Source organism: Acartia tonsa, chromosome 15, assembly GCF_053477335.1.
Source record: "Acartia tonsa isolate MP-2025a chromosome 15, ASM5347733v1, whole genome shotgun sequence".
NCBI classification, from domain to species: domain Eukaryota; kingdom Metazoa; phylum Arthropoda; class Copepoda; order Calanoida; family Acartiidae; genus Acartia; species Acartia tonsa.
Genome location: NC_137274.1, coordinates 22348420 through 22467836, shown reverse-complemented (window position 1 = coordinate 22467836; position 119417 = coordinate 22348420). Strand labels below are relative to the sequence as shown.

General features: G+C 34.8%; 3 protein-coding genes across 5 annotated transcripts in view; all 3 read right to left on the bottom strand.

Moving 5' to 3' along the window:
* LOC145307178 (uncharacterized) overlaps positions 1 to 2866 on the bottom strand; it is a 25649-nt gene extending 22783 nt beyond the window's left edge. For all 3 annotated transcript variants that reach the window (XM_080149536.1, XM_080149534.1, XM_080149535.1), the window contains exons 1-2: positions 2786 to 2866; positions 607 to 686 (exon numbers count right to left, since the gene is read on the bottom strand). In XM_080149536.1, coding sequence (XP_080005662.1) covers positions 607 to 686 — 80 coding nt within the window. In that variant the 5' untranslated portion in view covers positions 2786 to 2866. The remainder of the gene's footprint in view (positions 1 to 606; positions 687 to 2785) is intronic.
* A 33058-nt stretch (positions 2867 to 35924) lies between these two features.
* On the bottom strand, positions 35925 to 43751 carry LOC145307669 (uncharacterized). Its single transcript, XM_080150161.1, has 8 exons — positions 43657 to 43751; positions 43099 to 43222; positions 42327 to 42424; positions 40891 to 41014; positions 39837 to 39904; positions 38665 to 38743; positions 38201 to 38272; positions 35925 to 36169 (listed from the first exon to the last, which is right to left on the bottom strand). Exons 2-8 carry the CDS (start codon positions 43103 to 43105, stop codon positions 35961 to 35963), a joined length of 657 nt encoding a protein of 218 aa, XP_080006287.1. The 5' UTR covers positions 43106 to 43222; positions 43657 to 43751; the 3' UTR covers positions 35925 to 35960.
* Positions 43752 to 63056: 19305 nt separating this feature from the next.
* LOC145307668 (ER degradation-enhancing alpha-mannosidase-like protein 3) lies at positions 63057 to 117150 on the bottom strand. The gene is made up of 30 exons (XM_080150160.1): positions 117058 to 117150; positions 115377 to 115436; positions 113799 to 113869; positions 112800 to 112876; positions 112272 to 112334; positions 109795 to 109887; positions 108516 to 108582; positions 107192 to 107236; positions 105813 to 105911; positions 104660 to 104725; positions 103252 to 103322; positions 88641 to 88766; positions 87326 to 87417; positions 86683 to 86785; positions 85167 to 85238; positions 84676 to 84736; positions 83252 to 83365; positions 78362 to 78439; positions 76914 to 77001; positions 76371 to 76481; positions 75873 to 75971; positions 72532 to 72648; positions 70626 to 70954; positions 70135 to 70226; positions 69081 to 69178; positions 68109 to 68232; positions 66706 to 66780; positions 66203 to 66277; positions 64111 to 64182; positions 63057 to 63209 (listed from the first exon to the last, which is right to left on the bottom strand). Exons 2-30 carry the CDS (start codon positions 115404 to 115406, stop codon positions 63079 to 63081), a joined length of 2739 nt encoding a protein of 912 aa, XP_080006286.1. The 5' UTR covers positions 115407 to 115436; positions 117058 to 117150; the 3' UTR covers positions 63057 to 63078.
* Positions 117151 to 119417: the final 2267 nt, after the last annotated feature.

Genomic DNA, 119417 nt, shown 5'->3' with positions numbered 1-119417 from the left:
GTCTATCTATCTATTTATGCATCTAGGTGTTTGTCTGTCTGTGTGTTTGTTTGTGTGTCTATTTTCCTGTCTGCCTGTCTATCTGTCTTTCTTTCTGTCTATCTGTCTGCCTGTTTGTCTGTTTGTTTACCTTGATTCCCTTGCTTTATCCCTAATCCTCCGGAAAGCCCTGTCTGTTTGTCTGTCTGTCTGTCTGTTTTTTGTCTGTCTGTCTGTAATACTTTTTTAACTGGGCTTTACGAATGTCCGTCTGCCTGTCTATCAATGATCTGTTAGAACTATCTTTAATGTATGTCTGTCATTTTGTCTGTCTATCTGTCTGTCTGTAACACAAATATACCAGGATTCCTTTGTTTTATCCCTACTTATTCAGAAATTACTTTCTGACTGTTTGTCTGTCTGTTTGTCTGTCTATCTCTCTCTCTGTCTATCTATTTATCTGTCTGTCTGTCTATCTATCTGTCTGTCCGATGTGTCTGTCTATCAATGTATCTGCCTGTCTTTCTGTAAATCTATCTGTCTGTCTGTACGCCTTTCTATATATCTGCTTGTCTGTTTGTCTATCTATCTCTATCCGTTTGTCTGTCTGTCTGTCTGTTTTTTTACCTGGATTCCCTTGCTTTATCCCTACTCCTCCAGAAACCACTTGGCAGAAACTTAAATCCCTTTCTCCTTCTCTTCTCCATCTAAGAATTGTTAAGTATTATAGACAGCTTTCCATGGATATTAAAATGGGGTATTCCTATCCAGTAAATATTCATTCCTAAACAAAAAACTAGATAGGAATATCATTCTCATTTAAACAAAAACTCATTTTTATGCTAAAATGTGGTTTAATTTTGGTTTTTAATTTTCATTCTTTCCCCTGAGGTAGTCATTGTTTTATTGAACATTAAAATTAAAAACAAAATAATCTTCCAAATTAAATAGAAAAATCTTTGAAGTATTGGTCAATTTAATTTCAAAGATTTTTTTCATAGTAAAAATTTAATTTTTTTTTTAAATTTAGAAAAAAAATCTTCTAACTAAAAATATTATCATAATCCAAGATGGCGTCAATACATGTAAAATAATATTTTCAAAACTAAAAATTCAAACTGAAATATCATTTTTCACAGATTGAATTTCAAAAATCGGTCTGACAGTTTTTCCAAAGTCGGGAAACTCTATCGAATGGAAAAGGTTTGAAACCGATAGAACATTTCTTTATACTAAAACATATTTTTTCTCACGTTTTTTCCCACACTTCCAAAAAATGAAATTCAATGAAAATTAAATGGTTCTCACGTTAAAAAAATTTTCTCACGGGTCCTAAAAATGAAATTAAATGAAAAACATATGTACCATTTAAATGAAAATTAAATGGTTCCCACATTCTAAAAATTTTCCCACGCTTGACATTCTTGAAAAAACCTAATTAATTGAATATTTAAACAAACTGAATATCGCGTTTTTTGTAATGGAATGAAAATTTATAATATTTAAAAACCGACCACAGTGGCCAAAGGCAAAAATGGTAATAGGAGAGGGGTAAAATTTGTAAAGGTTATGTGTTATCTATAATACAAAGTAGAACGATGTCTTTCTGTCTGTCTGTCCGTCCATCCGTCTGTCCCTTAAGATCTCGGTAACCACTGAACCGATCGGATTCTACTCTTCAAGGTATATACATATTGGTCCTGTGGTGGTTTTAAGCTATTTTCTTGGGGGGTGGGACACTCCCAACCCCCCAAAAAATGAAAATCCCCCCCCCCAAAAAAAAAAAAAAATTCTGGGGCTGCCCATAAATTATGGGCGCAGCACCAGAAATTTTTTTTTTTTAAATTACCTCATGGGGCAAAGCCCCTAGAGGCTAGGGGCGAAGCCGCTAGTAAGTAAAACAGTAGTAGAACGATAAAAATTTATGTTAACTTTAAAAAAAAAAAAATTTGTCTATAGTTCTTTTCAATAAGGAATACACATATTTAGTGAATATTATCGTTCTACTACTATTTTTAAGCCTCAAAACACACACCTTTACGGATTCTACCAGAAACCTACCCCTCTCTTTTATGATTAATTGTGGAAAATTGTCTGTAATACGATGCTATAAGTATGTTAGAATTGTTCCATCTATTTCAAACTTTACATGTTAATTCATATAGCAGTAGTTTACGATTTAGAAAGGGTAGCAACTCTATAATCGTTAATAGAATATCCGTTTCCACTTAAAATATGTTGATTTTTTAACAACAATTTTCCGATTGATCTGATTTTTGAAATACTGATTCCTATTACTACACGTTGAAATTTTATAAGCGAAGCATCTCTATATTTAAGTCCTAAAAATGTAAGTATGTCCTAAAACAATATCCTTCATTTAGGCAGTTTTTCAACAAATTTACTTACAATTTTGTTTCGCCTTTTATACATTTATATTATAATTATTCAGTTCTGACATTCTACAAGTGTTAATGTTCGTTTTTCCCACCACTTTAGAGCCTCGATTTTATGGATTTTGTCATCCTTGTTATCCTTTATTCAATATTATACAACTAGCGGCTTCGCCCCTAGCCTCTAGGGGCTTTGCCCCAAAAAGTATAATTACATCTTTTATTACCTGGAGATCCCCCACTCCACCACTATTTTAAATAATTTTAAAAAAGAATAGCTTAAAACCACCAAAGGAACAATAGCTAGGTATATAACCTGAAGAGTAGAATCCGATCGGTTCAGTGGTTACTGAGATCTTAAGCTTCAGACGGACAGACGGACAGACATCGTTCTACTTTGTATTATAGATTACCTTGTAAATTTATTAAACTAATTAATATAGAATTTTACATTTTGATTTAATTTTCAAATTTCTAAAAAAAAGAGGATTAGAGATTTTGGGTAAAGTACCTTTCGTGGCAACGAATCTTAAGGGGCTTCCCATTAGTTTTTATAGGTAATTTTAGGTTAAGTTGGGTTAGGTGATTGCCCCACAGGGTTATGTAATTTGCCCCGTAGGGGATAGAAATAGGAGAAATCTACTGTGAAAATACGACGAAGTGCCCCTTAAGAGGCGTTGCAACGAAAAGGACTATACCCAAGATTTGTTTAGTAGCGAAGCTACTCTATAATTCAAAAAGTCCATCCGTCTGAACGTTTTATACAGGATTTTCTCGGCTAGTCTTTGAGATAGACAGCTGAAATTTTATCGTAAAGATTCTTCATTCCAGTATATGATGTACTTGGTCCGTAAGCCTTTTAAACAAGACTTTATGACCACTGCACAGTTAGGACTTGACAAAGGTTGTGCAATCAAAGGGTTGGTTGACTGTTGGATGTTACTTAACCTAATATCCTTGGGTGTTAGAGTATTGCATCCCATTACAAGCGGATGATGCTCTGGATTCTCTAGATGATCACTTAAAAATCGAAGATGAAACCCGCCCTAACGAGGTAAGGTAAAAACTGTAAGACAATGGTCGATAAATTGATGTACATCCCCAATGATGATACATAAAATTACACCTTCTGTAGATTAGAAATAAAATATTTGAACACTCAACTTAAAAAATCAAAATTCACTAAAGTCCCCAAAGTGGTTAGACTAACAAATAATAAAACTTTGGGGACTAGTGTAATAAACAGCCCATTGTCCCCCTTTCTCTCTTAAAAATAGTCCTTCTAGGGATCTAAAGAGATAAGACAATGGCCGATAAATTGATGTACATCCCCAATAATGATAAACAAAGTTACACCTTCTGCAGATTAGAATTTAATTATTTGAACATTTAATAAACCAACTAATCAAAATTCACTAAAGTCCCAAAAGTCGTTAGACTAACAAATAAGAAAACTTTGGGGACTAGTGTAATAAACAGCCCATTGTCCCCTTTCTCTCTTAAAAATAGTCCTTCTAGGGATCTAAAGAGATAAGACAATGGCCGATAAATTGATGTACATCCCCAATGATGATACATAAAATACAACTTCTGTAGATTAGAATTGAAATATTTAAACACTCAACTTAATAAACCAACCAATCAAAATTCAAAAAAAGTCCCCAAAGTTGTTAGACTAACAAATAAGAAAACATTACTATAAAACTTTGGGGACTAGTGTAATAAACAGCCCTCTCTCTTTCTGCCTTCTAGCAGTCAAGGATCTAAAGGGATAAGACAATGGTCGATAAATTGATGTACATCCCCAATGATGATACACAAAATTACCCCTTACAATTTGAACACTGAACTAAATGAAACAACCAATCAAAATTCACTAAAGTCCCCAAAGTTGTTAGACTAACAAATAAGAAAACTTTTGGGACTAGTGTAATAAACAGCCCATTGTCCCCTCTCTCTTTGAAAAATAGTCCTACCAGCAGATAAGTATATAGGGATCTAAAGGGATAAGACAATGGCCAATAAATTGATGTACATCCCCAATGATTTTACACAAAATTACACCTTCTGTAGATTAGAATTAAATTATCTGAGCACTCAACTTAATAAAACAACCTTAATCAAAATTCACTAAAGTCCCCAGAGTTGTTAGACTAACAAATAAGAAAACATTACTATAAAACTTTGGGGACTAGTGTAATAAACAGCCCTCTCTCTCTCTGCAGAAGAATATCTCTAAAACTACGTATAAGGAAAAATTGACGAAAAAAAGGGGGGGATCCAAGTTCGAGATGTAATTGCAACACACATACATATATATATGCATTACAAACAAACAAACAGACATACAGACAGATAGACAGACAGACATACAGACAAACATACAGACAGACATACATATGTTAACTTCCTACTATATAATTAAACATTATTAAATGTTAAAAAACATTATATTAACTTTAACGCACAAAATACACTAATATAAATAATTGTATGATTTTAATTATAATTTTAACTTAAATTCACAAGAAAAAAACACTTTCATTTAACGGTTGCTGAGAGTAAACCATTGCATTGTGTAAATGCTATATTGAGGAATAGATAGATATATAGTTATATAGACAGATAGATGGCTCCTCCGAGAGTCGGAGAAAGCTCCTCCCCCTCCCCTCTTTAACATTCCCCCAGTCCCTTTACAGCCTCCACCCAAAATTCCCTCTTTTCATTTTCCCCCCTACCCCTCTCTGACGTACCACTATCCAAAAATTCCCCCTTCTTCCCCCCTCCCCCGTGTACCAATATGCCCCCCTCCCCCCTTGACATTCCCCCTACCCTTGCACTGTCTTCCCCCAAAATTCCCTCTTCTCTTTTCTTCCCCCCATTCCCCCAAGAACCAATATTCCCCCTCCCCCTTCAATGTTTAAAAACTCTAAGGTTACAAAATAGATGGCCCCTAGAGGCCAATAAAATAAGAATCAAACTTATATTTATTATTTTATTTTTCACCATTAATCCTTATATTAAAGTAACAGGATGTCTATCTATGTGTATATGTCTCTCTGAGTCAAAGGATCTTGCTAATCGCTGAACCGATATGATTCTCCTTCACAGTGAAGCTTCTCATAGGTACTGGGAAGGTTTATAAATTGTTTGAGGAAAGGTATTTTAATATTTTGATATTCGTGGAGAACTGTCTGTAATTCGATGCTAAACATGATTTTTCAGTAGGGCTGATAATCGGTTCTAATCCTCCGGATATTAATCGGTTTCAAAGCCATACTGGAAATTAATGTATTTCTCTTGTTTAATAACAACTGAGCTGGATCTTTAAATCATTACATGGTGCGTCAAATCGGGGTGAGCCAACTTTCCACCAATGAGAGCACAGCATTTCGCGAAATGCCGCGCTGTGATTGGCTGAAATTCAGCACACCCCGATTTGGTACACCATTGAAATGATTTAAAGATCCAGCTCTGATTTCCAGAGAGAGAGGGGACAATGGGCGGTTTATTACACTAGTCCCCAAAGTTTTTTAATACCGTTTATTATTTGTTAGCTTAACAATTTTGAGGACTATTATATAATTTTTATTGGTTGGTTTATTAAGTTGAGTGTTCAAACTTTCAACAACAAATTTTATTAATTGGGGATGTACATTATTTTTATCGGCCATTGTCTTATCCCTTTAGATCCCTGGTTAATTTCTAACCTTATTGATAAAAACCAAGTTATCCCCCCCCCCCCCAATTTCTCTATATTACGAACTTTCTGCAGCTTTCTCAACCCCCCCCCCCTCCCCATAACCATCCCCTCCCTCCAGGGATACAAAGGGATAAGACAATGGCCTGTAGATTGATGTACATCCCCCAACGATGACACACAAAATTACCCCGTCTGTGGATTTCAATTAGTTATTGTTGAAGAAATGTTTGGACACTCATCTTGGAACCCAAAGCCAAAGAATAGGTTATTATAAGACTTTGGGGACTAGTGTAATAAACAGCCCAATTTCCCCTCCCTCCCTCCCTCCCTCCCTCCCACCATGAGCGAAGGGAATCAAAGAGAAAGGGGACAATGAGCTGTTTATTACACTAGTCCCCAAGTTTTATAATAATGTTTCTCGTATTCATTCGAATCCGGTGGATAGGAACCGGTTCTCATCCATACGAAAAAAACTATGTCTAGCATCGTATTATATCCAGCTTTCTACGAATGTAAAAATGTACAATCATAAGATTAATACCAGTTTTTTTTAGCCGGTGCCTTCGGCACTTCGGGGCTAAAAAAAACTAGTTTTAATCTTATAATTGTACATTCTATATCCGCGGAAAGCCGTTTATAATACGATGCGAGAAATAACTATTCCTTATTCGTTGGCTTATCAACCTTGGGGACTTTTGTTGAAATTTGATTGGTTGGTTCATTTACTTTGGTATCCAAACTTTTTAAACCACTATTTGTAATCTACAGAAGGGGTAATTTTTATGTATTGTCATTGGGGATGTACATCAATTTATTGGCCATTGCCTTATCCCTTTAGATCCTTGGCAGGGAATAATATTTGAATTTAAAACAAGTTGATTTTTTACTTTTATGATAACAATTTTTTGAATGTTAAAATTATCCTATTCATCTGATTTTTTGAATACTGGTTCCTATTACAACAAGGTATAGTGTTATAAGCGATGCATCTCTGTAATAAAGTCCTAAAAACGTCAGTATGTCCTTAAACAGTAACATGTATTTAATCAGTTTTGCAACAAATTTACTTACTTATACATTAATATTCAGTTCTGACACTCTACAAGTGTTAATGTTTGTTTGTTCTAATGTTTTCGCTATTATGGATGTTGTCATCCTCGTTTTTTTATAAAGCCTGACAGACCATACCCAGAGAGGGATAAAGGGATAAGAGTAAGACAATGTCCGATAAATTGATGTACATCCCCAATAATGACACACAAAATTAACCCTTCTGTAAATTAAAATTAGTGGTTGAAACGTTTTAACACTCAACTTTATGAACCAAAAAAACTTAATTTATAATTTTTACAAAAGTTTTTCGGAGATTTTTAAAAATAATTTTGGAAGATTTTTTAAATAATGATTTTAATTCTAATTTTATTCAGATTTAAATTCCGTGTACATTATCCTTTATTATATAAAGTAGTAAGAGCTGAACCGATATTGTTCTCCTTTACAGTAAAGCTTCTTATAGGTCCTGGGAAGGTTTTAAACTATTTTTGGGGAGGGTGTCTTCACCCCGCTCCCCCCAGAAATTTTTTTTTACTCTTTTCAAATTTAAAATGGGATGAGGTCGACTTTTCCCCTTCCTACCTTAAGTGCCCCTAGAGGCTTATAGGGGGCGTATCCGCTAGCTAATGGATATAGGATATACGTGGATATATTGACAGGGAAAATAAACGGCAATTTAGGTTGCTAATATGGACCTCATTTATTGGTTAGTTCGTTTATCCTGTAGGATGAGAAAGGATGGGGTAAAAAGGGGATTATCGTTATTTTAGCCAGCTGCGAGTATTACTTTATTAGAGTACATAAAAAAACTGATGCAACATCCAAGTAATAATATATCAATTACCTCCGTCGACAATTCCCCCTCCCCCCCTTTTTTATTTATTTCTCTCTATATACTAGAAAAATAGATATAGTAGATCTAGATGGTCAATCTAGCCCCAAAATCCGTCAAACTTAATAAAGGGAAATTCAGATAGAGTCCTTTTTGTTGCAACGCCTCTTAAGGGGCGATTTGTCTTATTTTTACAGTAGTTTCTTATAGGTTAGGTTAAGTTAGGTGACTGCCCCGCATTGGCTAGAAATAGAAGAAAAGCTACTGTGAAAATATAAAGTATCGCCACTTAAGAGGCATTGCCATGAAAGGAACTATACCCGTATATTCTAGCAGACCTTTGTTTTGTTACGATTCACTTCAGCAACGAAATTTTTCAACAATATAATTTCCTGAAAGTTAACTTTATTCTAAGAAATTTAACTATTCATATAGCTGACTTATTATATACTAGCAGCTTCGCCCCTTGAGTTTCAAAAGAGTAAAAAAATATATTTTTTTTGGGAGGGGGGGTGAGACACCCTCCCCAAAAATAGTTTAAAACCTTCCCAGGACCTATAAGAAGCTTCACTGTAAAGGAGAACAATATCAGTTCAGCGGTTAGCAAGATCCTTTGGGACAGACAAAAAATGCTTACTACTTTATATAATAGGATAGGATTATTTTTCATATGCTTCAAATTGTACAAAAGGAAATTTTTGCACAATATAATTTACCCAAGAAAGGCTTTATTCTAAGAAGTTTGACTATGTATAGCTGACAAATGTGGCCATATTGTTCATCTACAGAAATCTAAACACTAACTACTGTTTATCTTACGGATGATTCATATATTTGTACACTTTCTAACTAATAATATGGCCAGATTGATTCTCTACTTTTTTCCTATTGGCTGTTTTAGAGAGTGTGTATATTTGTACACTTTCTAACCAATAATATAGGCAGATTGATTCTCTATTGTTTTCCTATTGGCTGTTTTAAAGAGTATGTATATTTGTACACTTTCTAGCCAATAATATGGCCAGATTGATTCTCTACTTTTTTCCTGTTGGCTGTTTTATAGAGTATTATATTTGTACGCTTTCTAACCAATAATATGGCCAGATTATTCTTCCATTGTTTTCCTATTGGCTGATTTAGAGAGTATGTATATTTGTACGCTTTCTAACCAATAATATTACCAGATTGTTCCTCCAATTATTTCCTATTGGCTAATTTAGAGAGAATGTATATTTGTACGCTTTCTAACCAATAATATGGTCAGATTGATTCTCCACTGTTTTTCTATTGGCTGTTTTATAGAGTATGTATATTTGTACACTTCATAACTAATAATATGGCCAGATTGGATTTCTACGGTTTTCCCATTGGCTGTTTTAGAGAGTAAGTATATTTGTACGCTTTTAACCAATAATATGGCTAGATTGTACCTCTACTGTTTTTCTATTGGTTGTTTTAGAGAGTATGTATCTAGATTGATTATATATATTACTAGAGTTGGCTCGATATAATTATCTCCCTATTGGCTAGTTTTCTATAAGCATATCTATTTCTCAATAAATTTATTTTCCTCACCCGGCATTACTATCTAAAAGAAAGTAGATATTCAATAATTTAAATGATTTTAAAAAGATTTTTAAAATAATATTTTTTTCTTTACATTACCATCACCAAAGGGTTAATGATGATGATTACAATTTTAGTTTAATATTTGAACACACAAAGTGTCGCCACAATCCAATTCTTTTAAAACAGAGTTTTCTTAAATTTATATTTATATATTATAAATTTAAATTTTCTTTTTTATGATTAGAAATTAAATACATCAATATAAGGTAAATAGCAACATGAAATGAAAATAATGAATTTATTTTTAATAAAGTAAAATAATGGGTCTTATCGTTCTAGCCAATGAGAGTTTATTATGGATTATTGGAGCACTATGAGTTTTAATCATTTTTTCCTTGGAAAACTTGAGCTCGTTTATAGACATTTATTTCCTATATAGATCTGACATGGATCTTGAAGCAATTAAGCAGGCCGTTTTGTACATGTTAAAAATTGGAAGATTTCATTAAATAAAAGTTATTGCAAATATACTTAGTAAATGAAAGGGAATGGTATATATTTGCAGTGTGTGTGTGTGTGCGAGTGTGTATGAGTGTGTGTGTGTGTGAGTGCGTTTCTAAAGAGCGAAAGGGAGGGAATATTGACAGGGATCTTAAGGGATAAGACAATGCACGAATGATTTATATACATCCCCTATGATGATAAGACAAACTACCCCTTCTGTAGAATAAAATTTGTGGTTGAAACTTTTGAACACTCAACTTAATGAACCAACCAATCAAAATTCTTTAACAGTCCCCAAAATTGATTAAAAAACGATATTATAAAACTTTGGGGACTAGTGAAGTGTAATAAAATATTTACAGGATGTACGTCTAACTGGTTGTCCAAAAATTACCTCTTTTCGATCTGTATGAAACCTAATCCGATTAAAGGAGTGAAAAATGGGTGAAAAAAGGGGAGGAATTAAATGGGATGAAAAGGGAAAAGAAACGAGGAATAAAGGATGACAACATCCATAAAAGCGAAGCACTGAAACGGTAGGACAAACTTACATTAACACTTGCATAGTGTTAAAAAAGTTTTAAAAAATCAACATGTTTAAAATTTTGGTAATGATTATAGAGTTGTTACGCTTTCTAAATCGTACCTAACTACTACAGGAATCACCATGCAAAGTTTGAAATCGATAGGACAATCCTAAATTAATAAAATAAGATATCCGTCTCGGAGGTACACCCCGACCTTAGTTATGGAAAAGCTTCGCTTTTAAAAGGGGAAATGAAAATGGGAGAGAAAGTAAGATTTTTAAGGATCATGGAAAGAAAACAAAGTAGAGGGTTTCGTCGTATTTTCACAGAAGCCTTCGATAAGTTAATTTTAGGTAAATTATAATGATTGCCCCACAGGGTTAAAAAAATTACCCGCAGTGCAGTGGCTAGAAATAGGAGAAAAGCTACTGTGAAAATACGACGAAACCCGCTACTTCGTTTTCTTTCCATGATACTGTTTTTTTTTAACTGCAGTTCACGATAACGAATATCTCCAAAAAATCTATAAATTTTAAAGGCTGCTAGCTGCCAAACGGCTGAACGTACATATCATGCCTTTTTAATCGGAGCAAATGAAGGCCTACAAATAATCTGGGATAGCCAAGATCCAATGATGCACAGGGGAAGATTTACTGCGCATTTATGTGCAGTGCGAGCTAATTGTTTACTAATGACCAGCGGCTTCGCCCCTAGCTTCTAGAGGCTTCACCCCAAAAGGTTTGCTCAACCTAATTTTCATATTTTAGATTTAAAAAGTAAAAAAAAACTTTTTTTTTTTTGGGGGGGGGGGAGGGGGATGCTGTGAGTATTGGTGCAAAAAATATGACGTAACAAAAAAATTAGCCAATGAAAGGCCACTATAAATTTTACCATTGGTCAATAACGGCCTCTCATTGGCTAATTTTTTTTGTTACGTCATATTTTTTGCACCAATACTCACAGCATCGGGAGGGGGGTTGTCCCACCCCCCTAGAAAATAGCTTAAAACCATCCCAGGACCAGTAGGTATAATCCCTGAAGAGTAGAGAAGTAGAGCCAAATCGGTTCAGTGGTCACTGAGATCTTAAGCTTCAGACAGACAGACAGACAGAAAGACATCGTACTACTTTGTATTATAGATAAATGACTATTCCAGATTATTTGTAGGCCTTCCTTTGTTGGCTAAAATTTGGTACTATCATAATCCATAAGTTCTGCCGTTTGGCCGTTAGAATCCTCTAAAGTTCATAGATTTTACAGTGACTCGCAACTACATAAGCATGATTTTTTTGTATTTTTAAGCATAACCAACAGACAGACGGACAAATTAATGTATAGAGTAGATGCACATTAAGAGATATAAGTTTTCCGGAATTGTAATGTAGGGAGTAGATTTGAAATCTGCATCAAATTTTAAGGATTTTTTTTATAAAATTCGTTTTTTGTATAATTCTTTATCTAAAAGCGGAAATACAAATTAAGTTAATTAATTTTGGCATCTGTGATTGGTGGATTTAAAAAATCTGCGCTCTGATTGGATGTCGTACATCATTCAACCAATTAGAGCGCAGGTAGTTTAAAATCCACCTATCCTATTGGTCAAAATTAATTAACTTAAAATGTATTTTCGCTTTTAGATAAAGAATTTTACAAAAAACGAATTTTATAAAAAATCCTTAAAATTTGATGCAGATTTCAAATCTACTCCCTACATTAAAATTCCGGAAAACTTATATCTCTTAATGCACATGTGTATATAATAGGAATCTTCACTACAAATTTCAGCTGTTTATCTAAAATATCAGCCGAGAAAAACACAAATTTTCCCAACAGCATTACGGACATACTGACGTAAATACATGCCCTAATCGTATAGTAGCTTTCTTCTTTAAATAACAAGGATGACAACATCCAAAAGGTAGCGAGGCCCAAAAAAATCGTGGATGGAAATACGTTCAAGTAAATAAAAGTACACAACATATAAAAATAGCCAAAAACCTGCTAGAGGGCAGTCGGCCTCCATGGATGTTTTAATAAAACGACGGGAAATTTAAATTTGATATCCTTAACTACAAAGTTTTTTATAGAAAATAGACACCAAAGATATGAGGAAAAATGTGAAAAAATAGCCAAAAATCTGCTAAAAAGCGGTCCGACTGTCATGGATGTTTTATAGTTGATTATGCTCCTTGATAATGGTGGAGATGCGATCCTCAATTTTCAAATTCTTTGAACGTACATATGAGACTTTTACAGAAATGCTTCGCATCCACAACTATCTATCTATGCTTGATATAAAGTCAACACTATATAGATCATATTATGAATCTTTGATTGACACGTGCCCTGCAATTATCTAGTAGCACTCAGGGGCAAGACACAATTACTTTAGCTAGGCCCAAGGCATTATTTGTATCAATTTTTGCATTCATAGGCCTATCTTTACCTATATGACACCATATATGGGTAACGCTAGCCTATTCATGGTAATCTGTATGTGATTTGCTAATAGTATATGTTTATTAAAGATATTATGTTTATAGTTAATGTAATCATATAAACAACCAGTACATATATGTATGCCTACAACTATGCCTGATTTACGTCACATATTAACACACAGATATTTAATCGCACAGACAAACACTAAAATCCTGGTCCAGAGCTAATGTTATAGCATGTACCTCTTGAATTTGTTCAGTTATTCATTAACTCTCCTACCATCAACTTCTCTTTCTGGCTTTAAAAGGTAATGACTTAGTTGTTTGGCATGCATTGTAGTTTAAATTTAGGCCCCTTAGTACTTAGCATGAATTGAGCTCAGGCCTTATGTTAGAACTCTAACACTTAGCACAATTCACTGCTTGGGACTTAGGGCACATTTCTGTCCTACTCTACTTATAATTTTAACACTTATCCTGTAAATATTTTCATACTTAACTTATGCACTTGTAATATAAATACACTTTATAAAAACATTTTCCTTCCTTAATACTTAATATACTTATATAATTCTGATCGAATATCAAAACCAACCATTTATTCTTAGGTTAAAGCAACATAATACCTCGCGTGGGACTTTTGTTGAGCTTCCACTAGCTCAACCAAATTCGTATTATACTTGTGAGAATAGAGGGTTAAGCATTCTAAACAAACGAACCGACGATGAGAATGTCTATGTGTATTGCATTAAAATTAGGTTTTAGTAGTACTCATAGAAGAGCGGTCTCCATACCTAACTATGGACAAACGCCCCATTCGCACACACAATGGTGCAACTTACCGGTTGTATCTTAGGAAAAATTTTTACTTCATAAATTTTTTTCTTTTTTTCCTTCCATACCCGAACCGCCTAAGGCAGGTATTTTTACCAAAATCGAATAATTGTAGTTATGGCAAAATCGGATTTACCAAAACCTGTGAAACTATTTGAGAGCAAGGTTAGGACTATGAGGCGTTTGAAGAGATAGGGACTGAAAGGCACGACACAAATGCAATTGAGAGCCTCGTGTACGAGCAGTTGCACTAGCTGACACTCTAGAGGCCCTAGAGAATGCTAGCATATTTGTGGCCATTGGTCGCCGCCCTATAAGGACACTCGCACTGGTTGACACTCTAGAGGCCCTAGAGAATACCAGCACACCGGCACCTCCATGTCCGCCTCTCTTTAGTAAAACACTTGGGTTGGAATAATCTATGATTGAGCTATGTGCAAAATTTTGATTTTTTGGACTTAGTCAGAATTTTGAAATTTAGGAGTTGTGCTAGGTGGCGGAGTATATATATAAATCTTCGGACTTAGTATGATTTTTACTTATTCGAAAATTCTCTAAGTGTTGAAATACTTGAATCTTTGATACTTAAACCAGAACTTATTAAGAATCAAGCATGGAGTAATTTTTCATTTATAAGCTATCAAAATACTATTTGTAAAGGACCATTTTGAACTGTCTTATTAAATGAAAACCTAGGAGCAAATCCTATAGAACACGGGAAACGCTGTTAGTTGGGATACATATTGTCTTTGGAGCCATGTTTCTGAAACAATATGCCGAAAGCAGTTAGTACTCTTGAGTCGTAGTAAAGGGCCAAAAGATTATTACAAACTTGTAGCAATTATACTCAAGTTAAACTGTACTAATACTTTGGTACCGTTAGAACCGATTTTCTGAGATTTGTACTTACTTATACATGCCCAGGACTAATATTCTTAATGCAATTCTGATTTATATGCGGATGTATCAACATAACTATTTCCTCCAAAAATCTTGAGTTAAACAAAATATTTCAAAAATCTCAGAGATATTCTCAACATCGATCGGTTGGAATGATATAAGTATAAACAAATTACTGTATGAAATCAGAAATAATTCCAGAGATTTCCTGAGACTCTGAGCAAAATATTCCACTTTTGGACTTAGCACCGTTCTATTTCTTTTGTTACAGAGAGAATCTTGAATTTCTGGACTTATAGTAATTTTTATGAAATTGTGAACTTGGTTGGAAATTTACCAAAATTCGGACTTGTAATAATTGCAATTTTTCCAGCTAGATTAACAAATTTCATTTTCCACACTTAAGAGAAAATTTTGTTTTAGAGTATTTCTGTCTTAGCCAAAATATTCCAATTATGGACTTAGAGAGATTCTATTTCTTTTGGTGAAGGATAATTCTAACACTCTAATACTTTATGATTTTAAAATCCTTAACTTAGCGAGATTTGCACTTAGTCAAAATATTCCAATAATGGACTTAGAGTGATTCTATTTCTTTTGACTTAAGGGCAACCTCTAAAAGTAGCTTTGTGAATGAACTGTTAGGGAATTTCATCTCGGACAAAATATTCCACGTCTGGACTTAGAGTGATTCTATTTCTTTTGTCCTAAGATAAATTTACTGATTTTGTACTTAGCATATTTTCATTAAGAAATTTTTGGACTTAGTCAAAATTCACTAATTTTTGTACTTAGCATAATTTCATTAAGAAATTTTTGGACTTAGTCAAAATTCACTAATTTTTGTACTTAGCATAATTTCATTAAGAAATTTTTGGACTTAGTCAAAATTCACTAATCTTTGTACTTAGCATAATTTCATTAAGAAATTTTTGGACTTAGTCAAAATTCACTGATTTTGTACTTAGCATATTTTCATTAAGAAATTTTTGAACTTAGTCAAAATTCACTAATTTTGTACTTAGCATATTTTCATGGAGAAAATTTTTTTGGACTTAGTCAAAATTTACTAGTTTTGCACTTGGTATAATTTTCATTGAAAAAGATTTTTTTGACAAAACTTACTAATCTTGCACTTAAGATATTTTCATAAATTTTCTCCTTAGCCAAAATTCACTGACTTTGTACTTAGAATAATTTTATTAGAAACTTTTTGGACTTAGTCAAAATTTTCCAACTTTGGACTTAGAATAATTCTATTTTATTTTGACTTAGAAAGTTTTAATTCAATTTTCACTTATAAAATTCTTATATGATCCTTACAAATACATACATAAATACAATAAACAGTTCACTCAACAATAAGTAGGACATGAAAACTAAATTTTTACTTACTTTGTTAATGCTAACATTTCTATTTCATGTACCACCAGGATTCAGCAGTGAAAGTGAAGACAAGTTAATTACTAGTGATAGTGACCATTAGTGATATAAAAGTATAGTCAACAATATAGGCCCTATATGTACTGAATAGCACACTTTAAGAGACAAAGTTCTATAAACCAAACGCAGCAGGAGGTTGCAGCAGCCTACCTTGGGAGAGTAGGACGTCTCTAAAAGAAGTAGCAGAAGTACTACAGAAAAGTACCCTACTGTCTTTAAATATCCGGAATCATAAACCTTTTTACATATCGAGAAACGTATGTTTACTTAGGCTTACTAGCACATAGACTATAACCAAGTAACATAAAAGTGTGTCTACATATAGCCCAGAGTTTTTATAACCTAACAGATTACTTCTAGATAAGTTAGAAAAAAAAGTGCACTAAAATCAGTTAGATTAGTTTTCAAAAAGTATAAGTATTGTTTAATTCAAAGTTGATAGGCTCCTTTGAAGTTTGATTGACAACCTCCACAATATAGGTTGGCCACCTCGTGTAGGATCTCACACTTCCTTAGAGTAAACTTGCACTTGAATATTATACTGCTACTAATTATACTTAGATTACATCCGGTTAGATAATTTTGAAAACAATCTTTACATACATAAATATAGGTATATCTAAATTGTATATCTTATTAAAGTTATAAGAATTGAAGTCATAAGTGAAGCCCCAATTTTGCGCAAATTACGTTATAGGATTGGAAGGAAACCCCTAATACAACTATAAGTAAGAGGTGGCGAGATCTTTGACATTCAGGCAAAATTGTTGCAATATTATTAGAATATAGACGATCCTTTGGGAGTGAACCTTAGTAAGTTATATTCATAATAGCCTTACAGGAATAAGTAGATCGTAGGCTATAAACACATATCCTTAGAGTGAAGTAAGAGTTCAACAAGGATTACAAATTGCTGTTTCTTTTTCTCGACAACCATAATTTGCTAGGAAAGTCGACTCCTGAGCAAACTAAAAGTTAATTTGCGATAGTATATAAGCATACCCAAATTAACTCCGCTGCAAACACTACTTAACTTGATAACCAATTTGAATAGCTAACTAGCTCAAATTGACTCCATACATAAACCTATATAAAAGTTAAGTAGGAGTGTTTCTACAGTTGAGCTTAATTAAGGATAAGGGTGCATTAGCGCACATTTTTAGAATATCAATCAAAAGCTCACACGCACGTATATACGACGTAGAAACAACTATAGGTGAGGTATATATCACACCCATCTATAGTTAAACACACTTTAAAGCAAAGAATTGTTAACTTAAACAGATTCTTGATTGTTTTAAACCATACCCATTAGTTATACTCCTCTCGAACTTCCGCTATTTTTTATCATAAAAATAGTACAACACTCCACTGGCATCTAAAAGAACCTACAATTAGTTCTAAGACTTTACAACTATTATCATGTCATCTGCCCGCAAGCAAAGCCAGCAGGATGATGAAGCTGATAAGGAAACCACTCCTTGTCGGGGACGCTCGACAACACCTGGTATAAACACCCCTTCAGCTAATACAGACATTAGAGATTCCGATGCCTATGAGGAAATACAAATATCCAATCTAGACGAACCAGAACAAGTTGGTGAGAGAAATATGAGTCCTGAATTGAATGCAATATCTCTGGCCTCACTATCAACTCAAGCTAACTTACCAGACACGTGGAAAACTGTTCCCCACAGGCGGACAAAAGTAGCAGAGCCAGCAGAAGAACTTCTACTCTCACAGAAACTGAACACAATACAACTTGGTAGACCTAGCACGAGTGGTTCATTTGAAGTTGGGAAGAATCTCTGCACAAACTGTACAAAGAGTGTAGAACACAAGAGAACCCACAACACCAACCCTTCGAAATCTAAAGAAAGAAGAGCTAACTACAGAGACAGACAAATTGCCAAAATAGAGGCCATCTCAAATTATCATAGAAGAAAATCCACCGTTAGAGAAATGGCTACAAAATCACCCAATCCCAAACCTTATCACAAAGATAACAGGGACAGGCATTTTCAAAGGAATACCAAGCGGGATTATCAAGCTTCATATAGGCTATCACCTGGACGCTACTGTGTAGCATGTGGACAATATTCTCACAACATATCAGATGGATGTAGATTATTATGTGACGATACAGGGCGGTTATACCCAACTGTATTGACATCAGCTTTCTGTACAAACTGTTATAAGACATATGGTAAAGAGTTATACCATTCTCGACACTTATGTCCTGGAAGGCCAGCCATGATGGAATTATATCATAGTGGTAAGGTGAAACCTAGTGGTGTCTTCAGGCAAACATATGAAGACTGGGCTAAAGCCAATGCTGAGGAATCATCTAAAGATTGTAATTTCAGTGGATTCAAAGCTGCCACAGCGGAAATAATTCCCAATGAGCCTACAGATCAAGTAAGAGATAACACTACACCCGCAAAGGAGGAAGAAAGAAAATTGTACCTTCATTGCTCTGGTTGTATGCCAGAAGAAATAGATTGTAAATATGACTATGACGTACGTATGACAGCCTTACTTGATTCAGCAACAGATAAAAACATCATATCAGCCAGGTACTATAGCAAATTGTTTGGCATAGTAATGAACGATGATAAGAATCAGTTGGAAGAAAGTCATGATCTACCAGTTACATGTGCAGATCACAAGATCCCCGAACCCAATGACGTAACTCTCATGATTCGCCCCACATCATTTTCAAGCCGTCATTACCCAATTCTCTTTTCAATCGTAGCTAAAGACCATGAGGATGTCGCACCCATGATAATTGGACTGAATGGTATTAGAAGCTTACAGCTAACATGGACGCCTGTCACAGACAAATACCGGTTAGCACCGTGTTTGTATTCTATTCTTCACCCTGAAGGACCACTGAGCAGTATCTTCTGTTCTGAACTTGAGCTCCAGCTCTGTACAGGAGTAGTTAAAAAGATCAAAGCTAAAGAAACCCAAGTGATAGTAATGAATATCAACCACTTTTTCAACCTAGCACCTGGAACACAAGTGATCCTCAGCGACGATCATATTTCAAACGAAAATGCAGGAATTACGATCTTACCTGGACAAACACAACTCATTATCAATGATGATGGGCAACTCAGTGGCAGGGCCCTAATAATCAACAACTCCAATCACACTATCACCAACACAGTTATCACTGGTTACATAGAGTCCAGCGACCAATCTATTGTCAGAGAGGTAGTCGTTGATTTTGACTTCTCAGGATCATTCATATATGGACTACCTATGCTACCAGAAGTAGACGAATCTGATGACGAATTGGATCAACTTGCCATAGCCCGAAATACACCAGCTATTAATTAGATCACTCTAATTACTAGTAACCAACCCAATAATACTTTTATACCAATCTGAAACACAAAATCAATAATTACATTGATTAACTTATTAAGCTGATAGATACACTTTAATTCATACAGCTATCGAACAGGGCACTCAAATATCATGAGTGATCTTAATCTGATTATCATCTTAATGCTAAATAAAAATCCAGTCTCATCTACGCCTGAATATAATAAATTCAGTGAACACATAAATGATGTTGTAGAAATTAGGTTAAGGTGTATGGTCCAGATTGAAAATTTCCACACACTAATATTTCAAATCAATATACAAAAAACTTGAATAGTAATATAGCTAGTGTTTTATGGCATAGTTCTAGAATCTTCATACATTCACAAGTAGACAGAAAAGTCCTGAACAATCAACAGTGCCAAAATAACACTGGGACTTTGCCTAAAACTATTATTATTTGTAAACGAATCTTACACTAAGAATTCAACCTAAGACAAACAAGATAAAATTGTAATAAAAAAAAAATATATATAGGACACGACCTAGATAGTACACTCCTCCACTCCAGGAGCCAGTATACTTAGGAGACATCATTAAATTGATTGAACTATCTAAGACCAAAATCTGAATCGTTGAACATACATTTTAAATATTTTGAGAAATACGCACATAAAAGAGAGAAAACTAGTTTAAGAAAAATTTCACTTGTTTAAAAAAGGTTGTGACTTTTCCTTGGTTCTAACTTTACACGCCTATCACAATATAAATTGAAAGCAAGCATAGAAGTTTTCAAGAGATATCTGGACTTACAGATCATACTGAAATAAGATTTCTATGCGCATGTTCACAACAGTATGCATAAACGGACCAATAGCATATTCGATCTCACCCATATTCTCGGGTTGGATAAGACTTTTGTCTCAATACTAGCACAAGGGTGAAACTTAGCGGACATTAATAGAATTTTGGCAACAAGACCAATTTTGGTAGTTTAACTAGCATATTGACATGTAAATAACCTGTCAAATGAAGCTGGCACCACTTCTAGCTTTTATGCAATAGTCTTATTATAAATTGCATTGCTAGAACTCACAAACCACTTTTATCACCTGATCTAATTCTTACATGATCATACAATACTATATCGTTCCTGGTGATAAGATACCACACTTATCGTTGCATTTGCAAGCTAAGGAAAATAGTATTGGACCACCTGAACTTAAGTTTTTTTGTTAGCCTAAAAATCCTATGAAATATAATTCTTAAGTAACCTTGTGGTTAACATTAGGTCTAAGAAAACATCTCGGATACCTAACCTATCAGCCTATAATAATAACTGAAATATAGGCCCAAAACCGTATTGCGACAAAAGTATATCTAATTTGTATGAAATAGGGATAAAGACAAAAGCTATTGATTAAGGTCTGTACAGACAAATCTGTACTTTTCATACTTTTATTATGAAAACGTAGCAACAGTATATATATTGTGATATGCCACACGTTCACCCATCAATGATTTTATTTAAAAATCTAATAACTAGGCAAAAACCATTGCCTACCCTCAAAGAAAGTTTCAGTCAAAACAAAATTAAATTTTCTTTCTTGCATATTATACTCAGACGCCTTTAGAACTTTAAAACTTCAAGCGAAAATTCGTTCAGAACTATAATATAACCCAAATACCAATGCATCTTGTCAACAAATGAATAGCAGGTATATTACAGTTCTAACCAAAGTAGGTTTGAACTGTTATAACGACAAACACAACTAATAATAATGCCATAAAATGTCTAAGTTATAAACCATATGAACTAATTATAGCTCATACTATAAGAAGGGAACACTTTTGCTCTTCTCTCCTTACGCGATATTTATGCTGTACGCAATTTTTGATAAAACAGGGATATTTAAAAGTTTAAATAATAAAACTCCCCTATATCTATTTTAAAAGATGCCAAAACCTGTTTTAATTGCTAATTAAAGATAAGATTACAACTAATATCACATAAAAATAAAAGGTAAACTTACAGAAAATTCATGGAATTAATTAAATACTTTCCACGTAAGACCAACCCTAATATCACACATATCCTCTCACAGTATTAATAAATTGCAAGCTTTCAAAATAAACATGGTTGAAAGGAGATCTGATATAAATACAGACAAGTTAAATACCCTTTTAAAATCAAAGAGTTTCAAACCAATTGGCTAATATTTGGACACTTTCATAGAGAATACAAAAGAGTAATTATAAAGTCTTACAATAAAGTCATGGACTAAAGATAATTAACTAAACAGGACATTTCCGCTTATAATTCTGGCCAAAGCAAAATTTGCGACCAGAAATATGTGCACAGTCATATCTTTATGCACAAATAAGCAGCGAAATTATCACCAGTATAACAAAATGCAAATTTAATTAATACAACCTATAATTCTGGACACGTACAGAATTCATTTCTATAAAACATTGAACATAAATTATAATATCAGATTTCAAGAGATATAAATCCAGTCCAATAACAATCACTTGCATTTCCGTTTACCCTGTAAACTCGAGAACAATATAATAGTATGTTATTCTAATCTGATAACAGAGATATCATAATTTATGTAGAATTTTCCCACTCAAGGTTATATATCCAGTGGTAAAATTTACATCTTCTCTACTGACAGGGGGAGACCAACCATATACAATACACGTCGACTAAATAAGTCGATCCCTTCAAAAATATTTATACACAAAAATATATAAAAGGAAAATGTATATGTATAAGTTTTGAATCTGTATAGTCTAAACAGAGTCAAACGAGTAATACAAACCGTACAAATATACGCATGTCACTGCGTAACCCAATATATACAAAATTGAGTTAAAAGTTAAAATATCTAATATAAAATATGTAAATCACACAAGCATAACAATATTATTAGACAACCTATATATATATGCCTTGAATTGAGATGAACTTGATTAGTTATTAAGCCTATAACCAATCTACATACAAAAAATATGTCAAAACTTTAATTATAGTTAAAAACCGGAAACGCCCACTCAGGATCTAGCAGTAGCGAAAGTGGGATAATAAATAGATTTTGGAAAAATAAGTTAGTTTATCATAGAACTCCAAGCAGTGAAGACCTTATTTATTAGTGTAAGTGTATCAGTCAGAAAAGTAACTTTTGATTGTGGATATAAGCAATTATTAAATAAACTTAACTGTTTAACAATGTACTCTAAGATAATATTAATAATACTAAGTACGTGCTACTATAGTACAACAGCAAACACATTGACAGACTTGATACCCACTCATTATCAAAGTGGAGAGTACATAGGCTACACAGCTGTAGCAATTCAATCCATTCAAGTTGATATATCTGTAGGCAATACAGCGCCTGAAATAGCAATCTATGATGGCCTGAAGACTCAATTAGACATTAGCTACGATGGACGCACATTCACTTCAGCACAAACTAAACTTATAGGCAAGTTATATACCAAAAAGATTAAGGACTTGCTTATTGAAGTAATAAAACTTATCCGCAAAATCAAGGAAGCTATTGAAACAGTAACTCCTTTAATAAGTTCTAACCGTATTGAAGTGACTAATAACGTAAATAAACTTTCTTATAAGCTAGATCATGATAAGTTTGACTTTACACAGTTATTGCTTGCGGAGATAGTACCACAAATTGTAAGTGGTATAACTATTCATGCCAAAGCAGCTAACTTTGTGCAAACAGCAGAATACTCTTATGTTGATAGCTTGAGCAACTTAGCCATCACGAACTTAGAAGAGCTTAAAGCAGACTTAAACTTCAGACTTACTCTAATTCAAGATCTTGCAAAGACGGACATCACAGACTCTATTAAAACTTTTGTAAGGCAAGAGCTTAACTTGGACTATACTCATAATCTTGGATTGGAAGTCCAAAGCCGTTTAAGTGGTGGTACAACATCATTCACCACTATCCTGTCCATGGAATTAAGTTCTGAGCCAATAAAAATCTACAGATACGCACCAATTCCTTTTGATGAATGCTATATTGATTCCATCTATTACTTGGATAAAACCAAAAGAGTATATAGACAATCTTACTATAACGCTTATCTACCGGTTGAAGCTGACCAGTGTCTTAAGGGACTACTTAGCGTTAATGAAACATTGATAACCAAGCACTGCCCTTTGGCAAAACAGACTTATCCCTACACTTATGTGCAAGATGGAATTGTCTTTACTAGCTTGAGTGAGAATACTAATCGCAGTTTAGAGAATGCATCAATAACTATTACATCCACTCCTTTTATTATAACAGGAGGATCATATAATCTCACATTGGGAGATACGATCACACAATTCGCACTAGGATATGACCGACAGACCACGGCACGAACTTTACCATTTGCGTCAGAATCACTGTGCCCACCTAAACCTAAAGAACCATTGACCATTAGAACTATCTTCGCTCATATAGAAGAAATAGCTATATACGTATCGATAACAATTATCATGGTCATAATACTAGACAGGATCACTACATTCCTAGTCAGACTCTTGAAAAGAATATTAAGAGTATTTCAGAGGAGTTTGCGTATACGCGGCAGAACGCTTATCCCTCAACGACCAGATGCACATCATCATAACCTAACGGTAATCTACGGCAGGAGAGGTCACCCCGCCGCAACTACCGCTAGTTATCGACCTAGAAACTCAAACAGAATAGTCAGATAAATATACAAGTTAACATGACCCCTATGACTTGATTTCTAATGTATCCAGATGGAAAGACTTACGGACATTCCCAATGATATAAAAGACTTTGCCAAACGGAAAATATAATACTCTCGTACTTACCTATACAATATTGTACTTATATTCTTGTACGTTCTTATAAAAATCTCCACGTTATTATTATATGAGTTATCTAAAAGGGTAATGATAAAAATGGTAAGAAAATAAACCACATATATAGTATCTATGATACCAAAAGAACATAGTAGGTAATGTTATTACTCATTTAATCGTTATAAAATAAGCGAACTTTAAAAACTAGGCTAAACGCTTCATAAAGGTAACAATTTAATTTAATTATTATCACTAGTGACAAACGAACAAGTAACGCTTATAGAGTAGCTATGTAAATAGAATTTTACACAACATATATTAAACCAGTAATTAACAAGTATATATGTAACTTAAAATCTCTATATTTATTTTAACAAAAGTAGATAATCTTTAGAAAAAGATTTTAACAAAAGTAGATAATCTTTAGAAAAAGTATAAAAATTTGACAAATATTTATCTTTGGTGAAAATTATAAAGTTAAGACAATTTCGAAAACAGAATATAAACGTTCATTTAACAAAATCTTTGGAAAACAAAATTGTGATAATAAGAAAGATTTCTGACAAGTTTTAACAAATTTAGTTAATATATTTCTTTTTTTTGACTTAAGCTGTATACTGGCACATAAGAAAAATTCCGAGATCATTAAAAATAATTGAGCAATAAATGCAAAAACTTATATATATATAGGCACATAGCCTATCAACGACTCTATTCGAATCAGGAGAATTCTATTTGGTGGAAATAAAAACTTAGATTTAGCTTCAATGACAGACCTAAGAAAACTTTACCCCGAAACTTAAGTTTTACGATTGTTGTAGTAAGAATTAAAAGGATGTTAAGTTCAATAGTTTTGAAAAAGGGTAATATTTACCCTAAACCTTAATAAGTTAAACAATTCTTCCTTAATGAAATTACCCGATCAATGATACTACTTTAATTGCTCAAATATTAAAATTTACAAACAGTCTTTACACATCTCTCTTACAAGTACTTGAATAGGCATATTTAAATAGCTTTGTCTAACGTCAGTCTTTCAGTCTACTTAGATATCGGTTACAAAAAAAAAATATATGCTATTTACAGGTCCTCTATATATATCACAGCACAATTAAAATTCACGATTAATGCACAGGGATGGATATAAATGAAAGATCAGAGAAAAAGGTACTGAGGCGCAAGTTCAACTAAATATCTATATACATAACCCTTAAAAGCTAACAAGAATGAATAAATTGTGATATAAGGCTGAAATTAAAATTGTTAATATAATATTGAGAAAAGAAATTTAGTTCAACTATGACGAAGGTAATTGAGATTATACGAAGTTTTAAATTAGGGGAAAAGAAAATACAACCTTATACCATTATTTCCTTACAAACTAAGTTCCTTACAAGCTAACATGTAATGATATAACAAAATAACAATGGTGTAAATTATTTGGTCTTGTACAGTATGAAAGTCATAACGTCTAATATTTTACTAAATAGTAATCACTATTTTTGACTAGTTACATAAATTAAGAATTTTGTCACACGTGTCTAAGCAGTTTTTGTCTAATAAAAATTACAATGTCTATGACCAAGCTAACATTCGCCACTTCAACGCGTACGCTTAGGACCGGCAGAACCCCGTCGCCGAGGGACACCTTCAGCATCGGACTCCTCCCTGCTATTATCCGACGAACGTACAACTGAAGTCAGGCTAGCCGTCTCTGAGGCAGTCTCTGGCGGAAGAGATGGGGTGGGAGTCTCGACTGTAAGACACAGCCGCTCTAAACCTCCAACAATTCTCTCTGGCAATGGGAACCGAATCTCACCACCCATGGAACCGAACTGGCTGGATGGTATATCGATCTCGAACACGTTCACCAGAGGAAGTGTATCTTCCGCTTCCTAAAACAGGGAAGTAAATATTAGTTAAAACAGAAAATCTTAACAAATAATCAGGGAGAAATATAATAAGGCTTACCCATATAGATAATTGAGCAGCCCTGATACTTTTAGAAAAATTTTTATTAACTCCGCTAAAGTCATAAGGCTAACCATTGGAAAGGGAATAGCACCATGGTTAAAATAACTTATTATATATACGCTTAGCTAAAATCACCAAATCCTTTACCCCAAGTCACGTAGTTCTAGCGACTAATAATATTAAACGAATGTAGCAGACTTACCGCTGAAAGGTCCGCTGCAGATGGGGAATCAATATGACTAAGGCATAGAGATGAACTATAGTTGGATCCTTCTGCAGACCCTCCAGTACTGGGCGGGCTAAACCTTAGCATATTTGTATAATGCTCCTCCAGATTGACTGAGTTGGTTGCCTAAAATATAATAGATTTTATTAGTTTAAATGCAACACCAACAAAGAATCTAGGAAAATCAGGAAATGAGAAGGCCTAAAATCCTGTAAAGCTATATGATTAGGTAGCGATTCGACCCACTTTATAATAGAATTAAAATCTTAGATCGGTTCAAAAATGCTTATGCAACCATACATTTTAAGATTAATATTCTACCAATAAAAGAATTTTAGTTGCAAATACCTCTAGATACGTGTACAAAGGTACGGCCTCTTTCTGAAAATTAATAGAACACCTAAAGCATAAATACTTACATGTAGACGCTCTGTTTGATCAAAGATCAACGGACGAAAGCCAGGACTTCCCGACGGGGTGTCCAATCCCGCAAGCACATTACTCCCAGTAACTCGATCCTCAGTGGCAGACAGGCGGTGCACAGCAAATAGCCCAACTCTGGATCTCACTTCGGCTGGAGTCGATGGACTAGCAGAGGGAGCCTAAAACAAAAAAGGGAAACATTAAAGTCTTGATCTAACATTTAAACCCCCAATGAGAAACGTGCGGCACGAGCAAACTCTTAACCTTCCCAGAGGGAAATAATATTAGGTTTCTAATTAAGATTTTAGTAAATGTTAACTGGTATCTCAATTTAATTGCGGTAACCGAGCGGATTTCTCTGGTGACATAAAACGACGACAAACGGTGAGCGATATATATGGAAGAGCCGAAAGTCAACGTTGAGGAAGTGAGAATAGGACAGAACAACCCTGCAACAACATGATGCTTTATTAGACAAAACGGGTGGCTAGGAAAAAAAAAATATATACAAAACAGAAAAGAAATAGACAACAGAAGAAAATTCACCTGTGTATCTGACGGAATATCATCCATCACAGAGGAAGCAGCTTCATACATGGCATCCGACGGCTCCACAGTTGGCGACGTAACCCCAGATCTAGTCCTGTTGGTCCTGTTACCGCAGTGAAGAAGCTCAATGGTCCTGACGCCTATGTTTCGGAGGCGCGTACATACATCTCTTATCCAGCGAGCCAGCGACCTGTCTGAGGGGTTGTCTAAACGTGTTAGAGTCTCAAGCCCTACAGCACCGAAGAAGACCACTATGAGAGCACATGAAAACAAGCCTAAACCCAACAACATGTTAATTAAGCCATCCATGTTGAGTGTGTCCAGACTCGTCTTCTGGTCTCTCCTCGACTCGGCAGACCCAGAATCACCTCCGGCAACATCGTCACCAATGTCACCGCAGGAGTTCTGCATCACCGAATTGAGGAGAGACCAGATGATTTGTATCGTTCTACTAAGCATCAGTGAGAGATGCTCGTTGCCAAACATCTCCCCTTGATCCCTTTCGGACTCTACAGTATCAAAAGTACTTGTACTCCCATAGTCATCGACATCAGCAAGGCTTGGCATCCCAGACGCGTCGCTGTACACTGAACTCGAGTCGTCTAAGGATGTGTCGAGAAGCGAGGAATTGGCAAGAGTGGCCGCAGCCGCTCTCATCGACTCCTCGAATCTTTCCTTAATATTCTGATGCGCGTCGAGGCTGTCAGGAATATACATTATGAGCAGATGTAAATTTAAAGGACTAGTGATTCTGAAAGGCAATATAGTAAAGTTAGTTTTATGAAAAAGACTGTACACACGAATATTTTTTTTAGTATTTTAAGCAACTACGGTTGAGCTACCTAACCATTAAAACTTTGATTTATCATTTAAAAGTAAATTTACTTAAGTTAAAGAATGTGTAATTAATCTTACATGATTCAACGCTTAAAAATAGCTATCGTTAAGCTATTTAAACATTACAACTTTGATTTATTATTATAAAAGTAAAATTCCTTAAGTAAAAGAATATGTAATTAATCTTACATGATTCAACGTTTAAAAATAGCTATCGCTGAGCTATCTAAACATTTTTATTATGATGTATCAAGCAATTAAAACTTATGTACTAGCTAAATCTGAATATTTTCAATGACATTTTAAAAGTACTTTCGATAAAGCTAGCTAAATATAATTTTTGTAAGCGACCATTTTAAAATAAATATGGTTGAGTTACCCGTAACGTAAATAACCTATCAATTAGCGTCATTATAATTGAATTAAGTAAAAAGAAAATCTTATTTTTAAACCTATAGTCAAATTGTTTTAGAAGATTTGAGTTAAGACTAAATAGATTTTGATTATAAAAAGGGGACTCTGTAATCAAAAGCTAAAACAAATAAAATGATGGAACATATCTGTGTCAATATAAGTTTTGTTTACGATGAACGAATTTAACTTTTGCAGACGGAAAACGTAAACAAAGCAAGGTACGTCTATTTACCTGATGATTCAGATATGTCCTATCAAAACTACAAATATTATTGTCATAGATTGAAGATATACCCATATTGCTTCTAACCAACTTTCGATCAAAAATATAGTGATAAAGGCCTTATCGGCGAAGAAAATAAGATTCTTGAGTCTAAAATAGAGGCTAACGAATGCAATAATGGGCATATCAACAATCTATAACATAAAATCATTCATATAAAACAAACGGGTTACTATATTTTATCACTTTTATATAAATTCTCTTAGAATTTAGCGGTAAAATTAAACACTCGAACGCAAGCTCCGCTCGCAAAGACAATTATTAATGAAATGAGCATAATTACCGGGCCGCCAGCTTTTTATAACCTCGCTCAAATCCAACCCCTATCACTTTTGACCGCCCAAAATATAAACAAAGGGTTGACAACTTATTGTTACGTAAAATTTAATTACGGACGTCGAACGATATATTTTGTAGATATTAAGTCTAAAAGGTATACTTGACAGCAATGTAATGTAAGACATTAGCCTTTAAAATGATTAAAATTTATTCGTGTTTAAAATAAATAAATACAGCTAATGCCAATAATGGTATATACCATATATACATATACAAAATATACAAACAAGGGTTACCAACTATTGTTAGTAAAACCCTATACTTATACATATATACGAGTAATGTACCCAAAGAAATTAATACGATATGTAAATACTAATTGTACTTATAAAATTTTATATAAAATATTGTTTAAATTCAGGAAGCAGATATATTTAACAGAAATAGAGATAACTAATCAATCCATTATAGGTCTATCTGTAACGAAAAGAATTTCTAGAATATCCCAGGGATAAAATGATTAATAAAAGATTATTAAAATTTCTTTTGTTTAGATTACCATAGCCAGGATACCCCAAGGAACCGGTTGGAGCACGCGCACTAACTCTTTTTAGGATCTACCATGGACCAGCCTGGAGATAACCTAGATGATCATGGAGTATTGGAGCCCTACCACCACCCTACCTTGGACGGATTGCGGTTGTGTTCCTGTCAACACCTTGACACTATAGACGAGAACAACAACATTATCACCACACCAGAGTACGATGGATTCTCAGAGAACCTGTCCATCACCATCAGGAATTTCTTGTTAAATACAGCCCTGAATACCAGAGAAGATAGTAGAGTGGAGACCGATAGCGACATTAGCTCCAGCAGCACACTATCCCTCTCTACCAATGACCTCAACCAACTCTACTATGACCTGGAAAATCACTCAATCACCTTGGACGAGAATGGTAACGAGGTAGCACAAGTGGACGCCCTTGGCTACATATCTACCTCACCCCCAACCTCAACCTACACTTCGAACGAGAGCACTTCACCACCTAGTTCATCATCAGAAGAAGCTGAACTATCCAGAACAACCAACGCAAAAACATTTATTGATGTGACAATGTTAGATAAAACTAAACCCCTCAAGAAAAGAATGTATTCTATTTGGGAGGTTTATCATCTTGTATACCCAGCTATGAAAATTCGCAAAGCATACTTTCTTAATGGAAAGCGTATTTAACTTAGCTTGGAATACATTTATAGTTTATTATATATGCCTATATACTGGGACTACTAAACTTTTTCTTTTTCTCTTTTTTCTTTTTTAACAACTTACCCCCATTGGAGATGCGATCCTCAATTTTCAAATTCTTTGAACGTACATATGAGACTTTTACAGAAATGCTTCGCATCCACAACTATCTATCTATGCTTGATATAAAGTCAACACTATATAGATCATATTATGAATCTTTGATTGACACGTGCCCTGCAATTATCTAGTAGCACTCAGGGGCAAGACACAATTACTTTAGCTAGGCCCAAGGCATTATTTGTATCAATTTTTGCATTCATAGGCCTATCTTTACCTATATGACACCATATATGGGTAACGCTAGCCTATTCATGGTAATCTGTATGTGATTTGCTAATAGTATATGTTTATTAAAGATATTATGTTTATAGTTAATGTAATCATATAAACAACCAGTACATATATGTATGCCTACAACTATGCCTGATTTACGTCACATATTAACACACAGATATTTAATCGCACAGACAAACACTAAAATCCTGGTCCAGAGCTAATGTTATAGCATGTACCTCTTGAATTTATTCAGTTATTCATTAACTCTCCTACCATCAACTTCTCTTTCTGGCTTTAAAAGGTAATGACTTAGTTGTTTGGCATGCATTGTAGTTTAAATTTAGGCCCCTTAGTACTTAGCATGAATTGAGCTCAGGCCTTATGTTAGAACTCTAACACTTAGCACAATTCACTGCTTGGGACTTGGGGCACATTTCTGTCCTACTCTACTTATAATTTTAACACTTATCCTGTAAATATTTTCATACTTAACTTATGCACTTGTAATATAAATACACTTTATAAAAACATTTTCCTTCCTTAATACTTAATATACTTATATAATTCTGATCGAATATCAAAACCAACCATTTATTCTTAGGTTAAAGCAACATAATACCTCGCGTGGGACTTTTGTTGAGCTTCCACTAGCTCAACCAAATTCGTATTATACTTGTGAGAATAGAGGGTTAAGCATTCTAAACAAACGAACCGACGATGAGAATGTCTATGTGTATTGCATTAAAATTAGGTTTTAGTAGTACTCATAGAAGAGCGGTCTCCATACCTAACTATGGACAAACGCCCCATTCGCACACACAATGGGAACATTTTTAAAAAAATTTCAGCCTTCTATTTTCTGTAGGAGCCTAGATAATAGTTATTTCTCGCATCGTATTATAAACAGCTTTCCGCGGATATAGAATGTACAATTATAAGATTAAATCCAGTTTTTTTTGCCTTGAGGTGCCGAAGGCAAGGGCTGAAATAACTGGTTTTAATCTTATGATTGTACATTTTTATATCCGTAGAAAACTGGATACAATACGATGCTAGACATAGTTTTTTCGTATGGATGAGAACCGGTTCCTATCCACCAGATTCGAATGAATACGAGAATAACATTTCCTCCATAGCGTTACGAATTGTAGAGTAGCTTTGTACCTAATAAAAAAACAAGGATGACAACATCCATAAAAGCGAAACTTTAAAACAGTAAGACTAACGAACATTAACACTTGTATAGTGACAGAACTGAATAATCAGAGTATAAATGTATACGAGTCGAAGCAAAATTGTTATGTATATTTGTTGCAAAACTTCAGAATTCTGTTTAAGGACATACTGATATTTTTAGGACTTTATTATAGAGATGCTTCACTCATAATATTGTACCTTAGTTAGAATCAGTAATCCAAAAATCGCAGCAATCGAATGTTTTTATCACATACAAATTTGTTGAAAATGTACTTACGGACATTCTGGTACCTAACTACTACAAGAATCACCATGCAAAGTTTGAAATCGATAGGACAATTCTAAAATGCCTTAATTAACGTAATTATCTGTTACGGACGGACGGACAGACATAACCTAATAATAGAAAAGCTTTGCTTTTATAAATAAAAAAATATTTTCTAACAACAATTTATTAATAAAACTTATTATTTACATAAGATTAAAAAATATTTTTAGGGGGGGGGGGGGGGCGAAATATTCGCACAAAAACTTAATTTTTTAAAATTAAATGCAGGGACCCAAAGGGATAAGACGATAAACTAAAGCCTAATGATGATTAACAAAACTGCCCCCCGTAGTTTTATTAGAAATTAGAGGTTGATAAATTTCACCACTGACAGCGTAAAACCACCCAATCAAAATTTAACAAAATACGTACCCAAGGTTTTTGGGAAAACGAATCAGATCACGTGGTTACAAAACTTTGGGTACCATTGTAATCTAACTTTGACAGGGATCTAAAGGGATAAGACAATAGTTGACTAATCGATGTATATCCCCAATGTTGATACACAAAATTCTGTATAATACAATTAGTGGTTGAAACGTGTGGACACTCAACTTAATAAATCAATCAATCAAAATTCCCTAATAGCCCCTAAAGTTGTTTGGCCAACGAAAAAGAAAACGTTATTATAAAGCTTTGGAGATTTAAGTAATAATCAGACCATTGTTTTGAAAGAGCATGTCTGTTAATTATACGTCTGTTAATTATACTGGTACCCAAAGTTTTATAAAAAAAAAACATTTCATATTCGTTGGCGAACAAACTTAATTTATTAAATCTTGATGTGTTGGTAAAAAATAGTAATTTTAATCTACAGAAGGAGTAATAATGTTTATCATCATTGGATGACAAGACAATTTACGATGAATTCTAAATGATGATAAAACATAATTACCCCTTGTACTTTAAAATTGATTGAAAATCAATATTTATAAAAAGTACCAAATGTTTTTCAGTCAACTAAAGAAAAAATAATAAAACCTTGGGTACTAATATGATTCCCTTCAGGATATTATATAAAAAACAAGGATGAAAAAATCATTGAGTGAAATTTCTTTAAAAGTCAGATACTTAATAAGTTAATATTGGAGAATAGTTATTTCTCGCATCGTATTATGAACAGCTTTCCGCGGATATAAAAATGTCAGGGAGTAAGGGAGGGGACAATGGATCGAATATTCAATTTTTAGGAGTCTCAGACTTTGGGGACTGGCTTAAAGGGAACATGCAAGAATTTAGCACTTTCTAACCAATCTTGGGGACCAATTATGAATGACGTCACGCAAAATCATGCATAATCTCGCGGCAAACTAGCGCGTCAACAAAAAGATAAACAATAACAAGCAGACAGAATATTTTGATTTTGAAAATTATTTTGTAAATTGAATCATTACATTTTTTATATCTAATTCTTGTTTAATGTTAATTCATTCCGATTAGTGCGTTGTAGAAAGAAATTATATTAAGATTATTAGTTATTATGAGCAAAGTCTTCCTATAATTAGGTCCCGCACATTTGTACGTCCGTAACGATTAGCTCTTTTCGTTACTTTAGACATGTTAGATGTTTCTTATTGATTTAATGTAAAGGCAAAAGTTTTTTGTCTTTAGCTTAATATTTATGTAATTAATGATCCGATTAATTTCAAAATTTTAGGGAAAATTCACGAAGTCCTGAGTTGTTCAAGGTTTGTTTATCATTAAAATCTCAAGATGGTGTTATTTTATTTTTCTGTCCTGGATGCTAGGAGCGCAGCTACCAGTTATCCTTATATATGTTACTTAAACCTTAAGATCTTTAAAATTAAGATGTACTTATGTTCTCAACTATCTTATTTATGTAGTATGAAATTTTGACGCAAGGTTTCTCATTTTTATTTCGTTAAATGAAATAACTTGAGTTAAAAGTTCTGTAGGAAGGAAATTGTTTTAGCAAGTTTTGTAATATAATTATTTAAAGGCTTTTTCATGTCTAAGCTTTTTATAAATACAATAAAAAAATTTGGGTAAAAGAAGTTGTAAAAGTAAAATGGTATGTTTGCTTAATTTTCCGAAGTTTAAATAATAACAATTATGGAAATGATTTGTAAACAAGTGTTTTGATCTCTAGAATCAAAGGCTTGTAGTAAAGCATCAGTTTAAGGATGGTGCATTTCGAATTAAAAACAATTCAAAAAGTCAAAAATTTCCACTAAAGGTTGCTATATTGCAAATACTTGTTTTATCTGGAAATATCTGGGTTTTCAACCTTAAAGGGTCACAACTATAAAATTGAATTAACTGCCCATTGTCCCCTCCCTTACTCCCTGTAAAAATGTACTATTATATGATTAAAACAATCTTTAATATTCATAGAAACTTGTATATAATACGATGCTAGACATAGTTTTTCAGTATGGCTGAGACCCGGTTTTTATCCACCGGATATTAATCGGTTTTGAAACGATACTGGAAAAAATATTAATCGATTTTTGTGATGTTTTTTTTACCTAGGTAATTCTTTTTTAAATCAAAGCTTTTTAAACTTCATACATCTGTTAAAATTATCCTATCAATTTCAAAGTTGATATAATTGATTCCTATAACAGTTAGATACAATTAATTTAGAGTGTCTTACAGAGGGTTGGTGAAAATCAGGGTTTACAATTGAAAAGTCCAGTTTTAACCTCTTAAATCGTGAAAAAAAAAAAGAATTTTCCAAAAAATTTTCACACAGTATAAAAACATTAGAATTTGCAACAACAAAAAAAGACTTTTTTTAGTAAGCAACATTTTTATTTGAAAAAAATACTATTTCAGGACATTATTTGAGACAAAAACAGCATTTTTTTTCAAGGTGGACTTTTGCTGTTTTTATACTGTGTGTACTAAGTTTTTTGAAAATTCTGGTTTTTTCCACAATTTAACCAGTTAAAACTGGACTTTTCAATTGTCCGCGGACTTTTCTAAAAAAAACCCGGATTTTTGCTTATAGGTCATCATGTGCATTGCTGATCTGTTCATCTGTTTGGAAGTCTTCTTTGATTTGTTCAATATCATCATCTAAGCTGCTGATATCATCTTCCAGTGCAAGAATCTCATTCTCAAGGCCTGTCATGATAATGGATGTATCAATACATGGATCTTAACACCAGATTTTCATCTTCTCTAATAAACTTACAGCTTATACCAATAACTACATTAATTTGGGAAAAAAAACGAAACCTATATGTATTTTTCAGCTGTAGTTAGGGGGCAACACATCGTACAATTGACAACCTCTCTATTTGCCCCCCATATATTATTTTGGATTTATTTCGCTTTTAGATGAGATATTTGGCTACCCTTAGTTATCCTGGGTTGAGTCAAGCTGTATGATTTAATCTTTTTTGCACAATCCCATCTAGTGTCCTTAGAGGCCTCTAGGGGGCGTAACCGCTAGTTCACGTATATTCTACAATAAAAACTTTGGGGACTAGTGTAATAAACAGCCCAATATCACCTCCCTCCAGATCTTCTATAGGATCTGTGAATAGTTATGAATATATTTACATACATCCCCAATGATGATACACAAAATTACCCCTTCCTTGTAGGGGCTAATCCACGTATATTCTACATCCATTCCTGTGATATCATCTTCAGTAGTTATAAATTCATTGTTGACATCATCATCGAGTTCTTCAACAGTTATTGTTTCACCTTCTTCAGATGTGGTTTCCTCTACTACGGGGATTGTGGTTGCATGAAGTGCATTTTAAAAAGGATGACAACATCCATATGTAGCGAAGCTTAAAAATTATGAATGGGTATCGGTAAAAAATGTACTTTAAAGCTGTGTTATACAATAAACATTAAACTTGATAAAATAGGGAAATCACGAAACCTTTAAAATCACTAAAACTTAAAAATCTAGGAATCGATCTAGCACCCAAAATAACAGCCAGATGGACAAAACAATTAAATGGGCATATTTCAGCTGTCTATATTGAATAGGAGCTGAGAAAATCACGTTTCCCCAATAGCAGTATGGACGGACAGACAAAGTGAATTATAGAGTAGCTTTGCTACTAAAAAGTTTGGGTACTCTTGAGGTGATACAAGGCAGGCTAGGGGGCCGAGCGCCCGCGGCTAGGCAGGCCAGGGGGCCGTTTTTCTGAGGGGGGGGTATAAAAATTGTTAAATTTTGAGAAAAATCTCGTAAGAGGATAATACCGCCGCTAGTTTATATAAAAGTATTAGGACGTCCATAAAAACAGTTCTTAGCAATTCTGAAAAATCATGTATAGAATCGGAAAGACAATTTTTCATGAATATTATAATAAAATCATAAAATGTTTTTAGTAGCGAAGCTACTCTATAATTCACTATGTCCGTCCGTCAGTCCGTCAGTCCGTAACGCTATGGGGGAAATAGGATTTACTCAGCTCCTATAAAAGATAGAATACTGAAATTTTTTAACAACATTCCCATCATTAAGGAGCAAAATTGACTATAAAACATCATTGGCGGTCGGACCGCTTTTTAGCAGGCTATTTTTATATTTTTCACATTTTTCTCCATATCTTCAGTGTTTATGGTCCGATTTTCAAAATTTTTTTAGTTATAGATATCAAAATTAAATTTCCCGTCGTTTAAAGAAAACAACGATGAAGGCCAGACAGCCTTTTTAGCAGGTTTGAGGCTATTTTTATATTTTTCACATTTTTCTCCATATTTTCAGTGTTTATGGTCCGATTTTCAATTTTTTTCAATTATTTATATCAAAATTAAATTTCCCGTCTTTTAAAGAAAACAACCATGACGGCCAGACTGCCTTTTTAGCAGGTTTTAGGCTATTTTTATATTTTTCACATTTTTCTCCATATCTTCAGTGTATATGGTCCGATTTTCCAAATTTTTTAAGTTAAGGATATAAAAATTTAATTTTCTGTCGTTTTAAGAAAACAACCATAGCGGCCAGATTGCCTTTTATCAGGTTTTTGGCTATTTTTATATGTTTTACATATTTTCTCATATCTTTGTTTTTTTTTATCCAACTTTTTTGGGATATCAAGATCAAAATAATTTTCCCCATTGTTATGTGCATCTTTAATGTAATTTACTTTGACCATCATCATCATACAAAATAAAACAAGGTTTCGTGTTTATTTTATCCAATAAATCTATTCTTGATTATAATAAATACCCTTTAAATCTACTTGTACGTATTCCCATCTATGATTTTTGTTCTTCGCTACTTATGGATGTTGTCATCCTTGTTAGTCTATAAATCAAAATGTCCGTCCGTACGTAATTAATGAATTGGGGAAAACGTGATTTTCTCGGCTCCTATAAAAGGTAAAAAGCTGAAACTTTTTGACAACATTCTCATCATTAAGGAGCACAATTAACTATAAGACATCAATGGCGGTCGGATTGCTTTTTAGCAGGTTTTAGGCTATTTTTATATTTTCCAAATTTTCCCCATATCTTTGGTGTTTATGGTCCGATTTTCGAAATTTTTTCAGTTAATGATATCAAAATCTGAGCCGGACACTTTTTTGGCCGGATACCGAATACCAGATATCCGGTCCCGGCCGGATATTTGGCTAACTTCCGATATCCGGCAATCAAAATCTGAGCCGGACACTTTTTTGGCCGGATACTGAATACCAGATATCCGGTATCCGGCCGGATATTGAGATGGCCGGATATCCGGCCGGATAACCGGATATTCGGCCCAACCCTAATTGAAATGCATGACATGGAACTAACCCTTGTGCTCGGTATAAATTGATTTTGAATTTGTTGTTGACATTGCATCTAGCTCTTCCTTGGTCATCCTGTCCAATAGATATAATCAATCTAGATACATACTCTATAAATCAGCTAATAGGAAACAGCCTTATTGTTAGTTGTAAAGTATACAGAGTGTCCAAAGGTTTCAACCACTATTTGTACACTACAGAAGGGGTAATTTGTCTTATCATCATAAAGGAGTAATGTGCATCCCTAATGATGATACACAAAATTACCCCTTTTGTAGATTAAAGTTAGTGGTTGAAACGTTCGAACACTTAACTTAATAAAACAACTAGGTATTCAAAAGTTCCCAAAGTTGTCAACCAAACAAAGAAGAAAACGTTGTTATATTAATTTTGGGGACTAGTGTAATAAACAGCCCATAGTCCCCTTCCTCCCTGACCAAATTAACCATCTAGATATGCTATATTTCCTGTGAATAGTTTTGAATGTTTTGATGGAACCATCCTTGTTACGGACAGTTCTTACACTCTCAGAGACAATATCACCTGGTAGGTTAATGAATGTATTATATTTAAATACAAGAAGACGACATTTATTTATCATAATTTTACGGGGCATTTGCGCACAAGATGACATTTACTAATGGATGTTAATGGGAGTTAATGTATGTATTATATACATGGATATATAAAGTGTAAGCTCTTTTTGTCTGTAGCCAAGGATCTTACTTACCGCTGAAACGATTGGGTTCTCCATTTTAGAGAAGTGCACATAGGTCTATGAATGGTTTTAGGCTTTTTAAAAATTTTAGGTTAAAGTCTAAGGGATGGTTTTAGACTATTTTTCTCGCCTTCTCACCCAAAATCCGGATCCGCAATTGAAATTCTGGATTTGGATTGTTAATTTTTATGACTTTTGTAGCTACAGGTTAAATGGTAGGTAGAATGGAGAGTTTTTTTGTATTTTATTTTCACAGCAGCTTTTCATGCTTATTTTAGGTTAGGTTAGGTTAAAAAATTAACAATGGTCGTTGTAGGGGCTAGAATTTTTTATTTATAAAAAGACCTTTAAAAATAGTGCTAAAATCCACAATAAAATCCTCGTCGGCAAAAAAAAAAGAATCCGCGCTTATTTTTGTAAGAATCCGACCCAAATATTCGGCGGATTGCCAACCCTTATTATGACACAAGCGGAAAAATTGTCGCAAATTTAGTTTGCTAATATGGATTTTGTTATTGGTCATTTAGTTCAACCAATAGGTGGAAGGGGATGCAGTAAAGGTGTTGGGGAGATAATTATTTTAGTCGGCTGCAAGTTTCACACGAAAATCTAGGGTACCTATTAACTAATTGCGATGCAATACTCTAAATCCCACTGGTGGATATTAGGTTAAGAAACTTTCAACAGACAACCAACCCTTTAATTGCACTACCTTTGTATGTAAGTCGTAAATGTGCAGGGTAATGAGATGCGTCTGTTTTTGGACCGAGGCATCCCCCCTAACCTACCTTGATCCATGGTCGCGGGTGAAATCTGCAGTACATCCATCTATGGTACGATTGGTGCGCAATTGCCGCGTAAAATTAGTTAATTAAAATGACGTCTTGTGTTTAAAGAAATAATATTATAAATCCATTCCTGTCAGATCATCAGTTTTCACAGATATATAATCAGAAGTATCTTCATTGGCGGGTTCATTCTCAGCAGGCATCTTAAGACAATGGACGGTAAATTGATATAAATCCCCCAATGATAATTAACAAAATTCTCCTGGCGTATTTCGAAGATTAGGGGACAATACAAAGATGGATAGATTGATTTACATCCCCAATGATGATAAACAAAATTAACTAAGTATTCTATAGATTTAAATTCTGGTTTAAAATCTTTTTTCAAGATACTTTATAATTTAAAACTTTGAATATCAATGTAATTTGCCAGGTATCTAAATGGATAAGACAATGGCCAATAAATTGGTGTATATCCCCAATTATGATGCACAAAATTACCCCTTCTGTAGATTTAAATTAGAGGTTGAAACTTTTGAACACTCAACAAGTTTTCAAGCCAACAAATAAGATAACTTTATGTATAAAACTTTGAATATCAGTGTAATTTACCAAGGTGTACATCCCAAATGATGGTAAAAAACATTACCCCTTTAGTATTAATAAAATTAGTGGTTGAAACGTTTAAACACTCAACTTAATGAACCAACCAAACAGAATTCTTTAACAGTCCCCAAAGTAATAAAGCCAACAGATAAAATTACGTGGCAATAATAAATTGGGTACCACTATAATTTACCAAGGTCTAAATGGATAAGACAATGGCCAATAAATTGATGTACATCCCCAATGAAGATACACAAAATTACCCCTTCTGTAGATTAAAATTATTGGTTGCAACGCTTAAAGACTCAACTTAGTGCAACAACCAATCAAAATTCACTAAATAAGATAACTTTATATAAAACCTTGAATATCAATGTAATTTTCCAAGGTCTAAAGGGATAAGACAATGGCCGATAAATTGATGTACATCCCCAATTATGATACACAAAATTACCACTTCTGTAAATTAAAAAACTTAACTTTATGAAACAACCAATCAAGATTTACTCAAGTCCTTAAAGTTGTAAATAAAACAACGTTTTAAAACTTTGGGTACCAGTACAATTTACAGTCCAATATGTCCCTGGTTTTCAGTTAGAATATTGTGTACAGGAGATTTGACCATATCGCCGCTGTCATCCTCTTCATACTCCTCGTTTTCCAGTAGGGAGTCAGACTCCAGAGCTGATGGCTTTTCTTCCAGGGTCACCTGCAGCAAGAAAAAAAATACAAAAGTAGCATAAAACCTGCCTAAAAGTAGGCCGATCGCCATGGATGTTTTATACTTAATTATGCTCCATATTGATGGGAATGTTGTTAAGAAATTTCAGCTGACTATCTATTATAGGAGCTAGGAAAATCATGTTTCCATCTGTGGAAAAAAACAAGGATGACAACATCCAAAAGATATTGATGGGAATGTTGTTAAGAAATTTCAGCTGACTATCTATTATAAGAGCTGAGAAAATAACATTTCCCCCATAGTAGTACGGACTGATTTGACAGATGGACAAAGTGAATCATATATTAGCTTTGCTATTAAAAAATCACGAATTTAAAAAAATTTAAGTATCTACATATGTCTATTGTAGCAGAAATGACAAACCAATATAGGGATGTGGGGGGGGGGGGGGGGGCAACCATCTCGTAATCAATAACATTAAATGGCACTTAGAATTCGAATTTCGATCTGAATCTTTTCGTGAGTAAACCTTGGTAGGTCTATTTTCCCGTAACGGCTGATCCGCCAGCTGTTACTTTGTCCAACTTTTTGTTCGATTTAGGAAAAATAGACCTACCAAGGATTATTCATGCAAAATTTCAGATCAAAATTCGAATTCTAAGTGCCATTTAATCATTGATTACGAGATGGTTGCATTACCCCCCCCCCCCTTATATACTGGCTGCTCATTTCAGCTGTGGGAAATGTGATTTTTTTGGGCTCGTAATACAGATAAACAGCTGATCTTTTTAGTGAAGATTCCCTATACCAAAAACCTTAGTTTTTATTTTACTGCTATTTCCACAAAACAAAATTCTTGATTTTATGACCAATGAAAATCTTTCAATTTAGGTATAGCAAAATTATTCTTTGTAAACTTACTCTATGGCAAAATTAAACTCAGGTTGTTCGCCATATACACTAAACTCTAAATTCGGACTTAAACGCTACTTTGTATTATAGATAATAATAGGGGAAAAATTCAAGGAGTGAGGGGACAAGCCCCCAAAACGTTTTATCATTCGTTAGCTTAACAACCTTGGGGACTTTTATTGAATTTTAATTGATTAGTTCATTTAGTTGAGTTGTCAAACGATTCAACAAATTATTATAATCACTAAAAGGGCTAATTATTTGTATCATCATTGGGGATGTACTTCAATTTATCGGCCATTGTCTTATCCATTAAAATCCCTGAGTTTTAAATATCAATATATAGCATAGTATTATAGACAGCTTTCCGCGGATAACATGACTGAGAACCGGTTCTAATCCAGCGGATATTAATCAGATATGTTACCTGCAGCTGATGATCCTCCGCCATGGCCGCAATCAGCTGCTCCGCCTCGCGGTGAAACAGAAAAACCATTGTTATCGTCACATCCTGCGTTCCATCACCTGAAAATTCAAAAGTAGCATAAAACCTGCCTAAAAGCAGTCCGACCGCCATGGATGTTTTGTACTTAATTATGCTCCATATTGATGGGAATGTTGACAAGAAATTTCAGCTGTCTATTTTTTATAGGAGCTAGGAAAATCATGTTTCCATCTGTGGAAAAAAAAACAAGGATGACAACATCCATAAGACTCAAGAGCGGATGGGTCACCTGGGCAAATAACGTGCAAGAGTCACCCAATTTAACAGCCATTGTCTTATCCCTTTAGATCCCTTAAATTTGTTTAAGAAAAAAATACAAAAAAAGTTGCATAAATGTTTAAATTAATATAATATTAAAGGTTATAGGTAAGGTTATCTTGGGTACGAGTTTTGTATGACGAGTTTTGGGCAGGTTTTGATTGATTATAACGTGCTTTTAGTAAAAAAGTACTTAGTGACAAAGAAAATTGCAAAAGTAGACCAGTCTATTATAGTCTTGGTCTAATGGATTTTTTCTGGTACATGGTGTGTGCATTAGATGGACTTAGTATATATAAGGTGATATTCTATTGACAAGGAAGTATAGGTAGTTAACTGCCGTCAACCATATGTTGTTTTGTATTAAACTGACTTTTTTGTTACATAAAACTGTTTCCTAATATGTGTGTGGTGTCGAATATGTCATTTTTTTTACCTAACATTGATGGAAGTTTGTAGGTGTGTGTCTTGTTTTGTTTAAAAATAGCGAATCCTAGCGGCAGATTTCTTTACTTATATATAGAGCCGGAAATTTGGTCTTGTCTGGCTGGGGTTAAATCCTCAATAGAAGTATGAGAGTAATAGACTGCTACAAAAAATGGATCACATTTATTTAGGCATTTTTTTATTGGTTGGAAAGGTAATACTAATTGAAAGATGTTATGAAAAAATATATATATTAATTTTTTTTAAATTTCATTATTATTTTTTCTCTGTCTCTTTCTCCTTATATTACACGTCGCTTCGCTCCGGTTAAAGACACTTAAACTACTCCCATGGAAAAAAATAGTTAAAAACCTGACTCCTCTTTATTATCTCTCTCTCTCTCTCTCTCTTTCTTTCTTTCTTTCTTTCTTTCTTTCTTTCTTTCTCTCTCTCCTTTTGTTACACGTCGCTGCGCTCCGGTTAAAGACACTTTATTATCTCTCTTTCTTTTCCTTCTCTCTGTAAATTACATTTGGTACCCAAAGTTTTATAACTGATATCTTTACACCTAGTCTCATACAGGACTTATTCTAAGCTTCTCTGAAAGTTGTATAGCTAAAGCTACAGTCATTTTTAAATCTTTTTAAAACACAAACATCTTTTAGATATTGTCTGAAAAAAAAATATTAAAAAGGTTCAGTGAACCTAAATATAAAAATATATGACAAGTGTCCCAAATAATTTTCACATATAGACAGAAGTTACTCTCTCTCTCTCTAATTAAACTTTTAAAATTATACTGGCCTTCCATTGGTCAAATAAAATGAATTTAGCCTACCATTGATCAATTAAAATGTATACTGGCCTGCCATTGGTCAAATTAAATGTATACTGGCCTGCCATTGGTCAAATTTAATGTATACTGGCCTGCCATTGGTCAAATTAAATGTATACTGGCCTACTATTGGTCAAATAGAATGAATGTAGCCTACCATTGATCAATTAAAATGTATACTGGCCTGCCATTGGTAAAGTTAAATTTATACCTTACCCAGGTTATCTTAACTAAAACCTCACTACCTTCAGGTTACCCAGCTTAACTAAACTTAACCCAGCCTAGTCAAACATAATAAAATTTTAAAATTTAACCCAACCCAAATTTATCTTAACTTAAACCAAACTTTTTATTATTCAATTTTTTTAAGGTTTGGGCTTCAACCTTACCCATCATAACTTAACTAAAACCAAACTTTTTAAAGGCGGGATACATCACTACTATATTCATTACCTGGGTATTAATAAAACAAAGGAGGCTAGATACATCAATACTTTAGTGGTTACCTGGGTATTAAGAAAACAAAGGAGTCTAGATACACCAATACTTTAGTGGTTACCCGGGTATTAAGAAAACAAAGGAGGCTAGATGCATCACTACTATATTCATTACCTGGGTATTAAGAAAACAAAGGAGGCTAGATACATCAATACTTTAGTGGTTACCCGGGTATTAAGAAAACAAAGGAGGCTAGATGCATCACTACTATATTCATTACCTGGGTATTAATAAAACAAAGGAGGCTAGATACATCAATACTTTAGTGGTTACCCGGGTATTAAGAAAACAAAGGAGTCTAGATACACCAATACTTTAGTGGTTACCTGGGTATTAAGAAAACAAAGGAGTCTAGATACACCAATACCTTAGTGGTTACCTGGGTATTAAGAAAACAAAGGAGGCTAGACACATCAATACTTTAGTGGTTACCCGGGTATTAAGAAAACAAAGGAGGCTAGATGCATCACTACTATATTCATTACCTGGGTATTAAGAAAACAAAGGAGGCTAGATACATCAATACCTTAGTGGTTACCTGGGTATTAAGAAAACAAAGGAGGCTAGATGAATCACTACTGTATTCATTACCTGGGTATTAGGAAAACAAAGGAGGCTAGATGAATCACTACTGTATTCATTACCTGGGTATTAAGAAAACAAAGGAGGCTTTGATATGACAATACTTTAGTGGTTACCTGGGTATTAAGAAAACAAAGGAGGCTAGATACATCAATACTATATTCATTACCTGGGTATTAAGAAAACAAAGGAGGCTAGATACATCAATACTGTAGTCATTATTGGAGTCTATTTCAATTCAAGGATAGGGCTAAAAAATTAAAAGAAGAAAAAATTAAAATCAATCAATTTTTAAAGATTGAACTTTATGTCAATTTAAGGATGGGGCTGTAGAAATGTCCAAGCTTTAATTCAATTTTCAAGGATCAAACTTTGAATTAGAAGAATATCAATCAATTTTCAATGATTGGACTCTGTCAATTTAAGGATGAGGCTTTAGAAATTACAAGAAATTTTTTTAAGGATTGGGCTTAAACCTAACCCAGGTTATCTTAACTTAAATCAAATTTTTCAAGGATTGGGCTTTAACATAACCCAGGTTATCTTAACTTAAATCATTTTTTTGAGGATTGGGCATAAACATTACCCAGGTTATCCTTAATAAAACCAAACTTTTTACTATTCAAATTTTTCAAGGATTGGGGTTAAACCTACCCCAGGTTATCTTAACTAAAACCAAACTTTTTACTACTCAGATTTTTCAAGGATTGGGCTTTAACCTAACCCAGGTTGTCTTAACTTAAATCATTTTTTTTAAGGATTGGGCTTCAATATAACCCATGTTATCTTCACTTAAATAAAAAATTTTAAGGATTGGCCTCAAACAAAACCCAGGTTATCTTAACTTAAATAAAATTTTTAAGAATTTTTTTTCCTGGGTTTTGTAGTTTGTTTACCTGGGTACAATAACTGTTTACCTGGGTATTATGTAATACCCAGGTAAACTAGTACCCAGCTAATAGTAGCAAAAAATTACCAAAAAAAATCAATCAATCAATCAATTTTTAAGAATTTTGTTTTCCTGGGTTTTGTAGTTTGTTTACCTGGGTACAATACCTGTTTACCTGGGTAATATGTAATACCCAGCTAAAAGTAGCAATAAATTACAAAAACAAAATCAATCAATCAATCAATTTTTAAGGATTTTGTTTTCCTGGGTTTTGTATTTTGGTTACCTGGGTACAACACCTGTTAACCTGGGTATTATGTAATACCCAGCAGCCAAACTAGTACCCAGCTATACAAGGGTAACCCTAAAGTAGCCCTCTGTAAGCTAGAACCAAAGATCTTTAACTGTAACCAAGATATAACTAACCAAAGACTACTTATAAGCACTCTATACTACGCTAAAGGGGAAGAATTACTTCATAGAGTACCTTAGTAGACACTTTTGTGTTGTCAAATAACACTAAAACCTCCACTGAGTCCATATAGAGTCATAGTAGACTTTCCAGCGTAGACGCACATCATAGTTCCCCTAGAAAATACACTATATTTCAAATTTCACTTATAAATGTTTAAAAACATTAAATACCAAATTGACAAATTGACAAATTCCATGTTTTTGCTCTCATTTTGGCTAGGATTGAGCTACAGAGGACTTTAACACGGCAAAATGACTGTCTGAATGAGCCTGACTCCGACAAAAAATTTGGGCTCGAAATTCCAACTCCTTACCTGTCGGACCAAACCATTTGTGATTTCTTAAGGCTCAATATTTAAAAAAAATCCAAGAAAAAATTAATCAATCAATCAATTCTAAAGGATTGGACTCTATGCCAATTCAATGGTTAGACTATAAGATTACAAGAAGAAAAATCAATCAATCAATTAAATTTTAAGATTGAACTCTATGCCAATATAAGGATTAGGCTATAGAAATACTTTGACTTAAATTAGCTTAATTACGCCTAGCCTAACCTAACCTAAGTACACATTGGATATGGGTTTAATATATAATTAGGCGAATTTGCCGCCAATACAGACCTAAATTGGGGGGGGGGGGGGGGTGTAGGCCTAGGTTAGGTTGCCGCCAAAAACAGACCGACCCTAGTTATACAGTAGCTTCGCTTTTATAAATAAAAAATATTTCCAGCAACAATTTATTAATAAAACTTATTTTTTACATAAGATTATAAAATATATTTAAGGGGGGTTGCCCATAAATATGCACATATATAATAGGAATCTTCACTAAAAATATCAGCTGTCTATCTTCAATAGCGGCCGAGAAACACATTTCCCCCATAGCATAACAGACAGACGCACGGACATAATAATGTATAGAGTAGATGCACATATATAATAGGAATCTTAATTACAAATTTCAGCTGTCTATCTTCAATATCAATTGAGAGAATCACATTCCCCCAACGAAAAGGTTTTTGTCTTTTTAAGCATGACCGACAGACAGACGGACAAAATAATGCATAGAGTAGATGCACACAATAATAGGAATCTTCACTAAAAAATCTCAGGTGTCTATCTTCAATAACAGCCGAGAAACACATTTCCCCCATAGTGTAACAGACAGACGCACGGACAAAATAATGCATGGAGTAGATGCACATATATAATAGGAATCTTTTTTGTCTTTCTAAGCATGACCGACAGACAGATGGACAAAATAATGCATAGAGTAGATGCACACAATAATAGGAATCTTCACTAAAAATCTCGGCTATCTATCTTCAATAGCAGCCGGTAAATAACAAATTTTCTTAAACGGACGTAAATACATGCCCCAATTATACAGTAGCTTTGCTTTTTCAAATAAAAATTATTTCTAACAACAATTTATTAATAAAACTTATTATTTACATAAAATTATAAAATATTTTCAAGGGGGGGGGGGGGGGGGGGCGAAATATTTGCACCAAATCGACAAAATTTATTAAATGCAGGGATCCAAAGGGATAAGACAATGGACGATAAACTAAAGCCTAATGAAAAACAAAATTACCCCTTCTCTAGATAAAATTTAGTGGTTGAAACGTTTAAACACTCAACTTGATGAAACAACCAATCAAAACTCACTAAAGTCCCCAAAGTTGTTAAGCCAACGAATAAGAAAACGTTATTATAAAACTTAAGGGACTAGTGAAATAAACAGCCCATTGTCCCCTCTCTCTTTGATTAAGTTGATAAAATTTACCACCCAATCAAAATTTAAAATAAAAGTTTTGGAGAAAACGAATCAGATCACGTGTATACAAAACTTTGGGTACCAGTGTAATTTTACCTAAATTTAGACAGGTATCTAAAGGGATAAGACAATGGTTGACTACTTGATGTACATCCCCAATGTTGTGATACACAAAATTCTATTGATATTATATAAAAACAAGGATGAAAAAATCAGTAAGTAAAATTGCTTAAAAAGTAAGATACTTAATATTGGATAAAAAATATAAATTACTTTTTGTGATGTTTTTTTTACATAATTCTTTTTAAAATCAAAGCTTTTCTAACTTCAGACAACATGTTAAAATTGTCCTATCAATTTCAAAGTTGATATAATTGATTCCTATAACAGTTAGATACAATTAATTTAGAGTGTCTTACAGAGGGTTGGTGAAAATCAGGGTTTACAATTGAAAAGTCCAGTTTTAACCTGTTAAATTTTTGTTAAAAAGATTTTTTCTAGAAAAACCCGGATTTTTGCTTATAGGTCATCAAGTGCTTTGCTGATCTGTTCATCTGTCTGTATGTCATCTTTGATTTGTTCAATATCATCATCTAAGCTGCTGATATCATCTTCCAGTGCAAGAATCTCATTCTCAAGGCCTGTCATGATAATGGATGTATTAATACTTGGATCTTACACCAGATTTTCATGTTCTCTAATAACCTTACAGCTTATACCAATAACTACATTAATTTGGGAAAAAAAAACGAAACCTATATGTATTTTTCAGCTGTAGTTAGGGGGCAACACATCGTACAATTGACAACCTCTCTATTTGCCCTCCAAATATTATTTTAAATTTATTTCGCTTTTTGGTTATACCTTATTCCTAATAACTATACCTAACAGCACAATGGCGTGATTCACCTGCGATTTTTTTAGAGAATCCAAAGCGTTATCTGTGTGTAATGGGATGCGATACTCTAACACCCAAGGATATTAGGTTAAAATCCAACAGACATCCAACCCTTTGATTGCACGACTTTTGACAGAGAAGTCCATTGTAATGAGCTGTGCCAGCTTATAGGCCAAGGCATTGCATTACCCATACTATTTATGTTGTGCACCTAACATACCCAAATCACCCCATTTTTATCTAAACAATTGGGTTATTAGGTTAAGTAACACCCATCAGACAACCAACCTGGGCCCAAAATTAGACTAAATACCATGCACAGTTAGGATTTCAATATTCAATAAGTTGGTTGTCTGATGGGCATCACTTAGCCTAATGCCTGGGTTTTTGGACAGAAAAAAAGATATTGTGTGTGTGTGTAGCCATAGTTTCTTAGTGTTTGGACCTAAGTAGTCATGGAGTAGGACGAGACACTTTTGTATGCTAGCACCAGGGCCAACTCAAGGTCCACACTCAAGTACAAGTACTTGACCCGCTATCTCAAGGGACCTACTCTTTATTACCTCACCCTCGCCGAGTATGAAATGAGATATTTGGCTACCCTTAGTAATCCTGGGTTGAGTCAAGCTGTATGATTTAATCTTTTTTGCACAATCCCATCTAGTGTCCCTAGAGGCCTCTAGGGGGCGTAACCGCTAGTTCACGTATATTCTACAATAAAAACTTTGGGGACTAGTGTAAAAAACAGCCCAATGTCCTCTCCCTCTAGATCTTCTATAGGATCTGTGAATAGTTATGAATATATTTACATACATCCCCAATGATGATACACAAAATTACCCCTTCCTTGTAGGGGCTAATCCACGTATATTCTACATCCATTCCTGTGATATCATCTTCAGTAGTTATAAATTCACTGATATCATCACCAAGTTCTTCAACAGTTATTGTTTCACCTTCTTCAGATGTAGTTTCCTCTACTACAGGGTTTGTGGTTGCATGAAGTGCATTTTAAAAAGTTTGGGCACTTGGAGAGGTTATCTTTTAAAAAGTTTGGGTACTTTTAAAGGTTATTTTTTTGTTGTTGTAGCATATCCTATTTATTAGATAAAGTAGTAAGCTTTTTTGTCTGTAGTGAAGGATCTTGCTAATAGCTGAACCGGTATGGTTCTCATTTACAGTGAAGCTTCTTATATGTCCAGGGAAGTTTTTTAACTATTTTGGGGGAGGGAATCTTTACACTCCCAATAAAAAATGACTTTCCCTCCCCCAAAAAAAAAAATATTTTTTCCTCTTTTCTATTACCGCAATTGCCCCTAGAGACCGTTAGAGGCGTAGCCACAAGTCTATAATGATAGTAGAACGATGTCTGTCTGTCTGTTTTTTTGTTTGTAAGGATTGTTTTAAAAACATTATTTGGGAATTTTAGGGGGATTTGATAACCCACTCCCCGCCACCAAACCTTTGTTAGAAGCTACATTGTAATAGAGATCCATATTGGTTCAGTGGTTAGAGAGATACAGACAGACACTGTTAATTGAATATAAAAAGGTTTGTTTTTAGTTTTAAAACCCCCAAAAAACCGTTGTCAGCCATTCTTAAAACTCATTGAATCGTATTACAGACAATTTTTCATGAATATTAAAATAGAAATAATAAAATTATTACCTACCACTTTTGATAACCCAGACCTTAAGTCCATTAGGACTGACAAAACTGGTTTTAATCATATATTTTTTTATCTTAATATCAGTGGAAAGTTGTTAAATTCTGATTGAAATGCATATCATGGAACTAACCCTTGTGCTCGGTATAAATTGATTTTGAATTTGTTGTTGACATTGCATCCAGCTCTTCCTTGGTCATCCTGTCCAATAGATATAGTCAATCTAGATACATACTCTATAAATCAACCAATAGGAAACAGCCTTATTGTTAGTTGTAAAGTATACAGAGTGTCCAAAGGTTTCAACCACTAATTGTACTCTACTAAAAGGGTAATTTGTCTTATCATCATAGGGTATGTATTTCAATTCATCGTGCATTGTCTTATCCCTTGAGATCCCTGTAACACACACATACACCTACACACACACACACACACATACATACACACACACACATACATACCCACACACACACACACACACACACACACACTCCAAATATATCATACCCCCTCATAATAGATATAATCAATCTAGATACATACTCTCTAATGCAGCTAATAGAAAAAACAGTGGAGAAACAATCCAGCCATTTTAATGGTTCTAAAGTGTACAGATTTTGTTATGAAAGTGCATACACTCTGATTCAGCCAATTGGAACATCCCCAATGATAATACACAAAATTACCCCTTCTGTAGATTAAAATTAGTGGTTGAAACATTTGAACACTTAACTTATTGAATCAATCAATCAAAATTCAATAAAAGTCCCCAAAGTTATTAAGCCATTGAATAAGAAAACGTTATTATAAAAATTTTGGGGACTAGTGTAATAAACAGCCCATTGTCCCCTCCCTCGCTGGCCAGATTGATCATCTAGATGTACATCCCCAATCATGATACAAAAAATTACCCTTTCTGTACATTAAAATTAGTGGTTGAACGTTTAATAGACACTTCAGTTAATTAACCAATTAAAATCAACTGAAGTCTCCAAAGTCATTAAGCCAATGAATAAGAAAACGTTATTTAAAAACTTTGGGGACCATCTAGATCTACTATATTTATTTCCTGTGAATAGTTTTGAAGGTTTTGATGGATCCATCCTTATTACGAACAGTTCTTACACTCTCTGAAACAATATCACCTGTGAGGTTAATGGATATATTATATACATGGATATTATTAGAGTAAAACAGGGAAGAATGGTTAAATAACTGTATCTCTCCAACGCAACCTTTCTATTGGGTCATTGAAACTCAACCAATGGTGTCACTTATATCAAAACAGCCAAGTTGCAGAAAATAATTTAGAAGCAGACAAAAGAGGTCTTTGAAAAAGGAAGGGAGGTAGTTGTCTGAATTAGTTAACTGAAATGTCGTATTCTTGTGTTAAAATAATATTATGAATTAATAATAAATCCATTCCTGTTAGATCATCAGTTTTCACGGATATATAATCAGAAGTATCTTCATTGGCAGCAGGATCATTCTCAGCAGGTATCTTAAGGAATAAGACAATGGACGGTAAATTGATATATAAATCCCCCAATGATAATAAACAAAATTATACTGGCCACCCAGGTGTATTTTGAAGATTAAGACAAAGATGGATAGATTGATTTACATACCCAATGATGATAAACAAATTTAACTTTATAATTTAAAACTTTAAATATCAATGTAATTTGCCAGGTATCTAAATGGATAAGACAATGGCCAATAAATTGATGTATATCCCCAATTATGATGCACAAAATTACCCCTTCTGTAGATTTAAATTAGAGGTTGAAACTTTTGAACACTCAACAAGTTTTCAAATAAGATAACTTTATATATAAAACTTTGAATATCAGTGTAATTTACCAAGGTGTACATCCCAAATGATGGTAAAAAAAATTACCCCTTTAGTATTAATAAAATTAGTGGTTGAAACGTTTAAACACTCAACTTAATGAACCAACCAAACAGAATTCTTTAACAGTCCCCAAAGTAATAAAGCCAACAGATAAAATTACGTGGCAATAATAAATTGGGTACCACTATAATTTACCAAGGTCTAAATGGATAAGACAATGGCCAATAAATTGATGTACATCCCCAATGAAGATACACAAAATTACCCCTTCTGTAGATTAAAATTATTGGTTGCAACGTTTAAAGACTCAACTTAGTGCAACAACCAATCAAAATTCACTAAATAAGATAACTTTATATAAAACCTTGAATATCAATGTAATTTTCCAAGGTCTAAAGGGATAAGACAATGGCCGATAAATTGATGTACATCCCCAATTATGATACACAAAATTACCACTTCTGTAAATTAAAAAACTTAACTTTATGAAACAACCAATCAAGATTTACTCAAGTCCTTAAAGTTGTAAATAAAACAACGTTTTAAAACTTTGGGTACCAGTACAATTTACAGTCCAATATGTCCCTGGTTTTCAGTTAGAATATTGTGTACAGGAGATTTGACCATATCGCCGCTGTCATCCTCTTCATACTCCTCGTTTTCCAGTAGGGAGTCAGACTCCAGAGCTGATGGCTTTTCTTCCAGGGTCACCTGCAGCAAGAAAAAAAATACAAAAGTAGCATAAAACCTGCCTAAAAGTAGGCCGATCGCCATGGATGTTTTATACTTAATTATGCTCCATATTGATGGGAATGTTGACAAGAAATTTCAGCTGTCTATTTTTTATAGGAGCTAGGAAAATCATGTTTCCATCTGTGGAAAAAAAAACAAGGATGACAACATCCAAAAGATATTGATGGGAATGTTGTTAAGAAATTTCAGCTGACTATCTATTATAAGAGCTGAGAAAATAACATTTCCCCCATAGTAGTACGGACTGATTTGACAGATGGACAAAGTGAATCATATATTAGCTTTGCTATTAAAAAATCACGAATTTAAAAAAATTTAAGTATCTACATATGTCTATTGTAGCAGAAATGACAAACCAATATAGGGGACAAACCATTAAATGGCACTTAGAATTCGAATTTCGATCTGAAATTTTTCGTGAGTAAACCTTGGTAGGTCTATTTTCCCGTAACGGCTGATCCGCCAGCTGTTACTTTGTCCAACTTTTTGTTCGATTTAGGAAAAATAGACCTACCAAGGATTATTCATGCAAAATTTCAGATCGAAATTCAAATTCTAAGTGCCATTTAATCATTGATTACGAGATGGTTGCATTACCCCCCCCCCCCCCTTATATACTGGCTGCTCATTTCAGCTGTGGGAAATGTGATTTTTTTTGGCTTGTAATACAGATAAACAGCTGATCTTTTTAGTGAAGATTCCCTATACCAAAAACCTTAGTTTTTATTTTACTGCTATTTCCACAAAACAAAATTCTTGATTTTATGACCCATGAAAATCTTTCAATTTAGGTATAGCAAAATTATTCTTTGTAAACTTACTCTATGGCAAAATTAAACTCAGGTTGTTCGCCATATACACTAAACTCTAAATTCGGACTTAAACGCTACTTTGTATTATAGATAATAATAGGGGAAAAATTCAAGGAGTGAGGGGACAAGCCCCCAAAACGTTTTATCATTCGTTAGCTTAACAACCTTGGGGACTTTTATTGAATTTTAATTGATTAGTTCATTTAGTTGAGTTGTCAAACGATTCAACAAATTATTATAATCACTAAAAGGGCTAATTATTTGTATCATCATTGGGGATGTACTTCAATCTATCGGCCATTGTCTTATCCATTAAAATCCCTGAGTTTTAAATATCAATATATAGCATAGTATTATAGACAGCTTTCCGCGGATAACATGACTGAGAACCGGTTCTAATCCAGCGGATATTAATCAGATATGTTACCTGCAGCTGATGATCCGCCTCGCGGTGAAACAGAAAAACCATTGTTATCGTCACATCCTGCGTTCCATCACCTGAAAATTCAGAAGTAGCATAAAACCTGCCTAAAAGCAGTCCGACCGCCATGGATGTTTTGTACTTAATTATGCTCCATATTGATGGGAATGTTGACAAGAAATTTCAGCTGTCTATTTTTTATAGGAGCTAGGAAAATCATGTTTCCATCTGTGGAAAAAAAAACAAGGATGACAACATCCATAAGACTCAAGAGCGGATGGGTCACCTGGGCAAATAACGTGCAAGAGTCACCCAATTTAACAGCCATTGTCTTATCCCTTTAGATCCCTTAAATTTGTTTAAGAAAAAAATACCAAAAAAGTTGCATAAATGTTTAAATTAATATAATATTAAAGGTTATAGGTAAGGTTATCTTGGGTAAAGGGTAGCTGTCCCTCCCGCCACTTTAGCAGGGGTTAAGTTTATATCCACATGTGTATGACGAGTTTGGGGCAGGTTTTGATTGATTATAACGTGCTTTTAGTAAGAAAAAGTACAAAGAAAATTGCAAATTTGCCATATATGAAACCAAAAGTAGACCAGTCTAATATAGTCTTGGTCTAATGGATTTTTTCTGGTACATGGTATGTGCATTAGATGGACTTAGTATATATAAGGTGATATTCTATTGACAAGGAAGTATAGGTAGTTAACTGCCGTCAACCATATGTTGTTTTGTATTAAACTGACTTTTTTGTTACATAAAACTGTTTCCTAATATGTGTGTGGTGTCGAATATGTCATTTTTTTTACCTAACATTGATGGAAGTTTGTAGGTGTGTGTCTTGTTTTGTTTAAAAATAGCGAATCCTAGCGGCAGATTTCTTTACTAATATATAGAGCCGGAAATTTGGTCTTGTCTGGCTGGGGTTAAATCCTCAATAGAAGTATGAGAGTAATAGACTGCTACAAAAAATGGATCACATTTATTTAGGCATTTTTTTATTGGTTGGAAAGGTAATACTAATTGAAAGATGTTATGAAAAAATATATATATTAATTTTTTTAAAATTTCATTATTATTTTTTCTCTGTCTCTTTCTCCTTATATTACACGTCGCTTCGCTCCGGTTAAAGACACTTAAACTACTCCCATGGAAAAAAATAGTTAAAAACCTGACTCCTCTTTATTATCTCTCTCTCTCTCTTTCTTTCTTTCTTTCTTTCTTTCTCTCTCTCCTTTTGTTACACGTCGCTTCGCTCCGGTTAAAGACACTTTATTATCTCTCTTTCTTTTCCTTCTCTCTGTAAATGACATTTGGTACCCAAAGTTTTATAACTGATATCTTTACACCTAGTCTCATACAGGACTTATCCTAAGCTTCTCTGAAAGTTGTATAGCTAAAGCTACAGTCATTTTTAAATCTTTTTAAAACACAAACATCTTTTAGATATTGTCTGAAAAAAAATATTAAAAAGGTTCAGTGAACCTAAATATAAAAATATATGACAAGTGTCCCAAATAATTTTCACATATAGACAGAAGTTACTCTCTCTCTCTAATTAAACTTTTAAAATTATACTGGCCTTCCATTGGTCAAATTAAATGTATACTGGCCTACTATTGGTCAAATAAAATGAATTTAGCCTACCATGGATCAATTAAAATGTATACTGGCCTGCCATTGGTCAAATTAAATGTATACTGGCCTGCCATTGGTCAAATTTAATGTATACTGGCCTGCCATTGGTCAAATTTAATGTATACTGGCCTGCCATTGGTCAAATTAAATGTATACTGGCCTACTATTGGTCAAATAGAATGAATGTAGCCTACCATTGATCAATTAAAATGTATACTGGCCTGCCATTGGTAAAATTAAATTTATACCTTACCCAGGTTATCTTAACTAAAACCTCACTACCTTCAGGTTACCCAGCTTAACTAAACTTAACCCAGCCTAGTCAAACATAATAAAACTTTAAAATTTAACCCAACCCATATTTATCTTAACTTAAATCAAACTTTTTATTATTCAATTTTTTTAAGGTTTGGGCTTCAACCTAACCCATCATAACTTAACTAAAACCAAACTTTTTAAAGGCTGGATACATCACTACTATATTCATTACCTGGGTATTAAGAAAACAAAGGAGGCTAGATACACCAATACTTTAGTGGTTACCTGGGTATTAAGAAAACAAAGGAGGCTAGATACATCACTACTATATTCATTACCTGGGTATTAAGAAAACAAAGGAGGCTAGATACACCAATACTATACTCATTACCTGGGTATTAAGAAAACAAAGGAGGCTAGATACACCAATACTTTAGTGGTTACCTGATAATTAAGAAAACAAAGGAGGCTAGATACACTAATACTTTAGTGGTTACCTGGGTATCAAGAAAACAAAGGAGGCTAGATACATCAATACTATATTCATTACCTGGGTATTAAGAAAACAAAGGAGGCTAGATACACCAATACTTTAGTGGTTACCTGATAATTAAGAAAACAAAGGAGGCTAGATACACTAATACTTTAGTGATTACCTGGGTAAGAAAACAAAGGAGGCTAGATACATCAATACTATACTCATTACCTGGGTAGGAGGCTAGATACACCAATACTTTAGTGGTTTCTACAGCCCTATCCTTAAATTGACATAAAGTTCAATCTTTAAAAATTGATTTATGGATTGTTTTTTCTTCTTTTAATTTTTTAGCCCTATCCTTGAATTAAAATAGACTCCAATAATGACGACAGTATTGATGTATCTAGCCTCCTTTGTTTTCTTAATACCCAGGTAATGAATATAGTATTGATGTATCTAGCCTCCTTTGTTTCCTTAATACCCAGGTAATGAATATAGTAGTAATGTATCTAGCCTCCTTTGTTTTCTTAAGTAAAAATTTTTAAGGATTGGACTCAAACTTAAATCAAGTTTTTTAAGGATTGGGCTTAAACATAAATCAGGTTATCTTAACTTAAATAAATTTTTTTAAGAATTGGGCTTAAACAAAACCCAGGTTTTTCTAACTTAAATAAAAATTTTAAGGATTGGGCTTTAACCTAACCCCGGTTATCTTAACTTAAATCATTTTTTTAAGGATTGGGCTCAAACATAACTCAGGTTATCTTAACTTAAATAAAAATCTTTTAAGGATTGGGCTCATATATAACCAAGGTTATCTTAACTCAAATAAAAATTTTTAAGGATTGGGCTTAAACCTAACCCAGGTTATCTTAACTTAAATAAAATTTTTCAAGGATTGGGCTTTAAAGTAACCCAGGTTAAATCTTTTTTTTGAGGATTGGGCATAAACATTACCCAGGTTATCCTTAATAAAACAAAACTTTTTACTATTCAAATTTTTCAAGGATTGGCGTTAAACCTAACCCAGGTTATCTTAACTAAAACCAAACTTTTTACTATTAAAATTTTTCAAGGATTGGGCTTTAACCTAACCCAGGTTGTCTTAACTTAAATCATCTTTTAAGGATTGGGCTTCAATATAACCCATGTTATCCTAACTTAATTAAAAAATTTTAAGGATTGGCCTCAAACAAAACCCAGGTTATCTTAACTTAAATAAAATTTTTAAGGATTTTGTTTTCCTGGGTTTTGTATTTTGTTTACCTGGGTACAATAACTGTTTACCTGGGTATTATGTAATACCCAGGTAAACTAGTACCCAGCTAATAGTAGCAAAAAATTACCAAAAAAATCAATCAATCAATCAATTTTTAAGGATTTTGTTTTCCTGGGTTTTGTAGTTTGTTTACCTGGGTACAATACCTGTTTACCTGGGTAATATGTAATACCCAGGTAAACTAGTACCCAGCTAAAAGTAGCAATAAATTACAAAAACAAAATCAATCAATCAATCAATCAATTTTTAATAATTTTGTTTACCTGGGTCTTGTAGCTTGTTTACCTGGGTACAACACCTGTTAACCTGGGTATTATGTAATACCCAGCAGCCAAACTAGTACCCAGCTATACCAGGGTATCCCTAAAGTAGCCCTCTGTAAGCTAGAACCAAAGATGTTTAACTGTAACCAAGATATAACTAACCAAAGACTACTTATAAGCACTCTATACTACGCTAAAGGGGAAGAATTACATCATAGAGTACCTTAGTAGACACTTTTGTGTTGTCAAATAACCCTAAAACCTCTACTGAGTCCATATTGGGTCTGTGTAGACTTTCCGGTAAAGACGCACATCATAGTTCCCCTAGAAAATACACTATATTTCAAATTTAACTTATAAATGTTTAAAAACATTAAATACCAAATTGACAAAATCCATGTTTTTGCTCTCATTTTGGCTAGGATTGAGCTACAGAGGACTTTAACACGGCAAAATGACTGTCTGAATGAGCCTAACTCCCACAAAAAATTTGGGGTCGGTCGAAATTCCAACTCCTTACCTGTCGGACCAAACCGTTTGTGATTTCTTAAGGCTCAATATTTAAAAAAAATCCAAGAAAAAATTAATCAATCAATCAATTCTAAAGGATTGGACTCTATGCCAATTCAAGGGTTGGACTATAATATTACAAGAAGAAAAAATCAATCAATCAATTAAATCTAAAGATTGAACTCTATGCCAATTTAAGGATTAGGCTACAGAAATACTTTGACTTAAATTAGCTTAATTACGCCTAGCCTAACCTAACCTAAGTACACATTGGATATGGGTTTAATATATAATTAGGCGAATTTGCCGCCAATACAGACCTAAATTGGGGGGGGGGGGGGGGGTAGGCCTAGGTTAGGTTGCCGCCAAAAACAGACCGACCCTAGTTATACAGTAGCTTCACTTTTATAAATAAAAAATATTTCTAACAACAATTTATTAATAAAACTTATTTCTTACATAAGATTATAAGATATATTTAAGGGGGGTTGGGGGCGAAATATTCGCACCAAATCTACAAAATTTATTATTTAAATGCAGGGGCCCAAAGGGATAAGATGATAAACTAGAGCTTATTGATGATAAACAAAATTGCCCCCACTTTATATTGAAACTGTGGGTCGATAAATTCTAACACTGACGGCGCAAAACCATCCAATCAAAATTTTCTTTCCATACCCTGTTTTTTTTTACAACGAAAATTATGTCCAATACTGCGCAACTGCATTTACAATAAAACACTAGAGGGAGAAAGGGTTAAATAACTGTATCTCCCTATCGCAACCACCTTGTGCAACCTTTCTATATTGGGTCATTGAAAATCAACCAACGGTGTTGCTTATATTAACACAGCCAAGTAGCAGAAAATACTTTAGAAGCAAACGAAAGAGGTCTTTGAAAAGGAGGGGAGGTAGTTGTCTGTATATTCATCTATACCATAGATCTGTTTTATATATCTCAAAAAATCTATGAATTTTGAAAGGCTACCAGCTGCTCCAAACGGCTGAACGTACATATCATACCCGCACGCCTTGTTAAGCGGGGCAAAAGAAGGCCTACAAATAATCTGGAATATAGCCAAGATCCAATGATGCACAGGAAAAGCTTAAACGCATAACTTTTTTTGAGCATTGCCAGGAACATTTAAATTGCATTAACATTGCAGATGACTTGCAGTTACATTAACATAACTTTTTTTAGTCTTTTTGAGCACAACCGACAGACAGACGGACATAATAATGTATAGAGTAGATGCACATATATAATAAGAATCTTCACTAAAAATTTCAGCTGTCTATATACAATAGCAATTGAGAAAATAACATTCCCCCAACGAAAATGTTTTTGTCTTTTACAGCATAACCGACAGACAGACAGACGGACATAATAATGTATAGAGTAGATGCACATATATAATAGGAATCTTCACTAAAAATATCAGGTGTCTATCTTCAATAGCGGCCGAGAAACACATTTCCCCCATAGTGTAACAGACAGTCGCACGGACAAAATAATGCATGGAGTAGATGCACATATATAATAGGAATCTTTTTTGTCTTTCTAAGCATGAACGACAGACAGACGGACAAAATAATGCATAGAGTAGATGCACACAATAATAGGAATCTTCACTAAAAATCTCGGCTATCTATCTTCAATAGCAGCCGGTAAATAACAAATTTTCTTAAACGGACGTAAATACATGCCCCAATTATACAGTAGCTTTGCTTTTTCAAATAAAAATTATTTCTAACAACAATTTTTTAATAAAACTTATTATTTACATAAAATTATAAAATATTTTCAAGGGGGGGGGGGGCGAAATATTCGCACCAAATCGACAAAATTTATTAAATGCAGGGATCCAAAGGGATAAGACAATGGACGATAAACTAAAGCCTATTGAAAAACAAAATTACCCCTTATGTAGATTAAAATTAGTGGTTGAAACGTTAAACACTCAACTTAATAAAAAAAACAATCAAAATTCACTAAAGTCCCCAAAGTTGTTAAGCCAACAAATAAGAAAACTTTATTATAAAACTTAAGGGACTAGTGTAATAAACAGCCCATTGTCCCCTTTCTCTTTGATTCAGTTGATAAAATTTACCACCCAATCAAAATTTAACAAAATACCCAAAGTTTTTGAAGAAAAAAAATCAGATCATGTGTTAACAAAACTTTGGGTACCTGTGTAATTTTACCTAAATTTAGACAGGGATCTAAAGGGATAAGACAATGGTTGACTAATTGATGTACATCCCCAATGTTGTGATACACAAAATTCTATTGATATTATATAAAAACAAGGATGAAAAAATCAGTAAGTAAAATTGCTTAAAAATTAAGATACTTAATATTGGATAAAAAATATAAATTACTTTTTGTGATGTTTTTTTACATAATTCTTTTTAAATCGAAGCTTTTCTAACTTCAGACAACATGTTAAAATTGTCCTATCATTTCAAAGTTGATATAATTGATTTCTATAACAGTTAGATACAATTAATTTAGAGTGTCTTACAGAGGGTTGGTGAAAATCAGGGTTTACAATTGAAAAGTCCAGTTTTAACCTGTTAAATCGTGAAAAAAAAACAGAATTTTCCAAAAAATTTTCACACAGTATAAAAACATTAGAATTTGCAACAACAAAAAAGACTTTTTATAGTAAGCAACATTTTTATTTGAAAAAAATACTATTTCAGGACATTATTTGAGACAAAAACAGCATTTTTTTTCAAGGTGGACTTTTGCTGTTTTTATACTGTGTGTACTAAGTTTTTTGAAAATTCTGGTTTTTTCCACAATTTAACCAGTTAAAACTGGACTTTTCAATTGTCCGCGGACTTTTCTAGAAAAAAAACAGATTTTTGCTTATAGGTCATCATGTGCTTTGCTGATCTGTTCATCTGTCTGTATGTCATCTTTGATTTGTTTAATATCACCATCTAAGCTGCTGATATCATCTTCCAGTGCAAAAATCTCATTCTCAAGGCCTGTAGTCATGATAATGGATGTATTAATACTTGGATCTTAACACCAGATTTTCATGTTCTCCAATAACCTTACAGCTTATACCAATAACTACATTAATTTGGGAAAAAAAACGAAACCTATATGTATTTTTCAGCTGTAGTTAGGGGTCAACACATCGTACAATTGACAACCTCTCTATTTGCCCCCCAAATATTATTTTAAATTATTTTCGCTTTTTGGTTATACCTTATTCCTAATAACCTTACCTAACAGCGCAATGGCGTGATTCACCTGCGATTTTTTAGAGAATCCAAAGCATTATCTGTGTGTAATGTGAACACCCAAGGATATTAGGTTAAAATCCAACAGACATCCAACCCTTTGATTGCACGACTTTTGACAGAGAAGTCCATTGTAATGAGCTGTGCCAGCTTATAGGCCAAGGCATTGCATTACCCATACTATTTATGTTGTGCACCTAACATACCCAAATCACCCCTTCTTTATCCAAACAATTGGGTTATTAGGTTAAGTAACACCCATCAGACAACCAACCTGGGCCCAAAATTAGACTAAATACCATGCACAGTTAGGATTTCAATATTCAATAAGTTGGTTGTCTGATGGGCATCACTTAGCCTAATGCCTGGGTTTTTGGACAGAAAAAAAGATATTGTGTGTGTGTGTGTAGCCATAGTTTCTTAGTGTTTGGACCTAAGTAGTCATGGAGTAGGACGAGACACTTTTGTATGCTAGCACCAGGGCCAGCTCAAGGTCCACGCTCAAGTACAAGTACTTGACCCGCTATCTCAAGGGACCTACTCTTTATTACCTCACCCTCGCCGGGTATGAAATGAGATATTTGGCTACCCTTAGTTATCCTGGGTTGAGTCAAGCTGTATGATTTAATCTTTTTTGCACAATCCCATCTAGTGTCCCTAGAGGCCTCTAGGGGCCGTGACCTCTAGTTCACGTATATTCTACAATAAAAACTTTGGGGACTAGTGTAATAAACAGCCCAATATCACCTCTCTCCAGATCTTCTATAGGATCTGTGAATAGTTATGAATATATTTACATACATCCCCAATGATGATACACAAAATTACCCCTTCTCTAGGGGCTAATCCACGTATATTCTACATCCATTCCTGTGATATCATCTTCAGTTGTTATAAATTCATTGTTGACATCATAACCAAGTTCTTCAACAGTTATTGTTTCACCTTCTTCAGGTGTGGTTTCCTCTACAGGGAATGTGGTTGCATGAAGTGCATTTTAAAAGTTTGGGTACTTGGAGCGGTTATCTTTTTAAAAAGTTTGGGTACTTGGAAAGTTTATAATTTAAAAAGTTTTGGTATTTGGAGATATTATCTATTAAAAAGTTTTGGTACTTGGAAAGGTTATATTATTGTTGTTGTAGCATTTTTCCTATTATATAAAGTAGTAATCTTTTTGTCTGTAGTGAAGGATCTCACTAACTCCTGAACCGATATGGTTCTCATTTACAGTGAAGCTTCTTATATGTCCAGGGAAGGTTTTTAACTATTTTGGGGGAGGGAATCTTTACACTCCCAATAAAAAAGGACTTTTTCCTCTTTTTTTAAAAACTTCCCTTCTATTACCGCAATTGCCCCTAGAGACCGTTAGAGGCGTAGCCACAAGTCTATAATGATAGTAGAACGATGTCTGTCTGTCTGTCCGTCTGTTTTTTTGTTTGTAAGGATTGTTTTGAAAATATTATTTGGGATTTTTAGGGGGATTTGATAACCCACTCCCCGCCACCAAACCTTTGTTAGAAGCTACATTGTAATAGAGATCCATATTGGTTCAGTGGTTAGAGAGATATTTTGAAACACAAACAGACAGACATCTGTCGACTGTTAATTAAATATAAAAAGGTTTTTTTTAGTTTTAAAACCCCCAAAAAACCGTTGTCAGCCATTCTTAAAACTCATTGAATCGTATTACAGACAATTTTTCATGAATATTAAAATAGAAATAATAAAATTATTACCTACCACTTTTGATAACCCAGACCTTAAGTCCATTAGGACTGACAAAACTGGTTTTAATCATATATTTTTTTATCTTAATATCAGTGGAAAGTTGTTAAATTCTGATTGAAATGCATATCATGGAACTAACCCTTGTGCTCGGTATAAATTGATTTTGAATTTGTTGTTGACATTGCATCCAGCTCTTCCTTGGTCATCCTGTCCAATAGATATAGTCAATCTAGATACATACTCTATAAATCAACCAATAGGAAACAGCCTTATTGTTAGTTGTAAAGTATACAGAGTGTCCAAAGGTTTCAACCACTAATTGTACTCTACTGAAGGGGTAATTTGTCTTATCATCATAGGGTATGTATTTCAATTCATCGTGCATTGTCTTATCCCTTGAGATCCCTGTAACACACACATACACTTACACACACACACACACACACACACAAATACACACACACACATACATACACACACACACACACACACACACACACACACACATACATACACACAAACATACATACACACACACACACACACACACACACACACACACACTGCAAATATACCATTCCCTCTCATAATAGATATAATAATAGTCTATCTAAATACATACTCTCTAATGCAGCTAAAAGAAAAAACAGTGGAGAAACAATCCAGCCATTTTAATGGTTCTAAAGTGTACAGATTTTGTTATGAAAGTGCATACACTATGATTCAGCCAATTGGAACATCCCCAATGATAATACACAAAATTACCCCTTCTGTAGATTAAAATTAGTGGTTGAAACATTTGAACACTTAACTTAATGAATCAATCAATCAAAATTCAATAAAAGTCCCCAAAGTTATTAAGCCATTGAATAAGAAAACGTTATTATAAAAATTTTGAACTAGTGTAATAAACAGCCCATTGTCCCCTCCCTCACTGGCCAGATTGATCATCTAGATGTACATCCCCAATCATGATACACAAAATTACAGTATTAAAATTGTGTAATTTGCTTCACCCAACAAACATTTAATCATCAATCAAACAAAAAAATCCTGTTTTCAAACAAGACCCATCTTTCCAACAAATTTCTTTTTCAACACATAACATTGGTTTGCAGTTTCAGAGATCTACTAAAAAACCCTCATCATTTAGTTTGTAAAAAATATTTTGTTTCTGAACATTTCTTTAAACTCAAATTAACTGTGTGCATTTGCAAATTTTTATAAAAAAAACTTTTAAAACACAGTTAACATTTCAAAGGATTAAGCTTCTTTGATATTCAGGTTATCTTTTAACTCAAATCAATTGTTTGCATCATCAAATCATACTACCAAAATTCTCAAATAAGTCAACATTTTATACCATGTAGTTTTCATTTCATGTTTTATCAAAAAAATGTACACATTTTTTCACTTTTTTGGTTAATTCAAAAGAACACCAATTCTTCCTCCATCCTAAAACTTAAACAAAGCAGGATATCATAAAGATTAAAATTTTTCCCATCTCAGGAATAACTCCACCCATTTTTTTAACAGATTTCAAAATCCAAATCTCCGCCCATAAACAACCAAGGACAAAGATAAATCCACAACCTTTTCATAACCCCCCCACTCCTCCCACTTTTTTGTCTCCTCCCAGGTTTTTTTCTGTCTCCGCCTTCAACCAAACTCACCATCCAAAACTCCGCCTATTTCCTAACCATCAAAAAAATTCCTCTAATAAAAACTATGCCCCGCCCCATAACTCAAACAAGGCCAAGAATTATTCCCTACTCCTCCTTTTTAAAAAACTAATGTTTTAATCTTTTATTTCAAACTTTATCAGTAGTCATCTGTATTTTATGGTGATACCTAAGATTCAAAATAATTTGTGACATTGTTCTATATAAATGTATGTTTAATATCTTTGATCATATTTGCTGTTATCTAATGTCTCATGCCTATATTTTTTAGACAAAATGAATTGAAAATGATTGCTAAAATCGAAATATATCTTCATGTCTTAGAATAGTGTAAATTTTTTTAAAATAGGTTGAAAAACATACTAACTTTAAAATACACAAAATTACCCCTTCTGTACATTAAAATTAGTGGTTGAACATTTAGTAGACACTAAAGTTAATTAACCAATTAAAATTAACTAAAGTCTCCAAAGTCATTAAGCCAATGAATAAGAAAACGTTATTTAAAAACTTTGGGGACCATCTAGATCTACTATATTTATTTCCTGTGAATAGTTTTGAATGTTTTGATGGATCCATCTTTGTTACGAACAGTTCTTACACTCTCGGACACAATATCACCTGGTAGTTTAATGGATGTATTATATTTAAATACAAGAAGACGACATTAATTTCTCATAATTTTACGGGGCATTTGCGCACAAGATGACATTTACTAAGGGATGTAATACTATGCTCAACTGCAGAAAAATTTTGATAAAATGTTTGCCCCAAGCCAAAATGTGGTTGATTCATGCAAAAATTGCAATCACACAAGCACATTGGAATTTTGTGGACCCCTTATGGAGGTAAAAAATTCATTGCATCAGAACTATGGCTTCATGGAGCTCCCATAATGAAAGGCATTGAGGAGTAGAATCAGGATTTTTGTCCTTTTCAAAATATCTCCTTCCTAGCCTTAGAAATTACAAAAAAAACACCATTTTAAAGGGTTTATTGAGAATTGTCCAAATTGGCGTAACATCCATATAATAATGATACATCCATTCCTGTTAGATCGTCAGTTTTCACGGATATATAATCAGAAGTATCTTCATTGGCAGCAGGTTCATTCTCACCAGGCATCTTAAGGAATAAGACAATGGACGGTAAATTGATATATAAATCCCCCAATGATAATAAACAAAATTCTCCTGGCCACCCAGGCATTTAAGGTAAATGATCAGAAATAAGATAGATTGCCACCTGTGAAATTTACCATGTTCTAAAGGGTTAAGACAAAGGCCAATGATTGATGTACATCCCCAGTTATCATACACAAAATTACTCCTTCTGTAGATTAAAATTCAGTGTGGCCACAACCAAAAAAATACTGATACTGAAGAAAAAAAAGGAAATACTGAAAATACTGAATCCTAAAATAAGAAAAAATACTGAAATACTGAACAAAAAAATACAAATACTGAATAAGTATTTTTTTATATGATTCCTCATTTCAAAATTTCATATATCATAGCTTTATTATTAGGGGGATATTTTAAAGATCTTTTAATTTTGCCTCTTAGATTTTCTTGCACCAATTAAGCAGAAAATGACTGATAAATATTTTAAATGATTACAAAACTTAAATACTTTTTAGTTGAGTTAAGAGCATGCTAAAAAACTTTACCTTCAATAATTATGCAAAGTACTCACCTTAGATTATTCATTCTATTAATAGACAAAAAAAAATATCTGAAAAAAATACTGTATAAAAGCATCCCAAATATCTAAAAAATTTATATTTGAGATGAAATTGAAAAAAAAATGTATATTACAATAAAAAAGCAAAATTAATGTACAAAGTTATAGGGTAATTTAAAGGAAAGTATAGTGAGGCGCGATGCGCCGAAAAAAATCTGACATCAACTACTTGAAAAAACATCTTATTTATGCAAAATTTTTTGGAATTTAAGAAATAATGAAAATACTGAATCATGAAAATTTCCAAAAACTGAAAAATACTGAATAAAATTTTCAAATACTGAATATTCAGTATTTACTGAAAATACTGAACCCCCAATTTCCAAATACTGAAGAATACTGAATATTTTCAGTATACTGAAAAATGTGGCCACGCTGAAAATTAGTGGTTGCAACGTTTAAAGACTCAACTTAGTGCAACAACCAATCAAAATTCAAAAAGTTCCCAAATTCGTACAGCCAACAAATAAAAATAATTAGGTATAAAACTTTGAATATCAGTGTAATTTACCAAGGTCTACATCCACAATCATGGTACACAAAATTACCCCTTCTGTAGATTAAAATTAGTTGTTGCAATGTTTAAACTCTCAAGTGAATGAAACAACCAAATAAGATTTACTTAAGTCCCCAAAGTTGTACAGCCAACAAATAAAAATAATTAAGTATAAAACTTTGGGTACCAGCATAATTTACAGTCCATTTTGTCCCTGGTTTTCAGTTAGAATGTTGTGAACAGGAGATTTGACCATATCGCCGCTGTCATCCTCTTCATACTCATCGTTTTCCAGCAGGGAGTCAGACTCCAGAGCTGATGGCTTCTCTTCCAGGGTTACCTGCGCAAGAAAAAAATACAAAAGTAGCATAAAACCTGCCTAAAAGCAGTCATGGGGTTTGACAAAAATTTCAGCTGTCGACGATCTTTTACTAGAACGTCATGGCCAAACCTCCTATTTTTGGTCTATATCTATAATACAAAGTAGCTTGATGTCTGTCCGTCTGTCCCTTAAGATCTAGGTAACCACTGAACCGATTGGATTCTACTCTTCAAGGTATATACCTCTTGGTCCTGTGGTGGTTTTAAGCTTTAAGAAGGTGGGGGAGATTTTTTTTCCATCGGGGCTTTGTAGTGGGGGTTTTTCCATCCCCATTATTTGTCTTTTCTTTGAAAAAAAAAACAATTTGAGGGGGGGGGGGAGTTTTATTTTGGGAAGGGGGGGGGGTGGAGGTGTAGAATCCAATCAGTTCAGTGGTTACCGAGATCTTAAGCTTAAGACGGAAAGACAGAAATCAACCTACTTTGTATTATAAATTAAATAATAGGATAATATAATTCGGAAATAAAATTCAGGGAGGGAGGGGACATTAGGCTGTTTATTACACAAGCCCCCAAAACGTTTTATTATTCGTTAGCTTAATAACCTTGGAGACTTTTATTGAATTTTAATTGATTAGTTTATTTAGTTGAGTTGTCAAACGATTCAACAAATTATTATAATCACTAAAAGGGCTAATTATTTGTATCATCATTGGGGATGTACTTCAATTTATCGGCCATTGTCTTATCCATTAAAATCCCTGAGTTTTAAATATCAATATATAGCATAGTATTATAGACAGCTTTCCGCGGATAACATGACTGAGAACCGGTTCTAATCCAGCGGATATTAACCGGATATGATACCTGCAGCTGATGATCCTCCGCCATGGCCGCAATCAGCTGCTCCGCCTCGCGGTGAAACAGAAAAACCATTGGTATCGTCACATCCTGTGTACCATCACCTGAAAATTGAAAAGTAGCAAAAAACCTGCCAGAAAGCAGTCCGACCGCAATTGATGTTTTGTACTTAATTATGCTCCAGATTCATGGGAATGTTGACAAGAAATTTTAGCTGTCTATCTTTTATAGGAGTAGAGAAAATCCTTTATGAAAAATAAAAGCGGCTAAAAAGCTGACTAAAAGCAGTCCGACCGCCATGGATGTTTTGTACTTAATTAAGCTCCATATTAATCAGAATGTTGACAAGAAATTTCAGCTGTCTATCTTTTATAAGAGACGAGAAAATCACGTTTCCATCTGTGGAAGAAAAATCAAGGATGACAACATCCATAAGTAGCAAAGCTAAAATTTAATCCCTGAAAATTTCAGTTGTTTTTCTTGAATAGGAGCCGAGAAAATCACGTTTCCCCCAAAACATTCAGAAGGACATTCCAAATTATAGATATAATAACAACAGAGAGGGAAGGGGTTAAATAACTCTATGTCTTCACCCCCGAAGACCCTGTGACGACTTTCAATTGGGTCTTTAAAAATCAACCAATAGCAGCCAAGTCGCTACAAAAGTATAGAATGCAATTTGCTAGCAGACGAAAAAGGTCCCTTTACAGGAGGTTCAGGTTTATAGACTAGCGACTACGAACCTAGAAGCCTCTATGGCCACTAGAGAAGGGGGGAGTTGACTTCTATAACGCATTTTTTTGGGGAGGGGTAATTTTTCCCTATATAGTTCTAAACCTTACTGGGACCTATGAGAACCATATCGGTTCAGCGGTTAGCGAGATCCTTCAGTACAGACAAACAGAAAGACATACTGATACTTTATCTGTTATCATTAGGATATATTTTACCTGACATAGCAAAGAGAGGACTGGTATAATTATCTATTATTATCAAATAATGGGGGAGAAAATTGCCAAGCGTCAATTTACAGACTTAGTCAAAATTATAGATTTAATACCTGACATGGCAAAGAGAGGACTGCTGGCAGCTGCAGATCCCTCTTTAGTATCCATCACAATACCCCCAATAGCACCCCGGCTCTGTATGACCCTGGTATAAAGTAATTCATAGGGTTGGGCCAGATACTTTTTAGGCCGGATACCGGATATCCCGCTGATCTTTAATGCCGGATATCCAGCCCAATATCTGTCCAACACACGATATCACCAGATAACTGGCATTAGAAATCAGGTGGATATCCAGTATCCAGGTAGTTTTAATATCCAGTATCCGGCCAGATATTGAAAATAGCCGGATATTCGGCCCAACCCTAGTAATTTATATTATTTTGAATAAACAATAAAGAGATTAACATTATCTAGATATGATTTAAATGCAAGGTATCGTATTATTTTTTTAAAACGCCAAACATTTAAAGTGCCACTAGAGGCCTTTAGGGTCGTAACCGCTAGTGAATTAATAATTTCAACAAAAATAATTTTGTTTCACCTGGCCTTCTCAATGAACATACAGTCGCCGCGCTCCACAAGCACCAGCTTCCCCTTCATGCTCTCCCCGTTCTGCTGGCTGGTGGAGCACGCCTTGATGTCGTTGGCCATGACAATCTGGCCGGTGATGGCGGGGATATCATCGTTGCTGCTGCTGCCTCCGACGGCAGACCCCAGGTTAGGTCCAAACTGGGCAGGCCCAGCCTGCAACACAACCTCGGCCCCACCCCCGCTCCTGAATCTCACCTGTTTTGGCGGGGAATCAACACTGCTACTCCCCCCACCTCCGCCCTGGTGCAGCTGTGCCTGGCGGGCTATTTCTATCATCTCCTGCACATTAAAAGGTTGTTAAAAACCCGGTTTTAAAAATCAAAACTTTGACCCAAAAACCCGCAAAAAAAAACAAGGTTTTTTTTTTTGGGGGGGGGGTTAGAAATGGGGTTACGCGACAACGACTCTTAAGGGGGCGTTTCGTCGTATTTTCACAGTAGCTTTTAATAGGATATTTTAGGTTAAGTTAAGTTAGGTGATTGTCCCGAAGGTTAGAGGCCCCCGCAGGGGCTATAAATAGCAGAAAAGCTAATATGACAAAACGACGAAATGCCCCTTAAGAGGCGTTTCCACAAAAAGGATTATACCCGAAAAGTTAAATAAAGCACATAATGATGAAAACTGGTAAAATCATGATCAAAACTTCCAATTTCTAACTTCTTAGGTAGTTAAATTATATACCTACAAAAATAGATAGAAAATATTCTTAACTCACAAAACAAGGATAAAAACATCCATAAAAGCAAAACTCTTATATGGCAGGACAACAAACATTAACACTTGTGGAGTGTCAGAACTGAAAAATCAGAACATAAATGTATAAATGTTGAATCAAAATTTGTTGAAAAATGTTTAAATACAGGATAATGTTTAAGTACATTCTCACATTTTTAGTAGGTACTTGATTAAAGAGATGATTCGCTTGTAACATTGTACTTTGTTGTCCTATGAATCAGTAATAAAAATCAGACCAATCGGATAATTTTATAACATACAAATTTCTTGTTTGAACTGGACGAATGGACGATTATAGAGTTGATACGCTTTCTAAATCGTACCTAACTACTACAGGAATCACCATGTTTGAAATCGATAGGATAATTCTAACATGCCTAAATTAACAAAAAGAGCTATCTGTTACGGACGGACTGACCGACCCTAATTATAGAAAAGCTTCGCTTTTAAAAAGTATACAACAATTAATCGTCCATTGTCTTATCTCGTCAGATCTTTCTGTAGATTTTTTATGACAGACAGACAGACAAACAGACAGACAGACAGACAGAAAGACAGACAAACAGACAGACAGACAAACAGACAGATAGACAGACAAACAGACAGACAGACAGACAGACAAGCAAACAGACAGACAGACAGACAGATATACAAACAGACAGACAAACCGACAGACAAACCGACAGACAGACAGACACAGACAGACGAACAGACAGACAAACAGACAGACAGACCAACAGACAGACAGACAGACAGACAAACAGATAAACAGACAGGTTATGCCGCCGGGTTAACAACTGTGCCTGCATAAAGAGGACCCCCTCCTCCCCGAGGTCCTTGGTCTTGGACCATAAACACCACCAAAGATATGGAGAAAAATGTGAAAAATACAAAAATAGCCTAAAACCTGCTAAAAAGCGGTCCTACCGCCATTGATGTTTTATAGTTAATTGTGCTCCTTAATAATGTGAGTGTTGTCAAAAAAATTCAGTCTTTTATCTTCTATAGGAGCCGAGAGAATCACGTTTCCCCCAAACTATGACGGACAGACGGACATTTCAAATTATAGAGTAGCTTCGCTACTGAAAAACGTGTTTGGGTTTTTGGGTTAACAACTGTGCCTGCATAAAGAGGACCCCCTCCTCCCCAAGGTCCTTGGTCTTGGCGCTGGAGCTCGTGTGCAGCAGTTGTGTGCGACCATCTGGTAGACTTATTATGTTGATACCCATATCTTTTACCTGATAGGAGGGTGGCACATAGAATAATATTACAAAAAATTATTTCCACGGTTATGTAAATTATTCCCACAGTTATGTAAATTTTTCCCACAGTTATGTAAATTATTCCCACGGTTATGTAAATTATTCCCACGGTTATGTAAATTTTTCCCAGTTATGTAAATTTTTCCCACGGGTATGTAAATCATTCCCACGGTTATGTAAATTATTCCCACGGTTATGTAAATTATTCCCAAAGTTATGTAAATTATTCCCACAGTTATGTAAATTATTCCCACAGTTATGTAAATTATTCTCACAGTTATGTAAATTTTTCCCACAGTTATGTAAATTTTCCCACGGTTATGTAAATCATTCCCACAGTTATGTCCGACCATCTGGTAGACTTATTATGCTGATACCCATATCTTTTACCTGGTAGGTAGGTGGCACATTGAATAATATTAGTGGTTGAAACGTTTAGACACTTAACTTAATGTACAAAAAAAATTCAATAAAAGTTCCCAAAGTATAATATCAATCTAATGAATAAGAAATGTTATCATTCAACTTTGGAGACTAGTGTAATAAACAGTCCAATGTCCCCTCCCTCCCTGAGTGAGACCACTGTTTTAGAGGCCCCCAGGGCTATACAAATATCACAAAAGCAATACTTTTTAAATTAATGGAAAAAGTATAAAAATGATATATGGTAAACTTATTATGGTTATTACCCATATCCTTCACCTAATAGGTAGGTGGCACATAGAATAATATTACAAAAAATTATTTCCACGGTTATGTAAATTATTCCCACAGTTATGTAAATTTTTCCCACGGGTATGTAAATCATTCCCACGGTTATGTAAATTATTCCCACAGTTATGTAAATTATTCCCACAGTTATGTAAATTATTCCCACAGTTATGTAAATTATTCCCACAGTTATGTAAATTTTTCCCACGGTTATGTAAATTTTCCCACGGTTATGTAAATCATTCCCACAGTTATGTCCGACCATCTGGTAGACTTATTATGCTGATACCCACATCTTTCACCTAGTAGGTAGGTGGTACATTGAATAATAATAGTGGTTGAAACGTTTAGACACTTAACTTAATGAAGAATAAAAATTTGATAATAGTCCCAAAAGTTTGTTTAACTACCTAACAAATAAGAAAATGTTATCATAAAACTTTGGGGACTAGTGTAATAAACAGTCCAATGTCCCCTCCCACTCTAATTGAGACCACTGTTTTGGAGACCCCTAGGGGCCATACAAATTACAGGAAAGCATTACTTATAGTGGAAGATGCAAAATTCATATGTGAAAAACTTTTTATGATTAACAATAGAGATCTAAAGGAATAGAACAATGGCCGATAAATTGATGTACATTCCCAATGATGATACACAAAATTATCCTCTCTGTACATTATAATTTCCTAGTGGGTGAAGCGTTTAGACACTTAACTTAATGTACAATAAAAAATTCAATAAAAGTTCACAAAGTATAATTTTAATCCAATAAATAAATTTTTTATCATTCAACTATAGAGACTAGTGGAATAAAAAGTCCAATGTCCCCTCCATCTCTAATGGGGACCACTGTTTTGGAGACCCCCAGGGCTAACAAATAACACGAAAACATTTCTTTTTAAATTAGTGGAAGATGTAAAAAAATGATATGGTAAACTTAATATGGTGATACCCATATCTTTCACCTAGTAGGTAGGTGGCACATTGAATATTATTAGTGGGTGAAACGTTTAGACACTTAACTTAAAGTACAATAAAAGTTGTCAAATAATAAAATTGCATCATACAACTTTGGGGACTAGTGTAATAAACAGTCCAATGTCCCCTCCCTCCCTAATGGAGACCACTGTTTTAGAGGCCCCAAGGGCTAATAAATAACACGAAAACATTTCTTTTTAAATTAGTGAAAAAAAGTAAAAATGATATATGGTAAACTTATTATAGCTATACCCATGTCCTTCACCTAGTAGGTAGGTGGCACATTGAATGATGATAGTGGTTGAAATGTTTAGACACTTAGGTTAATGTACAATAAAAATTCAATAAAAGTTCTCAAAGTTTGTTAATCCAATGAATATGTTATCATACAACTTTGGGGACTAGTGTAATAAACAGTCTTCATTCACTTATAGTCGGATATTCATTATCAAACAGGGGACTTCTACAAAAAATCTTAGCCCTCTAGCTCTAATAGGAGCTGACATAATAGGTAAAGGTGCGGCAAGGGGCCAGACCATAGACGTCCAAGCTTTTTATTTTGGGGGGGTAAAATTTTTTTTTTTTGGGGGGGGGGGGGTAAAATGGCGCGGGAAGCGCGCCGCAAATTATTTTTACTCCACCTAAAATTTTTACCCCGGGGGTAAAATTTGCTTGGGAGGGGGGGTAATAACCCCCTCTGAAATTTGTTGGCAGGGGTAAATTTTTTTTGTTAGAGATTTTTTATTTTTTTTTGGGGGGGGGTATTTACCCCCCCAAAATTGTTTGGGGGGGGAAATAACCCCAGGGTAGGGGTAAATTCTAAATTAGAGGGGGGGGGGGTAAAATGAGAAAAAAATTCGTTTGGAGGGGGGGGGGGGTAATCGCCACTCTACCCACCCCCTTGGACGTCTAAGGGCCAGACTGTTAAAGGTTTATAGTATGCCTTAGCACAAACCAGGCGCAAATTATTACTATGCACAGATAGGACTTCTCAGACAATGGTCTTGCTATCAAAGGGTTGGTTGTCTGGGTTGTTGGACCATGGAGTTTGAACAGCATTATTATTCCCACTGTTATGTAAATTATTCCCATGGTTATGTAAATTTTCCCACTGTTATGTAAATTTTCCCACAGTTATGTAAATTTTCCCACTGTTACATAAATTTTCCCACAGTTATGTAAATTATTCCCCCGGTTATGTAAATTTTCCCACAGTTATGTAAATTTTCCCAGTTATGTAAATTTTCCCACTGTTATATAAATTTTCCCACAGTTATGTCAATTATTCCCACAGTTAAGTAAATTTTTCCACAGTTATGTAAATTTTTTCCATGGTTATGTAAATTATTCCCACGGTTATGTAAATGGGGGGGGGGGGGAAATGTGGTGACTCGTGCCACGACATACCAGCAATTTTGTAAATTATCTCCACGGTTATGTAAATTTTCCCACGGTTATGTAAATTTTCCCACGGTTAATGCATTCTATGGAAAATTATTATTCTATGCCTTGGCCAGGTGCTGAGGGTTGGCTGAGCTGAACTCTGCTGCCAGGAGAGTCCTCTGGAACCTGGCAGCAAGGCTTTCCCGGGAACTTGTGCTGGAATCCTGAAAAGTAACAGGATGTCTTTCTATCTAGGGATCTAAAGGGATAAGACAATGGCCGATGAATTGATGTACATCCCCAAAGATTATACACAAAATTACACCTTCTGTAGAATAAAATTAGTGGTTGAAACGTTTGAACACTCAAGTCCCCAAAGTTGTTAAACCAACCAATAAGAAAACATTAATATAAAACTTTGGAGATTAGTGTAAAGGACATCCCAATGTCCCCTCCCTTCCTGTACAAGAAGTCTTTCTGTGTGTGTGAACTACAAGATCTTGCTAACCACTTAACAGTTTATTTTCTTAGGTTCTCAGGGGAAGGTTTTTGGGGGACAGTACCACCACCCTCCCAAAAGGAATAACCCTTAAAATAATGACCCCCCTCCATTTTTTCTATACCTGGACAAGGTTGCTAAGAGGACGCCTCAAGCTGGCAGCTCCAGCCGCAGGGTCATCCTCTCCTCCAGGAAACAGGAACCTCGTGCTGGGACATTCCTCCGACCATTCCTCCTGGCAAGGGTCATAAATATTCAAACAATATACGCAAAAAGGGGACTAGGCACGAGTGTAAAATTCAAATGCTGACAATGAAAAAAAGTACATTAATCAAACAGTTTTTTTTTACATTTTTGGCGGCGGCGGAAAACGGCGGTGGGCGGCGGGAGCGGCGGTCCAGCCGCCGTTTTTTTTGAAAGATACCAAAACTTGGGGTAATTAGTGACACAATCAAAAAGATTTCACCCAATTATCTTTAAAACTAAGGGAGTAGCACCCAAAATAAAATTGCTGGTATGTCGTGGCACGAGTCACCACATTTCCCCCCCCCCCTTTATTGGTTGATTGGTGTCCTTTCTTTTCAACCAATAATCTTAGCCTACTACTCCCAAATTTTAGATTTATCTTATCCCTTTAGATCCCTGGTAATTTGTTGAATATTATTGCCTGTTGTTGAGAGATGAGATTTCCAAATCCAAAGTTGAGAAAACTATTTCCTTCTTTAGTTTCATTCTCATTTGTAGAGTTTGACATTCTATAATAGAAACATTAGTTTATTTAGATGTCTGTCTGTCTGTCTGTCTGTCTGTCTATCTTACTATCCATCTATCTATAATCCAAAGTTAAGAAAACTATTTCCTTCTTTAGTTTCATTTTCAGTTGTAGAGTTTGACATTCTATAATAGGAACATTTGTTTATTTAGATGTCTGTCTGTCTGTCTGTCTGTCTATCTATCTGTCTGTTTATCTGTCTATCTTTCTGTCTGTTTATCTGTCTATCTTTCTGTCTGTTTATCTGTCTATCTTTCTGTCTGTTTATCTGTCTATCTGTCTGTCTGTTTATCTGTCTATCTTTCTGTCTGTCTATCTGTCTGTCTGTCTGTCTGTCTGTCTGTCTGTCTGTCTGTCTATCTGTCTATCTGTTTATTTGTCTGTCTGCCTGTCTGTCTGTTTATCTGTCTGTCTGTCTGTGTCTGTCTATCTATCTATCTATCTATCTATCTATCTATCTATCTATCTATCTAAAGTTGAGAAAACTATTTCCTTCTCTAGTTTCATTTTCAGTTGTAGAGTTAGACATTCTATAATAGGAACAGGGTTTCGGATCCGCATTGATTGTATGCGGATCCGGATCCTCAAAATTTGGTCAGTGCGGATCCGGATCCTTGACAATAAAAATAAAATCACCAAATTTTTCAAAAAAAATTTATTCGGATCCTTGGACTCAAAAATATGCGGATCCTTGTGGATCCGGATCCGAAACCCTGAATAGGAACATTTGTTCATTTAGATGTCTGTCTGTCTGTCTGTCTGTCTGTCTGTCTGTCTGTCTGTCTGTCTGTCTGTCTGTCTGTCTGTCTGTCTGTCTGTCTGTCTGTCTGTCTGTCTGTCTGTCTGTCTGTCTGTCTGTCTGTCTGTCTGTCTGTCTATCTATCTATCTATCTATCTATCTATCTATCTATCTATCTATCTATCTATCTATCTATCTATGTACCTGGCAAGAGAAACTGGAAACAGATGTGCTTCCGTGGTGAAAACAAAGCTATATCCATCCATCTATCAATCCATCTATCTATCTATCTATCTGTCTATCTATCTATCTATCCACCCATCTTTCCATCTATAGATCTATCCATCTACCTGGCAAGAGAAACAGGAAACAGATGTGCTTCCGTGGTGAAAACAAAGCTATATCCATCTATCTATCTATCCATCCATCCATCTATCTATTCATCTGATTATCTACCCGTCTACCCATCTATCTATCTATCCACGTACCTTGCAAGAGAAACAGGAAACAGATGTGCTTCTGTAGTAAAGACAAAGCTATATCCATCTATCTATCTATCTATCTATCCATCTATCTATCTATCTTCAACTATCTATCTATGTACCTGGCAAGAGAAACAGGAAACAGATGTGCTTCCGTGGTGAAAACAAAGTTATCCATGTTCAACAATAATTCTTCATCTAATCATAAATACTTGCATGTTTCTAAGATCTTTTAAACGGCAGGTTTTAGCAAAGAGAGAGGGAACTATGGGCTGTTTATTGCACTAGTCCCCAAGGTATTACCATTACTTTTTATTATTGGTTAGCTTAACAACTTTGGGGGACTTTACAGAATTATGATTGATTGGCCCAACAAGTTGAATGTTCAAACGTTTCAACCACTAATTTTAATCTACAGAAGGGGTAATTTAACCTATCAAAATTGTGGATGTAAATGAATTTCTCGTATTCATTCGAATCCGGTGGATAGGAACCAGTTCTCATCAATGCGAAAAAACTATGTCTAGCATCGTATTATATCCAGCTTTCTACGAATATAAAAATGTACAATCATCAGATTAAAAGCCCCGAGGTGCCGAAGGCACAGGCTAAAAATACTGGTTTAAATCTTATAATTGTACATTCTATATCCGCGGAAAGCCGTTTATAATACGATGCGAGTAATAACTATTGTAACCCATAGGCTTATACCTTTGGATCCCTTTTTTTACTTTTTACGTAACCTATGAAAAAACTCGCTAAACACTGAACCGTTCAAGTTCTCCTTTACTGTGTAGCTTCATATAAGACCTGAGAAGGTTTATTACTATTTTAGGAGATTGTACCACCACCCTCCTAAGAAAAATCAACCATTGAAAATAATGACCCTTGCCAAAAAATTTGAAATGGGTATGGTCGAATCCCAACTTCCCCTCCCCCTCCAAAAAAAAATTCCCCAAATTTTTCTAAAAATCTAAAATAAAAATTAGGTTGTTGTAATCAACCTCCCCCCTAAGTACCTTTAGAGGCCTCATGAATTATAAGAAATAGGTAAAATGAAGTAATTTTTCCTATAAAGAATAGGAGGTAAAGATATTTAAATGTTTCTGTGAGTACAAAAATCAGCTGATTTTAAAGAATGGTATTCCTGCGCATTTGCCGCATAAAAATATTAGAAGCATAATATTGTCTTTGTCTATATTTAAATGAAGTATTTATTCCTGTAGAGAACAAATGTTAAATGTTTCTGTGAGAACAAAAATCAGCTGATTTTAAAGCATGGTGTTACTGCGCAATTGCTGTGTTAAATTATGAGCAATATAATATCGATTTTGTCTGTGTTTAAATGAAGTATTTATTCATGTAGCGAATAGGAGTTAGAGATATTTGAATGTTTCCATGAGAACAAAAATCAGCTGATTTTAAAGCACGGTGTTACTGCACAATTGCCGCATAAAAATATTAGAAGCATAATATCGTCTTTGTCTGTGTTTAGATGAAGTATTTATTCTTGTAGAGAACAGGAGATAGAGATATTTAAATGTTTCCGTAAGAACAAAAATCAGCTGATTATAAAGCATGGTGTGCATGTGCAATTGCCTTGTAAAATTATTAGAAGCATAATATTGTCTTTGTCTGTGTTTAAATGAAGTATTTATTCCTGTAGAGAACAAGAGGTAAAGATATTTAAATGTTTCTGTGAGTACAAAAATCAGCTGATTTTAAAGCATGGTGTTACTGCGCAATTGCCGCGTAAAATTATGAGAAGTATAATATCGTCTTTGTTAATGAAGTATTTATTCCTGTAGCGAATAGGAGGTAAAGATATTTAAATGTTTCTGTGAGAACAAAATTCAGCTGATTTTAAAGCATGGTGTGCATTTGTCGCGTAAAATTATGAGAAGATAATATCCTCTTTGTCTGTGTTTAAATGATTTTAAAGCATGGTGTTACTGCGCAATTGCTGTGTTAAATTATGAGCAATATAATATCGATTTTGTCTGTGTTTAAATGAAGTATTTATTCCTGTAGCGAATAGGAGTTAGAGATATTTGAATGTTTCCAAGAGAACAAAAATCAGCTGATTTTAAAGCATGGTGTTACTGTACAATTGCCGCATAAAAATATTAGAAGCATAATATCGTATTTGTCTGTGTTTAGATAAAGTATTTATTCCTGTACAGAATAGGAGGTAGAGATATTTATATGTTTTTGTGAAAACAAAAATCAGCTGATTTTAAAGCATGGTACTTGGTATTTGCCGCGTAAAATAATTAGAAGTATAATATCGTCTTTGTCTGAGTTTAAATGAAGTATTTATTCCTGTATGGACAAGAGATAGAGATATTTAAATGATCTGTAAAAAAAAAAATTAGCAGATTGTATTTGCCGCATAAAATTATTAGAAGCATAATTTCGTCTTTGTCTGTGTTTAAATGAAGTATTTATTCCTGTAGCGAATAGGAGTTAGAGATATTTGAATGTTTCTGTGAGTGCAAAAATCAGCTGATTTTAAAGCATGGTGTTACTGCGCAATTGCCACATAAAATTATTAGAAGTATAATATTGTCTTTGTCTGTATTTAAATGAAGTATTCATTCCTGTAGAGAACTGGAAGTACAGATATTTAAATGATCCATAAAGAGAAAAAACAGCTGATTGTAAAGCATGTTATTGGTGTGCAATTGCCGCTTAAATTATTAAAAGTATAATGTCATCTTTGTTAATGTTTTAATGAAGTATTTATACCTGTAGAGAACAAGAGGTAAAGATATTCAAAAGTTACTGTGAGAACAAAATCAGCTGATTATAAAGCATGGTATTTCTGTGCAATTGCTGCGTAAAATTATGAGAAGTATAATATCGTCTTTGTCTGATTTTAAGTAAAGTATTTATTCCTGTAGAGAACAAGAGATAGAGATAATTAAATGATCTGTAAGAACAAAAATAAGCAGATTGTATTTGCCGCATAAAATTATTAGAAGTACAATGTCGTCTTTGTCTGTGTTTAAATAAAGTATTTATTCCTGTAGAGAACAGGAGATAGAGATATTTTAAAGTTTCCGTAAGAACAAAAATTAAATGATTGTAAAGCATGGTGTACATTTGCCGCATAAAATTATGAGAAGTATAATGTCGTCTTTGTCTGTATTTAAATGAAGTATTTATCCCTGTAGCGAATAGGAGTTAGAGATATTTGAATGTTTATGTGAGTACAAAAATCAGCTGATTGTAAAGCATGGTGTTACTGCACAATTGCCGCGTAAAATTATTAGAAATATTATATCGTCTTTGTCTGTGTTTAAATAAAGTATTTATTCCTGTAGAAAACAAGAGGTAAAGATATCTAAAAGTTTCCGTAAGAACAGAGATTAGATGATTGTAAAGAATGGTGTTACTGCGCAATTGCCGCGAAAAATTATAAGAAGTATAATGTCGTCTTTGTTGTTTTAGTATTCATTCCTGTAGAGAACAAGAGGTAGAGATATTTAAATGTTTTCCGTAATCAAAAAACAGCTGATTTTAAAGCATGTTAGTTGTGCGTATTTGCCGCGTAAAATTATGAGAAGCATAATATTGTCTTTGTCTGTGTTTAAATGAAGTATTTTATTCCTGTAGAGAACAAGAGGTAAAGATATTTAAAAGTTTCTGTGAGAACAAAAAACAGCTGATTGTAAAGCATGGTGTGCATTTGCCGCGTAAAATTATGAGAAGCATAATATTGTCTTCGTCTATATTTAAATGAAGTATTTATTCCTGTAGTGAATAGAAGTAAGAGATATTTAAATGATCTGTAAAAACAAAAATCAGCTGATTACAAAGCATGTTATTGGTGTGCATTTGCCGCATAAAATTATGAGAAGATAATATTGTCTTTGTCTGTGATAAAATGAAGTATTTATTCCTGTAGAGAACAGGAGATAGAGATATTACAGCTGATTGTAAAGCATGGAGATGGTGCACAATTGCCGCATAAAAATATTAGAAGCATAATATCATCTTTGTCTGTGTTTAGATGAAGTATTTATTCCTGTACAGAATAGGAGGTAGAGATATTTAATTGTTTTTGTAAACAAAAAAAACAGCTGATTGTAAAGCATGGTATCAGTGTGCATTTGCCCATAAAATTATTAGAAGTACAATGTCGTCTTTGTCTGTGTTTAAATAAAGTATTTATTCCTGTAGATATAGAAGGTAGAGATATTTAAATGTTTCTGTGAGTACAAAAATCAGCTGATTTTAAAGCATGGTGTTACTGCGCAATTGCCGCGTAAAATTATGAGAAGTATAATATCGTCTTTGTCTGTGTTTAAATGAAGTATTTATTCCTGTAGTGAATAGGAGTTAGAGATATTTGAATGTTTCCATGAGAACAAAAATCAGCTGATTGTAAAGCATGGTATCAGTGTGCATTTGCCGCTTAAAATTATTAGAAGTAAAGTATTGTCCTTGTTATTACAGTATTTATACCAAAAACAGTTAAATGTATAGCATGTTATTGGTGTGCATCTGTCATGTAAAATTATGAGAAGTATAATATCGTCTTTGTCTGAGTTTAAATGAAGTATTTATTGCTGTAGAGAACAGGAGATAGAGATATTTAAATGATCTGTAACAAAAAACAGCTGAATTTAAAGCATGGAGATGGTGTGCATTTGCCGCGTAAAATTAGAAGAATTAAGCGTCATCTTTGTTAATGTTAAAATGAAGTATTTATCCCTGTAGAGAATAGGAGTTAGAGATATTTGAATGTTTCCATGAGAACAAAAATCAGCTGATTATAAAGCATGGTGTTACTGCGCAATTGCCGCGTAAAATTATGAGAAGTATAATATCGTCTTTGTTAATGAAGTATTTATTCCTGTAGAGAATAAGAGGTAAAGATATTTAAACGTTTCCGTAAGAACAGAAATCAGCTGATTGTAAAGCATGGTATTGGTGTGCATTTGCCGCGTAAAATTAGAAGAATTAAGCATTGTTTTTGTCTGTGTTAAAATGAAGTATTTATTCCTGTAGAGAATAGGAGGTAGAGATATTTGAAAGTTTCGGTGAGTACAAAGCTGTCCATCCTGTCCTCGTGCTTCATTGTCCGCACATCCTTCACCGCTGCATAGCCACATGGCACCCTGATGATATAAATATATGATACAATCAGCTATGCCCCTAGAAGCCAAACAGACATTCTGATAATAATACAGACAGACAAAGAGACGGACAGACAGACTAATAAACAGTCAAACAGTACACACAGAACAAGACAGACAAACAGATAGACAGACAAACAATCAAACAGACAGACAAACAAACAGATAGATAAACAGACAGACAGACAAACAGACAGACAAACATAAACAGACAGACAAAGAGACAAACAGACAGACAAAAAACTGACAGACAAACAGACTAATAAACAAAAAATAGACAAAGAGAAGTACAGGCATAAAGACAAACAGACAAACAATCAAACAGACATACACAGTACACACAGAACAGGACAGACAGGCAGTCAGGCAATCAATCAGACATACAAACAGACAGACAAACAGACAGACAAGCAGACATACAAACAAACAAACAGACAGACAGACAAACTAAAAGACATATAAGCAGACAGATAATGGATATATTATCACATAAAGACAAACAGATAAACAATTAAACAGACATACACAGTACACACAGAAGAAGACAGACAGGCAGTCAGGCAATCAATCAGACATACAAACAGACAGACAAACAGACAGACAAGCAGACATACAAACAAACAAACAGACAGACAGACAAACTAAAAGACATATAAGCAGACAGATAATGGATATATTATCACATAAAGACAAACAGATAAACAATTAAACAGACATACACAGTACACACAGAAGAAGACAGACAAGCAGTCAGGCAATCAATCAGATATACAAATAGACAGACAAAAAAGACAAACAGATAGACAGACAAACAATCAAACAGACATACAAACAAACAAATAGATAGACAGGCAAACAAACAGACAAACTAAAAGACACATAAACAGACATATAAACAGAAATATAAACAGACAGATAGACAGACAGACAAACAGAAAAACATACAGACATACATATAGACAGACAGACAATCACACAAAAAGACAGACAAACAAACAGATAGAAAACCAGACAGACAAACAGAAAAAAATATAGACAGACAAATATACAGACAAATACATAGACAAAAAGACAGACAGACAGTTAAACAGTCAAAAAACAGACATATTGACAGACGTCAGACAAACAGACAGACCGATAAACAGAAAAACAGACAGACAGACACACAGAAAAATAGACAAACCGACAGACAGACAAACAAACTAAAAGAAATAAAGACAAACAATCTGACAAACAAATAGAAAGACAAACAGACAGACAAATAAACATTCAATCAATCAAAAAAAAATAACCTGGCATAAGTTTGAAGAGCTCGGAGGACTTTCTTTCCAACTTGCAAGTAATGCGGATCCTACGCAGTATGTTATCCCTCTTTATCCTTATAATAAAGTAACAGGATGTCTCTCTGTCCGTCTGTCTGAAGCTTAAGATCTCGGTACCAGCTAAATTGATTGGGCACTACTCTTTATGGAGTATAGCTATTGGTCCTGTGGTGGTTTTAGGCTATTTTCCTAAGGTTTGGGACCCCCCCCCCCTCAGAAAAAAGTCTCCCCCACTGCACTCAAAACAATTTTCTTTTCTAAAGAAAAAAAAAAAACAAATAAGGGGGATGGGAAACAAATAACTCCACCATATATTGTGAAGCCCAAATGAAGAAGATGCTGAGTTTGAAATATTAATATATAGCATCGTATTATAGACAGCTTTCCGCGGACATTATCCGCGGATAGCAGGACTGAGAACCGGTTCTAATCCAACGGATATTAATCGGATTAACATTCCTTAGTTGCTTTGTACAGGAAATATGTTGACTCCAGAAATTCTGGCCGCAAAAAATGCTGACCCCAATACACCTAAAGGAAGTACCCAAACAATTGTTAAATAAAACTTTTACTATAATTTCAATATATAATCAAGGATGACAACATCCATAAAAGCGAAGCACTGAAACGGTAGGACAAACGGACATTAATAACACTTGTATAGTGTCAGAACTGAATAATCAGAATATAAATGTATGAGAGTCAAAACAAATTTGTAAGTAAATTTGTTAAAAGAGTTGCTTCGCTTATTACATTATACTTTGTTGTCCCAGGAATCAATATACCAAAATTCAGATCAATCAGATGATTAGATCACATAAAACTTTGTTGTTGAAAAAGTAAAAAAATCAACATGTTTAAAATGGACGTACGGACATTATGGTAATGATTATAGAGTTGCTACGCTTTCTAAATCGTACCTAACTACTAAAGGAATCACTATGCAAAATTTGAAATCGATAGGACAATTCTAACATGCCTAAATTAACGAAAAAAGCTATCCATTACGGACGGACGGACGGACCGACCCCAATTATAGAAAACCTTTACTTGATATAAATCAATGTCTTTTTAAGCATGACCGAAAGACAGACGAGCCAAGTAAATTATATACTGAATGTATTTTGTTAAGGAGAATCTTAAAATAAGAAAATCAGCAGTCTATATTAAATGGAAACCGAGAAAATCTAATTTCCATCATAGCATCATAAATTCTAATCTATAAAAGGGTAATATTGTTTATCATAACTTGTAAGTTATCATAGGGACGTCAAATGGTGTAATTTTAAATTTTTTTCTTCCAAAATAAATCTTCAAATTTTTTCTACAAAAATCTCCGAAATTAAAGAAAAGTTTTTTTTTTATCGAATCGTTTTATAGACAGCTTTCCGCAGATATAGATTGCGCATTTTTATATTCGTTGAATACTGGATATAATACGATGCATTACATGATTTTTCAGTATGGCTTAGAACTGGATATTGATTGGTTTCGAAGCCATAATGGGAAAAAAAACTATCAACTAAAAATCCTTATACTAAAGTAACAGGATGTCTGTCTGTTTGTCTGTGTGTATATTTGTACCGAAACAGCTGAACCGATCAGGTTCTCCTTAACAGCGTAGCTTCTCATAGGTTCCGGGAAGGTTTATAACTATTTTGGGAGAGGGTACCACCAACCTCCCAAGAGAAACAACAAAAATCGAAAATTTTACAAATATTCTCCCTTTTTGTAGAGATTTGAACGTTGCATAGATTCTCAAATTTTCTCAAATAAAAAATATTTAAAATGCCACTAGAGGCCTCTAGGGGGCGTAGCCGTTAGTGCAGGATAAAGGGAGGGAGGGGTCATTGGGATGTTTTTTACACAAGTCCCCAAATTTTTATAATTATTGATCTTTTATTGAATTTTAATTGGTTGGTTCATTAAGTTGAGTGTCCAAACGTTTCAACCATTAATTTTAATTTAACAATTCCTGATAATCAGCTGTGATAGCCTCTGGTAGAAAATGGTGTTTCTGGATAATCTGATACAGAACCTCGTGCTGCTTTATTGCGGGTCCAATGTCGCCCATCAATACCTGAATAAAAGTGGCTCAAAACCTGCCTTAAAGCAGTCCGATCGAAAGGGATGTTTTATACTTAATAATGCTCCACATGAATGGGAATGTTGACAAAAAGTTTCAGCATTCTATCTTTTATAGGAGCTGAGAAAAACAGTTTTAAAAAATAAAAGCGGCTAAAAACCTGCCTAAAGCAGTCCGATCGAAAGGGATGTTTTATACTTAATTATGCTCCACATGGATGGGAAAGTTGACAAGAAGTTTTAGCATTCTATCTTTTATTGAGACCGAGAAAATTACATACACACACACATACACATGCACATACCTGTAGGCCTGGCCAGAATGCGCTAAGCGCGTCTGTAAAGTGCTTGGAGGAGGTGTTGGGACACACACACACATACACACACACACATACACACACACACATACCTGTAGCCTGTAGGCCTGGCCAGAAGGCGCTGAGCGCGTCTGTAAAGTGCTTGGAGGAGGTGGTGGGACACACACACACACATAAACCCACACACCCACACACACACACACACATACACATTATACCTGTAGGCCGGGCCAGAAGGCGCTGAGCGCGTCTGTAAAGTGCTTGGAGGAGGTGGTGGGACGGTGCATGTGCACATCTGGTAACAGGGGTCCTAGATAGATAGATAGGTGGATAGACAGATTGATAGTAAGATAGACAGATTGATAGTTGTCAGATAGATAGATAGAATGCGCTAAGCGCGTCTGTAAAGTGCTTGGAGGAGGTGGTGGGACGGTGCATGTGCACATCTGGTAACAGGGGTCCTAGATAGATAGATAGTTAGTTGTTAAATAGATAGATAATTGGATGGGTAGGTAGTTGGATGTAACATAGATGGATAAATAAGTGGATGTTAGATAGAAAGTTTGATTGATGGATAGGTAGTTAAATAGAAAGATATATAATATACATATACTAGCGGTTTCGCCCCTAGCCTCTAGAGGCTTTACCCCAAGAGGTTTGATCAACCTAATTTTTTTCTATTTTACATTTTTTTTAGGGGGGGGGGGGGTTAGTCGACTTCACTATTTTAATTAAAGAGTTACAGCTCTAAGATTTGACATGGCAGTTGCTTTAGAGAGATATAATATGGAACTGTGAAGAAACGGCGGCGGAACCGCCGCTCTCGCCTAAAACCGCCGTTTCCCAACGATATTTTTTTTTCGACAAATGCAAATATAAGGAACAACAGGAAAGTGGAAGGCTTCTAATAAAGAGAAATAAATAACTAGAACTATGAGGCTGGCCAATATATTTGCACTTGACACTTGCTATTTTAATATTGACATGTTTGAAATGAGTGTCAAGTGAAAATATAAGGGAAATTTTTATGAAAAAAAATATTATCTCAGATGATTGAAAATTATTTGATTTGACAAGAAGAGGCAAAAACAAATTTCGGCGGAAACGGCGGTTCCACCGACGTTTCTTCACAGTTTCATATTGTACCTCTATAAAGCAACTGCCATGTCAAATCTCAGAGCTGTAACTTTTTATTTAGTTGAGTTCCTTCGACTTTTTGGACAGTTCCTTTGACAGTTTTGGTTTCAAAAAGTGTCACTTCCGCCACTCCCTTTTTTGAGGGGAGGCATTTTTCATTTTTAATATTTGAGCTATTTTAGTACTTAAAATAAAAAGTATTTTATTTTACTAAGATAGCTCAAATATTGGAAAAGGGTGTAATAAGCGTTTAAAAAAAAGACAGTATCTGACGGACACCCTGTAGGTTGATAGTTAGATAGGTGGATAAAAGATATATAGATTATAAATAAACAGTTATATAGATAGATAGATGGATGTTAGAGAGACAATTTGATGTTATACAAAAATAAATACCTGTGGTGAGATACTTCATAATAGCAGTGTAATGTGTATTCCATCTGTCCAAATATTTATCCTCTCCCAGAAGAACATACGCCTTGGCCACATACTCATAATATGAGTCTATTCCAGCCCCAATACCTAGGTACATAGCATTGGATATAGAATACAGGGGTGTATATTCATAATACGCGTCTATCCAAGCCCCAATTCCTAAGTACATAGCAATAGATATAGAATACAGGGGTGTATATTCATAATACAAGTCTATTCCAGCCCCAATACCTAGGTACATAGCAATAGATATAGAATACAGGGGTGTATATTCATAATAGTGATGGGAATCCGGATCCGGAATCCGAATCCGGAATCCGGAATCCACCCAATTTTCGGCCAATTTTTGAATCCGAATCCGGATCCGGAATCCGTTTTTTATAGCGGATTCCGGATTCTAAATTGGTAGGCTAAATTTAATTTAAATAGGTTAGAAAATACCAAGCACATTTTTAGGACATACGTAGCACTTAAATTTTTTTCTACATAAAAAATTTTAATAATTACTAATGTGATGTAAATGTTTTAGTTATGCTGGAAGTCAACACTTTAAACAAATAAAGGCTTCAACCAAGTAACATAGTGATAAATCAACGAAAAAAGCTATCCCTCTGTGACGGACGGCCTTTTAAAATACTGCTAGAATCCGGAATCCGAATCCGGAATCCGCCAAAAATAAGAATCCGGAATCCGCAAGAATCCGTCACTTTTTTTGACGGATTCCTTCAGAATCCGGAATCCGAATCCGGCCTAAAAATTCAACGGATTCCCATCCCTAATTCATAATACAAGTCTATTCAAGCCCCAATACCTAAGTACATAGCAATGGATATAGAATACAGGGGTGTATTATTCATAATACAAGTCTATCCCAGCCCCAATTTCTAGGTACATAGCAATGGATATAGAATACAGGGGTGTATATTCATAATACAAGTCTATTCCAGCCCCAATTGTGAATGTATTGCATTCATAATAATTCTCCCTATTGTAGGTTGTGCCTGCCAGGAAGCTTCATATGTGCATCAGTATAGTTTTATAATGTAATATGATTTTATGCATTAAAATATATTAATTATCAATTTGAATATGATCATGTAATAAATAAACATTATGCTTCCAGATATTGGGGTTTTATAATCTTTGTCTTATTGTAGATTAATAGAATGTGCGTCTGTCTGTATGGTGCTATATGATTAGAATAGGTACGTTACACGACTTTTACAATGCTAGCTGAGCTACGTTAAAAAGATCTACGGGCCCTAGTAAAGAAAACTAGAACAAAAGTTTTCATAGCACTATACTGACACACACACAAAACATTCAAAAGTAATATAAGAATAGAGATATTACTGTTTGGGTGTGGATACTTTATTCTGAACAAGAAAGGTACCAGTAGTTAGACTGGGTACAAGTTTAAATCCGGGTATACAGGTAAATCAAAAGGGATTTTGAAGGAGGCCTACAGACCGCGGTGTACTAAAGACAATATAAGATTATAAGTAGAAAACCCCATTATTTCTTAAAATGCCGGAGACGTTTGAGATAAAAATTTCAGAACCTGCACCGAAATTAACAGAGTTTGAGGTGTATGATGAATACATCCAATGTGTTAAACTCTGGGCGTTAACAACAGACGCAAGTAAAAAGAAACTTGGTTGTCTTTTGGCGGGATCGTTGCCAGACAAACACCCTATCTTTGGTAAAAAGATAAAGATACAATGTATACAAGAAGTTACATTGGAGGTCCTTCAGTCAGAGGAAGGATATGATAAGGTTCTTGAATGGATGGAAAAGAGATTAGGAAAGAAAACCTGGGTTAGTAGGGCTGAAGCTTTCCTAAATGTCCTAGCGTTCAAAAGAAACAATATGCCAATAACGCAATATCTAGACGAGTTAGACGTCTTAATTAATAAGTGTAGTCAAGCTAAGATAAATTTCCCTGATGAATGCCAAGGGTACATTTTATTAGCAAATGCGGGGCTCTCTACGAATCAAGGGGAAACCCTAAGGGGTAATATTGATATGGAAACCGCAGCGAAAAACGGGGAGCTTTATGATAAGATAAAGCAGAAACTAAGGGAAATATTGATTAGTCCCCTAATTGGCGGAGCAACAGGTGAACCTGAGAAAAACCCCTCAAATGAACAATTGTTCCTCTCAGAGCATGAAGATATTTATGCAGCATGGCTTAAATCCAAAAGGCCAAACGGTAAGAAAAACTACGGTAAGTCAAGTTATCAAGGATATAATAAGCCGAAAGTAGCGAACCAAGAGGGAGGGAACAAAATGAACCCCAGGAACAGAAAAGGGGAGGTAATGCTATGTAGGATATGCAATTCAAATATGCATTTGGAAAGAGAATGCCTGCATAAGCAGGCAACTTATGAAAGGGAAAAGAATACTAAATATAGGCCCATGAAACAACAGGCGTACGTCGCGGAGGGGGAGAATACTTATAGAGATACGGAATATTCTCAAAGAGATTCAGATTCGGAAGACGACAATCTGAACCGTCCTAGCGATTCAATTTATTTCACAGCTGACAAGGATGAATTGAGCCAATTTACGTCGGAAGCGTTGAACATGGCGGCCCTAGATACCTGCTGCACAAGTAGTGTAGCAGGTACAAAATGGATGAAAATTTATTTAAAGGCTATCCCTAAATCCTATATGCAACACTTGAAGGGTCCCTACCAAAGTCGCAAAACTTTCATGTTCGGAAACGAAGGAATATTGAAAGCGGGCGAAGCGTACACAATCCCTATCGTAATAGCTGATCAATTATCAACAGTTGAGGTTGATATTATTGATAGTGACATCCCACTTTTACTCTCCAGAGCAGATATGAAAAGATTGGGGATAGGAATTGATGTTAAAAATGACAAGGTCACGGTACATGACAAACCGATTCCACTAGTCATGACCAGTGCAGGACACTTTACCATTGATTTAATTGGTAAAGAAGATGTTCCTATTATGGAACAAGTCTGTGTCGTAGATCTAATGAATGAAGATGAAAAGACACAGATGAAACTACTGCAAAAGCTGCATCGTCAGTTTGGACATAGACCGAAAAGAGTTTTTGTCAAGCTGTTACAAGATGCAGGCAAGTGGTGCCAGAAATTCTCAGATATGCTAGATCAGATCATGGAGGGATGTGAAGGGTGCGTTATGAGGCGTAAGACGCCTGACAGACCTTCAGTAGCATTAGAGATGGCATCAGACTTCAATGAGGTTATTTGTATGGACCTGAAATTCTGGGGAGATAAATATATCTTGTACATAATTGATTGTTTCTCCAGATACACAATGGGTACTGTCATTCACAGAAAGAAACCCGAGTGTGTGATTGATGCCTTATTCAAAGTATGGATACAATACTTTGGAGTTCCAGGCAAAGTACTGACCGATAATGGAGGTGAATTCAGTAATGCGGAAATGCTGGAGGTAGCAAGTCAGTTGAATCTAGTTCATCTTACGACAGCAAGTGAAGCTGCTTGGATGAATGGAATGTGTGAAAAGAACCATGACACAAATGATAACATTCTAGGAGCTGTAACTAGGGACAATCCTGAGATTGATTTGAACACAGCCCTGACTTGGGCCTGTGCGGCAAAGAACTCCTTGTCAAACGTGTATGGATTCAGCCCATTCCAGATTGTATTTGGAAAGAATCCAAAGCTACCCAGCATACTGAATGACCCACCCCCAGCATGGGAAATCAAACCCATGAGCAAAATCCTGCAACAGAACCTAACTTTGCTACACAGAACCAGGGAAGAATTTGTCAAGTCTGTAAGTTGTGCTAAGATCAAGAAAGCACTACTATCCAGAGTCAGAACCATGGACAGAGTCTATGCTCCTGGCGATGAGGTGTATTACAAGAGGGACAAAGATGATGCTTGGTCAGGCCCAGCAAAGGTTGTAGCACAAGACAACAAAATCATCCTTATAAAGCATGGTGGATCTTGGAAGAAAATCAGTGCTAACAGACTGATACCCAAAGGTCTAGAGCTAGCTAAGAACATCAAGCTAGAAGAAGCCGACAAGGATGATGAGATTGCAGTGAATGTTGGTTCAAAACCTGAACTAATGAACACTGACAATACAGAGACGACAGTCAAGGAAGTCACTGTCAAGAAAACCACTGCTGACAACAATGTTCAGGAAGAACAAAACACTGAACATGAAGCAACCACAGCAACTCACAACAATGAGATAGAGAAGGAAAGACCAAACTATCTTATGGTAAAGAAAAATGATAGATTGGAAGTTAAACACGACGGATTGTGGGAAAAAGGCACAGTCAAGTCAAGAGCTGCTGTTGCTTCAAGCAAAACATACCCAAATTGGTACAATCTTGAGCTAGACAATGGCAAGAAGCTAAGTATGCAGCTAACTACGGAGTTTGCAAGAAAACTGACTCCGGAAGAGGAAGCATATAACAATCTCCATGAAGACATTATGGCAGTTACTGTCTCTAAAGAGAAACGTGACAGTCCAGAGTGTCTAGAAGCAAAACACAAAGAACTCGAGAAGCTTAAAGAGTTTGAGACCTATGAAGTGATTGATGATGTAGGACAAAAACACATCACAACTACATGGGTGCTGACGGAGAAGGGACCAGAAATAAGAGCTCGTCTCACAGCAAGGGGATTCCAAGAAGAGGATGACTTTCCAAAAGATTCCCCCACAATGCAAAAATCTTCGCTAAGACTGCTCTTAGCGCTAGCAGCTGCAAAAGGCTGGATGATCCAAACTAGCGACATAAAGTCAGCTTTTCTCCAAGGGAGTAAACTAGACAGGGAGGTGAATGTAAAGCCCCCAAAAGAAGCAAGCCAAAAAGGAAAACTATGGAGGCTGCTGAAATGCTTGTACGGACTCAAAGACGCAAGTAGACAGTGGTATACAAAGGTGGTGAAATGCTTGAAATCAGAAGGATTCAAGAAGTCCAGATTTGATGCAGGTTTATTCTACCTTATCAAAGACAATCAACTTATAGCGTTGATAGGACTGCATGTAGATGATTTTTTACATGTTGGAAACACTGAATTCAACAGCACCATCCTACCAAGGATTCTGAACAACTTCAAAGTTGGTAAATCAGAGGCGGAGTCATTCATGTACACTGGATTCTTGCTAGAACAAAGCAGGACAGGAGTGACGATTGACCAAGAGCAATATGTCTCGAATATTGAGATTCCTAATCTTCCAGCAGCACGGTTGCTACAGAAAGACTCGGAAATGAGTCTAGATGAACTGTCACTGCTGAGACAAATGACAGGTACTCTCAATTGGGTTACCAGAGCCACTAGACCAGATCTTTGTTTTGACATGATCAACTTGTCAACGAAATTCAAAGGAGGTGTGATTGGTGATCTCAAAGAAGCAAGGAAGACTCTTGCTAATTTGAAACAGAATCAGGCCAAGATTCTAATCTCTGATGTTGGAGACATCACCAAAGCTGAAATCTGGTGCTTTACTGATGCTGCTTTTGGGAACATTAACAATGGCAAAGACAGCACAGGAAGCTACATCATCTTCCTTGTGAATCCAGTCAATGGCAAATCTGCACCAATTGACTGGAAGTCAAACAAGACAAAGAGAAGAGTGCAATCAAGCTTAGCAGCAGAAGCACTAAGTTTGAGTGCAGGTCTAGATGCAGCCATAGCATTGAAATGGATGATTGCTGATTTCATTGGAACAGAACTGCCAGTGAAGGCGATCATTGACAAGAAGTCTACCTGTGATGCAGTATATTCATCCACAGATGTCTCTGAGAAACGTCTGAGACGAGAGATTGCTATCATCCAGGAGATGGTGGAGAGTGGAGAGGTCAAAGAAATCCGTTGGCTGGAAGGAAAAGATCAACTGGCAGACGCTTTGACTAAACGCGGCGCCAGCACTCTTAAACTAATGAAAGTGATGCAAGCAGGGGAAATGGGACATGAGCTTTTACAGCTCATTAGATAGACATCATAAACCCCCAACAATCATCCCTCACCCTCAAAAACAGCTATAAAAACACACAAATTCATTTCTTGTTTTGGAATGAAATAAACAAAAATTTTCTTATGGTGAGGAGTAAGGGGCTAGGCCATGAACAATGGTGCCTTAAATATTTTTTTGTACATATACAACCAACAATTATTTTAGTATGTTATTTTGATTTGTCTGCAAATATAATCTATAATTTTAGTATTTCTTTGTGATATTTGTAAAACTGAAGCACATAAATAAAAACAAAAAGTAGACAGACCATGTCTTAATAATTAATTCTCTCTTGTAAAAAAATGGTATTTAGTTAGGGCGACTTGCGGAAGGCTATTATAAATAGCAACACATATACGAGCAGAATACATTATTTGTCTTAAGCAAAACAACCTTAATTTACAACAAGCCCATTTTAAAAACACAACGCGGCATTCTAGTTAGAAAGCGCGTTTTCTTGAGTTTTTGCATTGAAAGATCGTGCAACGGACACAATAATTTTACTTTTTAACAAAAATTGACGGAAAATGTCAGTTTTATTTGATATATTTCAACTTATTGTTTACCAACTGAAGCATATTAGGTAATAATATTTATTTCACATATTGTGTATCGTGGTATTTTTAAAAATTCATGTTCTTTTACTGGTGACTTTGAACAACAAAGTTTTTATTATCAACACGGCAGAAAAATTATCAGAGAACTTAAAATGATATTAAATAAGAAACCTAATTTTGTTACATTTTATTGAGTTAAGAAAATGTAATCATTTGATTCTTAAATTTCTAGAAGATTCTGTCTGGTCATAATTTTTTTCGGGCAGTTAAAGAAAAATGTTAAATGTCGAGCATTAGGGCAGGAGGTACTTCTTGAAGTACTGGGGGATATTGACGTCCCTCCCCTTACCAGTCACCCTTCCTTCCAGGGATATGAAAGGTTTGCGTAGGACTAACTATCCTACCTGTAAAAAAAATCTGTTCAAGAAAACACCCACAGAACCTCAAACACTTATGGCTTTCACACAGCCAGAGGTGTACATGAAACAAGAACTGTTGGAACTGATGCTCAGTTTACTGAGAATATGAAAGATGATGGTCAAATCCGAAAGGAAGCTATCAACTTGATGACAGGACCAATAAGTTCTAAGCAAAGCTGTAAGATAGGAACCTGGAATGTTAGAACAATGTATGAGTCAACTAAAACAGCCCAAGTAGTTAAAGAAATGACAAGTTACAATATTGGAATACTTGGAATTGCGGAATGTAGATGGACAGGACAAGGACAAACTACAACCAAAGATGGCCACCTAATACTTTATTCTGGTCATGAAAGCCAACATATGTATGGTGTTGCTATAATTATTCAAAAACGACATGTCAATTCACTAATAGACTGGAAACCTATATCAGACAGAATAATTAAGGCTAGATTCCAATCAAGGCACTGCAAGTTGACCATTATCCAATGCTATGCCCCAACAAATGACAAAGATAGAGAAGTAAAACAAGAGTTTTATGATCAACTGCAATCAATCAGAAACTCAGTACCCAAACATGACATGTGCCTAGTTCTTGGAGATATGAATGCTAAAGTAGGAACTGACAGGACTGGAGTGGAGAATGCAATGGGACACTTTGGCATAGGTACAAGAAATGAAAATGGAGAACTTTTACTTGAATTCTGTTTAAATAATGATATGGTTGTAGGAGGTACATTATTCCAACACAAAAACATTCACAAATATACCTGGACAACACCTGATGGACAAACAAGAAACATGATTGACCACATTATGATCAATAGAAAATGGGTCAAATCAATGCAAGACTGTAGGAGCTATAGAGGAGCCGACATATTTAGTGACCATGAACTAGTTGTCAGTAAAATTAAATTAAAGCTGAAGCGTACTGGCCATGATAAAAAGAGTGAGATTGGTAGACAATATGATTCTTCAAGATTAAAGGACCCTGTGATAAAGAATGAATTTGTTTTAAAACTCAGAAATAGATTTCAAGTCTTAGAGGACCTAAATGACGAGACTGAGATCACATGGACTTCAATTAAAGAAAACTTTCAATCTACTGCTAAGGAAACCCTAGGACACAAGAAACCAGAGAAAAAGGACTGGATCTCTGAAGAAACATGGATCAAAATAGAAGAGAGAAAGAAGCTCAAAAACAAAATCCATAATGCTCAACACTTGGCTGACATGAGCAATTTAAAAGCTGAATATACTGCTAAAGACAAAGAAGTCAAAAAGTGCACAAGGAAAGACAAGAGAGATTTCATTGACAATCTGGCTGAAAAGGCCCAGAGAGCAGCTGACTTTGGTAACATGAAAACAGTATACAACATAACCAAGCAATTAAGTGGCAAATATAGCAAAAAGAGTGGTGAAACTATCAAGGCTAAAGATGGTAAATTACTCACTACAGAAAAAGAAATTGCTGAAAGGTGGAAATCACATTTTGAAGAAGTGTTGAACAGACCTGAACCAGAAATTACTGCTGAACCAGAACCAGGACATGAAATAGACATAGATATAAGACCACCAACTATTCAAGAAGTTAAAGCTGCTATACATAGCCTAAAGAATGACAAAGCACCAGGACCTGACTTGATAACTGCCGAAATGCTTAAGGCAGACATAGATCTTTCTGCTAGGACTCTAACTGATCTTTTTGATAAAATTTGGAGGCAAGAAAAGATACCAACGGACTGGTCTAAAGGTATAATCATAAAACTACCTAAGAAGGGAGATTTGAACAATTGTGATAATTGGAGAGGAATTATGCTGCTTTCTATCCCAAGCAAGGTCCTATGTAAAGTTATTTTAAACAGAATTGATGAGAAAATTGACAATAAACTGAGAGAAGAACAAGCTGGATTCCGTGCTGGAAGGGGCTGTGTTGACCAAATTTTCACCCTTAGGACAGTTATTGAACAATGTGTTGAATTTAACAAGCCACTTCACGTGAATTTTGTTGATTTCTCTAAGGCCTTTGACTCCATACACAGACAAACACTCTGGAAAATACTAAGAAGTTATGGTATACCAGAAAAGATGATAATTATGATAACTAAATTTTATGACAACTTCCAAGCCTGTGTTTCAGTTGGAAACAATAAGACATCTGATTTCTTTAAAATAAGCACTGGAGTTAGACAGGGATGCATTTTATCACCTATTCTATTTATATTGGTCATTGACTGGGTGATGAAGAAAACCACAGAGGACAAAAAACGTGGTCTCCAGCTGGGCATACTAGGACACCTAGAAGATCTGGACTTTGCTGATGACCTGGCACTGATTTCAGAAACAATTAAACATCTACAAGCTAAGACAGATAGACTAGTCAAATATGCAGGACAAGTCGGGCTCTTTGTTAATGTCAAGAAGACTGAAATTATGAATATACCTACAAACCCTGATCAAACTATAACAATAAATGGTGAACAATTGAAACAAAGCAACAAATTCACCTATCTGGGGAGTGTTATCAGCAGTGAAAATGGCTCAAAAGCTGATATTAAAACCAGGATTGATAAGGCTAGGGTTGCTTTCAACAGTCTACACAACGTTTGGAATTCAAAGAAACTTGCTCTGAAAACAAAAATCAGACTTTACAACAGTAATGTGAAATCAGTTCTTCTCTATGGAGCGGAATGCTGGAGAACTGTGAAAACTGAAACAAATCAACTTAATGCATTTCACAATAGCTGCCTAAGAAGAATTTGCAAAATATTCTGGCCAAACAAAATATCAAACCTTGAGCTGTATGCTAAGACCAAGTGCAATAGTATTGAAGCAGAAGTGAAATATAAAAGACTAAGGTGGCTAGGACATGTGCTCAGAATGGAACAAAATAGGTTTCCAAAAAAGTGCTTAAAATGGAACCCCACCACTGGTAAACGTAATCGGGGACAACCAAAAATGACCTGGAGGCGGAGCACTGAAAAGGACCTCTTTAATTTGGAATTAACATGGGGAGAAGCTGAGAAACTTGCCAAAGACAGCAGGAATTCATGGAGGAACAAGGTGTCCGTATTCTCTGGCCTTCACAGTCATAAAGAGAGATGCGTCTGATGATGAAATGTCGAGCATAGACATATTAGGGTAATGCGGGGTAATTCCGGTCAATTTTTTTCTTCAACTTAAAAAAAACATACTTCCCAAAAACTTTTTCCGGTTTTTAAGAGTGCAAATGAACGATATGGCAATAACGAAGAAGCCTGTCTTGGTCCCATTAAGATCTCGCAACTAGAAGTCGGTCAAAAATCGGTTTAAAGGGCGGCGGTTGGCCTATACCGGAATAGCCCCACCGGTGGGGCTATTTCGGTCAGTTGACTTTGGGGGGGTGGAACACCCCCTTAAAGTATTTTTTTTTTTAATTTTAAACTATGAGTAGAAAGCTGAGGTCATTAGCTTTCTAACAGTACTAGTCGCATGCAGATCAGACAATTTTTTGACAACATTTTCCCCATTTTAAAAAAGTCGGTAAAATCGCAAAAAAAAAAAAAATTTTTTTCATGCAAACTTTTAAAAAAAAATCATACTTTTTATTATATGATTAGGTTTTTTTAAGCTTTATACATAAATTAGAGGCAATTTCTGATTCGCAGGTCTTGAAATTTCTTGAAAAAAGTGATTTTTTCCAAAAAAAATTTTAATTTTAAAAATCCTGCCAGTTTTGACAGCAGTTTTTGATACAATTTTTCTTGTCTCAAATTGGCTAGGGTGGTTAAGGTGTCTAAAGATGCAAAATTACATGCCTGACAATTAACTCGAAATGATATGGGGTCTAACTCTAATATTTCAACACATTTTATGCAACAGGAATTTTGAAAATGCAAAATTTTGAATATGTACTCTAAATCTTGGAGATAGAACCCATATCCTGGGGAGTTTTTGTTAGGACATGCAAAGAGCTTTCTATAGACACCTTAAACACCTTTCTAGCTTAATCCTAGCCGATTTGACATAAAAAATCCAAACCGCGCAAAAATCGCGAACACCCTCTTATACAAAAAAGATTTAAGAGTTTCATATGGAATTTAAAATCTTCTAGCGGTCTTTCTATTAGACATACCCCTTCTTACATGAGCCAATGCAGCTGATACATCTTCAGGCAAATATTTAAGGCGTTCCTTTGGGTGATATACTCTTCCCATTACTATAAAAATGTGTCTGAAAAATTTTAAATGTCTTTACAATTTGAAAAGCTTAGGCAACAAAACATGACATAATACAAGCAGTAAAATGACTAATAATGTACATCTAACAACAGGCAAGGGAAGGTTAAAGCCTTTGTCATGCATTGAGGTTGTTCATGCTTCCATATCACCTGAAAAAAAAGTTAGGGTATTATAAATTTATAAATACAGTAATAAAAAAAAAGTAAAAAAAGTGACCGGAATAGACCATATTTTTGAGACGAAAAAAAAATTATGAAAAAATCAAGTTAGAACAACGCCTCCAATTGCAAACGATAAATCAATGCCATATCTTTCATTTTACAAAAACCCGCGGGTCAATAGGACTTACCATTTTTTCACAATTTTAGGTTGAACATGGCCTATTTTGAAATTTTTTTTTTGCAAATTTTTTGCAACTTTTTGAGGGCAAAAAAATCATAGAAGGAGTGATCTGACAAAAATTTGCTGAAGTAAGAAATGAAAGTATAGGCAATAAACTACAACTTTGCTTTTCTGAAGATCTCTCGCAAACGTTTAGAACACCGTTAAAAAACGGTTTTAAAAAAGTTAGTCGAGTGACCGGAATTAGACCCCCCTACCGCATTTACCCCGCGTTACCCTAAGTGTTGGCAGAACTTTAGCAAATACAATTATTTTCGTATCCTAAAACCTAGATTACGCATCTTAATAAAAGATATTACTAAGAAATTTTTTTCTTACAGGATGGAAAGCCGTATGGTCGAGGATTTTGGTCTCGCCGGCCTCTATGAACAGGACGAGGAGGTGGAGATGGTCGACCCGCCCACCAATGAAGGAGCCGAGTCCCAGGTGGAACACAAGTGCTTTAGTGCCTACCCATGGGAGGAGGACATGCAGCTGGGTAGCTTGAAGGTGAAGCACATCTCCATGGACGAGTACACGATAGAGGAATGCACGGAACTGCTGCTTTGTGAGCTCAGAACCCAGGAGCCCAAGTGTATTTCGGTGGCATGTTACCACATTTTCATCGCCACCCATAGCCTGCAGGAGATTATTGACCAGCTAGGCATAGTGGCGGCAGCGGCAAGAGGCACCCCCCAGCACAAGATCGTGTTTGCCAGTATGGTTTTTATACCGCAGCAACACAAAAGCTGGTCGGATCTGTGCAAGTTGAACTTTGAAATCCGGCGGTTATGCTGTTCCCTTCAGCGGCCGTCTATCCCACTGCATAAGGTGGCGCTGCTAGTTCAGACGGATAGGCAATGTGCTGTGAAAAAGGCGTGTTTCGCAGATGCCATCTCAGGCCAGAATCTGGGCAGTCAGTTTACTATGGAAACCCTAAGTAAACTTAAACTTTGGGTGCTGAAATACCATGTGTCCGGGTTTGCGGAGGATGCCCCTATAGGCTGGAGGATGACGGTTTGGGACCTGAAACCGGTAGCCCTGCAGTTAACCGTGGGGTATAGGAACCCAACCATGATAGGTTTCCTACGTGAGCAAGGAGCCTACAGGGAAGAGAGTGGCAGGCGGGTAAGCAGCAGAAAATCGGCGGCGTCTGCTACATCGCAAAGAGGAGGTGACAACAGGTCACGTGAACTTAGAGTTAGACCGGCTGGGGTAAGAGAGGCGAGAAGGATTGCCCGCGGCGGCGTTTCTCGTGGCGGCGTCTCTCGTGGCGGCGTTTCTCGTGGCGGCGTTTCCCGTGGAGTTCATTCCCGCAGAGGAGGATCCAGCGGCGGTTTTTCCAGCAGCGGTAACTCTAGTGGTAGTAGTTCTAGCGGCGGCAGTTCTCGCGGCCGTAACCCAAGTAGCGGCAGTTACAGCAGCTACACTACTGCACGTACGGATAGCTCAGGTAGCTATAGAAGTTCTGTGTCCACAGATTCTGTCTTTGCTGACAACAGCGAGGCGGGGACTCACCATGGTGGCCAGCTGGTGGCTGAGCTGGAAGCACTCCGGCTTTCCCGGAGCAGGATGGAGAGGGATGGTGAGAGGCGAGTGGATAGAGAGAGGGAGCGCAATGGTAGGCTGGAGGCAGCCCTAGAGAGGACGAGGAATGAGCTGGCAGAATTAAAACGTGACTATCACAACCTTAAGCTTGATAATGAAAGACTCCATTTCAATCATCAAGAAGCTTGGACCATCATTCGTTCAGAATGGAAGAGACGTGATGATGAACAAGAGAGGAGAGAAAGGAAAAAGTAAGGAGACAGAAAAATAGTATTATGAATGTGAATGTATTGCATTCATAATAATTCTCCCTATTGTAGGTTGTGCCTGCCAGGAAGCTTCATATGTGCATCAGTATAGTTTTATAATGTAATATGATTTTATGCATTAAAATATATTAATTATCAATTTGAATATGATCATGTAATAAATAAACATTATGCTTCCAGATATTGGGGTTTTATAATCTTTGTCTTATTGTAGATTAATAGAATGTGCGTCTGTCTGTATGGTGCTATATGATTAGAATAGGTACGTTACACGACTTTTACACCAATTCCCAGGTACATAGCAATGGATGTAGAATACAGGGGTGTATATTTATTATAGGAGTCTATTCCAGCCTCAATACCTAGGTAATATCAATGGATATAGAATACAGGGGTGTATATTGATAATACGAGTCTATTCCAGCCCCAATTCCCAGGTACATAGCAATGGATGTAGAATACAGGGGTGTATATTTATTATATGAATCTATACCAGCCTCAATACCTAGGTACATAGCAATGGATATAGAAGATAACCCCATCAGACCAATGACTAACATCAAAGACTATATTTGCAACAAAAATTCCTCACTTACAATAAGAATAGTACAAAAGTAAATATAGGGGAGAGATAAAATTATATTGTAGTACTGGCGGATTTGCCCCTAGAGGCATCTCTTAGAAGATGGGGGATGATGATCCTTCACTTTCAATTTAGTGTTAGAAAGAAAGTTTTTGTAGAGGGGGGGGGGAAGGGTATTTTTTCTTGGGGACAGAAAGACAATTGGTCAGACAAGCTTATTGAAATAAAGACATACAAATAATCATACAACCATGCAAACAGATAGGCATAAAACGGATAATTAGACAGAAGAATTAAAGGTAGAAAATCAGTAAGACATTTAATATAAGGATAAAGTGACAGACAGACAGAACAACAATAGACATTAACCTAAGAGTAATATACAGACATACATACAGACAAATCAATCATTCAGACCTGCGAGCAATGCATACTCACAAATGGACAGACAGACAGACTGATGAAAAGACAGACAGAAAGACATTCAATCTTACAGACATACACTTATAGACAGACATACATAGACATTGATACATACATACATACATACATGCATGCATACAGACAGACAGACTGACAGACAAACAGACAACAGACATACCTGATTCCCTGCGCACCCAGTCTCCAGTGTTGACATTCAGGACATTGCCAACCAGATTACTTTGTCTGTGTCTTAATATTCATCATACATTATCATCCACCTCTGATATCCAAGGAGGGAGGGTACCATTGGACTGTTGCAATTTGTCAGAATATAATCACGCAACCTTCCCTGTGTTGCCCTTAGGTTGTAAGGAGGGAGATTTGTAGGAAATTAGGATCCTACCTATCAAGCAACTGTAATGTTGTTGTTGTTGTAGCCATGATTCTCTGAAGTTAGGACTCAGATGCACACGGAGACTGGAAGTGAGAATCCTTTGGCCAATCTTAGATCGGTAAGCTTCGCGCACAGCTGATTGTATTCTATGTTACATTACAAGCTGACCCGCAATTCTCGTGGAAGCTACTCAATTATTACATCACCCTGGCCTAGAGTTTTGGCAGGTGTTCCATATTAAACCACCCTAATTAATGGCACTCTCATACGAGGAGCATGGATGAGGGAAAGCATTGTTAGAGCTGCTTGATTTGTAGAATCCTAACTTCCCACAAATCTCCCCCCTTACAACCCTAGGGCATCTTAGCAACTGTAATCGTGCTTTCCCTCGTCCATGCTCCTTATTCATATGAGAGTGCCATTAATTAGGATGGCTTAATATGGAACACCTGCTAAAACTCTAGGCCAGGGTGATGTAATAATTGAGCAGCTTCCACTAGAATTGCGGGTCAGCTTGTAATGTAGCATAGAATACACTCAGCTGTGCGCGAAGCTTACCAATCTAGGATTGGTCAAAGGATTCTCACCTCCAATCTCCTCGTGCATCTGAATCCTAACTTCAGAAAATCAAGGCTACATACATACACTTGACACATTGGACTGTACATTACACTGGTACCCATTGTTTGATAAACACTTTATCTTATTTGTTGGCTAAAAAACTAAAGTACAGCACATTGAATATGTTGGTTGGTGTACAAACATATCAACCAATGCTATAAAGTATAGAGTTTTAGAGTAACTAAGCTAATAAAACCAACAGCATTTGCGTAAATGATAGCATGCCTGCTTGTTGTTAGTTTAGAGTATGGCTGATAAAGTGTCATACTAGAGATGATAAAATTGGTATTTTCTCAATGATACTAATAGTAAATAGTTTTGGGAATGCACTGAACCATAAACCCATCATAATTACCACTTATCTACAGAAGGGGTAAGTTTGTGTATCATATTCATCACTGGGGATGCACATCAATTTATCAGCCATTGTCTTATCCCTTTAGATCCCTTAGTTTTATATATTTCTTTATAACATCATATTATAGACAGCTTTCCGCGGACAGTATGCGGATAGTATGGCTGAGAACCAGTTCTAATCCAGCGGATTTAAATCGGATGATGAAATGTATGCCTGGCACTCCAGAGATAATCCATAGCTCTGCTGGCGACCTTCTCATACACAGGCTCCCCGGATAACCTTAACAATAACAATATAACCTAGTTAATTTTAGGGATGGCAATCCGTCAAATTTTTGGACCGTATTCGGATTCTTACAAGAATCCGTCCAAAAAAAGGCGGATTCCAGAATCTTATTTTTTGGCGGATTCCGGGTTCGGATTCCGGATTCTGGCAATATTTTAAAAGTTTTTTTTAAATTTAAGTGCTACATATGTCCTAAAAATTAATATTCTTGGTGTTCTCTATAATTCACTTTCGAGAATCGAACCAGATTTTATATATAATGATGATAATCTTTGCCTTCAAAAAGGCGGAGTTAAAAGAAAAAACCAAAGCGCTAATTTTAACCTACCAATTAAGAATCCGAATCCGCTATTAAAAAACGGATCCCGGATTCGGATTGCCAACCCTACCTAATATGCAACTTCCCTAAAATTACCAAGAAATTTACTACAATTACCTACCTAGAAAGGTAGCTAAGGTTGTGCTAAAATTTAAGTTAACTTTAATAAAAAATTTGTTGTCCATAGTTCTTTTCAATAAGGAATACACATATTTAGTGAATATTATCGTTCTACTACTGTTTTTAAGCCTTAAATCACACACTTTTACGGATTTTACCCTACCTCCCCCCTTATTTGGAATTACTAGAAAATCCCTAGAATTTCCTGGGTATGGATTCTTAAGAAACTTTTTGGCTCACTAAAATCAAAAATGGCTAAACGGCTGAGCCACCAGCCGTTAGTCGTTACTTCTCCAACTTTTTGTTCGATTTAGGGAATATAGACCTACCAAGGATTACTCATGCAAAATTTCAGATCGAAATTCGAATTCTAAGTGCCATTTATACATTGATTACGAGATGGTTGCATTAACCCCCCGCCCCCTTATATAAAAAATCTACAAAAATACAATAAAATCATAAAAGGGTTATTAACATAAGAGTTTGTTTAATTTTTGGAAGATTTTTATGGAGAATTTTTCAAAAATTTTCAGAAATTTTTAGGGAGCCGAACTGATTTTTGTGAGGCAGTGAGCCAAAAAGTTTTTAAAATCCACCTCTGATTATAAAAAAAACTTTGCAATATGAATAAACCAGAATTACCTGGACAACGCAGCAAACTCTAGAATTATGCTTCCAGCACAAGCTGTGCAGGTCAACTGTTGGCTCTCCATACCCTTTATCCCTGTACGTAGATTTACCCTAGATAGATAGATAGATAGATAGATAGATAGATAGATAGATAGATAGATAGATAGATAGATAGATAGATAGATAGATAGATAGATAGATAGATAGATAGATAGATAGATAGATAGATAGATAGATAGATAGATAGATAGATGGATAGATAGTTAGATAGATAGATAAGAAGATATAGATAGATAGATAGATAGTTAGATAGATAGTTAGATAGATAGATAGATAGATAGATAGATAGATAGATAGATAGATAGATAGATAGATAGATAGATAGTTAGATAGATAGATAGATAGATAGATAGATAGTTAGATAGATAGATAGTTAGATAGATAGATAGATAGTTAGATAGATAGATAAGAAGATATAGATAGATAGATAGTTAGATAGATAGATAGATAGGTAGACACAAGATGTTCATGTCAATTGTTCTCTATACCCTTTAGGCCTGTACGTAGATTTTCCCTAGATAGATAGATAGTTAGATAGATAGATAGATAGATATGATAGATATGATAGATAGATATGATAGATAGATAGATAGATAGATAGATATGATAGATAGATAGATAGATAGATAGATAGATAGATAGGTAGACACAAGATGTTCATGTCAACTGTTGGCTCTTCATACCCTTTATTCCTATACGTAGATTTACCTTAAATAGATAGATAGAGTTTGATAGAGATGATAGATATAGATAGATAAAGGTTGCTTTCCCTCAATTTGAAAATAAATGGCAGGAAGGTGGGTGACATAAAAAGTAAGAGTAGGGGCAACCATGCAAAGTTATAAATTCTCAGACAAAGGTCGTGCAGTCAAAGGGGCAAATGGACGGATTACATTGCAATTTAGACGCGGAGTATGTTTTCAGTTGTGTGAAGAGACAAAATCGACCCACCCTAAAATAGACCCACCCTAAAATCGATCCACCCTAAAATAGACCCACCAGGGAGGAGGGAGGGGACATGAGGCTGTTTATCATTCTAGTCCCCAAAGTTTTATAATAAAATTTTCTAATTTGTTGGCTTAACAACTTTGGGGACTTTTATTGAATTTTGATTGGTTGGTTCATTAAGTTGAGTGTCCAAACGTGTTAACCGCAAATTGAAATTTTCAGAATAAGCAACTTTGGGAAAGTACATCAATTTGTCTTATCCCTTTAGATCCCTAAGTTTTATATATTTCTTTAAAGAATCGTATTATAGACAGCTTTCCGCGGATAGTATGGCTGAGAACCAGTTCTAATCCAGCGGATATTAATCGGTTAAATAGACATACCTAGGATATGGGAGACCAGTGGTAGAATTGAAGGCAGGTAGCAACCTTGATGCATTCAAGAATATAAAGTTTAATTTTGAAAGGAATAGTTGCATGAAGTGCATTTGAAAAGTTTGGTTTCAAGCATAAGTTACAAGAATACCATCCAACAAATATAATTTTGTATTACAATAAATAGCAATAAAATAAGCACCACTAAAATAGTCATCATGCTGTTTTTGTGAAAATAGGACAGCCATTTATGTCGCTGCATACATTCAAAAAAATATATAATCCTTAAGTCTTGATATTTTTAAAAACTACCTGGTAGAAAACTTACCTAAATTCTTTCAAATATATTTGCTATAGATGTAGTTCAAACTATAAACCAGAAAAAAATATGCAGTTCACAAAATTCAAGTTTAAATGCACTTTGTGCAACTACCCCTTTTGAAAATGAAAAAAGAATTCATTCAAGTTTAACAGTTGAGAGGAGAACTATGCACGAACGAGAGCAAGTGATTCTAAGCACCTTACTGCAGCGAACCTGAAATATCATCAAATGTTTTGTTGAATTCAAACTGTTGTTTCAAAAGTTTTGACTCAAAAGTATGCCTAACATTTCAATGAAAAATACCTATATATTTAGAAAAAGGGTTTTCTATTAAAAAACCTTGGTGAAACTTTAATATTTTAGTCGATATAATTAAACACAAGCTGCTACGCCCCAAGAGGCCTCCATGTACACTTAAAATTGTTTCTTTTCCATCTATTTTAAAATCATTTATTAAAATTAAAATTTGATTGTGCTTTTAGCTAATTGCAAAAATGTCCGCAGGGCGGCCTTTTTTTTAGATTATTCTGAGAAGGATGGTGGTGCCCTTCCCTCAAAATAGTTAAAAACCTCTTACCGGGACCCATGAGAACTTGAGAAGCTATCCCACACTTGTGTAAATAATCCCACGCTTGTATTTATTTCCCCATGCTTATGTAAAGGGTATTTGCATGAAATGCATTTGAACTTAATTTAGTGAGACACATCTTTTTTCCTAGTTAATGGGTTAAACTACATTTATATGGCATATATTTGAAAGATTTTCAATTTTTTACCACATAGTTTTTAAAATATCAAGTCTTGAAAATTGTCATTTTAAATTGCATTTATCACAAAAAAGTTTTTTTAAACTTGATATTTTAAAAACTACGTGGTAGAAAATTGAAATTCTTTCAAATAAATGTAGATCAACCAATTAACCAGGAAAAAATATGCGGTTCACTAAATTAAGTTCAAATGCATTTCATGCAACTACCCCTTTTAATTTTTAATGCTTATTGTATTCTTTGCCTGTTTGCAACGTCCAGCGCCATGTCCAGTAGTTGTCCTGTGTACCAGGAAAGCTGGGTTGTGTCTGAGGTAAATCAATTCTCATTTTTAGCCAGGTAATGATGCAGGAAGGAAGGGGACAATGGGCTGTTTATTACACTAGTCCCCAAAGTCTTATATTAACTTTTTTTATTTATTGTCTTAACAACTATTAAATTTTGATTGGTATGTTCATTAAGTTGAGTGGTTAAACGTTTCAACCATTAATTTTCATCTAAAGAAGGGGTAATCATAGGGGATGTACATCAATTTATAAGCCATTGTCTTATCCCTTTAGGTCCCTGGGACTGATGGAACATTGGACTGTTAATTACACTAGTAGTATACAAAGTACATCAGCAACTTTAATTGTATTTTAATTGGTATATTAATTATCATTTCTAGCCAGGTAATGATGCAGGGAGGAAGGAGACAATGGGCTGTTTATTATACTAGTCCCCAAAGTCTTATTATAACCTTTTCTTATTTGTTTGCTTAACAACTTTGGGAACTTTTATTAAAGTTTGATTTGTAGGTTCATTAAGTAGTGTTTCAACCATTAATTCTAATCTACAGATGGGGTTATTTTGTGTATCATCATTCATTGGGTATGTACATCAATTTATATGCAATTGTCTTATCCCTTTAGATCCTTGGTATTGATGGAACAGTAGACTGTTAATTACACTATAGTACCCAAAGTATATTGGCTACTTGGAATGTAGTTTGAAGCACTTAATTATACTTTTCTACAAATATGTATGGAAATTTTTCCACAAATTTTGTAATGGATATGCAAATTGGATTATGTAAATTTTTCCACAACTATGTAAATTTTCCTATGCTTTTGTAAAGGGGTAGTTTCACGAAATGTATTTAAACTTAATTTAGTGAAATGCATATTTTTTGCTAGTTAATAGGTTTAATTATATTTATATGGCATATATTTGAAAGAATTTCAATATTCTACCACATAGTTTTGAAAATATCAAGACTTGAAAATTGTCTTTTTGTGATATATGCAATTTAAAAAGACAATTTTCAAATCTTGATATTTTAAAAACTACATGGTAGAAAATTGAATTTCTTCTAAATATATGCCATATAATTGTAGTTCAACCAATTAACCAGGAAAAAATATGCGGTTCTCTTAACTAATTTCAAATGCTTTTCGTGAAACTACCCCTTTTTGCATGCTTATTCAAATTTTCCCACGCTTTTGTAAATTTTCTCACATGTATGTAAATGAGAACAGTTCCTGGATATTTATCTCTGAAGAGCTGAGCCAGCACATGACCAGAAATGAGTCCTCCCACTATACGGATGTTTGTCTCAAATACTGATACTGTCACATCTATAACAAAATTGATAAATCCTTATAATAAAGTAACAGGATGATTGTCTCTCTATTTGTATGTATGTTTGTACCAAAGGATCTCACTAACTGCTGAACCGATATGGTTCTCATTTACAGAGTAGCTTCTCATAGGTCCTGGGAAGGTTTTTAACTATTTAGGGGGGAAGGGTACCACCAACCTCCCAAAAGAAATCACCCATTGATCCTCCCTCACCCTCTTCAAATGTCCCCAAAAGGCCTCAAATACTGATACATATATACCAAAAAACAAGGATGACAAAATCTTTAAGCAAAGTACAAACATGAATAGAAATATAATGGGGAAATAATCGCAAAACCTTTCTTACATATTTTTATATTTTACCTACTCACATAAAAAGTAGATTACATACAGGATGATCATTGCTATAGGAAATCTTCACAAGAAAATCAGCCATCTATTTTTGAGAGCAGCTGAGAGAGTAGCTTTGCTAATAAAAATATTAGGTTGGTGAATTACGAGTTTGAAAGGCTTGAGGAGGGTACACTATTATGTATTTTAATTAGGGTTGGCAATCCAAATCCCAATCCGGAATTTGAAATCTGCACTCTGTTCAATTTATTTTAAAAAAGGACTTTAAAAATATTGCTGGAATCTGCAATCAAGAATCAGAAAATCCGCAATCTGCCAAAAAACATTCGCAATTCACGGATTAATCCGCTATATTTTTTGGCGGATTTTAGAAATCCGACCTAAAAATTTGGCGAATTGCAAATCCTAATTTTTATATTTTTTTCAGGGGGTAAAATGAGGGATTTCAAAGTTTGCCCCCACTCTTGAAAGCTCTATATACCTGTATCAAAAGAAACAACTTTTAGCACAGAATCTTTTATGCTTTTGTAAAGGGGGGGGGGGGGGGGGGGAAATGTGGTGACTCGTGCCACGACATACCAGCAATTTTATTTTGGGTGCTACTCCCTTAGTTTTAGAGATAATTGGGTGAAATCTTTTGGGCTGGGTCACTAATTACCCCAACTAGAGGTATCTTTCAAAAAAAACGGCGGCGGGTCCGCCGCTCCCGCCGTTCGCCGCCATTTTCCGCCGCCGCCAAAAAAAATTTTTTTATTGCATTTCTCGCCGAATTAGGCAATTTGGAATCATTTGAGACCATGTTATTTTTTTCAAAAATTTTTCCCCTTATAACCAACCCTGCGGGGGGACTTAGTTTACCAAGGTATATCTTAAATTCAGTGCCTCTCCTAAGCTTTTAAAGATATTGAGACAAAACCTTTTGAGGTAGATCAGTAAAAAATATTTGAATAAAAATGGCGGCGGTACCGCCGCTCCCGCCGTCCACCGCCATATTCCGCCGCCGCCGCCAAAATTTTTTTTATTGTATTTCTCGCCGAATTAGGCAATTTGGAATTTTTTTTTGGCGGCGGCGGAAAATGGCTGCGAACGGCGGGAGCGGCGGACCCGCCGCCGTTTTTTTGAAAGATACCTCTAGTTGGGGTAATAAGTGACCCAGCCCAAAAGATTTCACCCAATTATCTCTAAAACTTGGAATCATTTGAGACCATATTATTTTTTTTCTAAAATTTTTCCCCTTACAAGCCGTCCTGTGGGCGGCGGAAAATGGCGGTGGATGGCGGGAGCGGTGGTACCGCCGCCATTTTTTATTCAAAAATTTTTTTGCTGATCTACCTCAAGAGATTTTGTTTCAATATCTTTAAAAGCACAGGAGAAGCACTGAATTTAAGATATACCTTAATAAACGAGAATTTGAAAAAAAAAGTCCCCCTGCATGGTTGGTTATAAGGGGAAAAATTTTTGGAAAAAAATAACATGGTCTCAAATGATTCCAAATTGCCTAATTCGGCGAGAAATGCAATAAAAAAAATTTTGGCGGCGGCGGCGGAAAATGGCGGTGGACGGCGGGAGCGGCGGTACCGCTGCCATTTTTTATTCAAATATTTTTTACTGATCTACCTCAAAAGGTTTTGTCTCAATATCTTTAAAAGCTTAGGAGAGGCACTGAATTTAAGATATATGCAATAAAAAAAAAATTTTTTTGGCGGCGGAAAATGGCGGCGAACGGCGGGAGCGGCGGACCCGCCGCCGTTTTTTTTGAAAGATACCTCTAGTTGGGGTAATTAGTGACCCAGCCCAAAAGATTTCACCCAATTATCTCTAAAACTAAGGGAGTAGCACCCTAAATAAAATTGCTGGTATGTCGTGGCACGAGTCACCACATTTCCCCCCCCCCCCCTTTCCCAACGCTTTTGTTAATCTTAGCACACTTATGTAAATACGTCCACAACTATGTAAATTTTCCCATGCATATAAATATTTTCCCACACTGAAACTGAAAACAAGATGAAAAACAAGCTCTACTCTATACCTGTGTCAAAAGAAACTGTCTCAACAACTTTTAGCACAGAATCTTCAAACAAATCAACTTGACCTGAAATAGAAATAATAAAAGCATAGCTCGACTAATCATTAACAAGACAGACAAATGAACATTAACTAATTTTATACCTAGACAAATTTAAATACATTAAATATAAAATCTAGTACCTAGGTACCTATTGAATTTTTTGGCTAGGAAGAATTTAGTTGGATAAAGAAAGTGAATAGATTAGGGAGAGGATAACTTTGAAAAACTCTTGAGTAACAGGATGTCTGGTCATCTCTCAGTCTTAGGAATCAAAGGATCTGGTCAACCGCTACTCAGATATGATCCTGGAAACTATTCTTGGGGAGGGTACCACCAACCTCCAAAGAGAATTTGTACATAGAAAAAAAATCCCGCAAACCCTCACTTAATACTGCCCTTCAGGGGTAACAAACTGGTTTTATTCACATCATTTTTCATTTTAATATCTGCGGAAAGCTGTCTATAATATGATGCAATAAATAACTATACCTAAAACAGCCAACATATCCAGACTATCAATGAGAGTGAGAGAGAAGTTACCCAGAGCATCGTCAATATCACCTCTGTCAACACAATCAATAATAGATAGGTACCTTATTAAAAATAAGTATGTACCTAATTAATAATAGGTACCTAATAAAATGGTAGGTACCTAATAATAGGTACCTACCTAATTTATAATAGGCATGTACCTAATAGTAGGTAGGTAATTAATAATAGGTAGGTACCTAATTAATAATAGGCATGTACCTAATCAATAATAGGTAGAAACTTGGTTAATAATCAATATAAAAAAATGGTGGGTAGCATCCAAAGATTTTTTTGTATTTTATTTATACAGTAACTTTTCATGCTTATTTATAGGTTTGGTTAGGTTAAGTAAGGGTTAGAAAATAGCCACTATGTTTTTCACTTATAAAAAGGCCTTTAAAAATATTGCTAGAATCCATGATCCACAATCCGAAAATCCGCCAAAAAAACAAGAATCAGCTGGATACCAAATATGTTCTATATTAAAGGAAAACCTCAAATAGGATGGTTTACTGCTATTTTAATTTAAGTCTGAGTCTTGAGATGGATTTAGACTATTTTCCCCCTTTAAATTTAAAACCACTAGAAGCTAGGGGCGCTTAATATGTACATTATCAAGGAGGAAGGGGAGGGGACATTGGGCAGTTTATTACACTAGTTTCTGAAGCCTTATAAAATCGTTTTCTTATTTGTTGGCTAACTAACCTTGGGGATGTAAATATACATGATTGGTTTGTTCAAATGTTTCAACCTCTAATTGTAATAGGGGTAATTTTGTGTTACATCATTGGGGATGTACATCAATGTATCAGCCATTATCTTATCCCTTGTAAGATCCCTGAGTTTTAAACATTTATTTATACGATCATATTATAGATAGCTATCCATGGACATTATGCAGATAGTATGTCTGAGAACCGGTTCTAATCCAGCGGATTATATATTATTGTGTTCCTGGATATCTCTCTGCCCCTGTACCTGCCTTTGCAGGACAAGGGCATCAGCTCATCTGCCGGCCACGCCACCTGTGCCACACACAAATCAGTATTGGACAACAAATTAAGATTTCATATGTTCCTGGTAACGATTATCTCAAAAAATCTATGAATATAATAGTTACCATAAACATTTAAATCAGAGGATTTGCACAGTGCGATCTTTTGCCAAAAAACGGGACATTAAGAGTAGACAAAAGTAAACTTCAATAAATAGGCTTGTATTTGAAGAAATAATGTAATTTCTTTTGCTTTAACTCGGAAATAAAGATAGATAGAAGACAATTTTAAATTTTTTGGATGTCCCACTGGATTGCACTGTGATTTGCTCTGGATTTAGGTAGTTATGGAGGTGTGTGCAGCGCATCCAAAAATTTAGACACCCGCGCCGCAAGAGACCAAATCGAAGGGGACTGGTGGGCAGGGATGTATATTCTGCATGGAAATCCCTGGCTAGGGGAGGGAGGGGGTGATTTATATGTTGAGGGTAAAAATAGTTTGTCAATGCTATTATCATGAAAAAATTTTGGACATTGGATTAAAAACACCATAAATATGGGTAAATACTTGAAAAACCAGCAAAATTCTACAGATGCATATCTTATTTCCACAAAGTGATGGGAAATTTTATTTTATCTAGGAGGGGGGGGGGGGGGGTGAAATTTTATGCAGCAGGGGTTAAAAGAGGAAAACTATGTTAAGTCTTAAACAAGGATGACAACATCCATAAGTAGCGAAGCACAAAAATTATGTATAAGAATTTAAAGATTAGTTGTTAAAAACATGTATATTGGGGAAAAATCACGAAACCTTTTCAACATTTGTTTTTAATTTTTTAATACTTATATATCAGTACTATGACTAACTGACTGACGGTCAAAGTAAATTACATACTGGATGCTCAAAACAACGGAAATTTAATTTTGATATTTTTAACTGAAAAAATTTTGAAATCGGACCATGAACACCAAAGATATGAGGAAAAATGTGAAAAATATAAAAATAGCCAAAAACCTGCAAAAAGGCAGTCTGACCGCCATTGGTGTTTTCTTGAAAAGACAGGAAATTTAATTTTAATTTCTATAACAGAAAAAATTTTGGAAATCGGACCATAAACACCAAAGGTATAGATAAAAATGTGAAAAATACACAAATAGCCTAAAACCTGCTTAAAGGCAGTCTGACCGTCATAGTTGTTTTCTTGAAATGACAGGAAATTTTTTTTATATCTAAAACTGAAAAAATTTTTAAAATTGGACCATAAACACCAAAGATATGGAGAAAAATGTGGAAAATAAAAAAATAGCCTAAAACCTGCTAAAAAGCGGTCCGACCGCCATTGATGTTTTATAGTTAATTGTGCTCCTTAATAATGGGAAAGTTGTCAAAAAATTTCAGCCTTTTATCTTTTATAGGAGCCGAGAAAATCACATTTCCCCCCAAACTAAGACATACGGACATACGTACATTTCAAATTATAGAGTAGCTTCGCTACTAAAAAGGGGACAATCTATGAAGTTGATGTCAATATATATTCCTGCATGTAGGCATTGAACCCGTGGAAAAACATGTCTTCAGTCTCCAATTTCAGCTCCAGCCTACAGGTACACACACACAAGTTTCTCAAATGCCCAGAAAAAAAAGAAAAATATAGCAAAAAACCTGCCTTAATGCAGTCCGATCGCCATAGATGTGTTATACTTAATTATGCTCCATATTGATGGGAATGTTGACAAGAAGTTTTAGCCTAGCAGCCAAGAAACATATATAAGAGTATAACAAAGTATAACGGAGAGAGAGAGAGAGAGAGAGAAAGAGAGAAAGAGAGAGAGAAAGAGAGAAAGAGAGAAAGAGAGAGAGAAAGAGAGAGAAAGAGAGAGATAGAGAGAGAAAGAGAGAGAGAAAGAGAGAAAGAGAGAGAAAGAGAGAGAGAGAGAAAGAGAGAGAGAGGACAATAGGCTCTTCATTACACTAGTCCCCAAAGTTTTATACTAACATTTTCTTATTCGTTATCCTAACAAAATTAGGGACTTTTAAGTAACGAATTTTTATTGGTTGATTCATTAATATGAGTGTTTATATGTTTCAACCACTAATTATAATCTTCAGAAGGAGTAATTTTCTGTATCATCATTGGGGATGTACATCAATTTAATTAAACGGAAATTAACACTTGTAGATCAACAAAACTTGATAAGCAGAATAATAATTTAGATGTTTAAACAAAATTATTTATTGTAGGTAGGTATGTAAATATGTTGCAAAATTGTGTAAATACAGGATACTATTCAAGGACTTGCTTACATTTTAATGACTTGATTATAGGGATGATTCGCTTATAATACAGTACCTTGTTGTCCTAGGAATTATCAATCCAAAATTCTGTTGAATATGATAATTGTACCTATCATAAAAAAAGTTTTGTCAAAAAAGTAAAAAATAATCATGTTTTTAATTAAAAATACGGACTTTCTGATGCCTACCTAATGATTATAGAGATGATACTCTTTCTAAATCATACCCAAATGTTATAGGAATCATCATTTATAGACCAAACTTGGAAAAAGGGGGAATGGGCAGTATTTGGTTTGTTTATTAACATTTACATGTATATCATATTGAAGTTAAACTACCAGTGTCCAAACTATGCAACCAATAATTTCAATCAGAAGAAGAATAATTATACCAACGAATAAGTAAACTTTATTAGGTATAAAACTTTGGGGACTAGTGTAATAAACAGCTCAATATTTCCTCCATCCCTCGCTTTCCGTAAGATTTTGTATCTTTTATACCCATGAATAAAAAATCTTCGAAAAAATTTGAAAAAAATCCTTTAAATTTTAACAGATTTTTTGGATAATGGGGACAATGGGCTGTTTAATAAACTAGTCCCCAAAGTTTAATTATATTATTTTCTTATTTGTTGGCCTAACAACTTTGAGGACTTTTAACGAATTGGTTGATTCATTAAGTAGAGTGTCCAAAAGTTTCAACTATTAATTTTAATCTACAGAAGGGGTAATTTTGTGTTTCATCATTGTGGATGTACAATGTACATCAATTTAACGGCCATTGTCTTATCCCTTTAGATCTCTGAGTTATATATATTTCTATTTAATATCGTATTATAGACATCTTTCCGCGGACATTAACCGCGGAAAGTATGGCTAAGAACCGGTTCTAATCCAGCGGATATTAAACGGTTTGAGAAATTTCCTTTCAGCTTCTGTGATGGTGCAATGATATGATGATGGTAGAAGAAATGCGAGGAATAATATCACAGGTAGGAGGGTACTAACAACACACAAATTTTAATAATTTAAAAATGTAGGAATCGATCTAGCACCCCAACCAATTGACGAATCTTAATGAAACTTTGTTAAAATATGAAGAATGTTAACATAATTAATCCCTGAAAATTTCAGCTCTCTATCTTTTATAGGAGCCGAGAAAATCACGTTTCCCCCTTTAATAGGTAATTTATCTTAATAGGTATTATTTACAAGCGGCTACGCCACCTAGAAGCCTCTAGGGGCAATTAATGTGGGTGATACCCTCCCCCAAAATAGTTAAAAACCTTCCCTGGACCTATAAGAAGATTTATAGTAAAGGAGAACCATATCGGTTCAGTGATTAGCGAGATTCTTTGCTACTGACAAAAAAAAGCTTGGAAATTGGAGGGTACTAACACACAAATTTTTATTAACTTATTTATCTTAATACCTATCATTTACGAGCGGCAACGCCCCCCATAGAGGTCTCTAGGGGCACTTTAGGTGGTGGTGGTGAATTGAATTTGATCAACCTCCCCCCCTCGTTTATGAGTCCCTATTTTTTTTTTACAACCCCCCAAAATAGTTATAAACCTGAAAAGGACCTATAAGAGAACCTGTAAAGGAGAAACATATTGGGTCAGCGGTAAAAACAAAAATCCTGTTACTTTATTATAAGGATAACATTAATTAGGAGCGGCTACGCCCCCTTGAGGCCTCTAGTAACACTTAAAATTGTTTCTTTTCAATCTATGCTAAAAATCATCTGTTTACCAAAAATGTTTTTTTCGCAACTAGATGGTAGGTATGTTATGTATGTTTTTAGCTAACTGCCAAAAATGTTCACAGGGCGGCGTTTTTATTTGATTTTTTGCGATTTCTCTAGGGAGGGTGGTGGTAACCTCCCCCAAAAATAGCTATAAACCTTCCCATGACTTATTAGAAGCTATACACTGTAAAGGAACTCCATATTGGTTCAGCGGTTAGCGAGATCCTTCAGTACAAACAGACAGACAGATAGACATCCTGTTACTTTATTATAAGGATATTATTTACGGACAGCTACGTCCCCTAGAGGTAAGGGGATAGTTGAATTGAATAACCATACCGGTTCAGCGGTTAGCAAGATATTTCGGTACAGACATCCTGTTACTTTATTATTAGGAATAATACCTATTATTTAAGAGAGGCTCCCCCCCCCCCTCCCAGAGGCCTCTAGGGACACTTAAGTAAATGGGGTAACTGATCTGAATAGTTTAATTAAGATTTAAATACCCAGAAAAAAAATGTGTCTTTCTAAACACTGAAACCGTTATGGTTCTCCTTTACAATGTAGCTTCTCATAGGTCCTAGGAAGGTTTTTAAATATTCTGGGGGAGGGTACCACCACTCACCCAAGACCAATCGCTACCAGAAAAACGATCCTCCCCCCCCCCAATTTTAAAAAAAATATAAAGGGCTCTAGGGGTATATATGTTTTTTTTTTATAAAATAAAATATTTAAAATTTCCTAGAGATGGTAGAAATATTCGTCATCTTGTAATTGTAAAAATTTTCATAAATATTTATCACAGAATCTGTACCCAAAGTTTTCTTATTCGTTGACTTTGGGTATTGTTATTATCACAGAATATGTATGCAGAATTGTCTTCCTAACTTTTAAGATTTTTTATACAGTGTGTTTTTTTCTAATGGGACAAAAATATTGCTTCATTTAATCAACTTTCCATTGACAGATTTGATAATAATTTTCCCTGTAACGGGGGAGGTAGGTTGTGCTAAAATTCCGTAAAGGTGTGAGTTTTATAAATATGTGTATTCCTTTGGTATTGAAAAGAACTATAGACAAAAATATTAGTAAACAAGAATGACAACATCCATAAAAGCGAAGCTCTGAAACGGTAGGACAAACGGACATTAACACTTGTATAGTGTCTGAACTGAATAATCAGAATGCGAATGTATAGGAGTCAAAGCAAAATTGTAAGTAAATTTGTTGAAAAACTGCTTGATACAGGATAATGATTATGGACATACTTACATTTTAGGACTTGATTATAGAGTTGCTTCGCTTATAATATTGTACTTTGTTGTCCCAGGAATCAGTATACCAAAAATCAGACCAATCAAATAATTAGGTCACATACAAATTTGTTGTTAAAAATGTAAAAAAAGTCAACATGTTTAAAATGGACGTACGGACATTCTGGTAATGATTATAGAGTTGCTACGCTTTCTAACTCGTACCTAACTATTACAGGAATCACCATGCAAAATTTGAAATCGATAGGACAATTCTAACATAC

Excerpts from the sequence above, each read along its gene's own strand:
- LOC145307669 (XM_080150161.1), bottom strand. Across the intron at positions 41,015-42,326 it reads CGGAGGATCATCAGCTGCAG|GTGACCCTGGAAGAAAAGCC; the intron begins GTAACATATCTG and ends TTCTTGCTGCAG. Across the intron at positions 38,273-38,664 it reads CAAAACATTCAAAACTATTC|ACAGGATGACCAAGGAAGAG; the intron begins ACAGGAAATATA and ends TATATCTATTGG.
- LOC145307668 (XM_080150160.1), bottom strand. The coding sequence starts at position 115,406 with ATGTTTTTCCACGGGTTCAATGCCTACATG. Across the intron at positions 87,418-88,640 it reads TATGAAGTATCTCACCACAG|GACCCCTGTTACCAGATGTG; the intron begins GTATTTATTTTT and ends CTATCTATCTAG. Across the intron at positions 86,786-87,325 it reads CCTTCTGGCCCGGCCTACAG|GTATTGATGGGCGACATTGG; the intron begins GTATAATGTGTA and ends ACTTTTATTCAG.